At 37.9% G+C, this 131480-nt stretch overlaps 3 protein-coding genes across 7 annotated transcripts in view; 1 reads left to right on the top strand and 2 right to left on the bottom strand.

Moving 5' to 3' along the window:
• Nucleotides 1-11080: 11080 nt before the first annotated feature.
• ESF1 (ESF1 nucleolar pre-rRNA processing protein homolog) lies at nt 11081-73972 on the bottom strand. Of its 2 annotated transcripts, none has more exons than XM_035005824.1 (14): nt 73876-73972; nt 71664-72348; nt 65768-66156; nt 64247-64360; nt 62185-62285; nt 61040-61192; nt 59050-59164; nt 57291-57438; nt 51594-51752; nt 27855-27976; nt 24321-24408; nt 16382-16464; nt 12896-13042; nt 11081-11944 (listed from the first exon to the last, which is right to left on the bottom strand). In XM_035005824.1, exons 2-14 carry the CDS (start codon nt 72304-72306, stop codon nt 11651-11653), a joined length of 2556 nt encoding a protein of 851 aa, XP_034861715.1. In that variant the 5' UTR covers nt 72307-72348; nt 73876-73972; the 3' UTR covers nt 11081-11650. The 2 variants fall into 2 exon arrangements, with proteins under 2 accessions (XP_034861715.1, XP_034861716.1); XM_035005825.1 differs by lacking the exon at nt 73876-73972 and adding an exon at nt 73636-73847.
• A 43-nt stretch (nt 73973-74015) lies between these two features.
• On the top strand, nt 74016-101249 carry NDUFAF5 (NADH:ubiquinone oxidoreductase complex assembly factor 5). Of its 4 annotated transcripts, none has more exons than XR_004679428.1 (12): nt 74016-74292; nt 76772-76812; nt 80065-80128; nt 81369-81416; nt 82853-82956; nt 84510-84549; nt 87275-87472; nt 91968-92028; nt 96436-96532; nt 100098-100181; nt 100530-100612; nt 100782-100831. XR_004679428.1 is itself a non-coding variant. In XM_035005821.1 (11 exons), exons 1-11 carry the CDS (start codon nt 74071-74073, stop codon nt 100872-100874), a joined length of 1038 nt encoding a protein of 345 aa, XP_034861712.1. In that variant the 5' UTR covers nt 74016-74070; the 3' UTR covers nt 100875-101249. The 4 variants fall into 4 exon arrangements, 2 of the variants coding, with proteins under 2 accessions (XP_034861712.1, XP_034861714.1); XR_004679427.1 differs by having other exon boundaries at nt 74029-74292; nt 100087-100181; nt 100782-101249; XM_035005821.1 differs by lacking the exon at nt 96436-96532 and having other exon boundaries at nt 100782-101249.
• A 26950-nt stretch (nt 101250-128199) lies between these two features.
• SEL1L2 (SEL1L2 adaptor subunit of ERAD E3 ligase) overlaps nt 128200-131480 on the bottom strand; it is a 110940-nt gene continuing 107659 nt past the window's right edge. Inside the window, exons 18-19 of the mRNA XM_035005820.1 lie at nt 129986-130114; nt 128200-129848 (exon numbers count right to left, since the gene is read on the bottom strand). Of these exons, the coding sequence (XP_034861711.1) occupies nt 129729-129848; nt 129986-130114 (249 nt within the window). The 3' untranslated portion in view covers nt 128200-129728. The remainder of the gene's footprint in view (nt 129849-129985; nt 130115-131480) is intronic.

Genomic DNA, 131480 nt, shown 5'->3' with positions numbered 1-131480 from the left:
TTTCTTTCTTTCTTTCTTTCTTTCTTTCTTTCTTTCTTTCTTTCTTTCTTTCTTCTTTCTTTCTTTCTTTCTTTCTTTCTTTCTTTCTTCCTTCCTTCCTTCCTTCCTTCCTTCCTTCCTTCCTTCCTTCCTTTCTTTTTACAGTGCCATACTGTATTTATTGAAAAAAAGCCCTTCTATAAACAGACCTGCGCAGTTCAAATCCATGTTGTTCGAGGGTCAACTATATATTCATTTCAGAGTCACTCCTTGCCCAGTGCCATCTTAAGAATATGTCAGTCAATAGCCAAACTGTGGAAAGAGCAAAGATGCCCTTCAACAGATGAATGGATAAAGAAGATGTGGTCCATAGATACAATGGAATATTACTCAACCATCAGAAAGGATGAATACCCACCATTTGCATCAACATGGATGGAACCGGAGGGGATTATGCTAAGTGAAATAAGTCAAGCAGAGAAAGACAATTATCATATGGTTTTACTCATATGTGGAACATAAGGAATAACATGGAGGACCACAGGGGAAGGAAGAAAAAACTGAAGGGGGGGAAGTCAGAGGGGGAGACGAACCATGAGAGACTATGGACTCTGGGAAACAATCTGAGGGTTTCGGGGGGGGGTGTTGGGGGGATGGGTTAGTCCTATACTGGGTGTTATACACAAATAATGAATCATGGAACACTATATCAAAAACTAATGGTGTACTGTATGGTGACTAACATAACATTAAAAAAAAAGAGATGTTGGTCACTCCTAAATTGGGGACCACTGAGCATCAGGAAGAGCCACCAGCAGATGGCAGCCCAGCTGGGAATGCAGGACACTCAGGCCCCTCCATAGGTTCCCCTCTGGCAGGTTATTCTGGGTGATGTGTTCATCCATTGGGACTGCCCTAACAAAGTACCCCGGACTTGGGGGCTTGAACAGCGGACATTTACTCTCACTGCTCTTGAGGCCTGAAGGCCAACATCAAGAGGTTGGCAGTGCTGGTTTCTTCTAAGTCCTCTTTCTCTGGCATCCTTCTCCCTGTGTCTTCACGTGATCTTCCCTCTGTACATGTCTGTGTCCAAATTCCCTCTTTTTATAAGGACATCAGTTACTGTGCATGAGGGCCCACTGTAGTGACCTCTAACTTAGGTAAAGACCCTACCTCTGGATACGGCCACTTTTTGAGGTCCTGGGGGCTAGGACTTCAACATATGACTTCAGGAGCCACAGTTGGGTGCAACAGATTTTTGCCTATTTTCTAATGAGATTTTTTTTTTTTTTAACTGTAGAGTTCTAAGAATTATTTATATATCCTAGATGTTAGTCCTCTTTTGGATATGTGGTTGACTAAGTATCTTCTTTCAGTTTGTAGCTTATCTTTCCATTCTTTAAGAGCATTTTCACAGAGTAAAAAATTTTTTTTGCTGATGTAGTATTTTTTTTTCTGGCTATATTTCCTCCATTGAATTATGTTTGTACCTGTGTCCAAAATCAGCTGGGCATATTTGTGTTGATCTATTTCTGTGTTCTCTATTCTGTTCCACTAATTTATGTGTTTGTCTCTCTGCCAAGGCTATATTGTCTTGACATAGTAGCTATATAGTAAGTTTAATATACCCTTAATATAGGGTAGAGTGGTTCCTCCCACTTTGCTCTTTTTTAAAAGATTATTTTAATCATTCTAGGGCCTGTAACATTAAAATTTTTAGAATAAGTTTGTATATGTATATAGAAAACCTTTCTGGGATTTTGGGGGGTGGGAGGGATGGTGTGGCTGGGTGATAGACACTGGGGAGGGTATGTGCTATGGTGAGCGCTGTGAATTGTGCAAGACTGTTGAATCACAGATCTGTACCTCTGAAACAAATAATACAATATATGTTAAAAAAAAAAAAGAAGAAGAAGATAGCAGGAGGGGAAGAATGAAGGGGGGGAAATCGGAGGGGGAGACGAACCATGAGAGACGATGGACTCTGAAAAACAAACTGAGTGTTCTAGAGGGAAGGAGGGTAGAAGGATGGGTTAGCCTGGTGATGGGTATTAAAGAGGGCACGTTCTGCATGGAGCACTGGGTGTTATGCACAAACAATGAATCATGGAACACTACATCAAAAACTAATGATGTAATGTATGGTGATTAACATAACAATAAAAATTTTTTTAAAAAGAAATTGCATTATGTTACACAGTGGAGGAATTCATCAACAAAAGGAAAAGGTAACCTACTGAATGAGAGATGATATTTGCAAATGATATATCTGACAAGGGGCTAATATCAAAATATAGAAAGAACTTTATAGAACTCAGCACCAAAAAAACCAATAATTGGATTAAAAATGGGCAGAGGGACGGGGAGCTAAGTTGGTGGCATAGGACTGCAGGCTTGCTTCGACCCTCAAACACAGCTAGTTAAGCAATAAATCATTCTAAATACTCGAGAAGTTGACCTGAGGACTGATAGAACAGACTGCACAACTAGAGGGAGAGAGGAGGCCACTTGGAGGAAAGTAGGAAGTGAGCAGAGTTGGTTTGGGGGAGAAATGGATGGCAGGTGCTGTACGCAGGTACCCTTGGTCACGGAGAAAGGCAAGAGAGTGGAGTGCACAGGGACAAGCCCAAGAACACTTCCCCCAAGTCATTGCCTGGGAAAATGAGTTGGGCTGAATATCATGAGTTTTTGCAACCAGTGGCGCTCAAAGACTGGAGTTTCAGAGGTCAGCAGGCTTGGATGTGATAGAGACCTGAGGGTGCTGCCTTCCTCCTGGAGCAGAGCCGGGCAAACAACCCCGGGGGACAGACTGCGATCTAAGGATCGCCTCGGTGGCATAGAGAGAGACTGTTCGTTCTTTCTGGAGCACATCTGTGAGAGGTCGCATTGCCTCTCTGGGGACAAAAGAGCCCGGGAGGGGGGCACTTCCCTCCCCCACCCCTCAGCATCGGCGCAGAGACACCTGCTGAGGGGCTAACAGGGACACTGGCTGTTCCACCCGCTTGCTTCAAACCCCATGCCCCTGTGCTTCTGGGTCAAACCCGTACCAGTCCTAGCACGGTGAGATCCTTTCCCAGAGGACCAGTGCAAGTCCCTGCCACACAAGGTCCCTGAAGTTTGGAATTCTGAAAGTCAGCAGCCTGGCTAGGGTAGAGCCTAGGGTGCACTGCACTGCTCCAGGTGGGCAAGCGACCTGGAGACAGACAGTGTAAAATCAGCAATCTGAAAACCACCTGTGACCCAGGAGGGGAGATTGTTCATTCCTCTGAGAGGGCCTCCCTAAGAGCAGCAGGTATGCACTGCCATTGCCCTCCCCCACCCCTTAGCCCCTTAGCATAAACTAACTCAGTAAACGGCACAGGGCCAACACTGGCCTAAACTGCTTACACCAAGTCCCACCCCCTGCCTTCTGCAGGTGCTACTTTTCTTGGGCAAGTGTGCCTGAGAACCAGAGCAGTGGGCCCCTCCCCCAGAAGACCAGCACACCCCCACCCAACCATGCACCACAACTACTGATCAGAGTTCGGCAAAGCTTCAATTTTAGTGGAAATAGCATCGGTTCTCTTTTAGGAAGCAGACCAGACAACACCTAGTTAAAATTGCCATACTCTGGTCAAGGTCCTAACATTCCCCACTGCAGGCAAGGAGACACTCTGCAGAGGACTGACCTGAAGGATAGAATAGCCATAACACAGCAGCAGAATGCATGCAGCACACATCAGAGCCACTTCCTGAAGCACCAGGCCCTGGACATTACAAGACCTCATCTTCAAAAGCCATTACTCTCAGGAGCAGGAAACGTAACAGTCTTTCCCAACACACAGAAGAAGACAGACATCTAGACAAAATGCCAAGACAGAAGAATTCATCCCAAAAGAAAGAACAAGAAAAAGTCATGGCCAGGGATCTAATAAAAACAGATATAAGTAATATGCCTGATCCAGAATTTAAAGCAACAATTATAAGGATAGTAGCTGGGCTTAAGAAAAGCATAGAAGACATCAGGTAGACCCTTACTGCAGAGGTAAAAGAACTAAAAACAAATCGTGCTGAAATGAAAAATGCAATAACTGAGATTTGAAACCAACTGGATGTAATGACAATAAGGATGGAAGAAGCAGAGGAACAAATAAGTGACAAGATAGAATTATGGAAAAACTTCTAAACTCATTCTATGAGGCCAGCACTACCCTGACTCCAAAGCCAGACAAAGACTCCACTAAAAAAGAGAAATACAGGCCAACATTCCTGATGAACATGGATGCAAAAATTCTCAACAAAATACTAGGAAATCAAATCCAACAGTACATGAAAGGAATCATTCACCACGATCAAGTGGGATTTATTCCTTCATTGCAAGGATGGTTCAATATTCACAAATCAATGTGATACACCACATTCATAAAAGAAAGGATAAGAACCATATGAACCTTCCAATAAATGCAGAAAAACCATTTGACAAAGTATATCCATTCTTGATAAAAATCCTCAACAAAGTAGGGATAGAGGAAACCTACCTCAACATAATAAAGGCCATATACAAAAACCCTACAGCTAATATAATCCTCAATGGGGAAAAAACTGAGCGTTTTTCCTCTACAGTCAGGAACAAGACAGGGATGTCCATTCTCATCGCTATTATTTAATATAGTACTGGAAGTCTTAGCCTCAGCAATCAGACAACAAAAAGAAATAAAAGGCATCCAAATCAGCAAGGAAGAAGTCAAACTTTCACTTTCTGCAGAAGGCATGATACTCTATGTAGAAAACCTGAAAGACCACCAAAAAATTGTTAGAACTGATACACAAATTCAGTAAAGTCACAGGATACAAAACCAATGTACAGAAATCTGTTGCATTTTTATACACCAATAATGAAGCAACAGAAAGAGAAATCAAGGAATTGATCCCATTTACAATTGCACCAAAAACCAGAAGATACCTAGGAATAAACCTAACCAAAGAGGCAAAGGATCTGTACTCAGAAAACTATAGAACACTCAGGAAAGAAATTGAGGAGGACACAAAGAAATGGAAGAACAGTCCATGCTTATGGATTGGAAGAAGAAATATTGTTAAAATATCTATACTACCCAAAGCAATCTACACATTTAATGCAATCTCTCAAAATGCCACCAGCATCTTTCATAGAGCTAGAACAAACAATCCTAGAATTTGTACGGAACCACAAAAGACCCTGAATAGCCAAAGCAATCTTGGAAAAGAAAAGCAAAGCTGGAGGCATCACAATTCTGGACTTAAAGTTATATTACAAAGCTGTAGTGATCAAGACAGTATAACCCTGGTACAAAAACAGACACAGACACATAGATCAATGGAACAGAAAGTGAACCCCAGAAATGGACCCACAGCTAAATGGTCAAATAATCTTTGACAAAGCAGGAAAGAATATCCAATGGAAAAAAAGACAGTCTCTTCAACAAATGATGTTGGGAAAACTGGACAGCGTCAGGCAGAAGAATAAAACTGAACCACTTACTTACACCATATACAAAAATAAAATCAAAATCGATGAAAGACCTAAATGTGAGACAGGAAACCATAAAAACCCTAGAGGAGAACACGGGCAGCAATCTGTTTGGCCTCGGTCATAGCAACATCTTACTAGACACATCTCCAGAGGCAAGGGAAACAAAAGCAAAAATGAACTATTGGGGCCTCATCAAGATAAAAAGCTTCTGCACAGTGAAGGAAACAATCAAAACTAAAAGACAACTTACTGGACGGGAGAAGATATTTGCAAATGACATATTGGATAAAGGACTAGTATATAAAATCTTTAAAGAACTTATCAAACTCAACACCCAAAAAGCAAATAATCCAGTTAAGAAATGGGCAGAAGACATGAATAGACATTTTTCCAAAGAAGACATAGAGACGGCTAAAAGAAACATGAAAAGATGCTCAACATCACTCATAATCAGGGAAATACAAACCAAAACCACAATGAGATACCACCTCACACCAGTCAGAATGCCTAAAATTAACAACACAGGAAACAATGGATGTTAGCGAGGATGTGGAGAAGGGGGAATCCTCCTACACAGTTGGTGGGAATGAAAACTGGGGCAGCCACTCTGAAAAACAGTATGGAGGTTCCTCAAAATTTTAAAATAGAACTATCCTATGACCCAGCAATTGCACTGCTAGGTATTTACCCAAAGGATACAAAAATATTGATTTGAAGGGATACATGAACCTGATATTTATAGCAGCATTGTCAGCAGTAGCCAAATTATGGAAAGAGCCGAAATGCCCATTGACTGATGAATGGATAAAGAAGATGTAGTATATATATATACATATATATATATGTATATGTGTGTATATATATGTGTGTACATACACATATATACATGTGTATATATGTATATATGTGTGTGTATATATACACACATGTATATATGTACGTGTATATGTATATGTATATATATATATATATATATATACACACACACACACATACATACACAATAGAGTATTACTCAGCCATAAAATAGAATGAAATCTTGCCATTTGCAATGGCATGGATGGATCTAGGGAGCATTATGCTAAGCAAAATAAGTCATTCAGAGAAAGACAAATACCATATGATTTCACTTGTATGTGGAATTTAAGAAACAAAACAGGTGAACCATAGGGGGGATGAAAAAGAGAGAGGCAAACCATAAAACAGATTCGTAACTATAGAGAACAAATTGAGGGTTGCTGGAGGAGAGGTGGGCGGGGATGGGTTAAATGGTGATGTGTATTAAGGATGGCACTTGTGATGAGCAGTAGGTGTTCCATGTAAGTGATGAATCACTAAATTCTACACTTGAACTAATATGACACTGTATGTTAACTAACTGGAATTTAAATAAAAACCTGAAAAAGAAAAAAAATGGGCAGAGGATTTTGAACATTTTTCTAAAGATACACAAATGGCAAACAGACACATGAAAAGATGCTCAACATCACTGATCATCAGGGAAATGCAAATCAAAACCACAATGAGATACCACCTTATACCTGTCAGAATGGTTATAGTAAAAAAGACAAGAAATAGGAGTACCTGGGTGGCTCAGTCAGTTAAGCATCTGATTTTGGCTCAGGCCATGATCCCAAGGTCCTGGCATTGAGCCCTGCTTTGGGCTCCCTGCTCAGCGGGGAGCCTGCTTCTCCCTCACCCTCTGCTGCTTCCCCTGTTTGTGCTCTCTCTGTCAAATAAATAGATTAAAAAAAGATAAATAACAAATGTTGGGGAAGATGTGTAGGAAAAAAAATATGATGCACTGTTGCTGCGAATGTAAATTGGTTCAGCCACTATGGAGAACAGTATGGAGGTTCCTCAAAAAATTAAAAATAGAAATACCACATGATCCGGTAATTCCACTACTGGGCATTCACCCAAAGAAAACAAAAACACTGATTTGAAAGATATATACATCCTTATGTTTATTGCAGCATTATTTACAATAGTCAAGATGTGTAAGCAACCCAAGTGACCACTGATAGAATGCATAAAGAAGATGCACACACACACGACACAGATAGATGGACACACACACACACACACACACACAGGAATACTACTCAGTCATAAAAAGGATGAGATCTTGCCATTTGCAACAACATGGATAGACTTCGAGGGTATTATGCTGAGATAAGTCAGACAGAAAAAGACAAATACATATGATTTCACTTATATGTGGAATCTAAAAAACAAAACAAATGAATAAAAAAACAAAAAGCAGAAACAGACCCATAAATACTGAGAGAACAAACTGATGGATGCTAGAGGGGAAGGGGGGAGGATGGGCAAAATGGGTGAAGGGGAGTGGAATACAGAGGCTTCTAATTATGGAATGAAAAAGTTGCGGGAGTAAAAGGCACACAGCATAGTGAATACAGTCAGCCGTATTATAATAGCGTTGTATGGTGACAGATGGTAGCTACGCTTGTGGTGAGCACAGCATGACATATAAACTTGTCAAATCACTATGTTTTACCCCGGAAACGAATATTATGTGTCAACTGTACTTCAGTAAAAAGGAAAAGAAATTTACATTAATCTATACATCAGTTTGGGGAAAAATTGACATCTTTACTATGTTGAGTCTTCTAATCTCTGATCATAGAATGTCTCTCCATTTACTTGTCTTCCTTGGTTTCTTTCACCGGCTTTTTGTAATTTTCAAGCATACAAATTCTTTACATGTTTTGGTAAGTGTTTACCTAAGTACTTTCTTTTCTTTGCAACAATTGTGTTTTTAATTTCAGTTTCCACATGTTCATTGTTAGTACAGTATATAGAAATGTGATTAATTCTTGTTTGCAAGACATTGTATCCTGTGATCTTGCTGAACTCATTTATTAGTTTGAGGCTTTTTCTGTTTTTGTTTTTGTAGGTTCCTTGGGATTTTCTACATCAGCAATCATATCATCTGCAGATACGAAGTTTTACTTCTTTCTTTCCAATCTGTATGTTTATTTTTATTCCTTTCTTGCAGTGGCTGGAACTTCCAGTATTGTGTTGAATAAGAGTAGTGAGAGTGAGTGGACATTGTTTGAAGGGTACCTGGGATTTGTTTATACAGATATGGTAAGACAAGCACACATGGAAATGACTGCCATGATGGAAGTTTTTGTACTCTTATTCCTTAGAAAGAGGAAGGATAGCACAGCACATTACAGAAAGGGGCCACAAAGAGGAACACTGGGGTTAGTCAGGAGGCAGAGAAAGCAGGGGAAATGTGGGCAAGAGCTTTATTTGTGGTTTCTTTATGGGAGGAATGAGTGAGGCAGGGTAAGCAGGTTTAGCATTTGCAGGTTTGAATTTCAGTAGGCTCTAGAGTATAGGGCTGTTCCTAGTTGGGTCCCTGGCCCTAGAGTGATTAGGGTAGGGGGATAGAGCCCTGAGTGTGAAAGCCCAATAAAGGAGGTGATAAGGGGGTATGGACTCTGGATTGGTAGGTTTGCATTTGAAAGGCATGCTTGCCTGCAAGTTATTTACTATCCCCAAGAATTGGCTAGCCCTGGGAGGGGCAGTTTCTCAAGGGCCAGCAAGTCTCCACTGGTCAAAGCATCAGAATACAGAAAACTTCTAAAAGACAGGGTTAAAACAAGACAGCCTTGGTTCGTTCTCAATCTCAGGAGGAAAGCATTCAGTCTTTTACTAGTTTATGTTTAGTTTTTTGTAAATGCTCTTTATCAAGTTAGGTAGTTTCTCTCTATTCCAGATCTATTATTGATTATGAATGGATGTTAGATTTTTGTCAGATACTTTATCTCATCAATTGATATGATCATATTAATTTTTCTTTAGCCTGTGAATATAGTGGATTATGTTGAGTTTGAATGAACCAGCTTTGTATACTTGAAATTAAACCCCACTGGTTACGGTGTATAATTCTTTTTATAACGTTGTTGGCTTCAATTTGCTCATTTTGAAGATTTTTACACCTAAACTCATGAGAAGGACTCTCCAGAAGCAAGCACATCTCTAATACTAACAATGCCAGTCTCTAGTTTTATTTGTACTGTCTTTGTCTGGTTTGGGTATCAAGGATACCAACAACAAACAACAAACAAATCAAATAAATGTGAACTTATGGGTCACCCAAACTACCCTCACACTGTTTGCTGAATTTTGACAGTGGCCATTTTTTTATCCTGAGTTTTACTGTCAGCAATTATTTATTGAGATCTTCACATTCTTTGTGTGGAATATTTATTTAATGCTGCACCTGACAATGCTATTTTTTTTTCCTACCTAAAAAATATCAACTCTTTTGAGAAAAGGAGCCAGGGCTATGCATAACTTACAAACAAGCTCAATTTATTTGGTATAAGCAGTTATATGCCTGACTGGTAAAATGAGATTTATAATTAAAAATAGTGACTTAAAAACAGAACTCAAAAACAAAAAAACAAACCAAACTAAACCAATCAAAAAACCAAAGGGCTAAGTTTCACAGGAATCTTAAAATCAAACTCTGAGTAATCCCTACATTATGATTAAACAGTTTAAAGGAAATACGTCTTTTTCCTTGCATAAATGAAATGTGAATAATTATAAAACTGTTTATATACTGTATTCATAAACATATTAGGATTCATGGTCTTCTCAATGTTGAGTAGATAAATACTGGGAATTTCACAGATGGATCAATAGGAATGCTGCTCTATTTGGCTGAATTACCTAACAATGCCAGTGCTTTATGAAAAAAAACAAAACAAAAACAAACCACAATTTCCTGCATTTTCCTGTTATAATGAACAATTTACATGTTCTTTTTTTCTCCTTTCAGAGACTGTTTATACACCCTTATTATCTTCATATCCCTCTGAGTTTTACATCCTTTTATTCTTGAAAAAACATACTACATTAGTAGGCTTGAATTTTCATACCAAAAATGTCAAGTTTACTATTAACCACAAACCTAGCTAAACTCCTACTGCCTTTCAGAAGCTACCATATTTATCATTTGTTCTAAGTGACCATTTTGGTTTTTATTTTCATTTATTTATATAGCACACCTAATTCTCCTCTCTAAATGGTTAATCGTTTGTAAAACCTAGACCAGATGAGATCCAGGAGTATTAAGGCCTTAAAGATGTGCTTTAATTTTAAAAGGAATTAAAATTCCTTAAACTCTATAGCAGCATATCCACACTTCTAAGCATTCCAAAAATCTGAAGGGTAGACAGAAGAATTTTCTGTTACTACAAATAGAAAAATCATTGCAGAGCTCATGAACATTTCAAATACAATCATGAGCAATGCAAAGCTGGAACTGCCTCTTCATAGAATTGTCCTCTTAAACCATGAGAGACGATGGACTCTGAAAAACAAACAGGGTTCTAGAGGGGAGGGGGATGGGAGGATGGGTCAGCCTGATGGTGGGTATTGAGGACGGCACATTCTGCATGGAGCACTGGGTGTTGTGCACGAACAATGAATCATGGAACACTTCATCTAAAACTAATGATGTAATGTATGGGGATTAACATAAGAATAAAAAAAAAAAAGAATTGTCCTCTTAGTCAAGTGTTCAGGTATTTTTTTCAGAGGTGCATAAAATGAAATAAATCAGTCCTACACAAAATAATAAAAATATTTTACACTTTTATTTACAAATTAATTTCATAAACTATAATAAACATGAACAAACAATAAAGAAAATTACTGGCTTCTATCCATTATGGCTAGAAAAATAATTTACATAGATACCTAAATCTGCCTCCTGTTTCAGAGAAATTAATGTATGGCATATATATATTTTCAAATTGTAATTCTTATTCAGACTTAAAAACTGGGCACTGCTCTATTTTTTACATAGAATTATAAACAATCTTTTAAAAAATTAGGCTAAGAGTAAGTTTCTACTAGAATGGCTGAATTGCATAAAATTCAAAAATTTTATAAATTCCGTATTTCAATTTAATTAAATTAATTATGATTAATCTGTGGAAATATACAGAACAAATCTGCCAATCATCCACAATTAGGTCAAACTGTTATATAGGGGGAGAAATTTTACAATGGTCAGAATAAGATTTTATTCTTATTCTTGAAAGATAGCTTTGTTCCCAGTAAGTATTTCCTCTATCACTTCACTATACTTTAGGAGAACACATTCCCAATCCAAAAAGAAACAACATAGAGCTATTTGACTTTTTGTTTTTTTCTTGCTTGAAACTGCTCTGTTTTATTTTTTACAGATTTGATCAACATTGACAAGGCAGGATCGATGGATCTCTTCTGTGATTCCTTTTGAATTTCACTCTCTTTTGTCTTCATTGTCTGAGTAAGTTCTTGTTCTTTTTGTTCTCTCTGCCGGGCTTTCTCCTCAAGGATTTTTTCCATAGCTTTTGTTTTCTTGAAATTAGGATCTGAAGGATCCAAATTGAACAAGTGGGAAGTATACATTGCTTGAAACCGTGCATCCTTAACATTTACCTGCAAATCCAAAACGGAAACGAATAATTAAATTAGTAAACCAAAAGGACCAGAAACGGGGCCAAATTTTGAAAGTGAGCTGTCGATCATATAAAATACAATGTGAGTGTTTTGCATTGATTCATTAGAAAACTGTTTTCCCACAGATCTTCAATGGAGTTTTTTTTTTAAAGATTTTATTTATTTATTTGACAGAGAGAGACACAGCGAGAGAGGGAACACAAGCAGGGGGAGTGGGAGAGGGAGAAGCAGGCTTCTCGCTGAGCAGGGAGCCCGATGTGGGGCTCGATCCCAGGACCCCGGGATCATGACCTGAGCCGAAGGCAGACGCTTAACGACTGAGCCACCCAGGCGCCCCTCTTCAATGGAGTTTTAAGGCCTGCTCTTGGAAGTCATTAAGTAGTTGCTGACATCAGTTTGTAGACTTTTTTGTATAGGCTCAAACTCACACATAGGAGTGAATGGCCTTTAGGAATAAGTTCTTATTAGCAAAAAGATGGAAAAGAGGGAGTGACAGAAACAAAGAGCTGTAGCAATAAAAAAAAGCATGGCCTACTGCAGTGGCCACTGTACACAGTGTATGTGTGACACGATGTGACATGAACCTGCTCTTTCTCAGTCAAGCTTGAGTATGTATATCTTTCCCATCATGAGCATCACATTGCATATGATTCTAACATTAAAAGCTAGGTATTTAAAAAAAAAAAAAAAAAGCAGCAAAGCCATAGCTTTGGTGCAACGAAAAAACAAGCCAATACTTCACCTGGTGCTCAACTAAACAGTGATTTGATCCACCCTGGATGAACTGGCTATTTTGGACTAAAAGATGGCAGCTTTGGCTCCACTGTGGGCCTTTCCTAAGACATTTCAGACTAACTTTGGCTGTGCTCAATGCTCATCTCCAGAGCCAACTTTAAATTCAACCCAGCTTTAAGAGGTGTCCCTGGTTACCTCAAAGTCATCCTCTAATAATTCCTTCTTTTTCATAAGCTGTTTTTTCTTCTTTTTGCTCAGATTCTGGTGCTCTACAATCTTGTTGTAATTGAAGTGTTTCTTACTCTCTTCCTCCTCATCCATCACGAGCAAAGCCATTTCAGCCTGTGGAGGGAAAAAAAAAAAAATCAAATATACAACAGTGCTTTTTTTCCCCAAACTGAAGTATGGGGCACAGATAGCCCCTCTAGGAAAGGAGAACCCAGTCGCTAGTGCTCTGGGATGACATCTGTCATCCATAAACTGATTGTGGATTACCAAAACTCATAAAGAAACTCAGAGATCTTTGTAGAGCAATGAGATAAAATTTTTAGAAGCAACATCACCAAGAGCAGGAGAGGAGTGAAAATTTGTATTTAAAACCAGACCAAAGGGGCACCTGGGTGGCTCAGCCAGTTAAGCATCTGCCTTTGGCTCGGGTCATGATCCCAGCGTCCTGGGATCGAGCCCTGCACTGGGCTCCCTGTTCGGCGGGGAGTCTGCTTCTCCCTCTCCCTCTGCCTGCCACTCCCCCTGCTTGTTTTCTCTCTCTCTGTCAAATAAATAAATAAAATCTTAAACAAAACAAAACAAAAAACCCAGACCACATTTCACTTCATGTAACTGGTTAATAGGCTATAGAAAAGAGTCCTCAAACCCCCAAATAAAAATTTCTCATTTTCACTTCGGTCTTTTCAGGCAATGACACTAAATCTAGCAAACATGTAGTATTCTGTGAAACAACCTACACTTTCCAAACATGTGCTTTAACAGCAAGGAATTTTTTTTCTTTTGCTTTTTTTGCCTTTACTTTTTCAAAATTGATGCATTTCTATGAAGGCAGAATCTTAATATTTGCTTCTGAAATATGTCTGTTTCCACTAAACAGTGGAATTTTCTTCCAACCATGGGATTAAACATGAACCTTTAGGAACCAAGTAAACAACCATGTGTACGAGAGAAAATACAGAGTATACTGCCAAACCTTTGTGAATCTTTCTATACTACCACTTTAGATTATTTTTTTTAAAGATTTATTTATTTGTCAGAGAGAGAGAGAGCACGCACACATAGGCAGAGGGAGAAGCAGGCTCCCCACTGAGCAGGGAGCCCGATGCGGGATTCGATCCCAGGGCCATGGGATTATGACCTGAGCTGAAGGCAGATGCTTATTAACCAACTGAGCCACCCAGGCGTCCCTAGATTGTTCTAATTTTCTTTTACTTTCATCACTGGCACCTGCAGTTGCCTTTCTTTTAAGAACCATTTTCCACAAAAGAAAGATTTTTTTTTGCACTCCTTTACTCTATGAGCATTACTGTATGTGCAATAAATAAATGGAGGATAGAAAAGGTGCATTAGCATGCAGAGTTTAGGTGACCAGTTAGGCTCACTCCCAGGCAGTGACATGAACATTGGTCATTGGGACATTGTTGACTCCAACTCCTGCCTCAGCAAAAATACATATTAATCTGTGCCATGGATCTTTGGAGTCAGTGAAGCATAAAGGTCACTGCATTTCCAAGATTTGCACATTACATTTATGTTGTTTGCAATAGTAAGAGAGAAATTAGCACTTGATAACAAAAACAAAGTTTGAATTATAGGGCAGATTCAGATTGAATTAAAACTTATGGCAATATTTTCTTGTGTCTGTTGGCCATTTTTATGTCTTATTTAGAGAAATGTCTGTTCGTGTCTTCTGTCCATTTCTTGACTGGATTATTTGTTTTGTGGGTGCTAAGTTTGCTAAGTTCTTTATAGATTTTGGATACTAGCCCTTTATCTGATAAGACATTTGCAAATATCTTCTCCCATTCAGGTTTCTTTTGGTTTTGTCAACTGTTTCCTTTGCTGTGCAAAAGCTTTTTATCCTGATGAAGTCCCAAGCTCAACATCACTTGGCATCAGGGAAATACAAATCAAAACCACAATGAGATCCCACCTCACACCAATCAGAATGGCTAAAATTAATAAATCAGGAAACGACAGATGTTGGAAGAGATGCAGAGAAAGGGGAACCCTCCTACACTGTTGGTGGGAATGCAAGCTGGTACAGCCACTCTGGAAAACAGTATGGAGGTTCCTCAAAAACTTGAAAATAGAGCTACCCTATGACCCAGCAATTGCACTACTGGGTATTTACCCCAAAGATACAAATGTAGTGATCCGAAGGGGCACGTGCACCCCAATGTTTATAGCAGCAATGTCCACAATAGCCAAAATATGAAAAGAGCCCAGATGTCCATTGACAGATAAATGGATAAAGATGTGGTGTATATACACATGGAATACTACTCAGCCATCAAAAAAAGAAATCTTACCATTTGCAATGAACTGGATGGAATTAGAGGGTATTATGCTAAGCAAAATAAGTCAATCAGAGAAAGACAATTATCATACGATTTCACTCATATGTGGAATTTAAGAAACAAAACAGAGGATCATAGGGGAAGGGAGGGAAAAATAAAATAAGATGAAATCAGAGAGGGAGACAAACCATAAGAGACTCTTAACTATAGGAAACAAACTGAGGGTTGCTGAGGGGAGGTGGGTGGGAGGTTGGAGTAACTGGGTGATGGGCATTAAGGAGGGCACATGATATAATGCGCACTGGGTATTATAGGCAAATGATGACTCACTAAACTCTACTTCTGAAACTAGTAATATACTATATGTTAATTAATTGAATTTAAATTTAAAAAGTAAAAAAATTTAAACTTATGGCAATATTATTTCAAGGTTTTAATAGCATTTTTTTGTCTTAGTTATAGTAAGATTTTTTTTTTTAGGATTTTATTTATTTATTTGACAGAGAGAGACACAGCGAGAGAGGGAACACAAGCAGGGGGAGTGGGAGAGGGAGAAGCAGGCTTCCCATGGAGCAGGGGGCCCCATGTGAGGCTCAATCCCAGGACCCTGAGATCATGACCTGAGCTGAAGGCAGACACTTAACTACTGAGCCACCCAGGCAACCCTATAGTAAGAATTTTTAATAGTGACTGATTTTCCTCTAAATCAAAAAGGGACATGACCTGGGTTTGAGATAAAATTTCAACTTTGTATTAGCTGGAAAAATGTCTGGTAAAAACTACACTGCTAGGAGCACCTGGGTGGCTCAGTTGGTTAAGCATTTGACTTGATTTCAGCTCAGGTCATGATCTCAGGTTGTGAGATGGAGCCCCCACATCGGGCTCCCTGTTAAGCAGGGAGTCTGCTTGAGATTCTCTCCCTCTGCCCCTCCCCTCCATGAGCACGACCTCTCTCTCTCTCATATAAATAAATCTTTTTAAAAAATCCTACATTGCTAAAACATTTAATTATGTGTTTTATAATTTATTTATAAATTTCTTTGCTAAAATCAGTTATTTTTTTATTAGGGACATTAGAAACTCATGTAGACAACTTCATTTAAATTGTACATATCAATTATCCACTAGGAATGTAGCAATGATCATGTTTTACCTTTTGTCTTTCTATTTCAGCATCTTCCACTGGAGATGTGCAATCTTTTGTAGATTTCATTGATTTTTTCTTTTCTTTTATACCTGGCACAACAAACCAACACAGAAGGGTGAAAAAATTACAAGACTATCCATGACATTCTATTTACACTAGGAAGTCAGGATTATTCCTAGGTATCTAGGAATAATCTTATAAATAAACGTAGAGAAACTAAAAGAAGTAAAAAATGTCAGTGGAGATAACTACGGGTATGAATGAAATAAATACATCTGGATACGGTGACTGAGTATTATAAAGAAGGGATTTCTTCTGAAAGTAGTGCATAATTACATCATTAAGTAAAAAAGAAAAACCATGAGATCATTTGAAAAGATACAGAGTAAGCACTGGATAAAATTCAACATCCATTCATACAATAGAACAGTATGGCTTAGTGTGTAATAAAATGCACTATCATACATTGTTGGAAAAAGAAGGGATTATTCAATAACTGGTGCTGGGAAATCTGCTTTATTCTGGGGGAAAAAATCGAGTTATAACCTCACCTCATAATGTACAGGGAAATAAAATGCAAATGGACTAAAGAGTTAAACATTAAAAAAAAAAAAAAAAAAAAAAAACCTATGAGAATTCCAGAAGACTAGTTACCTGATCTTAAATAGAAGAAATATTTTCTTAGAGTAAGAATAATAGAAGAAATCACAAAGAAAAAAAAAGTGATTTTAATACATAAACTCTTAAAATTCTATATATAAAAAACTCACCTGGAAAATGAAAAATTCATCTCTACAATAAGAATTTCATAGTAAAAGTTTAACAATTTTTCCTTCTCTAAAGACAAAAACTGATCTTCAATTAACTTACCAGCCCTATTATTAAGCAAAACTACTTATGGTAAAAGTGGCTCCTGATTGGTAACACTGCTTGTATCTCCGGGGACTCTGGGACTTCTGGAGACCACAAGATGTTAGAGGAGATGTTCTTGTCCTGAATGAGAGGTAGTCATGTGCAAGAGTTAAGGGCACTTGAATCTGGAGCAGTTTGCCTGGGTTTAAGTTCTAGCTATATCACACTTACGCTGTGGCAGTTTGGGCCTGTGCCCTCATTTGTAAAATGACAATTCTAATAGTAGCACCTACCTCACAGGGTTATTGTGAGGACTAAATAAATTGGTAAATGTGAAGAGCTCAGTTAATGCCTGACACATGGTGCTATAAAGTGCTTGCTATTACTACACATAAATAAGATGTCCTGGGGGGCACCTGGGTGGCTCAGCTGTTAAGCGTCTGCCTTCGGCTCAGGTCATGATCCCAGGGTCCTAGGATCGAGCCCCGCGTCAGGCTCCCTGCTCAGTGGGAAGCCTGCTTCCCCCTCTCCCACCCCCTCTGCTTGTGTTCCCTCTCTCGCTGTGTCTCTCTCTGTCAAATAAAAAAATAGAATCTTTAAAAAAAAAAAATAATATGTCCTGGGTTCCTCAGTGATCATGCTGATGCCTTATTTTTTCTTCCTTTTTTTTGTGTCTGTTGGAGCAGGAGGGGTGCAAAAGGGATTGGCATCAGGATGCTAAAGTATGAAAGACTAGTCTAATGAGTAAGACGTTTCAGAATCTACAAAGACATGTTGTATTACTCTAGAATATTATTACACAATGCCAATCTTCTCTACTGAACGCTGTCCTCTTTGGCTAAGAAACCAATGGTCTCTAAGGTAATAATGATTAATGCTTACATAGCACTTACTGTGTATCAGGCAGTAGCATTGTTCTACTCACTTTACATATACTAACTAATATAATCCTCACAACAATGCTATGAGGTAGATTCCATTATTTGTTATAATCTTCATTCTGTGGATGAGGAAACCAAAGCACAGAGAGATTAAGTAATTCTCTCAAGTTTAGTAAGTGAAGAAACCATGATTCAAACCCAAGCAGTCCAGCTCAGGCTCTCTATTGTTAATCACTAAACAACACTCCTTTTTTATCGAATGTCCTTCTCCTTTTAACAACTCTTTCTGTTTAAAATACATTTTGTCGTGAAATAATAAATAAATTCACAAAGCATATAATAGTTGAATAACTGCAGCTGATGAGGGGTAACAGGAAAAACGAAGCCTAAAAGTTGAGAGAGGCTTTAGAAACTGCTCCGTGAGCACTAAGTCCCTGCCGTACTTTTGCAGACGTGCCCAGCTGAGAGAAAATGCCAGCATACAAGTGCTGCTTAGGATCACCCTTCAGTGCTACCAAGGCATCTGTCTACACTTCCAGGAAGAAATAGTTGTAGACAGCCCTTTTTCCTAAAGTGAAAGCCTTTACTGTTCCTATATCAAATGTTTTTAAGGAAATGATATATCTACTTTCAGATTATAACTTTTTCTCTATTTTAAAATATGTGTATATTTATATATAATATCATCAAGGTTCCACTTTCTTAGGGTCTGACTTCTACACCCTAAGTTTACTTCTGCTCCTATGTTCTCAAGGCAAGAGCTCCTTTTGAAGTGAATAGACAAGTGACATATGCAGAAGATAGTTCTGTGGCAGGAAAAAAAACCAGGCTGTATATGATTAATACATAAAGGAGATAAAGATCTTCATATACAGCTGTGGGAAATAATTTCAAAGAACCCACAATGAACTGTTCCTGATTTTATAACAACCTGGTGAAAAGTCATAAAAATAAACTTGAAAGAAAGATTGTAGGAAAGGAGGAAAAAAAGAATCTCCAAAATGGTCAGGGCTAAAAATGATATCCAATTTTAACATGATGAGTATTTCTTTACTCACAAAGAATTTACTGTGCTGGTCCAAACTGTTTAGCCAGAAGATAAATAATGTGCAGAGATCTTTTCTGCACTGTTAACAAGATCATATTAAGAGGGCACATCTTAATTTCTTTTAAAAAGCATTTTTTTTTCTCTTTGGAAAGCTATTAGACCTAAGTTAGATAAAGAGTACTAGGGAAATGAAAATTCCTGTTCTGAAAGGTAATCTTTATTTTTCAGTAAATCTTTTGGCAAGTAAGAGACCACGTGTCCTGGGACTGCTGAGAAAAGGACATATGGTTGATTCTAACACACTGAATACTAACAGAGATTCCAGATCAGATATGGATTAAAAAAATAAATCTAAAAATCCTTACTGAGGCTACTATCTCTTTAAGCAAAAGATGTAACAGAATATATTTATGGAAAAAGATGTGTTGCAAAAACTTGACCTGTAAAAGGAGTATCTGTAAAGGAAGTTCCATTTTCCATTACTTGTAATGTCCGAGAAGTATTCTCATAAAAAACTTCCTCCAAAGGGTTTAGCTGAGCACTTCGTACCAGAATAGTTAAAAGAATTCACTGGAGGGCAAATGCAGTCTCAGTACTGACCAGACTGGAGTGGTAAGCCCCCTTGCAATTCACTGTTTTTTGTAGCAAGTTCCAATGCCCATAATTAGATACAGTCTGTTAATCGTCCTCTGGACCTGGGCATTCTGGCTTTGCTTGGAAATCCAGCAATTCCCCAGGTCCACCTCTTATACACATGGGTCCTGGCTCTGGCTTCGGTCTTTACAACATACTTACTTTGAGGGTGACAAAAAGTAAAGAGAGTCCATTAAGACTCAAGTTCTACCATCTACCACTGACCGTTGTACAATTCAGCTATGTTTTTTGAGCTCCAATTTACTCATCTATAAAGTGGGCTGAAGTTTAGAGGACAGGATACAAATATAAGCATTTTTAAACTGTAGACCAACATATACAAGCAATTTGATATAAGCACTCAACATACTGACTAAATGAATCAAGTATATGTAGCATATTATCAGATTTTCATGGTAGTTTATCAAATATCTAAAGTTGTCAAAGGATACATTTTAATAGGGTATATTTACATGTGATATACTTTATTTTACTCCTACTTCTTCAAAAACAAAATCTTATTAAGGAGTTTATGTGATTAGACAGACATAAACAAATTTTTCCAATACAGCTGATCCTTGAACAACACAGAAGTTAGGGGCACTGACCCCCCACAGTTAAAAATCCACATATACCTTTTGACTCCTCCAAAACATAACTACTAATAGCCTACTGTTGGCCTGAAGGCTTAATAACATAAAGAGTTGATTCATACATATTTTGTGTATTTGTTAGTATCTATTTTTACAATAAAGCTAGAGAAAAGAAAAATGTTATTAAGAAAATATAAAATACATTTACAGTACTGTACTGTATTTATCATAAAAAATCCACGTAGGATGGAACTGGAGGGTATTATGTTGAGTGAAATAAGTCAAACAGAGAAAGACATGTATCATATGATCTCACTGATATGAGGAATTCTTAATTGCAGGAAACAAACTGAGGGTTGCTGGAGTGGGGGGTGGGGTGGGAGGGATGGGGTGACTGGGTGATAGACACTGGGGAGGGTATGTGCTCTGGTAAGCGCTGTGAATTGTGCAAGACTGTTGAATCTCAGATCTGTACCTCTGAAACAAATCTGTACCTCTGAAACAAATAATGCAATATATGTTAAGAAAAAAAAAAAGAAGAAGGTAGCGGGAGGGGAAGAATGAAGCGGGGGAAGTTGGAGGGGTAGACGAACCATGAGAGACGATGGACTCTGAAAAACAAACTGAGGGTTCTAGAGGGGAGGGGGGTGGGAGGATGGGTTAGCCTGGTGGTGGGTATTGAGGAGGGCACATTCTGCATGGAGCACTGGGTGTTGTGCACAAACAATGAATCATGGAACACTTCATCTAAAATTAATGATGTAATGTATGGGGATTAACATAAGAATAAAAAAAAAATCCACGTAAAAGTGGATTCACGGTTCATAGTGCAGTTCATACCCATGTTATTCAAGGGTCAACTGTATTTCATTTCTAAGAAAAAAGTAACTTTTAACTCATTCTAGAAGTACATTATATTTTTGAAACTCTCATTTGTTATCAAGTTTGCAGTTTAGGAAAAAACAGAAAAAAAATATAGCAAGTTTATAGTGTAGGGGGAAAAATGAGAAAAGATTTCTAGTACTCACACTGGCTCCTAACCCAAGCCAAACACCAGGTCTGGCATTAATTAACGAACTCAATTCCTCCATAGTTTGAAGAGTATGTAAGTTTAGCTCTACGGGAATGCCAAGGGCAAAGGTGTTATAAATGTATCCAAGTCCATCTGGCTTAAAATGTCTCTGTCCTGCTCAACCATGGGGTTTGAACTATACACCCTTCCAAACACTAATGCTTTTCTTCCTATTCCACAGCTGCTCCTCAGTTTCTTCAACGTTCCCCCTACCTTCCAAGTAGTACCTTCGCCAGTATGACAGAGTAATAGTACCTTGTGTAGGCTTTACCCAACCTCGGAGCCCAATCCTGCATCCTCATCTCTTATCAATGCTTTTCACCTCCAGTTCAATGGTTTGAAATACTATTTATATGCTACTAATTCCTAAGTTTATATCTGCACTGACTTCTCAGCTGATCACCCAGACTCCTTTATAAATGTAACATAACACCTCCAACCATCTCAAAGTGATTATAACCAAAATGGACCTACTGACCTTACTTCCCACCCAAACCTATTGTTCCTACATTCCTTCCTAACTCAGTAAATGGAAGAATATTCTTCCAGAGACTCAAACCAAAAATCTAGAGTTATGCTAAATTACTTCCTTATTCAAGTAAGTCAGCAAGTCTATATCCAAAATATATCTAGAATTCCATTTACTTTTCTCCTTCCAATTCCATTACTGGCATGCCATCTAAACCAACCATCATCTCTTGCAAAGTCTGGTCTCCCAGTTCTCACCAATGCTTCAATCTGTACTCTTCACAGGAACCAGAATACATACCAGATCATGTCATGTTCTTGCTTTAAAGACCCTTCAGTGGCTTCTCACTGTCAGGAGAGCAAAATCCAAATGTGTTGCCACGACACAAAACCCTGGGTTGATTCTGTGTCCAGCCTGGCCTCATACCAAACTCCTCTGACCATGCTCCAGCCACATCAGGGTCTTTCAATTTCTCCAACATGACAATTCTTTCTCACCTCACAGCCTTTCTATCTCTTACCTCTCGTTTGCAACATTCTTTATGCAGGACTCCTCATTCTACAGGTCTCAGCCAAATGTCATCACCTCAGAAGTCTTTTTTGCCTACCCTATGTCTACAGTAAGCTACTCTCCTTCCTCTCAGTTATATCCTCTATATTACCCTATTTTCTTTAAAACACTGACCATATTCTCATAATATTCTTATTTGTTTACCTGTTTAGCATGTCTTCCCTAATACCATAGACTTCTCAAGAAACATAACCTTGCTTATATTATTACTGCTCTACCTTTAGCCTAGCAGAGTGTCCAGCACCTAGTAGGTAATACTTATTGTTTGAATGAATAAACAAACATGGCAAGATACTATTTTTTGGCCCTAAATTTTATTAAAAAAATTCTCAGCCTTTTTGTTTTTCTTTTTCCTTTAAAGAAACAACTTCAGCCCAGATATAAATAATTACTCCTAGGATATACTCTGAAATCAAAAGTATATTGAAAGCAAAAAATTTTATCTATACTTTCCCTTGGAACTTTTGCTACTACCTTTCGAGGAAGCTTATTCACAATTTAAATGTGCTGATTCCAGGAAACAAGCTACCCCAAGCCATCAAAACATTTTTAACTTACTCTTTGAATCCTACCCTGAGTTCTAAAGTCTGACTAGAATGTACATGCCAAATGAAGCACTTTGGAATGAGAACAAGGAAACTATAATGCTTTGCATTTCTCCATTATAAATTTGGTTTCCTGAAATCAGAGGATAAGGCTAAAATCCATCATCTTCTAGAAATGACCACTCAGGTATGATAAAAAGCAGAATATGCTAAGTTTCCATTTCCCTTTCCAATTCCTAAGAATATGACATCCTATAATAGACTTTATTCATCTTGATCTCCTTTTCATCAATAAAATGTCAGTGCTAAAAGGCTATAAAAACCAGGAAATAATTTTGAGCAATTTTGACTTTCCTGTTGAGAACTATTCTGGCCCACTAGTCACAAGGGACAAGAAGCAGGGAAATTTCATAAAATCCTTCTCTTTACAATGCCAGCTTGGAGTTGCTCCAGGAGCAAGTCTTTTGGAGTTCATGTGTGTGGTATTTAGATCAGGGAAAGGCAAAATGCATGAAAACAAATGGAAAATGCTTACAGTAGTCTCTGCACTGACCTAAGTACGGCCTGAACCTTACCACACACATTTACACATACCAAAAAGGTAAGAATGAAAGCATTCAGGAAAGAATGAGCAGTGCATATGCAATGGAAACAAAGCTCCTTGGATATAGGAAATTGAATGCCCAGATAGTTCAGGGATCCAAGGAAAAAGGGGAGGAAGTTGGCTTTCATCTATAATGATGAAGTAGGATAAATGTAAAATGGATAAAATGGAACATAGATGTTTTTGTATATTTGAGCAGAGAAGTTTTTATACGTTATATAACACTGTAAAAATTAAAAGAAATTTATATACACATCCACGTGAACATAAACAAATTTTTCACTTTCACTTTTTCACAGCCTTCGCAAAGACCTAGAGTAGATGCATCATAAAAAAGCAGTGAAAGCACACAAGAAGCTGACTTCCTTTTTCTTTCATCCTTTCTCTCATCAATCCTTCTACAAGGATATTTCTGAGAAAGGAATCCCTGGTAAACCATTAAGTCAATCACATCACCAAAACCCTCCTAATGAAATTACCCCTTGTATGTATAGGAGGCATGCCGACCCTTCCTGAGCTGAGAGATATTTATACCCCATTGGACAGACTGCTTATAAGCCACTAAAAGAGCTACACAAATTCTAGGATTTTAAGAGAATGAGTAGTTTATATTGTTTCTACCCATGACACTTTTTTAAAAAAAATTCCAATTAAAAACTCAAATATGGGCTGGCTTACCTATTTTTGTAATTTCTTCAGCAAAGTATGGGTCATTCAAATCAACATCAGAGGGAAGTTCATCTTCACTACCCTCTTCAGCAAGAGCCTTAAAGTTGAATATAAAAATACATGTAGTTTATTACGAAGACCATGAAAGAAAATCCTATCATTTCTTTTAAATCAAATAGTTCAATCTAGAATTACACCAGTTTTTAAAATGGATTGGTTTGTAAACTCCCATCTGAGTTATTCTTTTGTTTGTTCAACAAATATTTATGGAATATTTAATAAATATAGAAAATTATGTAGGGTTTTTGGAGAAATGAAAGCTATCAGATACATGGTTTCTGTCTTTAAAAATTTTACAATTTATAAGCAAAAGCTAGACACATAAACAGACACATATGTCAGTAATAGTAGTTCAAGATAGGAAGTGCTAGAAGAGGCAAAAATGAAATGATACAGACATTCAAAAGAGAAGAACACTTTTATGTGGTTGACAGCGAAAGGAGGTGGCCTTTTCTCTCACAAAACTGAGAAATTGCAGTGACTATCAATAGTTTGAAGTAGTACATTGTGGGTTATCATTTAAATTATTTAAAATAATTTATTTGCAGGTTAAAAAAAGTGATCTTTTATTATGACAATTAAAACATATACAAAAGCAGTAAGGACAGCTTAATGAAGCTCCTGTTCTTATCACCCAATTTCAACAATTATCTTGTTTTATCTGTAATCCACCCCTGAAAACCCTTTGGCTATTTTTAAGAACTGTTGGTTAAATTTTTCCTAATTAAATTTGAACAAACGGTCTACTAAATTAGAATATTTAAATTAAAAATCAAACCTATAAAATAAATAGAACATATGAACTAAGATCATACTAACCAGACTGAGTTTTATTCCCAGGAACCTAAAAAATGAGTCATTTTAATATAAAAATATTTAGAGTATATATTGCTAAACATCACCCTGCATGCTGAAAAAGACCCACCAAGCCCTAAAGAGCATTCATTTGGATATTAATATCCTTTTAAAAAAATACTTAATTATTTATTTTGGAAAGAAAGAGAGAGAACACAAGCGAGAGGGGCAAAGGGAATCTCAAGCCGATTCGGCGCTGAGCAAGGAGCCTGATGAGGGCCTCAATTTCACGACCCTGAGATCACGACCTGAGCTGAAACCAAAAGTTAGATGCTTAACCAACTGTGCCACCTAGGTGCCTGATATTAATATCCTTTTAAGAACAAGAACTAAAAATTTTTCACCAAACTCTTACAACAGATTCAGTAATAATATGATGTTTCTAACAAAGATTATGTAATACCTACATATCTAACTAAATATCTATTCACGTATTTCTTTAACTGCTTTTAGAGCTAAATTATAGCTATATCAACTTTGACACATAACCATGTATTCATTTATTAATAATTTCTCAATTTCAGGGCGCCTGGGTGGCTCAGTCGTTAAGCGTCTGCCTTCACCTCAGGTCATGATCCCAGGGTCCTGGGATCGAGTCCCACATTGGGCTCCCTGCTTGGTGGGAAGCCTGCTTCTCCCTCTCCCACTCCCCCTGCTTGTGTTCCCTCTCTCGCTGTCTCTCTCTCTGTTGAAAAATAAATAAAATCTTTAAAAAAAAATAATAATTTCTCAATTTCAAAATTGAAGTCACAGAGAGGAAAAGGGGAAAAATATTTTTAACATGAAGGAAATTCTTGAAACTCTTCTCTATATGAAAAACTGTGGATGGAAGGGATCTGCTGGAATGCAGCACCAATCCAGCACAGAGCACTGAGTTTAGAACAAACTGGCTTTCAACAGATGTATTTTTAATGGCAATAATAAAACGAGTTGTCTTAGCCCAATGAAGGGAAAGAGTAAAAGCACAAGATAAGCTCAAAGTGCCCAGCAAATGAAAATCAAAAAGAATAGCTGCTGAAGGTCTCAGAAACAAGTGACTACTTTATTGACCCAAAAAGGACCCACTTGTAAATTTTACAATAAACTGATGGTTTAATAACTTATGAGATTATTCCACTTAGAAGATATTTTACTGCTTACCTTAGTTTTAAAAGAAGTTCTAAGGAAGAAGAGAGGCAACCTATCAATGGGGACAGGGCTCTTACCCTCTATTCTCATTTTATTATCTATTTCCAGAAACACTGACTAAAATAGAGGAGTATTAAAAATCCCTCCAGTGCATCATTCAATTTTGCAGCCCTCTATATTTACAAGCACTGAAAGTCACAGCTGTACCAAAAGCACAAGCCTCTGCAGGACAGAGAGAAATAATACCGTACAGTAGAAAGGACACTGGAGTGAGAGATCTGGATTCCGGTCTCAGCTTGGTCATTAACAAGCTGTGTAGCTGGAGATAAATCAGTTATTTTTCTACAACTATAAAGCATCAGGATTGGACTAGAACAAATCATTTAAGATTACTCAAACTGCAAAATTCTGTGATTACTGATACTATCTTAAGGCAATAACTATACTGTTAGAATGCTGAATTTTAGTGATAAGATAGAGTATTTTTAGTGGCAAAAACTGTTAAGTGGTCTCTGCTATTTCTAAGGACTCTGATGGAAAAGATGTTATCCTCAAATTATGGGAGTCAAATTAGATTTTTCAAGACAACATATTAGTGCAGAGGAAATATCCTTAATTAAAGGGATTTAATGACAAGATGTTAATAGATCTATATAATACTGAAACGTGAAAAATGCAGGTTGAGAAATGTAGAGAAAAAAATTTCACTCATGTCAAAAATTTCTATATGTAGGGGCACCTGGGTGGCACAGTTGGTTAAGTATGCGACTCTTGGTTTTGGCTCAAGTTGTGATCTCAGGGATATGAGATCGAGCCCTACGTCAGGCTTCGCACTTATTGCGGAGTCTGCTTAAGACTCTTTCTTCCTTTCCCTCTGGCCCTCCTGCTTGTGCTCTCTCTCTCAAATAAATAAATCTTAAAAAAAATTTCTGTATGTATATATCCTCAAGTAAAAAATTCTGTATGCATCTTTCTTCCTCAAAAACACAAACAGAATTGAACTGTTTTATATCTACGTATCAACTAAACTATGTATCTTATAGGTGACATACTTAAAGGTAAAATTCTAGAACATTGTAGTTAAAGTGGCTCTGGTCTTTTATTAGGATATGTACCTCATTACATCGCTTTGCAGAAAACACTTAAGCTACTGGGTTTTTCCCTTCCTCTTTCTTAAAATTGTGATGATAACAAGGCCTATTCTACTGAGTGGTTACCTTATGAGATAATGGATGCCAAGCACCTGGTACCTTCTGATACATGGTTGTTGTTCAATAAGTATTTGCTTAAAATATCATTGATACCGGGGCGCCTGGGTGGCTCAGTTGGTTAAGCGACTGCCTTTGGCTCAGGTCATGATCCTGGAGTCCCTGGATGGAGTCCCGCATCGGGCTCCCTGCTCAGCAGGGAGTCTGCTTCTCCCTCTCCCGCTCCCCCCCTCTTGTGTTCTCTCTCAAATAAATAAATAAAATCTTAAAAAAAAAAAAATATCATTGATACCTTCTGTTTCTTCTTCAGTCTTTTTTTCTCTTTCTTCTTCTCTAAAAATTGTTCCCAAGGGGTCAATTTATCTTTTCCTTCCAATTTGTTTTTGACCATTTCTTCTGCACTTTCTTTCAGACCTAAGAAAAAACACAGAGTTCAGTTTAAAATGTTGTATCTTCATTCATTAAAAATGTAATTTACCCAAAAAAATAATTTACATATATTTACCAGAGTAACAAAATAAAATGCAACACTAAATTGTGTAATACTCCCAAATCAGAGAAATATAGGATCAACTCATATCAAAGCTATTTCCTAATAAAAAACAACAATAAACTTAACCAAACCAAAATAAATAAACAAACCTAGCAACTTGATATATAGTCAGGCCACTGAAGAAAAATCTTTTATTTAGGTTCAAATTTCATTTCTATATACTTAATTGCTTTGAGACACTAGGAAAAATCCTGGAACAAAATCTTCTCAGAATATGACTACTAATTCATTTTTGATGGCAAACAGGTAAGTAGTCTTTAACATAATTATCTCTAATTGCTTCTGTTGCCCAAATAAAAGCATTCCTTGGAAACCATAGGAGACTAACAAAAATTGATTAGTAAGGCAATCCTTGTTGAAATACCCCCGGAGGAAAGAATTCTCATAATCTCTCCTCAAGTACTATATGAGATACATCCTTATGATCAAAAGGACCACCAAGGTCAGATTCCACTTTGTATGGTTTACCTCTTTCAATGTTATTTGCTCTTTTTAAAAAAAATTTTTTTAAAGATTTTATTTATTTGAGAGAGATAGAAAGAGAGTGAGAGAGCACAAGCAGGGAGAGTGGCAGGCAGAGGGAGAAGCAGGCTCCTGCTGAGGAGGGAGCCAGCCCACCATGGGACTCGATCCCAGGACCCTGGAATCATGACCCGAGCCGAAGGCAGACGCTTAACCGACTGAGCCACCCAGGCAGGCACCCTCAATGTTATCTGCTCTTGTACTTCATCTTTAAAGGTCCTTATTTCTTATATTCTACAGTTCCTAATTTGTGTTTCTAGGTGGCTTATGTAATAACTGGACTAGATGAGTGAGAAGGAAAAAGCCCTGAGGCTGATGTATCAGTCCGTGAAGACCCTCATTACTGCCAAAGTAAGGAAATGTGATTATTGTGTTGTTACCTTTGGTAATAAAGACGTTTCTTTATTTTGTAGTATTGTTTGGACATCACAGTTTGGTTTGGGGAGGAGGCAGCTTCACTATTTATATGACATAATATTCATTTCAGAAAAACAATACTTAACGGAATGATTCAAAATGCTTTTTAAGAGAGACATGGTCAATCCAGATCATCTTCCCAGATATACTCTAAATTCTAAGGTGAAAGCAATCCTAAGGATATAACAATTTCTTTTTTACCTGATGAGTATACTGAGACTAAGAGCATTCAGCAACTTGCCTAAGAACATGCAGCAAGGAAGTCACACGACTGTAATTGCCTAGTTATCCTCTATAATATGACCAGATACATCTAAAATGCTGGTTTGACCCAGAATAAAGAAATGTATAAAGTATAAAATGAATAAAGTCAAAAGCTTTTGGTCTCAGGTTCCTTATCTGAAAAAGGAGGTTGGTCTAGATCAGAAGCATATAACCCTCCCACCCACATACACCTCTCCCCCACCCCCAAAGAAAATATTTGGTAGAAGTCCAAATATGTAACAACTAGAAGTAGTGTTTTGGGTCTTGTGCCTCAAAGAACAGCCTGAAACAGCTGGAATAGATGATCTCTAAGGTCCCTTCCTTGGCTTTTAAGCCAAGACTTAATCTTAAAATTTCTATGACTTAGAAAAGTATTAAATTATCTGCATACTCAAGGTTATGCAGATTTGTTTTTATGATGCACTGCTGGTAAGATCTCTAATTTATTGAATGCTAAATCAGAAACACAACTCTCAATTCAAAGATGTTTCTTATGAGAAAAATACAATTCTCTTTACTAAACTGTTTTTAAGAGAAATGTGACCTGTATAAAATGATGTCCAGATCTTTGACTGAATCAACAGATCAACAGCATTTAGGAAATGTAAACTGGGATCCTTACTTGGGAGAAAGCAGCAAATCCTGACAAAAGAAGTTGATTTTAAATCACAAAATAATAGGTTTATATATTATGCCTGTGGGTTAGCATACAATCAGGCCAGTCTAATTCTACATGTACAGTATTGTATTATTAGATATGATGTTTAAATAATCTTTAAGGCATTCTTGTATAATTTCCTCAAACATTAAGAAAGATTTTATTACTCCAAAATACTAAATTAATATATTTAAACTTTTTTTTTCACCAACAAGTATTCTGTTTAATTTTGATCCTTGAAACTTACTACAATGATAAGGAAAGTTCTGTATCATTGTCTCTTTCAGGTGACTAGGACATTGCTTTGATGTGTCTTAATCACTATGAACTTCTACTCCACATGTAGGGTCTGAATCTTTTTTGGGAACATGGATACCTTGAGAATTTGATAAAAGATACGGCATCTCTCCCTGAAACACTGTACTGGAAAACTTGCATACAGCATTCAGGGGTTTACGGATACTCAATGCTCATTTCGATGTAAGAATCTAAGGGTCTCAGGCAAAGAACATTTACAGGGGCACTAGAGGTCTACATGAAGATGGGGGGCCAGCTCCCATAACTTCAAAACTTATTAGCACTGACATGTGTAGATTCTACAGCAGGGTTCCTCATAACAGCACTGTTGTCATTCGGGACCAGATAATCCTTTGTTGTGAGGAATTATCCCGTACATTGTAAGGAGTTTATCAGTATATCTGCACTATCCACTAGATGCCGATAGCCCCAGTCATAAAAATAAAAAAATGTCTCCAGATATTGCCAAATGTCCTCTTGGGAACAAAATCACCTCTAGTTGAGAACCACTGTTCTAGACAATGATTAGAAGGCATTTCTGAAAAGAAGGGCTATTTCATTATTTGCATCACATAAGTTATGTGTTATTTTATTTGGTACTTGATTATATAATGTCTTTTTCACTTTAGAGTTTTCTCCCAACTAAACCAAAGGCAGCTAAAGTCACCTTCTTTTGTATTCCATAATATTTAACATAGTGCCAGACACATAGTAAGTACTTAATAAACACTTAATTGATCTGTCTTGAAGGAAGAATTCTTATTTCAAGCCAACTGTTTGATCTTGCAAGTTTGGAACATACTCTCTCCAACAGAAAATGAATCAAATCTTTAGGATATAAATATAAATGGCCTTTATCCCAAAGTGGTGTGTGTGTGTGTGTGTGTGTGTGTGTACATGTGTGTATGTAAGAACCTACAGCTCTAGAATAATTCATGAAATATTATTTTCAGAAAATATATTTTCTTTCTTTTTCTTTTTTTTTTTTTTTTGGTATTTAGCTTGTTTGTAACAACAAAGAAAGAGTTATCTTCAGTTAAATACAGTCTGAAATTTTTTGCCTGGCTCTCACTTAAACATACCAAATGTGTATTAAGTAGAATGACAAACACATTGCAGTGAATTAACACAACACCATGATAACTTAAAAATGCTTTGTTCTCATTGTCATCATGAGGTCATTTAAATCTCTTGCCACAGATCACAGTTGTTTATGTTCTGGTTCTTAAAAATATGTCCATCCCAGAAGTCTCTTGGCATATGCACAAGAACATTCTTCAGACAGTTTCAGCCTCACTTGAGAGCAGCCACTATGTGACTAAAAAACAACTTCGTTATAGCTGTTTTTAAGTTTGCACAAATTTGTTTTAAAAAATTGTAAGTGTATAGCCAAAGACTGCCGCATTAAATATAAATTAAATACAATAAATATAACATATTTATATATAATATATAATAAATATAACATCAATAATCCTACAAATAAGTGGTAAAAAACTCTTTCAAAGCCAACCATGAACACAGATGACTCAATGATGACAATAATTTAAGTGCAATCCATTCAGAATGATTTTGACAGTTTGCATACATACAAAAATACTTTAAATTTGCTTTCAAAATCCACTAAAACAAAAGTATACATTTCTCCTGACCTTACTACTCATGTGAAATATTTGGAAAGTCTTCAACAGGTAGGACATGAATAACTTAACTCAACTAGGTACTGTAGTTGGTTTTGTTTATAAAAACAAAATGCATGTTTTAAGATTTCTGATATAGGCTGAAATGGCACTTTTTATTTAAGTGAGGACTTAGGGTCCATTGAGAATATTTATGAACACTTACGGCTCTATCTTTATTTATGGTTGTATGTTTAAATCAAACAGTATAACACTCAATTCCAAAAAGAGCTTTTAAAATGTAACTAACTACCACCACCACCACTGCACGGGAACTCCCAGCTTGGAATTCACTCTGGGTATAAGGGTTTTAGAGGAAAACCACCAACCATGTCCTGAGGAACACTGAGGTCAAAGGCACCCCTTCAAACTGGCCAGTTATCCCCAATGGTGTGGAGAGAGGGAAAAACACACTTACTTATGTAACAGAGGTCACAGGAATACTTGTTCCCTATGAGTAATGGTGATCTTCACCAGTGGCATTTTTTGGTGATTCAAGTGATTATGTACTTAGGATATCCTCAAAGCATACTGGTTAAGTCAACTATCAATCTTTATAATGAGAAAAATGAAGATGTGAAATGTTTTGAACTTGGTTCAGGACTTGTTCAGAACAAGAAATTGTTTAGAACATGTTCAGAATTTGGTTCATTATTTCTTATTTTAACTTCTGTAATCCCTCTCTCTTAAATTCTTACAGTACTGTGTATATTCTTTTATTCTGTACCATTTATCACAGTTGCAACTTCATAATTTGTGTGATTTTTAAAATTATTATTAACAGCTATCTACTTTATTAGCTTGCAAGCTCCATGAGGGTAGAGGCCATTCATAGCTTGTCTCCCTGAACCAGTCCCAGTGAGAGTCACCCTGGTGGCTAGTGGAGGGCCATCATATACATACCTAATAAATGTCTGTTGATAAATGAAAGGATAAACAAGTCAAATTTGTTGCCAACCTTACGGACAGAGGGCAACAATGCATGAAACTAAAAAAGTAAAATAACAACTAGTTTGAGGAACAATAGTAAACAGTAAAAATTACCAGTCAGCCAGAACCAAAATTGCTCTTCTTATTCACTTAATACTGTTAGAATACTATTATACCTACTATATGGAAACAACACAGACATCTATAATAAAGATAATAACGATGAGAGTATAGGTAAGCTACTTAGATTGGAAATGGTTTCTCACATAACATTTAATTTGGTATCTCCCAAAACATTCAATGAGGTATTCATAGAAGATACCGCTAAAGTATGTACTGAATGAATAAATGGTAATGCTTTTTGCCACTGCTGATTATCTAAAAGCTATTTCAGTGGGTAGCAACTGTTTTATATTTGTCTTGAATTTGAGCTTATACTCTAAGCTCTTCTAAATCTCCTTCTACTCTCCCTTAGAGTGACGCCTTCCATTTGTTAAGTATTTTCAATTTACTGTGAACCAAGCTGTCCTGCTTCTTAGAATTGAATGTTCTTAAAAAACTGACTTCAAATACAAGACATTTGGGCCTCATTAGGGAGCTACTGTTTTCTGTATTTGTCTGTAATTATTTGTATTTTTTTTTTGTCTTTTAAATAGTTTGTAATCACAATGTACATAATAACAAGCTGTCCTAATAACAGAGCAAAATTCTGGCTGAGTTTGATGAAGCCATTCTGCTATTTAATTTATGGCAAAGAGAAATGACAACTGTCTATCCTACTTTCAAATAGTTATTTTTGGGGCGCCTGGGTGGCTCAGTCGTTAAGCATCTGCCTTCGGCTCAGGTCATGATCCCAGGGTCCTGGGATCGAGCCCCGCATCGGGCTCCCTGCTCCGTGGGAAGCCTGCTTCTCCCTCTCCCACTCCCCCTGCTTGTGTTCCCTCTCTCGCTGTGTCTCTGTCAAATAAATAAATAAAATTAAAAAAAAAAAAAAAAGAATGAGAAGTTACCACACATATCAAATAGGATTTCTAGAAGGAAAAAACAGAGAACATGAGGAAAAGGCAATATTTTAAGAGAAAATGACAGAAGTTTTCAGAACTGATGAAAGATACTAATTTTTAAGACTCTGGGTATCCAATTAACTCTGCACAAGATTGAAGCTACCAAGCAAAAGTATGACTTAGATAAACCTTAATGAAACTCTAGAACATTAAAGTATTTTAAAAGTCAGGGACAAAAAACAGCCTGCAGAGCACAGCTAGTGTGTTCTTTAGTTATATTGATTTCCTCACCTGTAACTGTCAACAGGAGTCAAGGGGGACCCTCATGAGCTCACAGTAAATTTGCCTGTCCCCAGAAAGGGGTTAAGAAGGTGATTAGCTTGGTGCATCCACAGCAACATCAGATACCTTTCCATCCCTAATCCTCAACACTTGCAGCCTCACCACCAAAATCTGCCTTATGCTTACCAGAAATAATCTCTGCCTTTTATCCCTATTCATTTTGGTCACCACAAAAAGCCCTAATCATCAGGTTCCCCCTAATCTTCCATGTTTTTATCCTCAGAAGTTAACTATACATCCACTCTTCTACCACTATTTCTCTTCCCCTCCAACTCTCTACCACTAAATTCTCTGGAACTCACAGTGCATTATCAGTAGAAACTCAATTATTGTATCTCTGAACATTTTCTTCATCTTCTTGCTCTAATTGAAACCCGGCTTTCCCCTGAAGATACTGCAAACTATAGCATTTGCAAGTGGTTTGTTGGTGTTGGAGCTTGTTTTCTTCAAAGAGCCCTCAACCGATTGTTCTGGGAGGGGGTGGGATATTTTTGATGGTCACTTGTGCTCTTTTACCCAGTTTAAGAAGTATGGTACGGGTCCAGGGATAGACAGACTAACTAACTAATGAAACAGAGAGCCAAGCAAAAGATCCATGCAGTTTTTTTTTTTTTTTTTTAAGATTTTATTTATTTATTCATGAGAGACAGAGAGAGACAGAGAGAGAGAGAGAGGGAGAAGCAGGCTCCCAAGGAGCAGGGAGCCCAATGCGGGACTTGATCCCAGGACCCTGAGATCATGACCTGAGCTGAAGGCAGACGCTTAACCATCTGAGCCACCCAGGCGCCCAGATCCATGCAGTTTTGAAATGCTGGTACATGACAGAGGTGACATGTCAGATTATTGAAGTGAGAGATGATTCAATAAATGGAACAGGATAAAAAACTCCATGTAGAAGAAGATGAAATTGGATGTCTACCTTAGATCATATAAAAAACCAACTCCTAATGAATCAAGGACTTCAATGTCAAAAACATTAAAACTTTCTACCTTTACTAGAAAATAAAGATGAATATCAGTCTCATCTGTATACAAAAGGATTTCATAGATGAAACACAGAAATCACTAATTAGAAAAGACTGGCTTAACAATACTAAAATCAACAACTTTTATTCATTAGATAAACCTCCAAGAGAGTGTATGTGGCAAGGGTTGGGGTGGGGAAGAGTTTCATATAGAAGAAGATATTTACTATCCTATGAAAGACAAAGGACTAGTATCAAAGATAAATAAAGAACTCCTAAAAGTCAGCATAAAAAGCACAAACAATATAACAGAAAAATGGCCAAAAGACATTTATGAGTATTTCACTGAGGAGGAAACATAAGGCCAATACATATATGAAGAGATATTCAATTACATTAGTGAAAAGAGAAGTGCAAATCAAGCATTGCTGGTAGGAGTGTAAACTAATGCCAACACAAAAGAATTTAGTATTTCATCTTGTAAAGTTGAACATTCACACACCCTATGGCCCAGCAATTACACTCCTTGATAGATACCTAGAAAAACTTAAACACCTACCAGAAAATGCATTGAAATGTTCATAACAGCATGATTCATCATACTAAAGGACATCCCAAATGCATATCCAACAGGAGAATGGATATATAAACTGTGGTATATACACTCAAATGAATGAGCTACAGTTACACAAAATATGGATAAATCTTAGCAATATAATGTTGAGTGAAAAAAAAAATCAGTCCCCAAAGATTTTTTAAGTATCTAAAACAAACCCACACCCCTTCCCCCATGTGAACAAAGTTAACAGCTTTAATTTATACAATTTAATAGTTTTTAATTTACTCACAAGTATGTACAACCATCACTAGTCAATTTTAGAACATTTCCTCAAAAAGACACTCTTATCTCTCTCCCCAGCAGGATACTCTCAAATACCCCCCTCCTCCAGCAACCAACAATCTATTTCCTTTCTCTATAGATTTTCTTACTCTGGATATTTCATATAAAATACGTGGTCTTTTGTGATTGACTTCTTTTACTCAGCATGAAAATTCAAGGTTCATCCACTTTGTAGCATACATCAGTACACCTCATTCCTTCTGATCCACTCACGCTTTTTATAAATGAGATGAAAATGTACAATGGAAAGCCAAGGAGTGAATACTGAAATCTGGATGATGGTTATTAACAGGTATGGGGAAGTAAGGGAGATCAAAAGGATAAAAGTAAGCTATTGTATGGTTCTAGCTTCTGTAGTGGGTTCACTTATTAATTACTAAAAATAAATAAATAAAAGGGCCAGGCTGGACCAATGATGAGAGTGTCCTAATCCAAGGATTATAATTAACTTAATTATATGAACCAGAGGTACAAAAGAATAAAGGAACAAGTTTAATAAAGTTGACTACACCATTTTTGTTCTTCAAATGGTATTATAAAGAATAAAAAGACAAATTACAAAGAACATATTTGTAAAATATAGGACTGATAGACACCAGTCCAGAATATATGAAGAACTACTATGAATCACTAAAACAAAGAATACTACATAGAAATGGTCAAAAGACTAAACAGGCATTTCACAGATGAGGAAATAAAAAGAAATGTTCTTCCTCATAAGTAATTAGGGAAATGCCTGAGCAAGCCTTTAACTTAAGTCAGGTCATATCCTTCCACTTCCCATTTCATTTACAGTAAAAGCTGAAGTCCATTCAGAGGTCTCAAAACCCTCTGTGATTTGGCCACCTCTCTACCCTCATCTTCTACTACTGTCCATTCCCTGGCTCATTCTGCTCCAGCCACTGCTGTTTTTTAAATGTTCTTGGACAAATCAGAAATGCTCCCCCTCAAGGCTTTTGCATTTATTGTTTCCTCTGCTTGAAATGCTCTTCTGCAGGGTAACAACTAGTATGTACTGTCCTTTCTATTAGGTGTTTGTACAAATGTCACTTTCTCAATGAAGCCTTTCCTGACCTATTGAAATTGCTACCTACTCTCATCCCTGAACTTCCTACTCCTCATTCAGGCTTTGTCCTTTTGTTTCCACAGACCCTAATCACCATCTGATTATTTTACCTATTTGTTTTTTTAGTTCCCTTTCTCACCTTTCTCCTAACCCCCCCACACTAAAATGTAGGGCCTCATAAACGTCTGTTCAGTGTTCTGTCTCCAGAGAACAAGAGTCTGGCACACATAGCAGGAACTTAACAAATATTTGAGAATAACACACATATTAAAACTATAATGAGATACCATTACTTACATATTCAGCAGAAACTGAAAAGCCTGATAATATCAATTAATGATGAGAATAATGAGCTTTGGGAACTCACACTACTGGTTAAAATGGCACATGCACCTGGGAAAACAATTCAGCATGACCTAGTTAAGGTAACTCTGTGAGCAGGCTCTACAACCAACAAATTCTACACATATCCAAGACATTCTCTCTATATATTCCTAGGTAAGAAGTCCTAAGAATATTCACAAAGACCTTGTTTATAACAGCAATGAACTATAATAAGTGGCAATAGAACAGACATGTGATATATCTAAAATGGAACTCTGTGTAGTAGTGAAAATTAATAGACCATATCCTTACATATTGATAACTTTCAAAAACAGAATGTTAATAGCAAAAAGCAAACAGCAGAAGAATATAGAGAGGATACTTTTTATAAAGATCAAAATTAACAAGACTGTTTAGGGATATATGTGGTAAAACAATTATATAGAAAAAGAGAATGATTAACATGAAATATAGTTTGCTTCCTCTGGTAGAGAAAGGAAGAGGGCGTAACTGGGGAGTCTCATAGGTGACTGCAGACATTGGTAAAGTTCTTTCTTAAGCTGGGTACACAGGTGTTCATTTTATTATTTTTCTTTAAACTGTATAACTCACTGTGTTTGCCTTTTGTATCTTTTGTTGCCTGCCCCCCCCCATGGTAAAGCATAAAAAAAAAAGGAGTGCTTACTCTTTGACAAGTATGTGCAAAAATGGCTTTCACCCTCCTTTTGTCATTTACTCCCCATCCAAATAATAAATACTTGAACCCAGATTTTCTGACAGCAAGCCCTCTATGCTCTTTTCATAATCACAGTAAACTATTAATGCTATCCCAAATTTCATTGTAAGTAGGTCCCAATCTATACACTGTATTTGAAAAATCCACCTATAAATCAGTGGCTTGAAATTAAGCCTGTTCTCCTCCCTGGAAGAGTTTCTGACCAAAGAAGCTGTTAATATATAAGGACAATTTGAGGCTGGAGTCCAACCAAAATGGCATTTCTAAGTCAATTAAAGAAAAAAACTTCATATTATAAAAATAAAAGGAAATGAAAAATATATCAACCTCCCTAGCATTTCAGTATTTAACAACTTTTCAAGCTAGATTTTTCTTGCTGCAATCTAAGTGTTTTCTTCCACATTTACTGGAGTTTACATATAAATAAACTATACATTCTGATTACTTCTAAAAAGATGTCACAAATAACTATTAGGAGAGCAACAGCCTACCAACCTTCTTCCTATTATGGTAAATAAAAAAAAAAAAAAGTGGTAAGACTTATATAGGACACTGGAGTAAATGGAGGAGGCAACCAGAGAAGGAAAACAACCTGAGGGCTCTGGTTGGCCTAAGGGCTAACGGGATCAATATACTGGTTGGGAATCTCTGACAGACTATCATTTAAGGTTTACTTTTTCAACTTTTCCAGTATTTGTAATTAACTCAGAATTTATTTCATTGGCAATTGTCCTCTATTGCAACATTAAAAAAAATTACAGAATGAGAGTAATATAGAATGAAAGTAACATTAAAACTTAGGACTTCAATATTTCCACAGCTTGTAAGTAAGCACTGTTTCTATTCTTTGGAATTCTCTGGTGACAGAGTCTCCTGAGGAAATCTGTAATAGGCCAAGCATTCTTAGGTCCCAAAAGATAGAATCTTCGAATACCAACTAATAACATGCATACCCCCCAGAAGCCTGCAGTGTTCCACATTGTGCGAAATGTTTTTTTGCCTTTTCTGTTTGTTTGTTAACCTCCAGAACAGCTTATTAATCAGAAGATAGCCCTCTCTGACACTGTCACACAGGTTACCCTGGCTGCAGACCAAAATGTTCCCACATCTTGAGAAATCTGTAATAGCACATACGGGGTCATCCCCGGTAAATGCTTGTTTTTTATAAAATTTCTCCAAATTCTCAAGTAAAATTCACGGAACATCTTTATGTATCTTTGTGCACACAACAGTAAACACATGCAGATTGAGAAAAAGCACTAAATGAAGACAATGGACCCAGACTCAATTAGTAATCCAGGGAAAATACTCTAATGGGTACAGAAGTCAGACATATCAAGGTTTGAATTAGTTCTTCTAGCTCCTAGTTTTGTGATCTTGAGTAAGTCTGTGCCTCAGTTTTTTCTTCTGTACAGTGGTCTAATAACCACTTTACAGAATTGTTGGAAGAATTTAATATAAATTTTTTTGCAAAGCACCTAGCACAGTTTCTGATAGAGCACAGGCATCCAATATGTGCAAATTTCTCCTCCCACCCCTAAAGAGCATTTTAAAATGTAATTCTTCTGGATCAAAATTATACTTCCAAATAAATTACTTTTAAAAATATTTTTAAATCTCCCTACACTTCTACAGAAGGGAGCAATGGGAATCTAAAAATGAAATGTATTTTATGACAATGTAAGCTGAAATGCTTAGGAAAATCTTGGTTAAGTCCTTTGCAGACAGAATTCCCTATTTTACACAAGCCAATTCTTAGGGAAGTACATGCCTTCAAAGTACACGCTTCAACTTACCTCCAAGGCATATTATTCCAAACACCAGAGGGAACTCACCCAAGTCAAATTATTGGCACTCATCTTTTGGCATACATAGGATCAGGCTATTCCAAACTATGCCAAATAATTTTACAGGTACAGGTTTTCCATGTCACTGAATGAGCAGATTAAGCTAAGGATATATCTCTTGACAGTTCATCTGATGAGTGCTATCCCACCCACCCTCAGTGGAGATGATCCTAATGGAGAAAGTTCCCCTACAACCTCTTTCTCTAACAGATTACATCAGGAAAACAATGTCAATGTGAAATGAATAATACAGAGCCCTTCCCACACGAAGTCGGCAGATTCAGCCTGCCTAGCCACCAGTTCAAGCCACAGACATTTTACTGGCTTTATCTTGGACCTCACAGCTGAAAATTATCATTGCATTATAATCAGTGAACATTTGTCTACAATGGTCTAAAAGGGCACTGAGAAAGGCTGGCAAATGTTTCAGAGAACAAAGATATGGCATATGGTCTCACAGTGGGATTGAGTTTTGCATCAAACCAGAGATCTGCAGAAAGTACGTATGCCCTTTCCTTTATGAGGCTTCCAAAACCTGAACCTATTGTAGAAGCTAGATTTGATTTTGTGTAAAATGTTATCAGCATTTCTATTTTTTTTTTATTTAAACCTCTATCTGTAATATATTTATTTGGGAAAGAGAGAGACAGAGCGTGTGCACGCAGGAGTAGGGGGAGGGGCAGAGGGAGAGAGTCTTCAAGCAGACTCCACAAGGAGCGTGGAACCCAGTGCACGGCTGGGTCCCATGTCCCATGAGATCATGACCTGAGCTGAAACCAAGAGTCGGACACCCCTGTTATCAGCATTTCTGAGGCACCTTGATAAATTAAAAAATGTTTCCCAGTTAGCAACATGAATTAATAGAACTATTTCAAGGTATATGATAAGAGACATGGAGATGTTCTATTAGGAATTTACCTTAAGAAAATCCAATATAAGGTTATTATGTTACCCACAATAGCAAAACATTAGAAAGAGCCTAAAACACAACATCAGGGAAGTGATCCATAATTTATAAATCAGAAACACAATGGAATGTGATACAGGCATAATGATTATAAAGATTATTTACAAATACGTAAAAATAAGTATGGGAAATGAAATAAAAAAAGGAGAACTCAAAATGGGGGTCTAATCAATTATGTCTGCTTATAGAAAAGGTAATATATAGTTAAAATATGAAAGCAACCCAAGTGACCATCAATGGATAAATGGATAAGCAAAATGTGGGGTGCGTAGTAAGATACTATTCAGGTTTAAAAAGGACAGAAATTCTCACATATGGATGTGAGATCTCAACATGGATGAACCTTGAAGACATTATGCTAACTTAAGTAAGTCAATCACAAGAAGACAAATATTGTATGATTCCACTTATAAGGTACTTAGTGTGGTCAAAATTATAGAGACAGAAAGTTGAATGATGGTTGCCAGGGGCAAGGGAGGGGGGAATGAAGAGTTACTGTTTAATGGATATACGTTCAGTTTTGCAAAGATGAAAAACAGTTCTGGAGATGGATGGTGTTGATGGTTGCACAATAACATAAATATACTTAACACCACTGAACTGTGTACACCTAAAAGTGCTTAGGATGGTAAATGTCATATATATTTTATCACAATAAAAAAATCAGGAAAAAATTAATGTGTTCAAGTAGTAAATTTAAGATCATATGATTTTCCAGTTTCTGGAAGAAAAGAACAATAATGAAACCGCTGAAAGTAAGTAGTGTGAGTGGATTCTGTCAAAATAACATATGGAACATGTGTGAGAAAAATGATGGTTTGCTAGTCAGGCAGTTAGCATACAGAATGATGACATGGGACAACCTCAAATAGAATAGGCAAAAATTCTGCTTTAAAGACCAAAGAATTCACAACTTCAAACAAATCAGCATAGCTGTGGGCTGTGGGAAAATAATACATGAAACAAGCTCACTCTTCTTGGACTGACTTCAGGCAGATTATAAATCTATGGCAAAGGCAAAAAAAAGTACTACTGTCTGGAAATAGTGGCTACAGATGCAAACAGTACAACCGATGTGATGTATGGGCAGAGAAGGAAGGACTGATTAAAAAAATCATCCTAGATATTTGCAACCATCCTATGACAGCAGACCAATTAACCTGAAACTTCAAAACATATGGGCATTTTACACTTTCTGACACTATGACTGGTATAAAAATATCAATTTTAAAGCTTTTTGGAAAGCTCTTTTAAATTAAGTCTTAATATTATTAAGAGAGAAAATAATTTTTAAAATAATCCAGGAAATTTGGAGACATTTACTGGCAACTCCATGGAGAAAATGTGCTAGCAATGTTGTCAGATAACCCTAGCTGCTTTTCATTTTCATTACACATTCCACAAATGATTCAAAAAAATTTTTTTTTGCACAGTAAAAAGTTTCAGCTTATTACCTTACAAAACCCTTACAGTAAACCTGTTAACTGGATGATTCAAGGAAGGAGCACACACCTAAGTTTTAAAATTCTAGCTGTGTACATGATATGAGAGTGCACTACAAACTCATTTCCATCCCATCATCAAAATACAAAGCAAACTGCAAATTTTTTAGCTTAAAGTTCAGGTTTTCCATTTAATGCTCTCCTCTCCCCTCAACTCAAAACTTTAAACATCTGGTTACTTTATTCTTACCAAAAAAACATTTTTGTGAATGTATTTCAAATATATTTCAAACATATCCATAAGGTGGATACCTTAACAATAAATGGAAATATTGATATAGCCAAAAGTAAATAGTGAACAGGTTTTGAGATGTCTGAAAATTAAAATGTTTGAAACTGCGCTGCCTAGCAGAAAGAATGCCCAACTGATTCAAAAGCATTTTTTTTCTGAATAGAGAATAAATAATACAATGGCCATAAATACATGTTATTAATGTTTCTGTGTTTAAGCTTCCCAGTGGGACACTAAACAGAGGAATGAAGATGGAATAAAGGGTAAAAAAGGAAGGACAAAGGACAAAGCAAACACCAGAATAAACATAGAATTAGAACTGTAAAGAGTGGAAGAAAGATTAAGTTGAGTAAGGAAGAGCTGCAACCATACCTCCTGCCTCAGTGAGCTGGCTTAGATAGTTCGAGGAGTCCTTGCTGCTTCTCCTCTAACTTCCATGTCTCCTTTGAAAAAGTATCCTATAGCTCTAGGTTCCTGACAAGAGCTCCCTCAAGACATTCAGTCTCACTACTATTAGGCGCCTGGATGGCTCAGTCAGTTGAGTGTCCGCCTTTGGCTCAGGTCATCATCCCAGGGTCCTTCCTCAGCAGGGAGCCTGCTTCTCCCTCTCCCCCTCTCCCGACTCTCGCGCGCGCGCTAATAAATAAAATCTTTTAAAAAAAGTAAATAAAGCTTTAAGGCCATCAGCACTAATCTCATCATGCCCTTTATCCCTATTTAAAACTGTCACAAGAAGTCTTTAACTTCCAAATCATTCTTCTAATAAGGTGGTAAACATTTCCATTTCTCACCCTTCCTAAATGAAGCCCTTCTAAAGTCAGTCATAAACACACTCATTAATATTCATTAACAGAATCCTCTTCATTCACCTGTTAGTCTGAGTCTCACTGAAACCTGGTTCTCCTCTGGGACATATATTTCTATATCCTTTTTAGGTAGTTAATTTTTCTCTCCCACAGTTTGTCTTTCTTACTACTCACTGCCACCTTCATTCCACTGGCTGGCCCTGCTCCCTAAAGCCTCCAACTTCGAATATCATGTTATGAAACCATACCACCAAAAAGCCCTTCTTATTGTAGATATCTAATGACTATAGTCTCTCCCCTCATTTCTTGAAGAACTAAGCCCTTGGCTCACTGCCACTCTTTTTGATAGTAGCCCTGTCATAATTCTTGGTGATTACAATATCTACACAGATGATCCTTCTAACACCCTGGGCCTCCCAGTTCACTGACCTCCTCTTCTCCTATCACTCTATACTCCATATCTCATCTTAGAAACTTACTCCCAGAATCATAACTAGATCATGTCATAACCCAAAATTGCAGTCCCATCATAATCTTAATTTCAAGTATCCTACTCCTCAAACACTAGCTCCAATCTTTCCATTTTATTCTAATATGCCAAGGCTAACAAGGCTAATCTTATGTCTCATAGGGACCTACAATCCATCAATCCTCTCACCTCTTCCCCATCCCTCACTCTCAATGTGCCCTCATTTTCCTCCTAACCCAACATAGATACCCTGGTCCATCATTACAATCAACCCCTTGCATATAACCTTCAATTCCCTTGCCCCTCTCTTGCTTGGTCATACTTGACAAATCTTCTAAAGCAGTTTAATCCAACTCTCTCCTTACTCCATGATTGCACATCGTTAAATATGGCTGAAGAAAAACATAATTATGTTGATTCATCTAACTTTACAAGACCATGAACTACAAGTGCACCCTTACTGCTGCTCAGCAGTACTATTAAATTTCCTTCACCACTCTCTTAAACAACTATTTCGTATCTTTGTTTTTCAGATCTCTACCTCCTCCCTCATTCCTGCTCTCACTGATGACCTTCCTGTGACACTAATACGAGCAAATAGAAGAGTACTACAAGCTCTCACTACCATTTTTATCCATTATCCTGTGATCATATTCTTTGCCTTCTCTCCTGTGACAATGGATGAAATGCCCATGTGCATGGACCAAAAGCCACTTCCTCCACTTGTGTAAAAATATTCTAACTCCTTTTGCCTACTTTAGAACATAGTTATCTGCATCATCATTTTTTCTTATCCCTGGTGGATCATTCCCAGAAGCATGCTGTTATTTTCTCCATATGAAAGAAAAATGCTCTCTTGATCTCACTTTCTCCTCCAGTTTCTTTCCCATTCCTCTGTGACCCATTATAGGAAAATGCCTCAAGATCTGTCAATCCATTAGTGCATGGTAACTTAAGAAAGGGGTAGATGCTAACTAATAAATGTAGAAGGAATGACAGAAAATCAGTATTTTGCAATGAATGGTATAACAACTTGATTCAAGCAAGGATCATCAAAGAATGCCAATGGCATCAGACAAAATGTTGGAAAATAGGACATTTACACACCCCACTCACTAACTCACCAATTACAAAAAACAAAATGTGTCTTTAATGGAAAAATCAGTCAGACTCCTCCTTAACTGAGTGAGCAAAGTTAACAGCACAAATAATGGGACAAATTAACATCAGGGACCTCATGATGTGAGGCAATGGGAAATATACAACATCATTTATGGAGAATTCTTGCCAAAAACTTTTTATCAGAATTAACTGTGAGGAAAACAGATAAATCCAGACTGTGGATATTCTATAAGCCACTACAGTAGACACTTTAAAACTGACACTGGACCATGAAAGAATTATAAAGAGCATTACTGGAATGAGTAATATATCTATTACTGCATCAATATTAAATTCCCTTAGTGTGATAACAGCACTGCACTTATGTAGATGACTGTCTTTGTTTTTGGAAGTTACATGTTGAAGTACTTTTTAGGGATGAAGTGTCACAATGCCTGCAACTTTTGAGCAAATATTTTAAGAAAAGGGAGTTGTCTGTACTCGTCTCAAATTCTACTCCTCATTCTCTCTTGAACCCACATTAATCTTATCCCTTCCATTCCACCAAAACAATTCAAAATTACTGATCTGATCATCTCCACACCAGTCATTCTTAGTCTGTATTTTATTGACCCATCTTCTCATTGAAATGCTTTCTTCACACTTGGATGTCTGGATACCCTACAGCACTGAATTTCCTCCTGTGGTTTTGGTAGTTTCTTCCCAGCCCTTTGAATATGTTTTCCTCAACTTATAAATGCTGGAGTGCTCCAAGGATCAGTTTTTGAACTTTTCTTTTCTACCTATATTCACTCTTTTGGTGTTCCTCACTTTCAGAGACATAGACAACGAAGATCCCTCAATTTAGATCTCCAGTTCTGACCTCTTTCCCAAACTCTAAATTGTATATCCAAATGTCTTCTTGATATGTCTATTTTGATATCTAATAGGCATCTTAAAATTAACATGTGTCCAAAAGAGAATCTGAGGTTCCTTTGCAAACCTATTCCACCCACAATCTTTGTTATCTTAAGAATACTGCAATAGCCTCATGACTGATTTCCTCAATTCTGTCCCTACCTCCTAACTTAATCTACTCTCAAGACAGCAGCCATGGTGATCCTGTTAAAAAATAATTCAGATCAGCTCAAAACTCCAATGGCTTATCATCTCACTCAGAGAAAAAGTTCAAGTCCTTAAAATAACCCAAAAGACCTTCATGATCTGGTTTCATGTTACCGCTCTAACCTCATCTGTTATTCTTTCCTCCACTCATTCACTATCACACTGTTCTCTTTTTGCTATTCCTTAAACAGGATAAACTACAGCTTCAGGGCCATGTACTTACTATTTCCTCTGCTCTCACACTCTTCTCTGCATGTCTCACTCCCTGACCTCTACTAGTTTCTGCTCAAATATTTTTTTTATTAGACTCATCTGTCTCCCCTTCAACTGAACATAAGATTTATGAGGTCAAGGATTTATATTTTGTTCACATTGTGTCTAGAATAGTTTCTGGCATTAAGAGGTGCCCGATAAGTATTTAAAGGAAAGCTGGGGTACTGAAGGATACTGAGGAAAAAAAAAGACCAGATATCCTTTTCACTGGCATCTATTAAACCAAAGATAACTATGAAAAAGAGGACTCTTATCATATCTAGTCTCTTTTAAGATTATAAATGAAGAAACATTTCATTATTTGTTCATATTCTGGATGGAATTTCAAAGATATTATTTATATATATCTTGTATTATCTACAACAAAAACTGTTAATTTGAACTATTAACGTAAGAGAAGTTATTTAATATATGAGATAAAACTGAATATTCTTTATTTGTATTTATGTTACAAATTCCCTAATGGGGCACATTCACTGATGAAAGCCCAACATGCATCACCTATCTATTTATCAAAGTGAGTCAGCCAGGATACCTTTTCAGCAGCACACTGAGATGGAAAATATTATTCTACAAACATTAAAATACTGAATTAGAACTTTATTTAAAAATCTTATAATTTAACATTTTTACTTATTTATAATCCTAACTAATGTGATTACATGATCACATTTCTATAAGGAACTAGAATATCAAGAGAAAGACTAGTTTAGTCTAGTTTTTACACCTATGTACCTGTTATCTGCCTCCTTTAATACTCTACTTTTAAGGAATTAAACTCCTGATGTTACAACAGTATATAATCCAATGTAAAAAGATAGGAAGTTTAAATAGTCTAAACTAAAATTCCTTTTAAAAACCAAACCAAACCGAAGCATATTCCAACAAGTGTTAGTGATTAAGGGTATTTATTTTTCTGAAGAGCTTAATATTTTGGAAATCAAGCCACAGAAAAACCGATGAACAATATAGTATAATCTCATACTGACCCTTTGTGGTTTACTGAAGTACAGCATCATAAAAGTCCTGAGGTTCAGGATAATTGTTACTGGGAACACACATTTCGTCAGACACAAATCCACCAAAATACGCATATGACATGAATAATACTCTAGCTTATTTAGATACCTTTATAAATAACTCAGATTCAGCAAGAAAGATATTATCAGTGCCACTTTCCAAACAAACTGAGATCCTAAAAGATTAGCTCATTTATGTCATTTAACATGTGTAGTATATAAAAGACCCTTTACATTTATGCACACACATGCACATACAAAGTTGTGCAAAGATTCACAAATAGCAATACCCTAACTGAGGCCATCAAAAATACTATGGCTAAAGACTTACAAAACGCACTATATATCAGAATATCAATTTTCCTCCATTCAATTAGGAGTAAAAAAATATATATACAATGTTGATTGTAAGTCCATGAAACTGGCACTTCTACCCCTTGTTGGAGTCATTATAAGCTAGTACAACCCTTTTGGAAAGCAATTTGGCACGAATCGCAAGACACAAAAAGTGTTTGTGCTTTTTCTTAGTAATTCCATTTCTGGGAAGTTATCCTATAAAAATAATTCAAAATATGGAAAAAGCTATAGATTATTTATAACATCCTAGATGCTTGGCATCTGAGATTTAACATTTGAGGTTTTAACACTGGTAGTTTTAACAGCTTGTGAGAGAACCACAGGTTGATCCACAGCATATGTCAAGTTGCTATGTGAATGAGGAAGTCACATGACTAACTACAGAGTGAGCCTGACTGCCAGCATTAGCTTTTCCCTGTGGTCTGACTGCTCTCTACATACATAGATATTTCTAAAACGGAGAAGGGAGCAAATGGATGTCTTTGTTTAAAAAAATTGTTTAAAAGTAAAAGGCCCTAAAATAGCAAGTCAATTACTTAGACTTGCTAAGTAATTGATGAATGTGAAGAGTCTAAGAAAATACTGATATTTGTGGTATGAGATTGCTAAAGGCCTTCAGTCACATTTATTCCCAATGCCGTAAGTCTGTGGCAATGAAAGATTGGAAATATGATTAAGTATTCAACAACAAAGAAATGATAAATTAAATCAATCCAACTAATCATTTAGTGGCTAAATTAGGGTAGTAGAATTACAGATGATAATTTTTCATTTTCAAAATATTTTCTGTGACAATATTATATCTGGAAATTAAAGTCAAGATAAAAATGTACTGCTAAATAGAAAAGGGAACAGTTCACACAATTCATTTCATGAGGTCAGCATTACCCTGACACCAAAAACCAAGGACAAGCAAGAAGCAAAAACTACAGACAAATTCTCATCATTTAACATAGGTGTAAAAATCTTTAACAAAATATTACTAAACTGAATCTAGGAATATATAAAAAAGGTAGTATACCACAACCAAGTGAGGTTTATCCCAGGAAAACTGTATTACTTACATCTTCCAGTTATAAATACAAGTATAGCTATCACTTGTTTGTATTTTCCCTATATAACCATATTAATATAGAAAAAGGTTTGACGTGGTCCACTTGACAAAGCTGAAGTATTTGCTATAAAACTTCTCAATCAAGTTTATAATAAATCTGCCTTCTCAGTCAATTGAATACTTCAATTTAAAGTGTTTATTTAAGGGGCACCTGGGTGGTTCAGTTGGTCGGGCGTCTGCCTTCGGCTGATGTCATGATCCCAGCATCCTGGGATCAAGCCCCATGTTGGGCTCTCTGCTCAGTGGGGAGCTTGCTTCTCCCTCTCCCTCTGCCTGCAGCTCCCCCGACTTGTGCTCTCTCTCTGTCAAATAAATAAAACCTTTTTTTTTTAAGATTTATTTATTTATTTGACACATAGAGTGAGATAGTGAGAGAGAGAGAGCACAAGCAGGGGAGCGGCAGGCTCCCCTCGAAGCAAGGAGCCCGATGTGGGGCTCGATCCCAGGACCCTGGGATCATGACCTGAGCCTAAGGCAGCTGCTTAACCGACTGAGCCACTGAGGCACCCCAAAGTCTTTTTTTTTTTAAGTGTTCATTTAAAATATCTTCATTTGGGGGCACCTGGGTGGCTGAGTCAGTTAAGTGTCCAACTGTTGATTTTGGCTCAGGTCATAAGTCATGGGATTGAGCCCTGGTAGGGCTTCGTGCTCTGCAGGGAGTCTGCTTGAGATTTTTGCTTTCCCTTTTCCTCTCCCTCTCCACCCGCCAGCGCGCATGTGCATTCCCTCTCCTCTTCTCTCGAAAATAAGTAAATAAATCTTAAAAAAAAAAACCATTCATTGAGCTCATTCTAAGATTAAACTTCAATTACAACATACTTGACGACTTAAAAGACAGCATTCAACATTCCTTAGAATCATAAAGTAAAGGACCTCAAGTAAAATATTGCTTCACAAACATCCCTGAGTGATATGGCAATACTGTCATATTGTGAGACTTACTGAAAAGGGCACCCAACCCCTTAAGGCAGCCTCTTTGATTTTTTGCTGGACAATTCTAATAATGAAAAGGATTCCTCTTTATATTATGTTGAACTCTAATTTCCTTCAACTTTGATTTACTGGCAAAAATACTGACTTCTGGGGGCACCTGGGTCGCTCAGTCGTTAAGCGTCTGCCTTCGGCTTAGGTCATTGATCCCAGGGTCCTGGGATCGAGCCCCACATCGGGCTCCCTGCTCGGTAGGAAGCCTGCTTCTCCCTCTCCCACTTCCCCTGCTTGTGTTCCCTCTCACTCTGTCTCTCTCTGTCAAATAAATAAATAAAATCTTTAAAAAAAAAAATACTGACTTCTGATGTAGTAAGAGTAATGAAGCCTTCATTAATATATTCATTCTGCAAATACTTGAAAATAACTAGTAAGTCACTTTTTAATCTTTTTCTCTCCAGGCTAAACTGAGTTCTCCCAACCATTGTTCAGATGATAATACTACTAAATTTCATTTTTTCTTACCACCACTTCCTGCCAAAGACAAACATTTAAAACAAATGGGCTACAACATAGTACCTACAGGGGACGAGTCCACCCTAGGAAATTTATTACAATAGTCAATCAACTCTCAAATATCAAAATATGCCCCCAAATAAAAATCTATGCAAACATTTTATTCCCAGTGAAAAAACATACTAGTTGTAGGAAACAGATATAATTGAATATAAAACACTTAATTTTTAAGCAATGATATTCTTACAAGTTATCAGTATTCTTTTACCTAGAGATGAATTACAGCAAAAGAACTAAATCCTGGTCAAAAGTTCTACCTAGCTTTCAAAGATATACATGTATGTTGTACACTGGAAATGACTATAACACCATATGTTATCTATACTGAAATTTAAAAAAAAGATATACATGTATGTAAACAGCGGTCAAAACCAATATTGGTTCCAAGGGTACAAGCTGCTTTGCTTAGGTTGCTGAAAAAATGGGTGTGCTAGAAAACAATCCTCATTTATACTAGCTTTTATCTTTGCTTAGCTTTGACATGGTTTTAATTAGTATTGTACTACTCTAAAAAAAATACATGGAGCCCTTCAAGGCAGTTATAAAAATCACTTACAATACTGTATTTCTTTGACTTCACAGCAAAACTGAGATGGAAAACTATGTATTACATATTTTGTACTAGTGAAACCTTGGTAATTAAGGTCTAGTAGGAGTTATGGGAGAAAAGTTCACTTACGAATTACACATTTTAAAAAGAAGTTTAATGACTTTAGAATGCATGGTGCCTGGATTCAAGTTTGTATATCCTGAGAATACTGGAATCAAACCTAGGAAAGGTCTACCTTCATAAACGGACAGAAATAATTTGTACTTAGTAAATCAAAGAAACCAATCAAGAATAAACTGGCAAGAGTCTAAAACACTAGTCCTTAAGTGAATTAAATGATGTATGCAAATACCATGTTAACTTCCTCACCAAAACATTCCTGGCAAATAAGATGTTTTTAGGCTTACATTTCTAAGAGTTAATGTTCTTTTCCTTTGTATCTAAAATGCACTCAACATCTTGAAATGAATAAAAACAAGTGAACATTTAATGAGTATCCAATTCTTACCTGGAACCCACTTAATTTCCATTTCCATATCATTTTCTTTGCCTTTCTTTTCTTTTTCTTGAATAACCTGCAAGAGCTGCCTGTATTTAGCAATTTGTTCTTCATCATCCTTCTGATTTTTCTTTGTTTTCCCATCTTCCACACTGACTTTATCATCACCTAATTAAAAAAATCAATTTCATTTAATACACAAAAATAACTGACTTTTAAATCTAGTATTTAAATCTCACAGTCAGTATAGCACCTTCTAAAAGATGTTGTCAGATAAAATACAACAATAGAATATCAAAATCGGACAAACTTCTTAATATTAAATGAATTAGATGAAAGCATTTGGTCTTGTTCATAATAAAAATCACTTGCAATATAAGTTAGCACTGTTTAAGCAGTATATTGGGAATCTCCCTTTTTATTAAAATTCATGTTTCAAAATAATTTTATAGACATGCAACACCTTGGACTTTCTCTTCCCTATAAACAAGACAGGAGAGACAGCATTTTATCCCTCTTTATGTCTTCCGCCATCTGCACACTGGCTTTAAAATATTATGGTCACTAAAAGGAGGCTGAATATTGTTGGGATGCGTTTGGTACATGGATTTAACTGTTTATGCTGAAGAGACAGATAAAGGAAGCTCCTCGAAATCCAAAACAAATAATAATGAGTCTTTTCCATTTGATGGTGAATAAAAGTACGCTTACTCTCAGGACCTCATTAGTACACTGAGAATGAAAGTTAGTAAATTAGAAATTAATTCAACTAATATCCCTGTGTGGAAAAATACCCACATTTCCATTTCCTAATTTTATAAAAATAATTAGAATACAAAGGAACAATATAAAATTCATGGGCAACAAACACCAAAGAAAACTAATATGTGAAAAGTTTGTTTGCTCTGTACTTCCACTGTAATTTTCCAAGTCAAAAACATAAATTGAGAACCTGGGTTTTAATGCAAAACATACAGACTTACTGAATTGACTAAACATCCCTGGTAAAGGAAAATTTAGAAGCAGCATAATGAAGACCCTCTCTTCTATAAGTTATGGCTAACTGGTCACTAAAAATGTCTAACATCATTAAGCATTTAGCTGTCAAACATTAATGTTAAGATTGTCCTCACATCTTAAAAAAGGTGACATGGAAAAAGCACTGGTTAAGTAAATGTTTTCATAGTTTTTTTCTCTAAATGAATAAAAAAATAGTCCAGGACATTCTTTCCATCCTATCACACTTTTATATTTTCACTCAAACAGCTGAAATTCATTTTTTTCCTGTTTGTGCTTTGTGCCACAAAAATAATGTTGGGTGGAATTCTGTCATGTATCCCATAATTCAATGGATAAAACATCAGGAACACATTAACAGAATGGCAATGTATTTCTTTCTATTAAAAGCTTACTTCTGAAAACATAATTAGAAGCAAGCTCCTTCCAGGTTGAAATTTTAGTGGTAAGTCTCTGATGGCCTACTTTAAATTGATTTTTTCCAGTACTAAAATTTTACTTTCTGAAGCTCTAAAATGTGGGATAACTCATGTATGTCTGTTTTTTTTCCAATTCAAGGACAATACTTTGTGAAAGCCTTAATACTATATAAGGAATGAAAAAAATAATCCAACAGTAAGAAGCCCTGCAATGATCTTTTATAAACACCAGGAACTTCTAGTAACTCTAAGGTGTTCAAATATACTAATGTATCTATCACAGGCACTAAATTACAGATTAAAGTAAGCTGGCAATCAACTAAAATACTGAAGAAAAATGCATGCTTTTAAAACTTAATGAGTAGTATATTTCAAACAAAAAGCCATTAATTCTTAAAGTTTTAGACATAAAAATATATGATATGATATGGTGTAGTATGTTAAGCACTTTATAAACATTAACTCAATCTTTCCAACCATGAGCCAGGTACTATTATTATCCTCATTTCATAGCTATGGAAAGAAAAGCACAAGGGCTTAGGAAACCTAACCTATATAACTCTACTATGTGGTAAACTCAGGATTTGAAACCAGAGGGCCCAGATCTTAAGAATATATTGACAAATTAATACATTTTTGCCCAAATGCCAATAATGTCATTTTAAAAATCTAGGTCAGTTCTTCCAAACCAATCAAAGAAAACTGTTAACATACAGCCAATCTTCACAAGTATACATGTTCTCTTCTTTCCTTTAACCTAGAGCCGCTAATGAAGAAAAACTATGCTGAATCTTCAGAAAGTGCTAAATGACCATATAGGCATCTGAATAAAAAAATATATAGATAAATCAGTATATATATTTCAAACGCTATTTGAAAAAGGGCTTAGCTCTTCTGGGCACACTAGAAATAAAATGGTCACTGAATTGTTTGGAAAGCCAAAATGTTAACAAGCAACAGCCACTGAGACCTTAAAAGAATGAGAAGGCTTTTGTGCCCAATATAACTACCCTTGCAAATCATACTTTTTCAAAGACTATTAAATACCTAAGAAATTATGTGGTTTTATTAATATGAGATGTCTGAACAAAGAAACTAGAATGATTAAGCATGATTCTCCATTCCATGTGTAGAGCATAGTTCAAGAGTAGCACTTTATGAAAAACTCAGAAAATGATGCAGTGTCTTCAGTAGTCTAAAGAAACAATGACAGGCCAATCACAGGACGTAAGAAAGTTAAGAATTAATAGTCCTATGTTAATACTAAAGAAGAATTTTATTTAATTTGACGTTCAGGTCATAAAAATAACACACATGCAAAAGGAAAACCAGAAGACAGCTATGAAAAATATTAAGCTATAAATAAAACAATATTCACCACTGCTAATTTAAAATACTTATACCTATGCTTAACATTTATGGTATTTGTTGTCAGCACTAAACCTCTTACACAATTTTGTGTGACTGGGAATTGTATTAGATAAGGCAAATAAAGATGTGAATATATCAGGAAGATAGCATCAAATAAAAACTGATAAGAAATTACAATCAAGCAACCATTTCCAAACAGAGCCAGACTACATAGAGAGGAAAAAGATGTTTTTTTGGTTTTATTTTTAAAAAATGAGTTATTTTAGGCAAACAGCATATACAACTAGAAAATACACCATTGATCATTTCAATCATCAAAACAAATTTTTAAATAAAACATAGGTAATTTGAAAACTTCTGTTTCCATTCATGGCAAGCTAGATATTTCAAACCAAACTTTTCACCAAGGATATAAAATTAAATGAAATATTTTTAAAATCTTCAATGGGTTTAAAAAAAGAAAAAAAAAACTTCAAAGAACTGACAAATTAGTAAAAAATTACCAAGTCAAAATCAAGGGAGCACCAGGGAGTTGATCCTGTATTCAAGATTTATTTTTCCCTGAGAACATTTACTGATCCACAGAAGAAACACAGCTATGAAACTAAACTAGTTTTGGCAGCCTGGCAGGGCCAAGAGGACAAATGTTACCAGAGAAGAGGAGATTTCAACTACTATGTCCACTTTAAGCAGGGACCCAGAAGGATATACAATTAGGGTAGAAGCCAACCAGAAGTAAACCAGCCCTCATGAAGACTTGTATCACCCACAAAGTCCAAAGAACCTGAAGCCTTAAAACTTGGAGTAATGTAGTCCTAGAATGGCCATAGTAAATGAAAGTTCTCTGATTAGATACTCATCTCAACTATCAAATTAGAACATAAAGTTAACCATGTATACAAATAAAGAAGAAATATCTTGTAAAGTAACAAAAATGAACCCAAGAAGACTTAAAATACTGAAATTATCAGACAGACTATAAAAACATGCTTATACCATTTATAGAGATAAAGATTAAAAATACCTGCAATGAATAGAAAGTTATAAAAAGTGATATTGCTGATTTGAAAAATAGCCAAATAGGACTTTTAGAAGTGAAAAATACAATAACCAAAATTAGGAACTCAATGGATAGGTGTAGCAACAGATTCAACACTGCTAAAAAGCAAATTAGTGAACTGGAAGATAGGTCAGAAGAAAACATCCAGAACACAGCAGAGAGAGACAACAGATTAAGAAATATATGAGAGTAGCAAGATGGAAGTTATAGTGGAAAGAAATAATATATATACTTAATTGGAATACCAGAAGGACAGGTTAGAAAAAATATCTGATTTAGATAATGGCTGAGAAAATTCCAAAACTGATGAAAGCTACCATGATACAAATGCAAGAAACCCAACAAACCCCAAGCACACAAGTAAGAAGAAATCTGTTCACAGTAAAACTGCAGAAAGACCAAAAAAAAAAAAAAAAAGACAAGAAAACTTCAAAAGCAATCAAAGAAAAAAGAAATCTAGACAATCTTCAAAAGAATGAAAAAAAGACAACTGATTTCTCAAAAACAACAATGAAACTACAAGTCTATAGGATATTATCATTAGTGTGGAGATGGAGAGGACTTCCCACCTACAATTTTTTTTTTTTTGCCATGAAAGTATCTTTCACAAATGAAAGCAAAATAAGGACATTTTTATACTAAAACTCAAGAGAGTTTGACACCAACAAATACTACCAGAACTTATCAAGGATATACATAAGGTAGAAGGAAAATGACCCTATACAGAAGTATGAGATTTAAGAAAGAATAAGGAGCAAAGAAAGTGGAGAAAATGTAGCTAAATGGAAGTAAGAGCAGTTTAAATATTAATAGCCCATAGGACTTACAAAAAATAGAATTACAATACACAGGATAGCATGAGAGGTGTTTTAAGATTCCCTGTATTTTCTAGGAGGTTAAAGATATTACCATTAGACCTTAGTAAATTAAGAATGCAAGTCATAATTTCTAGGATAATCACTAAATGAACAGAAACAGTCTACTTTTTAAACTATTTGAAGAGAAAATAGATATAAAAAATATTCAATCAATTGGGGAGCCCTGGGTGGCACAGTTGGTTAAGCATCCAGCTCTTGGTTTCAGCTCAGGTCATGTTCTCAGGGTTGTGATCTTAGGATCCTGAGGTGAAGCCCCACATTGGGCTCCACAGAGTCTGCTTGGGATTCTCTCTCCCTCTTCCTCTGCCCCTCCCGCTTGCACTCTCTATCTAAATAAATAAATAAATCTTTAAAAAAAATGTCAATCCAAAAGAAGCTTAGTTTTTTTTTAAAAAGGGGGGGGGTAATAGAGCATTTTACTAGTTTGTTAACAGACTACAAAACTATATGAATCAGGACAAATCTAAAAGGCCAGGCTTTTTTGTTTGGTAATTGTTTTTATTTATTTATTTATTTATTTTTAAAGATTTTATTTATTTATTTGCTAGAGAGAGACACAGCGAGAGAGGGAACACAAGCAGGGGGAGTGGAAGAGGGAGAAGCAGGCTTCCCGCTGAGCAGGGAGCCCGATGTGGGGCTTGATCCCAGGACCCTGGGATCATGACCTGAGCCGAAGGCAGACGCTTAACGACTGAGCCACCCAGGTACCCCTGGTAACAGTTTTTAAACAAAATGTTCGTTGTTAAAGAAATTTAGGCTAAAAAAAACCCTCTAAATAAAAAATTTCAAATACCGTTTGTAGGTGTATATAATACTATACATGGGAGTATGTTTTGCAGACAGCTTAAGAATTAGCTTGGCACTCCCTTTTAAGCTACCGCCAAAGACATATTTCCATTAACAAGTCTAGATTAGGCATCTAAATGCTTACAAATATAAAACAGCAAAAGATTACAAGTACCCTGTAGCTCCTCTTCTATTTCTTCTTCATCCTCACTAGAGGAAGCTAAGTAGGCTTGAAAATCCATGTCCAAAAGCTCTTCCTTTTTAAACTTCCTGTTGAGTGTTGTAATTCTTTCATGATCAGTCTCATCCCAAGTGATCTCCACCTTTCACCAATAAAACAAATAAAAATAGAAGTGTCAGTAACTCTCACTCACAAAATATTTATCACTAAGCTAAAAAAGACGTAAGCTAAACCAAATAATAAATGACATGCATAATAAAAAGTATTTTACTTATGAAAGAGGAACCATTTCTATTAACCTGTACCTTTTTCCTCCTAACTCTGCTATATGAAAACTACTCTAATATTAGGAGTAAAAACTCACCAGTGTTTCTATTAATTGTAGGGAAAAGAAAACGCACTAGCGAAAAAGTTAACATTACGAATTGACAAAAACATGTTTTTCACCTGGAGTTCTAAGTACTTCAGGAGGTCTGCAAACTACACGAAATCTATTAATAAAGCTTTCAACAAAATTTCAGTAGGCTCCCTTTTAAAAAAGATTAAGAGCCACTGATAAAAAAGGCATCTACTGGTTGGAAGTACAGTAAACCCCCATGATACAGAAATTAATCTATAACATGACTGGTTTGGTTCCTGCCCTCCATGCAGCCCCCATTCTCAGATAGGGTCTTGTCAGAAGTTTTAGCTTCATCACAGGGTGGGTCTCCTATCCTAGTTTTTTTTTTCCCTCAGGCTAATCTCCTCAGATCAGGACAACAAAATGGGCACCAATTAACCAAGGGATCTTTAAGACAGCTGTCACTACCTTACAAGTTCTAATTACAAATTATCCTTATTCTGATAATTTGCCTGAGTGATAACCATAAAACTGCTGCTGGAACTGGGACATATGTGGATGGTATGGCTGGACCCTAAGAATTCCAGAATGGCTGTCTGGACAGACTTGCCTTGGTCATTTTTCAGGCTTCAAAATAACCTGACCCTTTATTTTATGTTATTGAATCTTTTAAACTTCACTTATTGCATAATGGTGAGGTTTTACCATACTCAGTAACTAATCAAGGCCACACAGTGCCCAATACAGCATGCAAGTGACAGATACAGTAGATCTCTCTACCACCAGCCTATCCTCAGAAGAGCATAGAAAAGGCAATGGGAAACCTGTGTGGTTCCTGCAGTCTATCTGTGGGCAGAAGGTTTTTTTTGTGGGGAGGAGGAGAAGAGAGAAGGTAGGCAGCTAAGTAACAAATTAATTCAAGAGAAATCTTTTGGCTGTTCATTACTAAGCAATAATGTGACATCTAATAGTCCTGAATTATTCTACTTCAATTTTTACAATTTTGGATCATATCTACAGAAAAAAATGTGTTCCTATTTAAAATTTCCACTGGTTTTAACTATGATTTGAGGTAATCTGTTACCTCCTTCCCCCACTCCCTAGGATATTAATAACTGACATATTACTTATTAAAGAATCTAACTGAATAAGAATATATGGGAAAGACAGAGGAGAAAAAAAAACATTTGCAGGTAATTGACTCAAGCTTAAAGGCATAACAAAAATCTGAAAACAGGTTCAAACAGATGTGGTAGATAAAAATGCAAATACATTTATGTCTCACTTCTATTTGTATTTGTGCATTAAAATTTTGAATACTTTCCATTTCTAAAGATGCTATACGTAAATAATACACAAGTTCTTTCCTGAAAGCAAGAATCCAGCCATATATTTTTAAAAGTTAAGAAATACCGTTGATGTTCCCATTGCAGCAGATGTAAAATATTTTGGTTTATATGCTGTTAAATCCACTTCTGAGGCTACGTCCTTGGGCTCATCATCAAAAGTAATATCATCTGGTATAAACCTAAGAAGCAAAGAAAAAATAAATTTATTTAAACATATGCTGTAGTGATAAACAACCAGAGTTTAGGTTCTCTTCTAATTAGTTATAGTTTATACATACATACCATATAAAAGTTTCTATAGTAGATGGGGCAAACAATGTTAGAAATAACGTTGGCACAAAATTTCTGAAATTCATAAACTATAAATCTGTAATTCCACTAAATTTGAGTGAACTCTGTAGGTAGAAACCCTGTGTTGGGAGTCAGTTAGTATGAGTCAAGTGCAAACACACATGGGTCCCTCATGTTTCAAAAAGACCTAGACACCTGATAGCACAGTGTTGACTTGCTATATGATATTCTGAAGATCAAACAGAATTAGTAGTGGGTAAGTGTTCTGAATGTAAAGTATCAGATATATAAGGTGTCATTGAAAATAAGGAAAAAGCTTAAGGTTGATTCTTTAAGACTAAAAAAATCTTCATAATCTTATCTTACAATATTTTTTCACAAATAATTAGCTGTTAGATGTAAATTAGCCACTGTAAATTGTATGACAATGCTTAGGCATTAGGCTAAAAATAGGGGGGAAAAGCAGAATCAAATAACCCATGGTTAATATATTTAGGCTTTGTAATTTATATAGGAGATTTTGGTTCCACACACACAAAAAGCATATGATAATTAAGGCTCATTAGGTTTACACAATATCCTTCTCCAGCTATACTTTTGCAAAGACTTACTAGAAGAAAAATATCTGAAATCAATATTTTTAAATGGTATTAATATGCATGCATTTGTATTTTGGGGCAGATGAAAATAAGTTTCTAGATAATTGGATGGCAGCAGAAAACTCAATTTTCTTTTCTGATGTTATGTTTAACAAAATAAAACAGGAAGCCCGATGTGGGACTCGATCCCGGGACTCCAGGATCATGACCTGAGCCGAAGGCAGTCGCTTAACCAACTGAGCCACCCAGGCACCCTATTTGTATTTTTCTACCAGTCCAAATGCCTTTGAAGTATGAAAGCCAGGGACTACAAAATGATGCAAATTTTTTTTTGGAAATATTTCATTTTGAGAACAAAGCCTCTCACAAACTTGGATACAAAGAACTGATTTCTATTCAAAGTGTCATAGAAGAATGGTTTACTGGGTTCAAAAGCATTAAGCTAATGATAAAATGGTATAGTAGTTCAGCTTCCCATTTCCTCAGAACTGACATTTACCACCATTTAAGGTTTTTCAGCTTTGGGCCAGTGAAGCCTGTGCATGGGGTGAAAATAATGCCCAAGTCTGAAGACAATGCCAGCAACACCATCCATTCACTGAGCATTTAGAACAGCACCATTCAATGGAACTTTGTGATGATAGCAATGTTCTGTATCTGCTATGTCCATATGGCCAGTAAGTACCTGAAATGTGTCCAGTGATGAAGCAAATGAATAAATTTAAAATTTTTAAAAATTTTAACTAGTCAGATATGACTAGTAGCTACTGTTATTAGCACAAGTCTAGAGGTACCAATTTATTAGCAAATTCCTTTGCCCCCATCTCAATGCTTTTTTTTTTTTAAAAATTAATTCACCTGGTTCCTAGTTCTAAAAGAGAGTTGCAAAGGAATATCACTGCATATAACCCATTATCCTAAAAACATAGCCAATATATTTGAAATTCAGGATATAAATGTGGGGTGACTCATACACAATACTTAAGCATTTTCTCATTATAGTTTTCTTTGTTAAGAGTGATGTTCCATAGGACAGAGTTCACCTAAAGCAAAAAATCCTTTTTTACAATATGAAACAACAGAAAATACTACCAGCCTAATATCTTACTTCCTACAATCATATTGTGCTACAAGATAAAATTGGTAAAATACACACTGGATTACCTTAAATCTATGAATGAACAACTACTTTCGAATTCCAGGCCATCACAATCCTCATAAATTTTACCAGCTGTTTCAGGAGAATCACACTCTACTACTGCATAATAGTACTTGAGTCGTTTGAATTGATAATCTCTCAGTTTTTCTCTAGAAGTCCTAAAAGGTAGAAAACTCATTAAGCTTACCTATTCAGGAACACAAACACCTATCTTCCTTTAAAAAACAAATGTTAATTATTTCAAGAAAAATATATTACAAACTGGACTTCATCCCAATCCATCTTTCCTTCATGATTTATGGGCATTAAATATTTAAGCTCAATTTATTATTTTGACAAAGCACAGACTAAGTATTTTAATTAAAATTTAGTATCTAGAAAAGGAGAGTGTAAGAATTACATATGCTTACTCATAATTTTAACTCTTGAATAGTCTTTTTGTTTTGCTATCACATATAGTCTCTCAAGTAAAACTCCTGAACAAGATCACTATATTATAAAATAAATATGCTAGGAAAGCATTAGCTCTAATTACAAAGAAATTCCTGATTTTGTAAAATGTTTATTCCAGATTTATGTGTTGTCAAGTCTAAATGGTTTTAAGTTTAATTTCATTTAATTAAACATACTCTTTGAGAGTCTTCATTGGCTGTTCTGCCACCAATCACCATTTTTATTACGTGCACATATAGCTCCACCTAGTGGTTTAAAAACTACCTTAAAATTTTTCTATACATTATGATAATAAAAAGTTATCATTATTTTTTGATTTAATCCTCAAATTAAAAAATACATATATCATGAAGGCAAACAGGGTTTCAATGCCACATATATGGAAAGCAACATCTCATGAAAAAACCAAAACTTACTAATTAAGAGCAAGGAGGCTGAGAACCCTAAATCAGTCTAATCATGGAATGTTTTTCAAAACTGCAATAATTGTTTTTGTGAATACAGAAATATGAATATACACACAAAAGGTTGTTGGAATAGTATGCCACTTCTGACAGACTTTAATCTGCTCTGCAACTTGTTTTAACCATGAAAGGCAGGCACAACATAAACTTTAGTCCCATTAAAGTGACCAGAATTCTGAGTTAGTGACATGAATTCATGAGATTTAGTTTTATTTTCTGTAACAGGTTAATACCAGTCCTTTTCAGGGGCATCTTCAGGAATACTTAATAACTCTACTGGTCCTTGAACTTGCTCTTCCTTCATTCTCTCCTTTCCAAACTCCGAAGGATATATCTAAACACAAAAAAATAAGATCAATGTAATTTATACTTTACTTTTCTTAAAACATCCAGACCCGTCAAGGTCAGGAACTCTGAGTTACAACTGAACTCGATGAAAGCAGGAAGGATGACTCACTTCCAAACCTACTACAGGAAGCTAAAACATCCTGAGGAATCTCCTTAAAAATAGTCATTTTGGCTGGAGAGTAACAGATGTGGAGCTTAAGAACAAAAACAGAATTATCTCCTGCATACATCAACTGGGACAAGATGGTCCTGGGATCTAAGGGAAAAATTAAGAAAAGCAAAACGAGTCTTAAGTGCTCAAGGAACTTAAAAGTAAACACATACAAACAAAATGACTAATTAGTTGACACAAAATATACAAAAATGATTAAAGAAGTATATAAAACATAAAGAAAAACAATTTTGTTTTATCTCTTAAGTCATATCATTTAGCCAATGCTTTAAGAAATACTTTAAATAGAAAAGAACTGATAATAATCTTATCACACGGTTTAGATGGTCTTGGTAAAAGAAAAAGGATTCCCTCATTGGGATTTGGTAATTTTGTATCTCGGCTACTTATGAGAAAAAATGTAACTATATTAATTTGTATTGTTTTGATACTACTGGGCTTAATATATTTTTGCTAACTAATACATGCTTTTCTGAGTTCTTTGCAATATGTAATTTATCAAATAGGGATTCGAGTTTTTCTTACTAATTTGAGTGGCAATAATAGGTTTTGATGTAAAAGTTTTAAATACATATGTAGTCACATCTGTTGATTCTGTTTTTCTCTTTTCTAACTCTAGAAATTCCTACTATCCATTTCCTGAAATATAAGATTTAACAAAAACACAATACTATTTTATTCTGTTTCTGTGGTTTGAGTTTTAATTTTTTTCCCTTACTTTATCTGGAGTTTATTTTGGACTATGATGAGGTGAAGATCTGAACTAAGCTCTTTATACAAAGACTCACTCATTTGTCCCAATACCAGGTATTCAAGCTTACTTTGGTCTATATTATAATATAAACTATTCTATTTATCTATTTCATTCCATCAATTTGTCTTTCCCTTTTTACCCAAACTTGTTAACTCTTGTAGCAATATAAAATGTTCACATGTTATATCTGACAGGGCGAATCCTTTTACACTGGTATGTTTTCCTAAAAATTTATTAGTCATTTTCACTTATTTATTCTTTTAGATGATTACTGGTAGCCTTTTTCTTTGATAGGAACTGAGATTATGCTTGAAACTACACTAAAACTATAGAATTGACATCTTTAAATACTTAAACAGAACAATAATTTAGAGCTGTTTCAGGTACCGCACTAAATACTTAGTGTAAGCTTCTTATCATTTCATCCTTACAACTACCCTAGGAAATGCTACTGTTATATCCACTTGTCAGGTGAGAGAACACATCTGAGAAATTAATAAAATGCCCAAGATCACACGGCATGCATCAGAATCAAGATTTGAATGCAGGTCTGTCATACTGCAAAGCCTAAATTCTTAATCGCTATGCTTGCTCTCCAAAAATATGGTATCTCAACATTTATTTAAGTTTTTCAAATTTATCCAGTGTTATAGTTTACTTCATATATATCATATATGTTTAAGGTAATTCTCAAGGATTTTACATTTCTGCTGCTAGTAAAAATAGATTTTTTTCTTAACTGGTTAAGAATTGAAGAATGCAATTAAAAATATTTATTTTATTCTGTCCCTTTATTGAGCTTTATAATAGCTTTTCAATTGATTTCTTTAGGTTTTTAAAATACATAAATCACATAACCCATCAATAGCAATAATTTTACCTCTTCCTTTTATATTTATTCTACCTGTTTTGTACCTAACTGTACCAACAACTGCCAGATTATTTTCCTTAAAACTATGACTTAAAAAAAAGATTAAGCTTAAAATGTTTAGAAATATTTCAAAATGAAATCAATTCTCACCTTTACGGAAAATATAACACCCCCTTTAGGTTTAAATGAATTGAACAGAGCTAGCAAATCTTTTGCCTTTAATCTGTCCCAGTCCATGTTGCAAACTGCTAATCGATGTGTAACCTAAAAAATGAGAAAAATTAAATATTACATAATCTCTATCATTCCCATCACTTGCAAAATATACAAAAAAATGTGTCTTCTTTCCTCTCTCAAATTCTGAAATCACCAATACAGTATTTATCTAAGTAGTTTCAATATGTAAAAGAAAACTTCGGTTGAGTCACACGGTGGTAAAACCGTCAACAGATAAGCACTTTCTCTTACTAGGTTCTTAGTTCTTGAATCAGAACTTGATAATCAGCTGACTTTTTTTTTTTTTTTTAAAGATTTTATTTACTTTTTAGAGAGCGAGCGAGAGAGAAACAGCATGAGAGGGGAGAGGGTCAGAGGGAGAAGCAGGCTCCCCGCTGAGCTGGGAGCCCGACGTGGGACTCGATCCCAGGACCCTGGGATCATGACCTGAGCCGAAGGCAGACGCTTAACCATCTGAGCCACCCAGGCGCCCAATCAGCAGACTTTTTTTTTTATTTTTTTTAAAGATTTTTATTTATTTATTAGAGAGAAAGAGTACAAGTAGGCAGAGAGGCAGGCAGAGGGAGAGGGAGAAGCAGGCTCCCTACTGAGCAGGGAGCCCGATGAGGGACTCAATCCCAAGACCCTGGGATCATGACCTGAGCCGAAGGCAGCCGCTTAACCGACTGAGCCACCCAGGCGCCCCATCAGCTGACTTTTTTTTTTTTTTTAATTTATTTATTTGAGACAGAGAGAATGAGAGAGCCAGAGAGCACATGAGAGGGGGGAGGGTCAGAGGGAGAAGCAGGCTCCCCGCCGAGCAGGGAGCCCGATGCGGGACTCGATCCCAGGACTCCAGGATCATGACCTGAGCCGAAGGCAGTCGCTTAAACAACTGAGCCACCCAGGCGCCCCATCAGCTGACTTTTTAACAACCAAGTTTGTTAAGCTATTTTGCTACCCATGAATGAGTATGGAGGTTGAGTATGTTACTCTACCAGCTACAATAAGTATTTTCTAAAACTTTCATGTGACCTGGGGTACCTAGGTGGCTCAGTCGTTAAGCATCTGCCTTCGGCTCAGGTCTAGGATCGAGCCCCGCATCAGGGTTCCCACTCAGTGGGAAGCCTTCTTCCCCCTCTCCTATTCCCCCTGCTTGTGTTCCCTCTCTCACTGTCTCCCTGTCAAATAAATAAATAAAATCTTTAAAAAAAAAAAAAATTTCATGTGACCTTTCTTTTAACTAATCTCTATTTGCTTGGACAGACATCTAATTTATATAGCTACTTTAACTATCAAGAAGTTATTTTACATCAAAAAGTTTTAATCAGACTAATCATTATGAATATTATTTACCAATAAAGGTTTTCCCACTCAATTTAATGACATCAATTCTACCATGCATAAAAGCTACTTTTACTGTGCTTTTCACAAATAATTTATTCAAAAGTTCACCTCATCAGCCCGAGGAGCATCTTTATCTAATTCTCTCCAAGCGTGCTCAAAACCAGAGTCCTCTGGCAGTAAATCTGCCATATCTTCTTCATCTTCAGAACTAGTTTCTACATTTCCTTTACCCCTTGCAAGATCAGGGCCACTGTCACTTTCATCATCGTCACTATCCTCATCTTCATCCTCCTCATCACTTTCACTTCCATCAACATCATCAACATCATCTTCATCAGCTGAAGTTCTACCAGTGCCTGTAATTCCATCTTCAGATTCCTCATCACCTATTTCACTAGCACTTTCTGAATCTTCCTCCAGAGCATCTTTGTCAAACATCCTACCACCTGTGGAGTTTCCATAACCATCACTGTCTTTTGCCATTATTAGTGGAATCACTGCAAAAAAGATTAAAGCAGGGAGAAATTTAAAAAATGTAAACACAATTAAATTGAATCCAACTTATTTTGACCTCAAATCCAGTAAAAATATAATTTCTATGAAATAGACTAAAAAAACATAAATTCAGCAAAGTTGATGCTGAAGTTACTTAACAGAAATTTTGACATATACCCAGATCATACAAGTAGATTCACATATTCATTCAGTAATTACAGAGTGCCTGCTGTGTGCTAGGTGCTCAATAAAAATTATTGGCAAGAGAAGCTATCAGTGCCCTCAATGAACTTAATAGTCGAGAGGATAGATGGACAGATATCAAATAAAACCAATCAAATCAATACACATAAAAAGCATACAATAAAAGTCTCTAAATAAGTGTAACTGAGTTGCTACCTGAAGGATGAAGAGGAGGTATTCAAGATTAGACTAACAGATGAGGAAAATGTTCCAAACACTGAAAAAAAACAAATGCAAATATCCACGAATAGGAAAAAATTGGCAAGAATGTCTGGATTGCAGATGGCCAGGAGTCAAGTAAGAAATTAAACTGAAAGTGAGGTAGGGGCCGTGCTTCCCAAAAACCATGTAGAAGGTTTGGACTTTGTCATAAAAGCAGTGAGAAGCCACGATTATATTTTCAGAAAGAGGGACATCATCAGATTTGCACAGTGAGATCACCTTGACTCGCTATAGAAAATTGACTGGAGGGAGTCAAAAGCAGATGTGACTACAGAATTAGAAATATAGTATAAGACTCCTAGCAAGAAATGAAAGTAGCACTAAACTGTTAGAAAGAGACAGAAAGACGTGAATGGATTCACTTCAGAGTTGCAGAGTCAGGAGGTAAAATCAACAGTAATTAGTGCCAGGGCTTGTGGTATGGGACAAAGAAGTTTTAGAAATGTCAAAGATGAGTCCTAGCTTCCCAGCGTGCAGAGCTAGCTAGCTAACTGGATAGATAAACATGTGATGTTGGAAAAGAACCAGTTTGCTGTTTGGTAGAGGTAGATCATGAGTTCAGTTTTCAATATGCTGAATTTGAAGTGCCTGTGAATCGCGTAAGAGGAGATATCAAGAAGGCTGCTGGCCGTCTGAGTCTACAGCTCTGAAAAGTTGCATGCTGGAGATAAAATTTTTCACTCATTCATGTATAGTAATAACAGAAGTTGTGATGTGGATTAGATCACCTATGCAGAGCAAAATAGTAAGTTTTCTGCTAAATCTTGAACTTTGTAACTAACTATGGTTAGCGATATACGAAAAGTAAAAGACTGTTTTTACTTAAGTTGGATTTTTTAGCCCACATAACTCTGAAAAAACTCATTTTCTATTTCTAAAGCAATCATATGATTTTATTGTGGGTATATGTGTATGTTGATATACAGTATCTTACACATTTTATTCACCTTTAAGTTGGAGATTACGTTTCTGCTTACAGGCTCTGCTTGTAGAATTAAAAAATAAATTTAAAAGCTTAACACTTGGAATGAAATTCAAACTTAGTTTTTTCCTTGGTCCTATAATCTTATAATAGTCATTCATTGTCCAAATATTTATTATCTACTATGTAAAATGCATTGAGCTCAGGAAAGGGAAAAGGGAGATGGCTTGTAACATGATCTCAGGCTCCCGATGGGTTCATAAACAAAAAGAAATTGTTTACTGATTTATGAAGCTATGTTCTAAAGTAACACAGAAAGAGACATCTAAATTTGCCTGTAGAGGTATTTATAATAAGAAAAGCTTCACGAAGATACCATTTGACCTGAGGCTAAATGAAAAAGAGTTCTGCTAGGAGGAAAAGAAATGGGTTTTTATTTTATCTTTAAATTTTTCATTCAAAGATAACTGGATGGTTATTTTGGTACATAATTCCCTAAGTTTGTTTTCTATGATGTACCCACATAAGAGAGTGAGGGAACATAAAAAATAACTAGCCACTGGTGTGAAAAAGCAAAAAAAAATGCATGATCATAAGTTTTGCATATGGGATCAGAAAAACGCCACCACAAAAGTGAAAGAAAGTTACTACGAGACAAGCATCAGAATTCACCTTTAAGCAATATGCTCAGAAATAACACCTTGGGGACTTAGCTTTATCTAATATTGCAATATTTCTCAAGCATCAGTCATTATTATACCATTCAGTGATTTTTGCATTTCACTGTTTTTCATTAAACTGAATTTTTTTAAGTTAAAAAAATTAGCTTTGTTCTAAATATCTCTGAAGTCACAGATGTAATGTAGTGATTACATTTTTTCCTAAGATGTTGAAACAAATACATAACTATTAACATAAAAAAGTTTGAATATCATCTCACATATGCCCTGTTTTCACATATGACAATGGTACCCACACCACACTCTGGGTTGTATAATAAATTGATACACGCAAGACTTAAAAAAGATCTAGTATTTTAATATTTTTGACAACATCAAGTATATTCAGCGTATTGATTCATTCAGTAAATATTTGCTCAGAGTCCACCATGTACAAGGCTAGATAATGTGGGATTATCTCTATTCCTGGATGGTACTGCTCTAATAGTAACTGTAAACAGTACTTACCTAGCTACTTAAAAAAAAATGCTTTATACATATAATGAATGCTCATTGCAAAAAAATTAAGAAAATATGGTTTAATTAAGAAAATAAAAATGACTAGTAATTTTTCATTCAAAGATAACTGGATGGTTGTTTTGGTACACAATTCCCTAAATTTGTTTTCTATGATGTACCCACTAATTTTTTTTAAGTAGCTAATCATACAGTTTATACTATTTTGTAACTTATTTTTAAAACTTCATATATCATAAACACGTTTGGGTATATCACAATTTATTTAATCAATTCCCTAATGATTTATGTTACTTTTAAAATTTTAAAAACAATGCTAAGATGCACATTCTTTGCACAAACGCCCAATTATTTACTTAAAATAAGTTCTTAGGGGTGCAATGCTGGGAATCAACATTTTATGACACATAATACCAAACTGCACTCTTCACATCACCTTTACCTTGTAGCACTTAAAAAGCTCTCTGCAGGGGCGCCTGGGTGGCCCAGTTGGTTAGGCGTCTACCTTCGGCTCAGGTCATGATCCCAGGGTCCTGGGATGGAGTCCGCATTGGGCTCCCTGCTCAGTGGGGAGTCTGCTTCTCCTTCTACCCCTTCTCCCTGCCTGTGATCTCTCTCTCAAATAAATAAAATCTTAAAAAAAAAAAAAAAAAACCTCTCTGCACAGAGTAGTTGCTGGTAACTGATGAATAATGAACAAAAGATGTTTACATATGAAGTCACTAATCCCTACTTACACATACTGCCTTTCTAGACTGTGGAACCGATGTAAACTACTGGAAGCAATATGATGCGGTAGAAAGATTTTTCAAAGACTTGAGTTCCAGGCCCAGCTCTGTGTATCCTCACATAAATCACTTTAGCATTGTTTCCTGATTAATCTATCCTAATTTCTCAAGCTTATTGAGAAATTTTAATAAAAAAAAGATATGCAAAAAGATTCTATAAAATCAATCCAAAGGATTTTATGGATATGTTTTATTAATCCAGTGCCCCAAATCAAGTGAAATTTAAGATGCTAGACTGACTTGCCTCACAAACTCATCATCAAACAAACTTTGCTGCTGTTCCTATTCTTATTTTCCAATTTCAGTAACCAAACTCCTATCCCTCTCCCTATACCTCAGTTTGCTGCCTGGTTCCACTATAAATGGAAAGAGATCCCACTCTTACCTCGTAGGCCCTGCTATCTAGAATTCTACCCACTGCCTGATACCTCCTACCTTTCAAATGTGATCTCAGCCCATCAAGTCCTCTCTGACTTTTTCCCAATGCCTATCCTCCTTGGATCTTGTAATCATGGCCAGCCTTTCGCTCATCTGAATACCAATTTTTCAGTTAACAACATAAACAACAGGCAACACCAACACTCAAAATTTCTTGCTACTGGAGGGGACACCAAATTTTAATAAGCTCAGTAAACAAGTAAGCATGAACCAGAATCAGATGTTTCTTAGTTCCAAACAATCTTTTCTAGTTGTATTACCCGCTTACCCCTTCAGAGACCTTATTATCTAATCAAATGGGAATACTGATTTCTTCTGAACATATCCAACCATATCTTTGCTCAAAAAGTCCATTCTATACAGAGTGCTCTGGTCTCTCAATTTACTTTTTCCAAACCTTATGGTACTTCCCCTAAGAATTTTTCTCTGGTTACCATATCTTGAGTGACCTCTTCCTCTGAATTCCCATAGCCCTCTGCTAAACATCTTTTATGGCACTTACTATTATTTTATTATATTACAGATCTAATTTCTTCCACTTTAGATATGTGGTGTCCAGTATGTAACCTGCAGCCACATGTGGCAACTGAGCACTTATAATGTGGCTCGTCCAAATTTTATACTTGAGATTAGTATGAAAATAGAATGCAAACTATGCCATTAAAATTTAAGTTGATTACGCATTAAAACAGTTTTTTGATGTATTAGAGTATGTTAATAAAATTAATTTCACCTGTTTTTTTCACTTCTTAATGTGTCAACTAGAAAATTCAAAATTACACATTTTTTATTGGACAGTGCTGCTTTAGGCTGGTGCCACTGTAGAGTTTAGCAGGCTTTTATTTGCAATATAGGATCTTGGGAAGGGCTGAAATCAAGATCAAATCCACTCAACAAGCTATGCACCTTGCAGAGGTGCTGTGTCTGCTCAGGGGGAATAAACCTACTGCTTCACTCAAAGATGCTGTCCCTTACCAAACTGTGAACTCTAAGAGCTCTATGTATCCAAAAGGGCATCAATTTTTTTTTTTTTTAAAGATTTTATTTATTTATTTGACAGAGAGAGACACAGCTAGAGAGGGAACACAAGCAGGGGAAGTGGGAGAGGGAGAAGCAGGCTTCCCGCAGAGCAGGGAGCCCAATGCGGGGCTCGATCCCAGGACCCTGGGATCATGACCTGAGCCGAAGGCAGACGCTTAACGACTGAGCCACCCAGGCGCCTTTGGGCATAACTTTTTCTAATTTGCACAGGCATCATATAAGCTAGCAGTAGCCCCAAGATGGGGGACCATGTCTTACTCATGTTCTACCTGCCACATACTAGTTACTAAAAGTAGTTGAATGAAGGATGGATGAACACACGACTCTACTAGCCCTCTTCAGACACACCTCTTCTTACTATGTGATGACAACATATAACACTTTATCTGGTTAAAGAATATAGCTCTCACTAGTGCCTACCACAAATCAAAATCATTCATTAGCCTCAAGTTTTCCTCTCTTAGCCATTATAGCACCAAATAAAAGATTAATAATCATTTTATGGCATTTTTTTCTTTCACAGCTTTATACTCCCAAATAAGCATTTGATCATTCCCATTATACTATGAAAATACTATATATGCCTTCTTTAAAAAAAAAAAATCAGTATAAAAATAAATAATGTAATATCAAAGAACATATAATTCTTTCCAACCAACCTGATTGCATTTCTCTTCTTGTGTCAGAGTACTTGACCTTGGGAGATTTCACAATTTCAGAGGGGCCCAAGTCTCCTGTGCTTAGTTTTCCTTTGGGACATGAGTCTGTACAATGCTGAACAATGCTTTTCTTCTCTGTTGCACTTTTTTGTGTAAATTCTTCTCTGTCTTTCTTGGGACTTATTTTTGAATCTACCTTCTTAGATTTGCATGACTTTTTCATTTTCTGGATTCTGTCAGAGTTATATAAATCATTTTTATCTCCAGAATCCTTTTGATTAATTTTCTTGGTTTCTTTCTTTTTCTCCTCAACTAGATTTTTTGATTCTATTTTGTTGTTAGTCTGGGGTTTTTTCTTCTTCATTTTCTTTTGGTTCAGTGCTTTATCATCTTCATCAGATAGATCTGAATCAGAATCTGAAAGGTCATAAAAACGTTTCAAGTCCTCTGTAGTGCTGTGGTTGATGAGGCGTCCTCTTTTATCTACAGCATAATTCAATTTGAACCTTTTGTCATGAAACATTGCTCGAAATCTCTTGTCAATTTTGACTTTTCGATCCTTTTCTGGCATTTCCCAAAATCTTGGGTCTTTTGTAACCTTCTTAAACCGCTGGTCACTCATTATTTCTTGTTTGGATGCCATTTTTAAATGTCTGACTGGACAAATGCTTGAAGAAATAAAATCCTAAAAAGTAAAACAAATATTACAATAATGAAGGGTTAGTTAAAAAAGATGCTTTGGGAAAAAATGCTAATTCAGAATATATTCTAAGTTAAATAAAAGTAACACATCCAATTTCATTTCCCAAACTTATTCTGAGTCACATACAGAAAAACAAAAACTATCAGAATATCCTCTTTTGATTATAGAGCATTTGGAGAAATAAATTTAAGACAAAACCAAGCAGAATTCCAGGGCTTTACAGAGGGAGACAAACGCTTACTAGCCAATTGCACTCACTTAGAATTTCTACATTTCTTTTTGTATACCTGTGTACCTGTTACAAGTTAAAAGCTAATGTAATCAAAAGTTTCCCAAGCCTCAGTTGGTCCTATTTCTCTCTTCACATTCTGGTCCCATTCTTTCTGTTAGTCCTTACTTCATGCTTAGTCTCCTAACTAAATAGACTCAAATCAATTCAGATTCAGCTCACAAAATTCCCTCTTTAAATCCGACCATCCTTCAAAAACCATGTAAATTTTCATCCCAGTTATTAATAAACATCTCTTCTCTGTATAATTTCTTATTCTATAAGTAAGGCCCAAATGGGCTGGTTCTCCCCAAAACATAATTAGACTCTGTGTGTGTGTGTGTGTGTGTGTGTGTGTGTGAGAGAGAGAGAGAGAGAGAGAGAGAGAGAGAGATTAGTATTGTTCCCTTGAAAACAGTAAGGGTTTAGCAACTCGATTTGATTTTTGCAGAGCTAAGAGTCATTGATTTTTTTTTTTTAAGATTTTATCTATCCATTTGTCAGAAAGAGAGAGAGAGAGCACACAAGTAGGGGGAGCGGCAGGGAGAGGGAGAAGGAGGCTCCCCTGCTGAGCAAGGAGGCCATGGGGCACTGGATCCCAGGACACTGAGATCATGACTGGGGCCGAAGGCAGACGCTTAACCGATGAGCCACCCAGGCGTCCCAAGAGTCATTGATTATTAAGAACAGAAAGGAACTGATCAAACAGGGTAGCAGTGTTTTGTTCTGAAAGCAAGACTTATATTTTTTTCCTTAAATTTGAAAACAATTTTTTATACTTCAAAAAAAGACACATAGGTTTCAACGATGCACTTATACACGTAAGCATTTACCCCTCTGAACAAACAGGGAACAAGGTAGGTACCATCTCATCCAACTATTAGTGACAATGCATATATATGTTTACAAGGAAAGCATTCGATAAACGTCAGATATTCAGACAGAGAATCACCTTCCGACGCCCACCTTCAACTCCACAGCCCACTCTCCCTTCTACCCACCCTCTAAAGCGGAGAACACCAGGGTGGTCCTAGAACGGCGATCTCCTTCCTAACCCCAAACCTCAGGGCACAGCTACTGGGCTGAGGTCCCTCGACAGGACCCTAGAGAAGACCAAGGAAGTCTGAAAAACGACACTGGAATGGCAAAGAAAAGGGCGCAACCCCTCACGAATCCAAAGACCCTGTCAAAGACTGGTTCGGCACCCTCCACCGCGGTTCTTGAAACCCAAATCCACTAACCTCCTCCGAGCTCTCGCCAAGTCTCACGTGCGACACACACCCACAATTCTCCGCGTGACGCTCCGCCGTGATGGCAAGAGAACTGGGCCAAACTACTTCCCCTTTCCCCTCCGCGGCGATCTCCGGCGCAGGCGCCGGAGCCGCGGTGGCGCATGCGCAAGGTAAGTGCAGCGGCCAGGGGCGTCACCGCTGGACATGCTGGGGCTGGGCGGTTTCTGGCTCTTGTGGCGGCGACCTCCTGCAGCGGGGGTCCCAGCAAGGAACCTCCGCTTCAGGAAGGTCGCCTCCGGCGTCTCTCCCCCGGGCAGCACCTCGCCCAGAGCCCTAAATATCTTCGACCGGGATTTGAAGAGGAAACAGAAAAACTGGGCGGCCCGGCAGCCTGAGCCGATGAAGTTTGACTACCTGAAGGAGGAGGTGAGCCCGCGGGGCAGTGGGGGAGGGCGGCGCCGAGCTCTGGCGCCGGTTCGGGGGCTCCGGCCAGGTCCCAGCCGACCCCAGCTGCCTCCACCCGCCGGGTGACCTTGAGCAGCTGCACTGCCTGTCTCGGCGTCTACTGTAATCACTGAAGGGGTGGGTGAGGATATTTGTAAGGTGCTATTCATTCATTCATTCATTCATTCATTCATTCATTCATTCATTCATTCAGATATCGCTTGAGTTACAGCTCTGTCCTGGGCAGAGTAAGACCGCTACCCTCAGGAGGTTTCATTCTTGGGGGCGTCGGTGAACAAGAAATGTAGTTTCAGCCAAAGAAGTAAGGTGAGGTACTAAAGTGAAGTAGTATAGTGACTGCGATGGTCAGAGAAGGCCGCTCAGGCAGACGACATGATGAGGAATTAGGCAAGCTAAGATCTGGAGGGAATAGCCTTTTAAGCAAAGTGAAGGACAAGTGAAGAGTTTCTGAGGCGGAAAGGACCTTGTTGATGCCTCCAGTGAAGCTTCGGTGAAGGAGAGAGTGGGAGAGGAGGTCAGGGAAGGCGCAGGTTATTAGGGCTGTAGATAAGAATTTTGGATTTTCTCGTCTAACTGAACTGCCCATTCAGTATGGTAATCTCTGGCCACATGTGGCTATTGAGTGCCTGAAATGTAGCTAGTCCAGTTGAGATGTGCTGGATCTGTAAAATACACTGGATTTCAGTGACTTAGTGTGAAAAAAGGATGCAAAATATTTCATTAACAGTTGTTTTTTTTTATCTTGATTACGTGTTGAAATTGTAGTTTTGTTATATTGGGCTAAGTAAAATATGTGAAGAATAATTTCTCCTGTTCCTTTTTACTTTTTAAAAGTGGCTATTAGAAAATTAAAATGACACATATGGCTCTCATTGTTTTTCTGTCGGTCAGTTCTGTTCCAGAGGAATGTGAGCCTGTTGAATGGGTTTTTTGTTTGTTTGTTTGTTTGTTTTGAGGGGAGGGGAGAGTCAACCCTGGGGCTAGATCTCACAACCCTGAGATCATGACCTGAGCCAAAATCAAGAGTTGGTCACTTAACCCGCTGACCAGGCGCCCCTAGCGTGTTGAATTAAGCAGTGGAGTGATAGGATCTGATATATGTTTTAGGAAAAGTAATTAAGATAAATTAAGATCTCAGATTTGTGCTTGTTTGAAAGACCTCTTCCTCTGTCTAGGTGGACTAGAAACTGAGGGTTTCTACTCTCTGGACACACAGCACCAAGTTCAGACCTAAGTAAATGTTTCTTTGGGGATGAAGCAAAATTGAAGTTAAGTGTAGTGAACTCTTTAAAGCCGAAGCAAGAAACAGTTTTTGAGGTCTGTGCAAGCTTGGCCTGACCAGATGATGACTGTGTTCATTCTTAGGGTTCATAATGACATGTACTTAGAAGATGTATATTTCTAACCACTTTTCTCCAAGCAAAGCGTGTAGATCTGGTATACTTCTTTCCCTTCCCCCACTACCCCCCAAAGCAAATACACATATGTTCTGAACTTCCAAGTCCTAATAGAAACTCTGGGGTGTTTATGAAAGAATAGTAGAGTATGAGGACTATTTCTCACATCTTTATTCCTGACAGATGAGGCTAGCCTAGCAAAAAGGAAGCACCTACCTTATGGCCTCTTTTAGATTGGGATGGGATTGGGGAGAACAGCATAAAGTGCAATTTCTTCAGATTTGGCTGACTTTCTAATTTGCACATGTTCCTTGGAAAAGTTGTTTACTTGTTCAGTAGTTCCACAGAATTTCTTAGGAGTCTTTATAGATAATAGAGTTTTTTTGTTTGTTTTGTTTTGTTTTAAAGATTTTATTTATTTATTTGACAGAGACAGCAAGAAAGGGAACACAAGCAGGGGGAGTGGGAGAGGGAGAAGCAGTCTTCCCGCTGAGAAGGGAGCCCAACGCAGGGCTCTATCCCAGAACCCTGGGATTATGACCTGAGCTGAAGGCAGACGCCCAACAGCTGAGCCACCCAGGTGCCCCCAAATAATAGAGTTTTAAAGTGATCTTTATACATTGATCTGTAATAAACCCTAGCTAACAATATTTTTTCACTTTCATATATCTCATGTTAATATCTGTGGACAATAATGTATCTGTTATGCTCCTGTTGCTTCTTATCCTTGTAATCTTACATAGAACATACAATGTAAAGGCCAAATATATACATATTCATGAATATTTAGTCTTGGATTCATTAAATGGACTTCTGAAGTAATTTGCCTGAATTTGTTTCCTGGGATAGTTTAATTTATGGTGTTTATAATTTATGGTCAAATTGATATAATTTGTGGTCAAATTGAAAATGGGATAGAGAGAAGTACTTATCAACATGTTGAAACATAAGTAACATGTGGATTATTGAATATAAGAAAAAGTGTTGCTTCTCTTTTAAACCTACTCAACTTTTATACATCATTGCTGCTTGTAATCCTTCAGGTTGGAAGTCGGATTGCAGACCGTGTGTATGACATAGCCAGGTAAGTAATGATTATCATAATAAAATACAATTAACTTTTGGCTGAAGATTCAAGAGATTGAATGCTGAGAGCTTAATGTCTTGAATGGCAGAATCTGGAGGAATTTATTACCGGAATTAGTGATTTTAATCACACTCTTAAGTCTCTCCTTTTTTTTTTTTTTATTTGAGAGAGAGAGAGCAGGAGCACAGGGAAAGGGAGAAGCAGACTCCCCACTGAGCAGGGAGCCTGATGTGGTGCTTGATCCCAGGACCCTGGGATCATGACCTGAGCCAAACACAGATGCTTAACTGACTGAGCCATCCAGGCACCCCAAGTCTCTCCTTTTTTATGTCTGGAGAGCAAGTGTTCTTTTTTTATCCTTTTTGCCAAAAAAAAGAATGAATAGAAGTACAACTCATAGCTTCTCTATGAGCCTGAATGACTGATCCAGTTTCATTTGGCTAAAAGCCAGTAATGAAAACATTGCTCCAAAAATGGAGGTAAAAATTGACCAGCTGTGAATTTTTAAGATTTAATAAACCTAGCTTTAAAAGTTTAACTACAATTAAAACAGAATCTTTACTATCTCAGTGAAGGAAATCTACCTAGATTTGTTCCCCACTCAGGTTATATGAGACTTCGGCCATTTTATCTTAAGTATTGTTAATGGCAGTAGGGTTCTATGACAATTACATAGAGGCAGATTTGAGAAGAGAACACTTTAATGAAGTATTAAACCCTTGGTGAATTCATTGCTGTGTATTAGGCATAACAATTTTACAAATTCAGGTTTACAGCTGTGTGGCAGGAACCACATAAATAATGGTTAAATAATGTCTTTACTGTAGAATTGTTCTGTGATGTTAGCAAATCACTTCTTTGTGCTCTTTTGTTTAAAAGACATCCATTAATTAGACCAACATGGGATGAATTTATTACATTTGTTTATAAAAAGGGGAATTTTTTTTTAAATCAAAAACTCAAGTCATTTTTTAGAAATATTCTTGCTACTTAAAAGAATCTTGGGATGAATTAATTTCATATGGTAAAAAATGCCTCATTGTTACAAATAATCACCCCCATTTCATCTGTTTTATTCCATTATTTTAAGGCTCTGAAACAAATAGCTAGTTCTGTGTACTGCAGCCATTCATTTGCCTGGATTTTAGGCCATTTATTAAAAATGAAACATTAAGTTTTCCAAATCAGTATGGATTTTATAATCTTTTTATGTCATAGTACTGAGCAAAACATAGATCTACAGAGAGACCTGTGATTATGGCTAAAAGCATGTCTTAAACTAACATTAACTCTTTAGAACTAAATTATTAAAAATACCAGTCTAAAAAAATACAGTGTAAATGCCCTTGCACTAACATTCTATTGTTACAAAGTATAGTTTATATTGTCCACACTGATGTTTTGTTGATTCTTAAAAAAATAACCCACAGATTATTAAATGTCTTATTTGTGGTATCTGAAGTCCATTTAATACTGTTATAATCTGGGGACTCCTGGGTGACTCAGTTGGTTAAGCGTCTGCCTTTGGCTCAGGTCATGATCCCAGGGTCCTGGGGTTGGGCTCCCTGCTCAGTGGGGAGTCTGCTTCCCCCTCTCTTTTGCCCCTCCCCCCCACTCATGTGCACTCGCTCACACTCTCTCTCTCATGAATAAATAAATCTTTTAAAAAAACTGTTTTAATCTGTGGTAGTAACAACTTATAATCAACTTCTGTTGAGTATTTGTACTGTGCTAGATACTTTAAACACGCCATTTCATAAAATTCTCTTGAGGGAGGTAGTAGCTTTTCCATTTTATAGATGGGGAAACAGATTCGGTAAGATTAAATCACTTGTCCATGGTCACAGAGCCAATAAATTACAGGCCCAGAATTCTAAATCATGTCTTTCTGATCCCAAAGCTTGTGTACTTTACCATGTCATACTGCCTATGTTCACAATCAAGATAGAGGGCATTATGTAAATAAATGGTTCTTTCTCATCACCAGTTCTCCAACTGTGTACTGGTGGTCTATATTTTTGACATAAGTTTTTAACAGAAATTGAAAAAGGACTGCCAATTTTGTTTCCAATATAAAAAATGTTATTCGTGGATAAAATTTTAAGTTTTCTTGTCATATGAAATTGGCTTACAATTAGATGTGTGAACTGGTTTTGTATGACATATATTTAGAGGAGGCAATGTAGTATGGGGGATAGTAATTCTGGGTCAAAATTCTGACTAACTGAATTCAAGTTCTGACTACTGCTTATTAGTTGAGTGACCTTGGGTTGACTTACTTTGAACACTTAGCACATTGCTTTGAACCTGCTAAGATTTCTTTTTTTTAAGATTTTATTTATTTATTTGACAGAAAGAGAGAGAGACAGTGAGAGAGGGAACACAAACAGGGGGAGTGGGAGAGGGAGAAGCAGGCTTCCCGCTGAGCAGGGAGCCCGATGCGGGGCTCAATCCCAGGACCCCAAGATCACAACCTGAGCCGAAGGCAGATGCCCAACAACTGAGCCACCCAGGCGCCCCAAACCTGCTAAGATTTCAGTAAAAGTTGGCTACTGTTTAGTTGTTTTGTTTTGTTTTTAGTTTAACATGTTAGTATTTCATGGTATTTTACGTGATGAATTTTAAATTATCTGCTGCCTCAACAAATTTGAGAAAAAGGGATAATTAAGTTCCTGATAAGTATGCCAATATTTTCATGTTAATTTAGGTTAGCTTCTTTTCATTCTTTATTTGTATATATTATTAAATTAAAATATCCCCACTAAATTTGTTCTTTGAATCCACATCATGGAGCAACCTCATGGAAAGCCAGTTGACTGTGAGGTCCTGTGAATGTCTGGACTAGATAGACTTGCTCCTTCAATATGTTCTCTGGTAGAAACAGCTTATAAGGTGAGGCAGAAAAGGCAGATGATGTAACTTTTTGAAAGTTGTGTTCATTAAAATGTTTTTACTTAAGAAAAATTAGTTTTTAGTAGTTGTTTTGTGGACTGTGTTATTACAGACAAAACATAACTTCTGGGCGCCTGGGTGGCTCAGTTGGTTAAGCGACTGCCTTCGGCTCAGGTCATGATCCTGGAGTCCCGGGATCGAGTCCCGCATCGGGCTCCCTGCTCGGCGGGGAGTCTGCTTCTCCCTCTCCCACTCCCCCTGCTTGTGTTCCCTCTCTCGCTGTGTCTTTCTCTGTCAAATAAATAAATAAAATCTTAAAAAAAAAAAAAAAACATAACTTCTGTGTCTATTTTTTAGAAATTTTTCCCTTGCTTTGGATGTTGGTTGTGGAAGAGGTTACATAGCACAGCATTTGAATAAGGTATATGTATTCAATGACTTAATTTGCTTTAAGAAATAAACTTGACTATTTTTACAGAAAGTCTTCCTTAATTCAGTTTGTATCATATATAGATTTTGATTATATCAAACTTACTAAATTTTTTTTAAATTGACAAACACTACATACAACTCGGGGCACCTTTTTTTTTCTGAAGCCTGTAGTTAAACATTCACCTGCACACCAGTTGCACTTGACTAGTTAGCAGTGACCAGGCAATAATAGGGTACCTTTTCCAAGTTGTGGACAGGGAAGTTCTTTAAGAAGGGAGTGTGCATGAAGTAGAAAGGATCAGAAGGAGGGGAAGCAGAGTAGAAAGTACTGAAGAAGTTTCTAGAAGACCACCAACAGTGCTGGACTTCAAAGAGGTCAAGTAAGGTAGGACTGAAAGCCGACACTCTGTTGTAGTTGATTAGGTCATTAATAATCTTTATAAATATTGTTGTTAGAGCCCTGAAAGTGGGAATAGGTTACCAAGAATTGAGGAGAAAGACATTAATGAGAATTGGAGTTGTAGATTGCAAACAGAACTAGAAGGTAGTTAGAGGTGAGGAGAGATTGGGAGGCTTACGCCTGTTTCAAGGTAAGGGAAAGAGACACAGAATAAAGAGATGGAAGATTAATAGAGATGGTGATGGGTGGAGCAGAATCCTGGAGAAAAGAGCATAGTGGAAGGTGTTAATCTGGGAAAGAAATGGTGCAGTGCTCTTGGAAGGAAGAAAGAAGAGATGAAACAGGGAAAATGAAACCAGTGAGTTCCCCTTCTCCCCAAGTGTCTGTGTATTTTAAGTCTTTCTTTACTCTTTGTAAACTCTTTGAATGAACGGCTGAAAGGCAGGAAAACTATCTAAGTCTTTTGTGGCCCAGGAATGGGGACTAGCTCTCAGCATGTTGTGCTATGGAAAAGTTAACACATAAGCCTTAATCCAGTGGAGTGAACTAAAGAGGTTGATTACTCACACCTATGTTGTGTATTTTATTAAATATAGTTAAATGTGTTAAATATAGGCATGGTTGCATGTATTTAAGTCTGTGTAACTTACTATATGTTATTGTAGCTAGTTGTTTACCATACTGGTTTTAATGCAGAAAAATACCCTTACAAAGCTGAAAGTAACTCTATGATTGCCACTTTCTAGTTTAGCAGTTTCAACAATTATTTTGTTTTGTTAGTGGTTTTTTGTTTGTTTTGTATTATCTGATTTACTTTATTCCATTGCAGGAAACTGTTGGAAAGTTTTTCCAAGTAGACATTGCAGAAAATGCTTTGGTAGGTAGCTCTATAACACTATTGATTTCTGATCTCTTGGTTTTATTTTTAGTTTTTATTTTTATTTCCTTCAAAATGAAAATAGCTTTTTTTTTTTCTGATTATGTATAACACATATAAAGAATTAAACAGTACAGGAAATGTAAAGGGGAAAGAAAATATCATCCCTGGTTCCACCATTCAGGGGCAACCACGGGTGACATTTTGATCTCCACCTTTGCAGATGTAGAACTGTCTCCCAACATACAATTTTATACAAATGGTATAATGGTAACATGCCATGTTTTTCACAGGGTATCATTCTTTTATATCAATGAATGATATATGTGCGCACAAATTCCACCTTTTTAAAAGGCTGTATCGTATTCCAATATAAGAATATTCCATGGTGTATTTGGCTAAATTTCTATTGAAGGACAGTTCTATTTCTAGTTTCTTAATAACCAGCACTGTGAAGAAGATCCTTATATAAAGCAACTTGGTACATTTGATTTATTTTTCTCCCTGGAAATAAATTCCTATACATCAGACTACTGTTAGGAGCACTGGGTGTTATACGAAAACAATGAACCATGGATCACTACATCAAAAAATAATGATGTATTGTATGGTGACTAACGTAACATAATAAAATAAAATTTAAAAAAAAAGAAAGAATAATATTATATGAAAGCACTTTTTCTCTTCTTTGGCGAGACTGGGCCATTTTTTCTGTCTTTGTAGGTTTGATAGGCAGAAAGTAGAATCTTACTGATAGTTTTATTTGCACTTTGAATGCAACCAAATAGCTATTGATGTCTTTGGGCTATTGGTATTTCTTAATTTGTGAATTTGTAAGTAATTTTGTGATGTGCCTATACCTGCACTGTTGCCTTAGTGTGTTCTTTCTCTGGGTAGTTTTAAGAGTTTGTTTTTTTAGGGATATTAATTTCATCATTTTTGTTGTAAATATTTTCCAAAGTGTGTTGTTTACATTGTTTATGGGTTTTTAGAAGTTTTTGATTAATTTATCATCACATAGATCAGTCTTTTCCTTTACAGTTCCTGGCTTTTGAGTCACGTTTGTTTAAAGTGTTACCATCTAAGAGTATAAAAATGTTTACCCATAATTTCGTCTAGTACTTTTATGGCTTCAGTTATTCCACTGAAACTTTCAGCTTTCTGAGATTTGTTTTGGTGTGAGATAGGTATCCTATTTATATTTTTCCAAACCATTAGCCAGTTTTTGTGGCTGGTCTTAGTTCTCATTTAAGAAACACTTTTTGAGCTTCTCTGTGGCTCTGTTTTGGGTTTTTTTGTTTGTTTGTTTGTTTGTTTGTTTTTGGTAGGGATGGAAACTGCCAAGTAAATATAACATTGACTAAATTTAACAATGATTGCATTAGTAACAGATTTTCTCTGAATGTATTTTGAACTTTTATTTTTTTAACCACTAGAAAAATATCTTAGAAATGGAAATTCCTACTGTTAGTGTTTTAGCTGATGAAGAGTTCCTTCCCTTCAGAGAAAATACATTTGACCTGGTGGTTAGCAGTTTAAGGTTGGTAATCTATTTGTACTTCTTAAAAGTGTATGTTATAAATAACTTATGGTATACAGTTTTAATATTATTGGGTAAAGAAAATAGATAATGGAGTAAATTCTTAATAATTTCGTTAAAGTCACAAACCAGTTTTCTTAGTTTATAAACTGTAAGATTTCTCTGGTAAAGAATTACGAATTATATGCTCCCTAGTGGAGATGATATGCTATAGTACCTTAACTTTTTTTCAATTTGCTAAAGCTCATCTGTGATACAGGGGTTTTCCTCCCCAGTATACATAACTTAGTATCCATATTGATGAGGGCAGGAGTTGGAAAGAGTATACTGGCTCCAACATTCAAATATTAGAGCACTCTTATAAACTCAGTCTGGCAAGTAAGGAAAAGCTAGTAGTTCCTTCAACTTCAGTTTTTCTCCCACACAGAAATATGGTCCTTAAGGTTATATTTTCCCATTTGTGCTTCCTACCATGTCCCTGCACATTGATTACACAAACATATAAATGTTTATTGAATAGATTATAATACACGAGGCTCTGAGCTAGATGCTTTGGGGAAATAGAAAAATGAATGCAGACAGGGATCCCGTCCTCAAAGAACTCAGCATCTAATAGGGAAAAATAAAAGTCTGTGTGTAACTTTATTTCCCCTATCTTGTTGTATAGTCAGATTTTCTTTCAAAGATTCAACATGCTCTTCATGTCAGCACAGCCCTTTTGATCGCTGTTTTTAGAGTGACCAGTCACTGTGGTTCACCCAAGGCTTTGCTAGTGTTAGCACTGAAAGGCCTATATCCCAGGAACGCCTCATTCCCAAACAGTTGCACTTTAGCTGTTTCCTTCAGTGAGTTTGTAATTTCTTCCATACTTTTTAAGGTATGCTTGGCAAATTTAGAAAATTATTCACATTCTATCATGAAATGAAAAACATTACAGAGAATGTTGGTCTAAGGGAAAGAGCCCTGGGCGGGGAGTTAGAATGTGAGTTTTAGCTTTTCTGCTTTCTGTTTGCAAGTACCTAATTCTGTTGCTTTCAGTTTCCCCATAAGTATGATAGAGCTTGTGATATTTCCTTCTTAATTTCTAAAGTATCTAATAATTGTTACAAAGCATCATGAAAGATAAATGTGAGCTTAACAGTATGGTTTGAAATGGGTATTCAGTGCTATCCTGGAAGTCAGCATAGGAGGATGCCACCTGTGTCAGGAAAGTATGACCAAACTCTACCGAGACTATGATTCTTGCCATCACATATCATCATGCACTGGTAGGGGGTGAGTAGAGGCAAAAAAAAATGCAAGAGATTTCCTAAATTAAGTTCTAAATAGTATATAGTATTTATAGTACTGTAACATTTTCTCATGTCACAGAAGGAAGGTTTTCCCCTAGGAATATTTTTTGCTTTAAAACTTGTATGAAAACAATCAGTGAATTTTGATATGCAATTTTAGACTTCAAAATTAATACCTTTTTGATGGCTTTTCTTTATATGAGTGATAATTATACTAATTATATGAATTAAGCTAAAATCAAAATGTTATTAATATTCTAGCTTACACTGGGTGAATGACCTTCCTAGAGCGCTTGAACAGGTAAGAAATTCTCTAATAGCCTGTATTATTTTATTATTAGAAACTTCTAAATATTTCCGTTTTTATCAGAATCTTCCAAATATTTTCCATTTTATACTTCTGATAGTTGGAAATGAAAGCAAATCAAGTATTTATCATCTTCTGTGGGCCAGATACACTTGGTGCCCTTTGGCATATTAAGAAGTACATTGAGTGACTCCCTTGCCTAGGAATTCAAGAAATCTAATTATGGAGATGTTTTAAATATTTATGAAAAGTTATACAAAATGACTTGGACAAAATGATATTAACATCACATTGATAAAAGACATTTTCTGTGTGGGTCCCTTTTCTTAATTGCCTATAAATTTTGTGTGGGTAGGAACCTATTGGTTCATATTTGTATCTTCCCTGTGCCTTATAATTAGAGAATGTGAGGTATGTTTGTTGGGTAGCATTTATCAATGAACTGGTGAAGAGTAGGTAAAAAGCACTGTGTTCAGAAGAGGGAAGGAGATCACAGTGGCTTGGAGTAGCCTAGGAGAGCTTCAAGAACAGGGAATTACTTTAGCAGGGCCTTAGAGAATAGGTCAGATTTGGGGTGGGAAGGCAGAATCACAGGATAGGTGGGAGATATGAGAGCCTCAGAAGCATGAAGGGACAGAGAGGAAGCCTCTTTGGAGATTAGTATAGTACTGGGAGATAAAGTATCTTGGGACCAGATTTAGGAAGATTTGGGTAACAGATTAAGGAATTTAGAGTTCATTCTTTATGCAATTCAGAGCTGCTGTGGAGGATTTTGAAGAGGAAAGTGACATGTTTAAAAGGCCGGCAGGCAGGATAACTACCGTATCTTAAGCACACACTGTTTGCCAATCACTGTGCCCTGCTTTATATGTGCATTAAATAAATAACTCTGTAAGATGTCTTCATTTTGCTACTTGGAAAACTGATGCCAGAAGTTTTGGTTCAATTAAAGAGACTGCTTCCATCATCCAAGCATGAGAGAAACTGAAGTTAGGTGACAGTGGCAGGAGTTAACAGGAAGAGAGAGTGTTTGGGACTCTGTAAAGGAAGAATCAACAGTTTGGTGGCTGGTTAGATCTGAAGATCAGAGACAGGGAGGAGTCCAAGCTCATCTTAAAGTTTTGAGTCTGGATGCCTGAGAGAATATTTAGTAAAAGCAGGGGAAAGAATGGTAATGATCAGATAAAGGGAATGGAAAATGGTACTTGACAGAAATATGGCAATTGGAGAGGGGAGTGGGTTTGAGAATAAGTGTGTGTGTGTTGGTTGTGTTGGGAGGGTGAGTTTGCCAAGAGACAAATTCCATGGCACAGGCAGATGAAAATGAGTTTAGAGTTCTGGGAAGATGTCCAGGCTAAAGATAGTGACTGGAAATCATCCTTGTGAAATCCATGGGAATCGATAAGCCCCTCTGAGGTAGAAAGAAGCTGCAGAGAGCTGAGGAATGAATTTTAGATCCCTGCTATATTACAGTTTGGTGACAAGGGAAGGAAGCAACACTAAAAGGGCAGAAGGGAAGAAAGTGAAGATTTTATAGTTTGCTTATATACTGTTTTGTAATTGCTTCATAATTTATTAAATATAAATTTAGGATAGATACTTTGATGAGAGAGCCTACTATGATTTGGGGTTTACTTCAGAATCTACCTTCTCCTGTAATGTTCCTTATTGTTGAGAATGGTCCATCAAATCTAGTTCCAGATGGTGGTTCTAAGAGAGTCCATGAGTAAACATTTGTGATTCTGGAAGCCATTACAGGCACTGTTTTGCTTGAGTTATCAATTAAAAATTGCTTTCGTTTTAAAGTTGGAAAGTAAGTTAGTTACTTCTCCTTCAAGGAGACTAACGTTTGACTAGGTTAATCTTGTGAATCACAATAATTTCTGTACAAATTAGCTTTTTCTGCTAAAAAGCCACCCCAACTTAATGGTTTAAAACAGCAGTTTACTTAGCTCAGGATTTTGTGGATTGGGTGGGAGTTTGGGTTGGCCTTAGATAGGAAATCCTTCTGGCTCTGGCTTGGCTCACAGAGCCAGTGTCTGTGATCTGCTTCTAGCCTGTCTTGAAGCTGGCCTCTCAAGAATGGCCTTAGCTGGGGTGTCTGAGTGATCTCTGCTCCTCATGTGTCTCACCCCTCACTGGGCTGGCTCAGGCTTGTCCACAGCATGGTGGCAGCACAGGGACTCGCGGAAGGCCATTTCAGACTTCTCTGTGACACTGGCACACTGCCACTTGCGCTGCATTCTTTTGGCCGCAGCAGGTCACAAGGCTGTCCCAGATTCAGGGAGAGGGGAAGTAGACTTCAAATTTTTAATGGGAGTTGTTTGATGGGGGTGACATTTAAAGGGCGCAGTAGAGGTTTGTGATTTTTGCAACCTACCACACTTTAAATTTTTTTCTTTCAGTATTTTTCTCATTATAAAAGTAATTTGTGTCTATTATTAGAAAAGTTGAAAACATATAACATATTTTATAGGTATTAATACTATCAATGAATTATTGTCCATCTTTATAATAATACATATGCTGCAGCAGTTTCTTTCTGACATTTGGTTGCCTTAGGTGTTACTTATTAAATTTTCTGATTATTTGACAAAATAAGAATGGTGATTGTAAAATATTGATTTAGACAGCATATATTTATTCTTTTAACATTTTTTATCCTAACTTTTTTTAGTATAAAATTTTAACTAATTTTGTTGTCTTGTATTTATCACAGATTCATTACGTTTTAAAACCAGATGGAGTATTTATTGGCGCAATGTTTGGAGGTGACACACTCTATGAACTTCGGTGTTCGTTACAGTTAGCAGAAACAGAAAGGGAAGGAGGATTTTCTCCACACGTTTCTCCTTTCACTGCTGTCAATGACTTAGGACATCTGCTTGGGAGAGCTGGCTTTAATACACTGACTGTGGTAACTATCAAGAGAGTTGATTAATTCTCATTAACCCATTGATCACACAGTTCAGAAACAACTTCTCATTAGAGATCTGTAGGTATCGATGGTATTATGAAAAGGTTTTCACAGATTTTCTCTTTTTAAATTTAGTTTGTATAAACACGTCTTGATTGATAAAGGTAGGAACATGAAATTTTTAGTATTTCTTACCTGAATATGTAGCTCAAAAAACCCAAACCTCAGTTAACAAGGAGATTGTTTTCCAAGACATACTACTCCATTAGAATTTTTAAATCCAGAGTTATATGTAATATGAGAGAGTTCAGATAATGGGGAAAAGAGGATGTACGGGAGCATTTACAGCACTACCTCTACCACCAGCCCTCAACTGAAATCGTGCTGTATGAGGCAGAAATGAAGGTATGTGCATTTATGGTCAAAGGTAGAAAATGTAGGAAAGGGGGCTATACACCATTAGGGCTAGAGAGATCTGGAAAGAGGACCTATAAGCTGTCAGAAGAAATATGGAGTCAGTACGGTACAGTGATGGTACGGGGCATAAGGTGTCTGACGGGTATAATTTGGTTCCTTGTCTTGCCCCTTTACTAGCTAGGGGAATTTGGGAGATTTACTTCACGTCTCTGAGCATTCATTTTTTTAAGAGAAATTCAAATGTTTCTCACCTCAGGTGGCTACTAGTATTAAGATAAAGGGTGTGAAGTGCCAGGACCATGGTAGATGATCAATAAATATTTGCTCCTGCCTTCCTCTCTCCCCCTCCTCATACTCCTAGTACTTTGCCATCCAAGGCTTCCAACAGGGAGTCATCTGGACAGACAGTGGTTGCCCCTTCTAGCTCCTTTCATTAGCACAGTCACTCTAAAGGATTTTATTACTGCCTTCAGAGGTCAGTTGGGTAGACTTGCTATGATTTTCCAAACCCCTCAGGTTAAAAACACATCTCTATTCTAGAGGAAATAGGAATTTCCTGATGAAGAAAGCTTCTCATTGATCATAGGCTTAAGATTGAAATAGCCATTTAAGGAGATTTAATGTGAATATATTTCATAAAGTCAACCAACCAAGAAAAGATTGTCCCGTCCTTCCTTGTCTTGTTAGAAAGCACGGGGCATAGACCATAGTCCATGAGAGTCTCTGAAGTTGGAAAGGGGCCTCAAGAAGGGAAGAGACAGTAGGCTAGGAAATGACAGCAACCCTCAAGATTTTACAGCTGTGTCTTTTGTAAACTGCTAATGGCCTGAGTCAGCAAAACAACAGTCAGTTGTTGGCAGCTGGAAAGGGGAAGGCTCTGCTTTGTGAGGGTGCTGCTTTGTAATTAAAGCAAACACTGGCAAATACAGGCAATTGTACAAGAGGGATCACTATATTTTTCACCGTTTTTTAATTATATAAGTAATAACACAAATACATTTTGGTCGTAAACATTAAACTGTAGAGATAAATTGGCAATTTGTCATTCCTCTTTAATCCCCCAAATCTTAGTTCTCTCCTGTGAGCCACGGTTCTCAAAATTTTGTTTTTAGGACCTTGCTACACACTTAAAATTATTGAGGACCTTAGAGAGCTTTTGTTATGTGGGTTATGTCTATTAATATTAACCAAATTAGAAATTGAAACTGAATTTTAGTATTTATTAATACATTTAAAACTAACAATAGTGTACCTATTATGTGTTAACATAAAACATCTGTTTTTTATGGGGGAAGAAAGAAACTATTTTCCAAAAGAAAAAATTAGAAGAATGTCATTGCTTTACATTTTTACAAATTTCTTTAACGTATGACATAATAAAAGTGCTAAATTCTCATGCCTTCTTCTGCAGTCATAAGACTGTCTATGAGAATATCACATGTCATGTAACTTAGGAAAAATTCAGTGTACTCATGAGAGACTGAGAGGTGAAAAAGCCAAATAGCATCTTAGTATTATTTTAAGAATAGTTTTGACTTTGTGGACCCCCAAAAGTGTGTCTTCTTGTGGTTTTGTATGGTTGTAAAGTGGACTGTGCATTTTAGAAAAATTTCTGCTGGAGCCCTGGGTGGCTCAGTTGGCTAAGTGTTCGACTTGATTTTGGCTCAGGTGAGGATCTCAGGGTCGTGAGATCAAGTCCCACGTTGGGCTCTGCGCTCAGCACAGAGTCTGCTTGAGATTCTCTCTTGTCCCCCCGCTAGCACGTGCATGCTCAATAAATAAATAAAATCTTAAAATTTTCTGCTAAAAATGTTTAACCTAACATAGCACTTAAAATCCTACATTTCTGTTAGTTGGGAAATCTATTATGGAAATACCTTCTATATTCTTTAAAAAATGAACTGAATAACTCAAACATTAAGGTACAAAAATATTGGTGTGGAATCTTCTTTGTGGTTTATAAAAATTAATGATTTAATAATAAATATATACAAATTTGTTCCTTGATACATATACACTGTCTCTAATGTGGTGTATTAACATTGTATCATAATTCATTTTCTAAAAAATTCCATCCCAGAAGCTTATAAAATCAGTTACATAGGTTTAAGTTGCATACATTAGGTATATCATTTTTATACTGCAGTGGATTTTTATTTTTAAAGTGAATTCAAGATTTGCCTGTTTACATTTATATGACTTTCATAGTGAATTATTTTCAGAGTTGGTGGGCATTCTGAATGAGGCTCATTTCCTTTTAGAATAGAGTTGCCAGATAATATATTAGGAGAAAACTGCAGATATGGTCCATCTTAATTTGAATAAGGACTTTGACAAAGCTATTGTGGTATTCTTTTGATTGAGATGGAGGTAGTGCTTTTAGTTTCATTGAAAGATTGTTTTTGAAGGATATTGCTTAATGACTATTGTTTTTAATCTTATGATTTCTTTAAAAAATAGTTTCCTAAGGTAGAAAAATATAGAGAAGAAATTGACTACCCAGAGATGGTCTTATTAAAAAGAGCACATATGAACAACATGGTCATGCATATGTTAATAAGAAAAAGGAAATTTAAAAAATGTATAGATAGAATGAGATAAACAGAGCAGGTCTAAAGTGAAAAGAAGTCTCCTCCTCCTGACTTCTGATACCTGGTCCCTCTCCCCAAAGATGACCATTGTTGTGTGTATATCCTTTCAAAACAATTTTTTATCATAGACCACTATACAATTATGTCATTTAAACCTACATATGCAACAGTATATACCCTCTGTTGCTTTTATAAGCACTCTTCGGGGTTTTTTTAGTTAATAGCATACCTTTTTCTTTTTTTTTTAAGATTTTATTTATTTATTTGACAGAGAGGAGCAGAGGGAGAGGGGGAAGCAGACTCCCGGCTGAGCAGGGAGCCTGATGCGGGGCTTGATCCCCAAGACCCTGGGATCATGACCTAAGCCGAAGGCAGACGTTTAACGGACTGAGCCACCCAGGTGCCCTAGTTAATAGCGTATCTTGGAGATCTTCCCCTACAATATCGACCACATTTCCTAACAGCTGTATGGTATTTCATTAAGTAGATATACTTTAATCAATTCTCTATTAATGGACATTTAGATTATTTACAGCTAGTTTTTTGGTTTTTCATTGTTGTTTTGTTGCTATTTCAGTGCTGTAATGTATTTTCTTTGACATAATCTTGGCACATCTGTCAGGTCAATTTCTAGCAACAGAATTGCTGGGTCAAAGAGTCTATACATTGAAATTTTGACAGATAGGGTCAGATGACTTTACAAACGTAGCATCAATTTATATGCCCCATCAACAATATAAGAATATGGCAACTCTTGCTTATACTTTGTTTTGTATCTTTAAGATTAAAAATAGTGGTCATTTTGTTTTGCATTTGTCTGGGAATTAGAATGGATTTTTTAAGATTTATTTGAGAGAGAGAATGAGTGGGGGCGAGGGGCAGAGGGAGAAGCAGACTTCCTACGGAGCAGGGAGCCTGACGTGGGACTCGATGGGACCCTGGGATCATGACCTGAGCCGAAGGCAGACACTTAACCGACTGAGCTATCCAGGCACCTCTAGAATGGATGTTTTTGATAAGTGTTCTTTGGGCTTTATACTTGATTCTGTTCAACATTAAAGTCTAAAATCAGGAGGAATAATGAACACATTAGATAAAGTTACAAAACACGGAAAGATCTAGACACTTCGAAAGTGGTTAATGCAAATAAGATGAAAGTTTAGTTACATGCAGCATTTTGATACCAAACGGGGGAAAAAAAGTATGTGTCCTGTATTTGGGGGCTAATTCCCAATATAGGGAATTTTTTACAGAGATCTAAAGATTAAGAATCTTTAGGAAGATTTCTCTTAGAATAGTGAATATTTATTCTGCAGTTTGACATTTTCATATATCAAGCATAAACCAGATGACATCTGTAAAGATTATTATAAAGAACATTCCTGTTTACCATGAGAAATTGGTCTGGGTAATCTCTGTGGCCCGTTTTCAAATCTGGGTCTTTTATGATGAATGTCAAATGAATATTCCTTTTTCTTTTTAAATAGGATACTGATGAAATTCAAGTTAACTATCCTGGGATGTTTGAATTGATGGAAGATTTACAAGGTAACGCACTTTAAAGAATGTTTAGTCTCCATTTGAGAGTCATATTTTGAGAGCAGACTTGATGGAAGGTACTGGGGCTAAGCACTAGGGATACATTGGTGAGGAGAAAGCAGACTGTCTTCATGGAGCTTATAAAATAAAATGGGCGAGGCAGACATCATGCAGCTGCCATAAAGATAAATGTTAAATTAGAATTGTGGTAAGTGCTACAAAGTAGGGGTGCATGGTGCTATGACTGCTTCTAAAAAGATGGTGGAACTTTCTTGAAGGGTGCATCTGAGGCAGGTAGAGCACATCAGTGACTTTCTCCAACAACAATTGGCAGCTCAGGTCCAGGCACAAGAAAGCGGGTAGTTGGGTTAGTGTGGGATTGGGGTTTATTAAAGGGATAAGTCCTAGTCGGAGAGAGTCAACGAAAGTCTTGTCTGAGGAAGTGGTAATTGTGCTCTAAAAAATGAAGATGAGTTAACTAGGTGAAGAGGGGAGGGAGGTGAGTGGCAGGCAGGGAGAGTAGCATGTGGCAAGAAAGAGCATGGCAAGTACTGAAAGGGCATTTTGGCTAGAGTACAGGGAATAAAAAGGAGAGAATTAAATAATGAAATTGGTGAGTAAATGGGGACTGTATAGTCCCTGTTGAGATTGTCTGTATCTTAAAGCCCCTTTGAGGCATTAAATGGAGGGAGAAGGGGGAAGTCATGATATCAGATTTGCATTTTGGATAAAATGGATTGGCAGATCAGCTAGTAGGGAGACTCGTTGCTGTAAAGCTTATTGAGAAATGATGGTGGCTTGGATTAAGGATGTAATTCATTCACTTTTGAGAAAAGTGAATGGATTCTAGAGATAATTAGGATGTAAATTTGGCAGTCCTTGCTGATGGGTTACATGTGGGTGAGTGGACAGAGCTATTTCAAACATAACTGCTGAGTTTCTGGTTCACATAACCAGATAGACGGTGCCCCTTCATTGACAGAGAAAACAGTAGAAGAAGACCAAGTACAGACAGGGTCACCTCTTGAGTCACGTGTGGGTATTTTGGGTTTGAAGTGCTTGTCAAATGTCTAAGAGGAGATGTCAAGTAGGTGGCTGGGTGTGTGGGTATGTTGTTTTAGAGGAGGTGATTGCCTGGTTAAAATATCATGAGTCATTTGTGAATTGGTGGTATTTGAAGCAATTGCCTGGAATGAGAGCATGAAGTGAGAAGAGAACACGGCCAAATACTGAGCCGTTAGGAACCTAATAGACGGTGACTGAGTAGAAGAAGGATGTGTCTGGACGTATTACAGATGTGATGGCAGAGGCAGAGTATTGGAGAATCATTAATGGTGGGGAGACTAAAAAATCTCAGAGGCCATGGTACTGGTGATTATTAACAGTGGTGATTATTAACCTAGGGTGGTGGCAGGACTTGGGGTACAGATGGAACCTGAATCAGGTGCCAATCCTCTGATGAATGAGAAGAGGGACTGGGAGCCTGATGTCTGTGTCTGACAGCAAGCAGGAGTGAGAGAGGATGATGGCCAAATAGTGTGGGTCTCACCTTGTTTTTGACAAGTTAGAGACAAAATGGCCTGGAAGAGGCTTTGAGGAGCAACAAGGATACAAACCCTTACCTCCCAATTCTGAAAGAGGTAAGGTACGCAGATACACACATCTGCCACAGAGTGGGCTGCTGGAGAAGTGATTTTCTCCAAGGAGAGCTTTGACTTGCCTAAGAAATTATGAGCTTTTACTTTTTATTACCCAAATGGCATAGGCAGCTTTGCTGAATGAAGGAAGCTGAAGCGATTAAAGGTGTGTTCGTTGAAACCAGAACTGTGCTTACCTAGGGGAACCTTAATCTGGATCCTGAAAAATGAAGATGATTTAAGCAAGAGGCTTATAAGACTACATAGCTTGCAGTTATTTATAGATTTATAGCTTTTCTTAAACGCTATTGCAGTTGCTTCTCTCAGTAGTCCTCTGGTAACTATTTATCTCTGTATTACAAGTGATGAATATGAGGCCCAAAGGGAACACTTGCCTGTTAATGGCAGAATTAGGCCAAACTCTTGCCTTCTTGACTCCTGCTCTGCTAGTCTCTTACCTGACCCAACTTCTTTGGGCTGCCCATTTATAACAGTCCGTTTTACCCATCATCCAGCCTCCTCTGAGAATGGCACTTCTGTTGGCTTTACAAGGAGAAAGGTATGTAGCTGAAAACTTACTACTGTAGTCACTCTTCGTTCATTATAATTTAATACAGGATTGGCAGCTTATAGCATGTGTGCTTGAGATGACAGGGGATCAGTGATAAATCACACATTCCCCTCCCAAGCATTGCCCCAAACACTTGGCTTCCCATGACATAATCACGGAGTCCCTTCATCCAAAGACTTGAGAGATGGTGGTGGGTCGATGATGTATCATTCAGACTCTAATGATAAAAATATTTCTCAAATGCAGCATTTATTTTTATTCTGCTATATAATAAATGCTATGCTCATGATTCATTTCAAGAGAGAAGCAAGAAAGAGACTAGAAATTAGATGCATCAGTTGGAAAAGGTTACTACCCACTGATTTAAAAATATAGAACTTACTCTGTGCTGGGTGCAGTTCTGTGACATTTTCTGATACCCTAATTTTACAAATGAGCAAATAGAGACATTGAGAAGTTAGGTATCTTGTTCATGGTCACACCGGAACTGGAATTAGGATTTGAATCCAAAGTCCAATACTGCCTACTTGATCTCTGTGCATTTTTTTTTTTATTGAAGTTAGCATAGTAAAATGCTCTAATCTTACATGTATAGTTGCTTGTATTTTTAATCACTATCCAGACAAGGATTAGAACATTTCCAGCCCCCTCAGAAGGTTACCTCATGCCACTATCCAGTTGATAACCCCTGCTTCCCCCAAGGGTTTTAAATAGGTCATCTATTTTGAGGACCTGTTGCCTAATATTTACCTTGAGAGGCTTTGCCAGTGCTTCTCTTATTTTTACTGTTAAGCCTTTTACATAAATCATATATTTTAGTCTTTGAATCTCTTATCCTTAGGAGGATTAAGAAGAATTATGTAAAGATAACTTGTAAAAGTGATATTTAACGAAGTAGATAAAAACATTAAATGGTTGATTTTATATTCATTCACTTACCATTTATTGAACATCTACCATGTGCCAACTATTGAGCCAGTGATGAAAATACATAGTTCCTTATCTCAGGGAGCTTGTGCTGTAGTAGAGACATAGAGATAAAGAGAGAGACATAGGCATTTAACTGTAAAATGAGATAATTGTGTTTGAAAGTATAGGGAAAAACAGAATCCCTAAATCTGCTTAGGGTATCAGGGATGCTTTTGTAGAAGAGGCAGGACCTAAGCTAAAATGAGTTTGCCAGGAGAGTGAGTGAGTGGTACAGGTTTGGGGCATTGCCTTCCAAGCCAAGGGAATGGTCCCTGTAAAATCATGGAGATGCTTCCTTCACTTTCCTAATTAAGAAACTCTACAGTAATTCTGTATCGCTTGAATATGTGGGGTGGTGAGATGATAGGAAATGATGCAGGATAGTCCACCAGAGGCCTCTAGATTTTATCAGGTGAGCCTGGTACTGTGGGTGGAGAATTTCATGTGAAGGAGAGAGTGTCAGATCACTGTGTTAAAAAGCTCACCCTCGGGTGCCTGGGTGGCTCAGTTGGTTAAGCGACTGCCTTTGGCTCAGGTCATGATCCCAGAGTCCTGGGATCGAGTCCCGCATTGGGCTCCCAGCTCAGCAGGGAGCTCAAATAAATAAATAAATAAATAAAATCTTTGGGGCGCCTGGGTGGCTCAGTTGGTTAAGCAACTGCCTTCGGCTCAGGTCATGATCCTAGAGTCCTGGGATTGAGTCCCACATCGGGCTCCCTGCTCAGCGGGGAGTCTGCTTCTCCCTCTGATCCTCCCCCTCTCGTGCTCTCTGTCTCCCATTCTCTCTCTCAGATAAATAAATAAAAAATCTTAAAAAAAAAGCTCATCCTCCAGCATTGTTCATAAAGCATACTCTATGAGGAAGGTAAAACTAGAGCTAATATAGTTCATCTCTCTTGTTACACATGAGTAAACTGAGGCATAGAGAGAAATCAAGTAACTTGCCCAAGTGATCTAAGTGATAGAGCCAGAATTTAAGTCCAGTGTAGCAGCCTAACTCAGATCCTGAAATCTCAACCACTCTGCCTTTAAAAGGTCAGAGGCAGCTGAGATGGGAAGGAGAGTGGTCCAGGGATGAATGGAGGGGGGGCGGAGCTTGGGTGACTACCTCCAGGTGTGCTTTGCCTACTGGAACATGGTGTTGCCTTCAAATTGGTTTTTGCTATTTTATATTGTTACACTTTTTTCTTGATGGTTGTAGTGTTTCTCATTTGAGCTGCCATTGTTATTAATTCACAGAAAAAAGTCCAGAATGTTGACCTAATTTTACAAAACAAGTTGTGTATCAGCTGATGAATGCATGAAAAGTTTTGGAGGCTTTCACAGTAGTTTTAAGGTAAGTTCAGTTTGTTTGTTTTTTAAAGACAGTACTCAGTATTGTTCCTCCTAAAGCATAATAGATTAGATTTTTATACAAGCAGTTGAACTTAACCTTAAAAACACTGTGAGAGTCTTAAACAGTCACTTGCTTCCTGGATTTTTCTGTTATCCCAAAGCCCAGAGCTGGTCAGAAGTTCCTAAATGTGTTTCCCAGGTGGTCTTCAGTAAAGGTCTACCATGATGCATTATGAAGTGTTCTCATTCCATTTTGAAGATGATAAACCATTTAATTAGAGTTAAGTGACGTTGCCCTAGATTACTTAAGGATCCAAACTGGCATTATGATCCCAAAGTCTAGACTTTCTGTGCCACATCACACTGCTTACCACGAGGAGAAAGGAAGGTTGGTATGGTGGAATGCTTCTCTTGTGAGGCAAGCAGCAGAGTTACTGACTATAAGTGTTATGCAGTAGTACTCTTGAATTTCTGTATCAGAGAGAACATTATGCCTAATAATCTTAGTGTATCTAATACCAATTTTCTAAAAGGCATTTTAGAATTTCTAGTGTATTAAGTATTCCCCCCTCCCTCCATGTATTAAGTATTTACATTAAATAAATTAAACCTGTTTTCCACTGGTATTGCCTATATCTAAGGTGTAATAAGTCATGGCACTGAGAAGGTGAACAGAAATGAAAGCACCACAGCCATCATCAACAATAGATTTTTTCAATCCAACTCCCAGTTTACCTCTGGTCACTTGATATGGTTGATACAATGTAGGAGAATGTTTTTAAATCAGATTATGTAATGGGTCTGTAATGTTAGCTATAGAAGCCTTCAGAGATCATCTGGTCTAGCCACCTAGAAGACCCTTAGCAATTGGTCTAAGGTCATGTAGCTGCATTGTGACAGCAAGAATAAGAGCCACCTTTTTCTTCATGACAGTCTAGCTCGTATATCTATTGTTCTTCATGAATTGGGGCTGTTGTATTCATAGGATGCTGGACATTGCTTTTAGTGTCAGAGATTCATTATCTTAAGGAATAGTAGGAACATTTTGGGATTGGAGAAGAGAAAAAAGTTTTACTTACTACAGCTGATTTGTTGATTGTTTTTAATAAGGCCATTGAAAACTTGGAAGATTATTATTTTTAAACTTCTGAAGAAAACTGATATTGGGAAGTTTATTGGGGCTTTTTTATGAAAGTAGGAAAACAAAAGTAAGAACTGATTTTTGGTGGTGTAGTATATAGAGAATAAATAAAGGATTTTTACTTTTGAAGTTTGTTTTGATCGTGGACTAGTTTAAAATGTGGCCTCAAAGGAATTTTAGTATATGCATAAAAAATAAAATATACAGCACTAATTGTTAATGAACAGTAGAAGAATATGAATCCTAGCTTTTAGGTATCAACTTGAAGAAAAAAGTCTAGTGATGCCTGGGTGGCTCAGTCAGTTAAGCATCTGCCTTCGGCTTAGGTCATGATCCCGGGGTCCTGGGATCGAGCCCCACATCAGGCTCCTTGCTCCGTGGGGAGCCTGCTTCTCCCTCTCCCTCTGCCTGCTGTTCCCCCCTGCTTGTGCTCCCTCTCTCTGACAAATAAATAAAATCTTAAAAAAAAAAGTCTAAGAGGTCTTAGCTGCAGCAACTTCTTCCTAGAAACATCACCAAAGGCAAAGGAAGCAAGGGCAAAAATGAACTGTTGGGACTTCATCAAGATAAAAAGCTTCTGCACAGCAAAAGAAACAGTTAACAAAACCAAAAGACAACCGACAGAATGGGAGAAGATATTTGCAAATGACATATCAGATAAAGGGCTAGTATCAAAAATCTATAAAGAACTTATTAAACTCAACACCCAAAGAACAAATGATCCAATCAAGAAATGGGCAGAAGACATGAGCAGACATTTTTCCAAAGAAGACATCCAAATGGCCAACAGACACATGAAAAAGTGCTCAACATCACTCGGCATCCGGGAAATCCAAATCAAAACCTCAGTGAGATACCACCTCACACCAGTCAGAATGGCTAAAATTAACAAGTCAAGAAACGACAGATGTAGGTGGGGATGCCAACATCCTACAGTGTTGGTGGGAATGCAAGCTGGTGCAGCCACTCTGGAAAAACAGTATGGAGGTTCCTCAAAAAGTTGAAAATAGAGCTACCATACGATCCAGCAATTGCACTACTGGGTATTTACCCCAAAGATAGAAATGTTAGGATTCAAAGGGGTACATGCACCCTGATGTTTATAGCAGCAATGTCCACAATAGCCAAACTGTGGAAAGAGCCAAGATGTCCATCGACAGATGAATGCATAAAGATGTGGTATATATACACAATGGAATATTACGCAGCCATCAAAAGGAATGAAATCTTGCCATTTGCAACGACGTGGATGGAACTGGAGGGTATTATGCTGAGCGAAGTAAGTCAATCAGAGAAAGACATGTATCGTATGACCTCACTGATAGGAGGAAAACAAACAGGGTTGCTGGAGTGGTGGGGGGTGGGAGGGATGGGGTGGCTGGGTAATGGACATTGGGGAGGGTATGTGCTATGGTGAGCACTGTGAATTGTGAAAGACTGTTGAATCACAGATCTGTACCTCTGAAACAATACATTGTATGTTAAAAAGAAAAAAAGAAGATAGCAGGAGGGGAAGAATGAAGGGGGGGAAATCGGAGGGGGAGAGGAACCATGAGAGACTATGGACTCTGAGAAACAAACTGAGGGTTCTAGAGGGGAGGGGGGTGGAGGGATGGGTTAGCCTGGTGATGGGTATTAAAGAGGGCACGTTCTACATGGAGCATTGGGTGTTACACGCAAACAATGAATCATGGAAGACTACATCAAAAACTAATGATGTAATGTATGGTGATTAACATAACATAATAATAAAAAAAAAAGTCTAAATTTTATATATGTATGTATGTAGGCTTCAAGCTGGGCTTGAACTCACAGCTCACAACCCTGAGATCAAGAGTCAGATGCTTAACCAACTGAGCCACCCAGGTGCCCCAGAAGTCTAAATTTTAAAACAAAGAAAAGTGCCCCTGTAAAGAATGCACATAATTTCTTCCTAATCTGGGATTAGTAATATACTGTAAAATCTGAAAATATATCGTAGTTTTGGTACTGTCTAATGAGTCTCAGAGCCCTCTCCCAAGTTTCACGATCAGACATTTATGGCTTAGAAGGAGTGAGGCATTGTAGCAGTGCCCTGTCCTCTGAAGAGCATCTAAAAGGAGTGTAAAATGTGGCATCCTTGGAAAGGTACTTGCCAACTCCTCATGACTCACCTGGAGGGTCAGTTGCCTTGCTTTTGCCCAGCTGGCCTGCTTTAGACCACTGTTGGCAAGTAAGGCATGGGACTTGCCTCCTGAAATTTGATTTCTCTGGTCTTAATATCCAGAAGCTTCAAGTAGTTTTTGCCTTAGATCACTAAGAAGCCTAGCTACAACCTATTAGAATGGGGAGGGGTACACTGTTGGATGTGAAGAGGTTAAATTTGTGCTTTGAGCAGCTCAGCTATTGGCGGTTTTATCTAAAATTGCCTGTAGTGTATTTTTAGGTATGGGTGAGAGTAACTGTGCTTGGAATAGAAAAGCCCTGCTGCACCGAGACACGATGCTGGCGGCCGCGGCAGTGTACAGAGGTAAGCGAGCAGGCTCTTTTCCACCCACGCCTCACTGAGGAATGCGCGCCCTACCGTGTTTATCCCTTAACGTTGCCAGTACTTTTTCCTTTCCTGTTAAGGCATCATCAGATTTTTGTCCTTCCTTTCAGAACACAGATCCTGTAGTTCTGTATCCTTTTTCCAAACAGCCCTTAACTATATTTCTGTCAGCTTCTCAGCATTGAGGATTTTTCATGTGAGGCATTCTCAAAGTCCTCCGAATATCCCAATACCCATTTCTCTTTGGAGGACATGACTTTTATTGAGCAGATGTTTTTCTTCCTACTTCCATTTTTTTCAGATTGTAACCATTATTTGTCTTTATAGAAATGTACAGAAATGAGGATGGTTCAGTACCTGCCACATATCAGATCTATTACATGATAGGATGGAAATACCATGATTCACAGGTAATATTATTAAGACAAATCATTTTTCCTAGTGGGTTCATGTTTTCATTTACTTTTTATTTACATAGGGTGGGTTTTTTTAAAAAAAATACATGATGGTGTTAAGGGATTTCATGTAGAGCTGTATATTTATCTATTTCTAATATCTTTAATCTTTCATTATTTTCAGGCAAGACCAGCTGAAAGAGGTTCAGCAACTGTGTCATTTGGAGAGCTGGGAAAAATAAACAATCTTATGTCAAAGGGAAAAAAGTCACAATAAATACTTTATTCAATGTTAATGTAGTCCAGAATTTTCATCAGAGATGGATAACTTTCACATCTAAAATTATTACATTTTGAAGCAAGAAGCAATCTATAAGCAATGTACTATCAGATTGTAGTAATTAGAATAACCTAATCCTACATCTACATTTAGTAATCCTTTCGGTTTTATGTAGTTTCTGTTTTCATATGGATACTGTTATCTGGTGATTCGAATGTCTTATTTACAGATTCAGCCCCAAAGCAGGAAGATATTTCAGTGAAAAATCCACAAATATGTTCACATTTATAAATGCCTGACTTGATGGAAAAACATTGCCCACGCTGACATTTTGTACCTTTTTCTCCTTCTGATCTTTTACTGCCGTGAGAGGGTGGAAACAATGGAGATGAGAGGAAGGACAAGTTGGTAGATTCTCTAGAGTTCCGGATCATTTGGAATAAAAACAGTTCTTATAATGATTAGTCTAAGATACTCAAGCTAAAATTATGTCACACTGTCATTTTTGTTGTGAAGACAGTATAGGCTTGTCTCTCCAGAGCTATTACATAGTTTTATACTTTAGAAAAGTGTGGATCTTGGGGCGCCTGGGTGGCTCAGTCGTTAAGTGTCTGCCTTCGGCTCAGGTCATGATCCCAGGGTCCTGGGATCAAGCCCCGCATCGGGCTCCCTGCTCAGCGGGAAGCCTGCTTCTCCCTCTCCCACTCCCCCTGCTTGTGTTCCCTCTCTCGCTGTGTCTCTCTCTGTCAAATAAATAAATAAAAATCTTTAAAAAGAAAAAAAGTGTGGATCTTTAAATTGACTCTTTCCTCACCTTTTTTTTTTTTTTAAAGCATCTGAATTCATTCATTTCTTTTTTACCTTCGTGATCTGGGTAGGATCCCAGGGTTTTATACCCCATGCTACCTTAGGTAAGGAGAGAACGTTTTAAAGAATTAGAGGAAAAATCCCCTGTGAAAGTATCTGCACAGTGATGAAGAGTGCTTTGTTGTTTGACTTTCCTTTGTCATTTCAGGCCTTTGGCACTCTTATTCTAATCCAGGTCCACTGTCCCATTGTCATGTAGTAGTGATCAAAATCATTTGGAAGCAGTCGAGCTCAGACAGCTTAGGATGGAGGGAAGAAGGCGGTGATGAGGAAGCGGGAAGGAGGCTGGGAAGCAAACAAGAGTGAGTGCCGACTGCTGTCTTGCATTGCTCCAGGTGGAGAAAGGGAGTTAGTGCTGGCAGCTGTCAGGTGTGTTAGAACTTCATCCTCACTGTGGAATGCCAGGTGGTGGCACTGGCTTGTCATTTATGTTGAAATAAACCCAGCAGAGACAGGTCTTTGTCAGTTCACATTGGAATGAGGCACAAAACTCACCATACTTAAAAAAAAAAAAAAAAGCTGAGTTGCATCACCAGGCCATGGAGCGTCATTGCTGTCCTTTACCTTTCACCATTTCACCAGGCACGGCCCCAGCCTCCTCTTCAGCCATAGGTAAGTTATTGCAGTCTTTGTCTCCCCCTGCCTTCCCTCCCTTGACCACACTGGCACCAAGCTCTTCCTGGGTAGGGGCTGTGTCTGCCTGTCTGTAGTGCTTTGCACATAGTAGATACTCAATTACATTTTGAATTGAATTAAATTAGGTGAAAAATGTGCCCTTTGAAAAACAAGTTACAGTTAAAAACCAAAGTTTTGTAGGAGAAAAAGAAATTACTATTCTTGATGTCTTTGAGTAGGAGATCTATCAACATTAGAAATTGGGATACTCTTTTCAGCTTTTATTTTGTTTTTAACACAAAGGAAAAGTATTTAGGAAGTAAAATTTGGTCTTCACATCTTAACAATTTTAAGGTTTTTAAGCTTAATTTTCAAAATTTGAAGGGAGAAGAGAAAAATGACAAAAAATCCTATGTGTTAAAATTGCGAACTAATGACTGAGGAATGGATAAATCCTATGGTGACTATGTTTCCTAAGGGACACGTGTTTATATGCATTGTTTTTTTTTAATTTCTTATTGTTATGTTAATCACCATACATTACATCATTAGTTTTTGATGTAGTGTTCCATGATTCATTGTTTGTGCATAACACCCAGTGCTCCATGCAGAACGTGCCCTCTTTAATACCCATCACCAGGCTAACCCATCCTCCCACTCCCCTCCCCTCTAGAACACTGTTTGTTTTTCAGAGTCCGTCGTCTCTCATGGTTCGTCTCCCCCTCCGATTTCCCCCCCTTCATTCTTCCCCTCCTATCTTTTTTTTTTTCTTAACATATTGCATTATTTGTTTCAGAGGTACAGATCTGTGATTCAACAGTCTTGCACAATTCACAGTGCTCACCATAGCACATACCCTCCCCAGTGTCTATCACCCAGTAACCTCATCCCTCCCACCCCCCACCACTCCAGTAACCCTGTTTGTTTCCTGAGATTAAGAATTCCTCATATCAGTGAGGTCATGAGACCTGTCTTTCTGATTGACTTACTTAGCTCAGCATAACACCCTCCAGTTCCATCCACGTCATTGCAAATGCAAGATCTTATTCCTTTTGATGGCTGCATAATATTCCATTGTATATATATACCACATCTTTATCCATTCATCTGTCGATGGACATCTTGGCTCTTTCCACAGTTCGGCTATTGTGGACATTGCTGCTATAAACATCGGGGTGCACGTACCCCTTCGGATCCCTACATTTGTATCTTTGGGGTAAATACCCAGTAGTGCAATTGCTGGATCATATGGTAGCTCTATTTTCAACTTTTTGAGGAACCTCCATATTGTTTTCCAGAGTGGCTGCACCACCTTGCATTCCCACCAACAGTGTAGGAGGGTACCCCTTTCTCCACATCCCTGCCAACATCTGTCATTTCCTGATTTGTTAATTTTAGCCATTCTGACAGGTGTGAGGTGATACCTCATTGAGGTTTTGATTTGGATTTCCCTGATGCCCAGCGATGTTGAGCACTTTTTCATGTGTCTGCTGGACATTTGGATGTGTTCTTTGGAAAAAATGTCTGTTCATGTCTTCTGCCCATTTCTTGATTGGATCATTTGTTCTTTGGGTGTTGAGTTTGATAAGTTCTTTATAGATTTTGGATACTAGCCCTTTATCTGATATGTCATTTGCAAATATCTTCTCCCATTCTGTCGGTTGTCTTTTGGTTTTGTTGACTGTTTCCTTTGCTGTGCAAAAGCTTTTCATCTTGATGAAGTCCCAACAGTTCATTTTTGCCCTTTCTTCCCTTGCCTTTGGTGATGTTTCTAGGAAGAAGTTGCTTCGGGTGAGGTCAAAGAGGTTGCTGCCTGTGTTCTTCTTTAGGATGTTGATGGACTCCTGTCTCATATTGAGGTCTTTCAACCATTTGGAGTTTATTTTTGTGTGTGGTATAAGGCAGTGGTCCAGTTTCATTCTTCTGCATGTGGCTGTCCAATTTTCCCAGCACCATTTGTTGAAGAGACTCGCTTTTTTCCATTGGACATTCTTTCCTGCTTTGTCGAAGATTAGTTGACCATAGAGTTGAGGGTCCATTTCTGGGCTCTCTATTCTGTTCCATTAATCTGTGTGTCTGTTTTGGTGCCAGTAAAATACTCTCTTGATGATGACAGCTTTGTAATAGAGCTGGAAGTCCGGAATTGTGATGCCGCCAGCTTTGCTTTTCTTTTTCAACATTCCTCTGGCTATTCGGGGTCTTTTCTGGTTCCATACAAATTTTAGGATTGTTTGTTCCATTTCTTTGAAAAAAGGTGATGGTATTTTGATGGGGGTTGCATTGAATGTGTAGATTGCTCTAGGTAGCATTGACATCTTCACAATATTTGTTCTTCCAATCCATGAGCATGGAACGTTTTCCATTTCTTTGTGTCTTCCTCAATTTCTTTCATGAGTATTTTATAGTTTTCTGAGTACAGATCCTTTGTCTCTTTGGTTAGATTTATTCCTAGGTATCTTACGGTTTTGGGTGCAATTGTAAATGGGATCGACTCCTTAATTTCTCTTTCTTCTGTCTTGTTGGTGTATAGAATGCCACTGATTTCTGTGCATTGATTTTATATCCTGCCACTTGACTGGATTCCTATATGAGTTCTAGCAGTTTGGGGGTGGAGTCTTTTGGGTTTTCGACATAAAGTATATCATCTGCAAAGAGTGAGAGTTTGACTTCTTCTTTGCCGATTTGGATGCCTTTTCTTTCTTTTTGTTGTCTGATTGCTGTGGCTAGGACTTCTAATGCTATGTTGAATAGCAGTGGTGATAGTGGACATCCCTGCCACGTTCCTGACCTTAGGGGGAAGGCTCTCAGTTTTTACCCATTGAGAATGATATTTGCTGTGGGTTTTTCATAGATGGCTTTTATGATATTGAGGTATGTAGCCTCTATCCCTATACTCGGAAGAGTTTTAATCAAGAAAGGATGCTGTACTTTGTCCAATGCTCTTTCTGCATCTATTGAGAGGATCATATGATTATTCTTTCTTTTATTAATGTATCACGTTAATTGATTTGCAGATGTTGAACCAACCTTGCAGCCCAGGGAAAAATCCCACTTAGTCATGGTGAATAATCCTTTTAATGTACTGTTGGATCCTATTGGCTAGTATTTTGGTGAGAATTTTTGCTTGTTCATCAAGGATATTGGTCTGTAATTCTCCTTTTTGATGGGGTCTTTGTCTGGTTTTGGGATCAAGGTAATGCTGGCCTCATAAAATGAGTTTCAAAGTTTCCTTCCATTTCTATTCTTTGGAACAGTTTTAGAAGAATAGGTATTAATTCTTCTTGAAATGTTTGGCAGAATTCCTCTGGGAAGCCATCTGGCCCTGGGCTCTTGTTTGTTGGGAGATTTTTGATGACTGCTTCAATTTCCTTAGTGGTTATAGGTCTCTTCAGGTTTTCTATTTCTTCCTGGCTCAGTTTTGGTAGTTGATACATCTCTAGGAATGCATCCATTTCTTCCAGGTTATCTAATTTGCTGGCATAGAGTTGCTCATAATACGTTCTTATAATTGTATTTCTTTGGTGTTGGTTGTGATCTCTCCTCTTTCATTCATTTTTATATTTATTTAGGTCATTTCTCTTTTCTTTTTGATAAGTCTGGCCAGGGGTTTATCAATCTTGTTAATTCTTTCAAAGAACCAGCTCCTAGTTTCGTTGATCTGTTCTACTGTTCTTTTGGTTTCTATTTCATTGATTTCTGCTCTGATCTTTATTATTTCTCTTCTCCTGCTGGGTTTAGGCTTTATTTGCTGTTCTTTCTCCAGCTCCTTTAGGTGTAGGGTTAGGTTGTGTATTTGAGAACTTTCTTGTTTCTTGAGAAAAGCTTGTATTGCTATATACTTGCCTCTTAGGACTGCTTTTGCTGCATCTCAAAGATTTTGAACAGTTGTGTTTTCATTTTCATTGGTTTCCATGAATTTTTTTTAATTCTTCTTTAATTTCCTGGTTGACCTATTCATTCTTTAGTAGGATGCTCTTTAGCCTCCATGTATTTGAGTTCTTTCTGACTTTCCTCCTGTGATTGAGTTCTAGTTTCAAAGCATTGTGGTCTGAAAATAGGCAGGGAATGATCCCAATCTTTTGGTACCAGTTGAGACCTGATTTATGACCTAAGATGTGATCTATTCTGGAGAATGTTCCATGGGCACTAGAGAAGAATGTGTATTCCGTTGCTTTGGGATGGAATGTTCTGAATATGTCTGTGAAGTCCATTTGGTCCAATGTGTCATTTAAAGTCTTTATTTCCTTGTTGATCTTTTGCTTAGATGATCTGTCCATTTCAGTGAGGGGGGTGTTAAAATCCCCCACTATTATTGTATTGTTGTTGATGTGCTTCTTTGCTTTTGTTATAATTGCCTTATATAATTGGCTGCTCCCATGATCCTGGAGTCCCGGGATCGAGTCACACATCAGGCTCCCTGCTCAGCAGGGAGTCTGCTTCTCCCTCTGACCCTCCTCCCTCTCATGCTCTCTGTCTCTCATTCTCTCTCTCACAAATAAATAAAATCTTAAAAAAAAATTTAAAAAAATAAAATAAAAGGGTAACAACGTCCCCAGAAAATATACTCTAAACAATTCAGGAAAGACCTGAAGCCAGGGGAGAAGAAAGGGAAAGAAAGAAAAAAGAAAGAAAAAAAAGAAAAAGAAAAAAGATAAAAACAAAAACCAGAACAACAACAACAAAAAAACCAGAATATGATGAAATATGATCACGCTGGTGCATAGATCAGTGCCACACACTAGATTTTGGGTGTATTTTGGTCTGTTAGAAGAAAGTGCCTCCCAAAATTTTAAAGAAAGAAAAACTTACATATGTACAAAAATAAGGATTTATATGGAGGGATGGAATATGACTTTAAAGATGAAAATTATAAAAAATTTTATAAAAGGAATTGATAAGTTGTTTGAAGGGGGGCCTGGGTGTCTCAGTTGGTTAAGCAACTGCCTTTGGCTCAGGTCATGATCCTGGGGTCCTGGGATTGAGCCCCGCATCGGGTTCCCTGCTCAGCCGGAAGCCTGCTTCTCCCTCTCCCACTCCCCCTACTTGTGTTCCCCCTCATGCTGTCTCTCTCTCTCTGTCAATTAAATAAATAAATAAAATCTTTAAAAAAAAAAAAGTTGTTTGAAAAAAGAAAGAGGATTTAAAAAAAAAAAAAAGGAAGAGAATATGATCAGGCAGGAGAGTAGAACAAAACCATACACTAGGGATTTAGGGTATATTTTGATCTGTTAGAAGAAACTATCTCAAATTTTTAAAGAGAGAACAACTGATATATATATGCCAAAAATAAGGGTAACTACTATGAAGAGATAGAATATGACTCTAAAAATGAAAAATAAAAATGTTTTTTTAAAAAGGGATAAGATGTTGTTTGAAAAAGGGAAAAAGAAAAATTAAAAAAAAAAAAAACCAGTTAAAAAAAATTAACTTTGAAAGGCTAAAGAATCATGGTAAAAAAGCCATGGATTCTATGTGCATTATTTCCCCAGCGCTGGAGTTCTGCCGTTCTCATTGATCGGTAAACTCGCTCTTGGCTGGCTGTTCTTGCTGATCTTCTAGGGGAGGGGCCTGTTGCCGTGGTTCCCAATGTCTTTGCTGGAGGCAGAATTGGCCTTCCCTTGCCTGTCCGGGCTAAGTAATCTGCTCAGGTTTACTCTCGGGAGCTTTTGTTCCAAGCTTTCCATACAGCTTTGGAGGATGAGAGTGAAAATGGCGGCCTCCCAATCTCCACCCTGGAGGAGCCGAGAACTCGGGGCCCTGCTCCTCAGTGAGCCCCCAGAGAAAAGCCGTCAGTCACTCCCGTCTCCCCGGTCTGTGGCCACACTCACCTGGCCTGTGACCGAGCATTTCTATCTCTGGCACCCGACTCAGTGTGGAGTCTCCAAACCCAGCAAATCCCTGCAGTGCGCTCCTGCGCCGCTCCTCCTGGGGGAGGAAGGAGACTCTCCCTGGATCTGCTGCTCTTGGGTCCCTGCTGGAGGAGCAGTGGCACGACTGTGCCCTGGATCACGGTTTATGACAACCCCGAGCTGAGAGCCCCCTCCTCGGCTCCGTCTCTGCAGCTGGCTTCCCTACTCTGATACCTGGGAGCTCTGCTGCACTCAGGCACCCCCGGTCTTTCTGTGACCCCGAGGGTCCTGAGACCACACTGTCCCATGAGGGTTCCACCCCCCGCTTGGCCACTGGAGCAACCTCCCTCAGCAGAGCTGAGTTCTAAAAGTTCCGATTTTGTGCTCCACGGCTCTATCACTTGCCAGAAGCAGCCGACAGAGGCCCCTCCCCCGCTCTATCCTCTCGAATATCGCCTCGGATTCACTTCTCCGCACGTCCTACCTTCCAGAAAGTGGTCGCTTTTCTGTTCAGAGAGTTGTTGCTCTTCTTTTCTTCAATCTCCTGTTGAGTTTGTAGGTGTTCAGAATGGTTTGATCCCTATCCAGCTAAATTCCTGGGACCAGAGGAAATCCAGGTCTCCTACTCCTCCGCCATCTTGCTCCGCCCCCTATATGCATTGTTTTTTAAAGACTGCATACAAACTTGTGAAGTGCTTATTGTTGAGGAACTAGGTATGTCTGCATCTGTCAGGTTTGAATGTCGGGTGCAGGAGATGGGCAGAAGCTAGGAAGATTTGAACTTTTCATTTTTTTATCTTTCTGTAAAATTTGAAGTTTCTTACCAAGAATATTACCTGTTTATTTCATGCTGAATATGGTTACGTGGATGGTGGGGTGGGGCTGGGGAGGAGTCTACCCTGGGCTATCTCAAAAATAAGATCATGGTTTAAAAAAATAAAGGAAAGGAAAATTAGCACAACTAATTGAGGATACTTGTTGTTTAACATGGGTGACAGTAGTAAAATTATTTTTTTAGTTAATATCTGCTTGAAGTATCTATCAAGCTTTAATTGTTTGAAACCCTCAGGCAATTCATTTTTCTGAATAGCTGTGTTTCCAAAATGATTAAGTACTCATTCTTTTTAAGCAACAATACTTTATTTTTTAATTTAAAAAACTTTATTTTTTAAAATTTATTTTTAAAAACAATTTTTTAAAATTGAAAATTTTAAAATTAATTACATTAATTTCAGGTGTACAACATAGAGATCTGACAAGTTTATGTTATGCTGTGCTCACCGTAAGTGTAGCTACCATCTATCACTATACAATGCTATAGCAGTACCATGATTATGTTCCTTATGCTGTACCTTTCATCCCCATGACTTATTCTATAACTGGAGGACTGTATCTCCCACTCCCCTTTACCCATTTTGCCTACCCTTCATCCCCCTCCCCTCTGGAAACCATCTGTTCTCTGTATCTATGGGTCTGTTTATGTTTCTTTGTTTTTTTAGATTCCACTCATAGGTGAAGTCATATAGTATTAGTCTTTCTCTATCTGATTTATTTCACTTAGCATAATACCCTCTAGGTCCATCCATGTTGTTGCAAATGGCAAGAACTCATTCTTTTTTATGACTAACATTCCATTGTATATATGTATATATGTATGTGTGTGTATGGTATATATACCATCTCTTTATCCATCATCTATTGATGGACACTTGGGTTGCTTCCATATCTTGGCTATAATAAATAACACTGCAGTAGGAGCACCTGAGTGGCTCACTCAAGTGTCTGCCTTAGGATCAGGTCATGATTCTGGGGTCCTGGGATTGAGCCCCAGTCAGGCTCCCTGCTCATAGGGGAGTCTGCTTCTCCCTCTCCCTCTGCTCCTCCCCCCCGCTCCTGTGCACGTTCTCTCCCCCCCAATAAATAAAATAACACTGCAATAAACATAGGGATGCATATATTTTTTTGAATTCGTGTTTTTGTTTTCTTGGGGTAAATGCCCAGTAGTGGAATTACTGGATCATATGGTATTTTTATTTTTAATTTTCTGAGGAACTTCCATACTGTTTTCCACAGTGTCTGCACTAATTTATTCCCACTGACAATGTATTGCGGGGGGGGGGTTCCCTTTACTCCACATCCTTGCCAACAATTGTTATTTCTTACCTTTTTGACTCTAACCATTCTGATAGGTGCAGGTGATATTTCATTGTGGTTTTGATTTGTAATTCTCTGATGATGAGTGATGTTGAGCATCTTTCTCATGTGGCTCTTAGCCATCTGTATGTCTTCTTTGGAAAAATGTCTGTTTGGGTCCTCTGCCCATGTTTTAATTGGATTGTTTGGGGTTTTTTGGTGTTAAGTTGTGTAAGGTCTTTACATTTTTTGGATATTAACTCCTTATCAGATATATCATTTGTAAATGTCTTCTCCTTTTAGTGGGTTGTCTTTTCATTTTGTTGATGGTTTCCTTCTTGTGTGAGAGCTTTTTATTTTGGTGTAGTCCCAGTGGTTTATTTTTCCTTTTGTTTCCCTTGCCTGAAGAGACATATCTAGAAAAATGTTTAAGCAACAATATTTCCAAAATATGTCACATTCTTAAATAGTGTGTAGAACATAACCATTTTTTAATAACTCCACAGTTATTATCATAAACTCAAGTTGTACTGCATTGCTTGTTCCTACACTGGCCCCAAGAATGATGTGGTTTGTCTCTTTTCCAACGCTTTATAAATTTATCTGCCACTTGTCAATTTCATCAGCTCACCAAAAATGAACTTTCTTGAATCCGTTCTACTTTCTGATGTGTAAGATTAGAATTCAGATTAGAAGGTTTCTAGGACTAGTGTGTAAGGTAGGAAAGAGGAGTGAGGTTCTGGGAAAAAGACTCTTACTTTGCAGTAAAATGCATGGGTTTTACTGGTTCCCTTAACAAATCTCCTTTGAGTTTCTTGTGCTAGGCTTTTAGTTGTTTCTCTGCTTTTAGTTGTCGGTCTACTGGGCTGTGGGCACTGGGACATCTGTTGGCTGCTGGGAGACTTTGGATTATTCCCTGGTTCTTAGCAGTATTCCTTTGGATTATTCCCTGGTTCTTAGAAGTATTCCACATTGTTGGTATGGAGAATTCCAGAAGTGGCAGTGTATATGAAAGTTTATATTTATAAAACAAAGAGTGTTGCTTTATAGAAAATTTTTGCAGGATTTGTTGAGATGGAAGCCACTCCTAGACATCAAGTATGTGATATGACCATAAAAAGTGACACAAGTGTGTAACTCATGAGATATCTATATGTGCTTTTCAAACTCTTTTAGTACCATTTTATCTATTAGGTGGAAATAGTTACAGTATGGTGTGTACTGAAGACACGTACAGTTTTTATACTACACATCTGGCCCTTAAGTAAGGATGAGGTAAAAGTATTTTACCATGGATTGGATTCTGTGCAGGAAAGAAGTTAAGATTAATAGATATTTGGGGAAATGAAGGATATTTGGCACAGTGATTATTATTTTATTCCTTCATAAGTTATTATTTTATCCTCTCGCCTAAGAAGAAATGTTTTGAGCTTGGTGGGGGGGGCGGGTTGTGAAATTTATCTTCAGAAAACTTACCATAAGTGGGCCTGCCCCTCCAGAAAGTGGTATGATTTGGTTCTCTGCCTGGATACTTGACAGGTATTTATCTTGCTGATTTAAAAACAATTTAAAAATAATGGAAGGTAAGTGGGCACTGGTAAGTTGTTAACAAATAAGTAAATAATGCTTTGGACTTGTAGTGGTTTTAAAATCTATCCACAGATTGTGCAATATGTTCCTTTCTAAGTGGAGGAGCTTAATTTCCCTTCCTTTGAGCACGGGCTGAATTTAGTGATTCCCTTCCAATAAGTAAAATGTGGAAGAGACGGTGTGTCACTTTCTGAGAGAAGGTGATGAAAAGCATTGCTTCCACCTTGCTCGGTCCAGGATCACTCATTCTGGAAATGCCAGCGACCATAGTGTGAGGGCCTTCAAGCAGCACTGTGGAGTGGACATAGAGGTGCAGAACGGCCAGCAGCCATGTGAGGGAGCCATATTGGAAGCAGGTCCTCCAATCCATCTAACTCACATGACCACAGTCCTGGCTGGCTGATGCAGCCTCCTGAGAGACCCGGAGCCAGAACCACACAGCTGAGCCACTCCCAAACTTCCAAAGCACAGAAAATGAGATAATAAATGTTTGTTATTTAAGATACTGTCTTTGGAGTCATTTCTTAATGTCGCAATAGATAACTAACAATACTGTCTGAGAAAAGTTGGGTTCCCCAGGTATTCCAAGTTGTTGTTACTTTAAGGATAGAACATAGCTTGCTTATTTCAAATTATGTAAAGTCAGCATAAGCTACTGATACTACATTTGTTCTCAGGGAAACCTGGAACTGCGATGCTCTTACCTTGAGGTTTGAATCCATGGTCTCTCTAAATAGAACTAACCTCCATTTCCAAGGAATACTAGGATCAGTTTTCTGGAAGCCCAACTGGGGCTAGTCCAAAATGAAACCAGAGAATTTGAGATGATTCTGACCATGAGGATTCAATAAGTTAAAAAGTACATGTGGCTTCCTCACTCCCTTCCCTTCTGCCTTAACTGTTGAGTTGCTGACAACTTATTACCAGTATGGACTGTTGACACTGTGCACTTAATTGCCAGCCTGTCAGATGAGCACGATGCTGTCGAAGTAGTTAAAGGCTCTTTTAAAGCCAGACTTGATCTTGTCTTGCTAGCCATTGCTAAAACCAGGTAAAACTAAAGTGCTTGCACTTTCAAAGTGGCACGTGTAGTCCGGACATTCTCCAGACTCCTTGCACAAGAATCTCATGCATGTGCTCAGGATGCCATCGCTAGCTCTGTCAGTGCCAGGCCTGGGAGTCAGGTGGTCTGGGTTTAGTCCTGGCCCTGCTGGTTCCTAACACTTGGGTAAACTCCCTCTCTCTGACCTCGGGGTTTTCATCTGTGAAATTACAGTTTTGGTACTCAGTGAGTCTCAAAGGAGACCCCTGGCCTGCCTTCAAGTTCCTGAGGGGTTTTTCCTTTTTTTTTTTAACAAATAATATTTTTTTATTAACATATAATGTATTATTTGTTTCAGGTGTACAGGTCTGTGATTCATCAGTCTTACACAATTCACAGTGCTCACCATAGCACATACCCTCTCCAACGTCCATCACCCAGCCACCCCATCCCTCCCACCCGCCACCACTCCAGCAACCCTCAGTTTGCCTCCTGAGATTAAGAGTCTCTTATGGTTTGTCTTGTTTCATTTTTCCCTCTCTTCCCCTATGATCCTCTGTCTTGTTTCTCAAATTCCTCATATCAGTGAGATCATATGATACTTGTCTTTCTCTGATTGACTAATTTCACTTAGCATAATACCCTCTAGTTCAGTCCCTGTCATTGCAAATGGCAAGATTTCATTCCTTTTGATGGCTGCATAATATTCCATTGTATATATATACCACTTCTTCTTTATCCATTCATCTGTCGATGGACATCTTGGCTCTTTCCATAGTTTAGCTATTGTGGACATTGCTGCTATAAACATCGGGGTGCACATACCTCTTCGGATCCCTACATTTGTATCTTTGGGGTAAATACCCAGTAGTGCAATTGCTGGGTCATAGGGTAGCTCTATTTTCAACTTTTTGAGGAACCTTCATACTGTTTTCCAGAGAGGCTACACCAGCTTGCATTCCCACCAACAGTGTAGGAGGGTTTCCCTGAGGGGCTTTTTCAAACAGAATATTTCTACCTTCTTCCTGTTGGTTGGAAACCATAGCCATAGGGAGCTTCTGTCACTGAGGGGACTGTGGGACACCCCTTCATCATGTCATGTTGGGAAGATGGCAGTGAGCCACTGGGCGGGATGATCTCAGAAGCATTCAGCCCGGAACTAGGAAGTGGGTCCCAAGACAAGTGGATAGGATTGCTGTCCTATCTCCACAATCCCCTCTCTTCCTTCCTTCTTTGCTTCCCTCCCTCCCTCACTCCTTTCCTCCTTCCTTCTTTGTTTCTTTGTTTCTTTCTTCCTTTTTTTTGAAATCCTTTACAATATTGATTTATTTTATCCGGCTATTTTCTAAGTATTTAAATTCCAGTTAGTTAACATACAGTGTAGTATTAGTTTCAGGTATACAATACTGTGACTCAACACTTCCATACAACACCTGGTGCTCATCACAAGTGCCCTCCTTAATCCCCATCACCTATTTCACCCATCCCCCCACCCACCTCCCTTCTGGTAACCATCAGATTGTTCTCTATAGTTAAGAGTCTGTTTCTTGGTTTGCCTCTCTCTCTCTCTTTCCCCCCCTTTGCTATTTCTCAGACTCCATGTTGATGTTTGGGGACTTCTTTTCCCTTCAAAGCTATTTTGGATTTCATTGGTAAGGTGGGCACAGTGTGATTTACCTTAGGTCTCCTAGTCTTAGAAGTGGTCCAGATGCATCATTGCTGTCAGTCCCTGGGCCCCAAAGGAGGGCTCCACAGCCTTACATATTCTGCCTGGACTGCCTTTTACATTTTCCATGGAACATGCCATTTTTTCACAGTCACGGAACATTTAGCATTTAGCAAGTGTTCCTGAATCTTGCAGAAAGTTCCCAGTTATTTGTCCAGGTGACGAGGTTCTGGTTACCAGTCAGATTAGAAGAGACAGTGCTCTGGAAGACCAAGCGCAGGAATAGATATGAAGTACTTTGTGATCTCTAAGTCAGAACGCCTGCATCATTTCTTGAGAAGCCAACCAAACTTCTCAACAAAGGCAGCTTCGTTTAACCTGTACCAAAGGGTCATAGGTTGGTACAGCCCTTTCTCTAGAGTGCATTCTTGCCAGGCAATGTGCCAAGCCTTTGATGTGCATTCTCAGTCATTTCATCCTCACAGCTCCTTATGAGGTAGATAGTAGTACGATTGTCCCTATTTTTCAGAGGAGGAAACAGTCTCAGGAAGACTGCTCTCCAGAGTCATATAAATGGCAGAGCCAATATGTGATTTCAATCTCATAGGTGACAAACCTAGTGCGATTAACAATTTCATTATGCTGCCTCCTCTGGGAGGGCAAAGCCTTCTAAGGGCTACCATTCTTTCGCTCTTTCTAAGTATTTAAATTCCAGTTAGTTAACATACAGTGTAATATTTAGTTTCAGGTGTACAATATAGTGATTCAACCTGTCACAACCACTCTATGCTCCAACCAGCAAATTGGAACCAGGCAGGCAATTCCATCCACTGTCTCCAGAACATGCTCAGCCCTGTGCTTGAATCTGTTGCTGCAGAGCTGCCGGCCCTCAGAACTCTTCTGTGTCCCTCCCACTCTACACTCAGCCATCCTTTAAACTGAGCTTGGGATGCCTGAGTGGCTCAGTCGGTTAGGGGTCTGCCTTTGGCTTAGGTCATGATCCCGGGATCCCAGGATCAGCAGGGAGTCTGCTTCTCCCTCTGCCCCCCACCCCACCTGTGCTCTCTCTCTCAAATAAATAAAATCTTTTAAAAATTAAAAATAAATCCAGCTCAAGTTCATCTTGCTTTCTTGTCCCAGACTATCTTGAACTTTTCTCTCTCCTTTAGCACTTTATATGTTATTTCCCATCCTTGAGTTCTGCCTCTTCAGCTAAATATTCAGTTCTTTGAAGTATTGGCATTGCTCTAACCAGGGTTTCATATGCCTCAGGGAACTCCCAGATGGAGTCACTGCCAAGCAGACAATGGGATTCTATGAGCACAGCAAACAGCGGGAGACTGGAAAGACCAGCAGTCCAGTTGCACGGGGCATATTCAGCTGCAAATCCTAAGAATCAGCCACTTGTTTGGACTTCAAGGCTAGACTCTTATTCTAGTGGAATCTGGGTATCAAACAAAGCAGTTAGATACAGATAACAGGACAGGAAACAGGGAAGAGTTTGGTCCTAGAGAATAAAACTAGAACTATGACAGGAGGTCAAAGCAGGGTGTACAGCAGTGTTGATGGGGCATTATGCTGGAATGGTAGGTCTCAAGTCCAGGCAAGATGTCCAGCTGTTCTTAGATTCCAGACTTCCAGACTTAATGACCCAATAACTCTTTTATCAAGGAATGCTTTGTAAGACCTTGAACCTGTTTGAGGAAACATTAGCCTAGATAATAGGCATTGTATAGGCTTGTTGAATTGAATAGTTGTGGGAAAACCTACATTCAATTGTCAGAATCTACTCACCTGAAAAATTGTTTATGAACTTTTGAAGGGTAGTCCAGTGCAGTGGTTAAGAGCATGGAATCCGACCAGTTGTCCTGAATGTGTGGCCTTTGACAAGTTTCTTGACCCAGTTTCCTCTTCTGTTAAACAGGGGAGATGATAAGGCTATCCTCCTGGGAAGGTAGCTGTGAAGATCAAATGAGTTGATAATATATTTGGTTAGAACAGTGCTTGGCACATAATAAGCACGAAATGTTAGCTATTATTATTCTAGACAGAATGAATTTTAGAGATGTTTTCAAGAATAAATTATTGACTTCTGTTGTGATGCTAGCTTACCATTTGTCCTACATAAAATTCCCTCTTGCCCACACAAGAAGACTGATTAATAAACAGACACTGCTTTTAAAGTCACTATCTCTTTTTAAAAAGGAGTAAATTGCACAACCTCAGACAGCTGTTCAGCCTCTATGGCAAAATTCAAATAGATCCCAGTTAAGTGAGATTTGTTCTAATGCTCTGTTAGGTGAAGATTGAATGTTTCTTTTTTAGAGGCACTTGACTTAGACATTATGTTCTGATTAATGAAATACAGGTTAGGATAACTTATTTCACACAAGGACACAATACCAAAAAAAATGTTTCTGTATCAAAACATAGGTACCAATGCTGGATAAAATTAATTGGGTGTCAAAAAAAAACAAAAACAAAAAAAAACTAAGAATGAAAATAAACCTCACAGCCTAAGGAATAATTCTATTCTTGCCACACATGAAAAGATTTTAAAGCATTTTTCTATTCTAGACTTTTCCTTTCTTGTCTGAGAGGCTAGATTAGAATTGTAAAACTTTTGAGCTACAAGACAACAGAGAAATCTCGTTTTACAGTTGAGGAAACTGAGTTCCCCCAAGGGATGGTTTTGCCTGAGGTCTCTAGCTGGTCGAGGAGAGTCAGCACTGAAAGGTAGGTGTTCCAGAGTCTTGTCTAGGGACCTGTGGCAGGCTGACGTCCTTCATGCAACCCCAGCAGAGCTGAGGCCCAGCTGCAACACCTCCCCTACGCTGGACTTAGAGTCGTGAAGTGTGCCAAGTGAACATTTTCAAGGTCCGTTGCACCACTAGCGCTCCCTTTAAGGGCTTTCCGTATTGAGTTCTCTGCAAAACTTGGATACCCAGCGATGAGAAGGACCTAATCACCGCTCTCACAGAGCTCACCCCTGGGCTGACTGGAGACCACCGCGAAGCTGACATAGTGTGGTTTTTTTGCAACCAACAGTATTTTGATTGAGACACTTGTGTGAAGGCGCTATACAAAATAGTGCGTGGCGATTCTCAGATAAATAGGGCAAGGATCCTGCCTTCATTTTAGTGGTACAGGTTAACACAGGTGCTCCCCTATAGTGTGCGACAGACTCTGAGAAATGCCAGGAAAGAGGTCTGACTAAAGCACGTTGAGAGCTCAGAGGAGAGAGATGATGGGCAGCCTGTGTGGGGTGGGGTGGGGATGGTATCAGGGAAGACTCTGTTAATTTTGTTGTTTATTCCACCAAATCATTGGGCACCTACTAGGTCTCAGACATCGTGCCAGGTGCTGAGATGTAATGATGAAGGAGTTGCAGCCTTTACGGGCCCTCAACTAGGGCAGAACAACAACAAAAAATACAGGATTTTTTTCAATTCTAAGTGCTGTTCGTTGTGAGTCGTATCCTAATTTTAGAGATGTTAAATTTTTGGAGAAATATGTATTTTAGAATTAATGAAATAAGATAGGAATAGATAACCCAGAGTGCTTTCTTTTTTTATTTTATTTTATTATTTTATTTATTTTATTTATTTGACGGAGACAAAGCGAGAGAGGGAACACAAGCAGGGGGAGTGGGAGAGGGAGAAGCAGGCTTCCCGCTGAGCAGGGAGCCCGACGCAGGGTTCAATCCCAGGACCCTGGGATCATGCCTTGAGCCGAAGGCAGACCCTTAACGACTGAACCACCTGGGTGCCCCCCCAGAGTGCTTTCTATGGCCCAGACAGAGTAAGTGATTACACATACCAAGTTCTTGTCTCAAGGTTTACTTCAGCAGAACCCAAACTGATAATAGGGAGTTTGACCTTCATCCTGAAGGCAATGTAGAGTCATTGAAGAGTTTTAATAGAGGGAGTGATACATCATTTCTTTTTGAAAAAGATCACTCTGAATACAGTGTGAGGAATGCCACAGGGGAGACAGAACATTTAGGTCCAGAGAGCTAAGAGTCCAGAGAGGTGGAGGCATCCCGAATGGAGGGACAGATGGTGATGAGGATGAGTGTAGACTGAAATGTGAGGATGAGAGATCTAGGAGGTGGTAATCAGTAGGAACCCATGACTGACTGATTGGCTTGGAAGCTGGGGAGAGGATGGAGAATGCTGGATGAAATGGTCCAGGAAGAATGTATCCAGTGAGAAGTAAATACCACACAGACAGGGAACTTCCTTCCCATTGGAGCTGGCCATTAAAGACCAAGACTTCTTAGAAAACATTTTTCCTAATTACCCCCTACTGTCATTATAAATGTCGTATAGGTTTATTGTGGACGTTTGGGGAAATAACAATTCTTAAAACCCTGAAATCCTATCAATCACCATTAAAATTTCAGTGTGTATCTCTCCAGTATTTTACTAACTACGACCTACTTAGATAACAAAAATCAAATATGCTATATCATTTGGCATCCTGCCTTTTTCACATATCGTACTGTGGGCATTTTCCTGTAAATCTTTAAAAAACATAACTTTTTAATGACAATGTATCATGTAAGGGATTTCTGTTTTGTAGGGTTATATTTTTTCAATATTTTTCTCACTATAGACAACTATAAGATGAATAATAGCATAAATTACCAGGAGTGGAATTACTAGGTTAAAATGCATGAACATGTTTAGGGTTCTTGATAATTATTGTCAAGATGCACCCCTAGTGAAGTTGTACCAATATATATCTTCTATTAGCTGGGTAGAAGACAGCTCCAGAAAGGCAAAGATTTTGGTCTGTTTTGCACATTGTCATACTCTCAGCACCTAGAAAATACCTGGCTCCTAGTGGATATTCAACAATTACTGAATGTTTAAAAATTACAGATAAATGAAGAGTGAGTGAATGAATGTCTTACTGCACCCTCACTACACTATTTCAGTTATAATTATTTAATGGATCTTTGCCAATTTGGTAAGTGAATAATGATATATTATTGTTGTTTTCCATAATATTGCTTTGATCATCATTAAGTGTGAGATCATGTATTTTCCTGTGAAACGTGGTGGCTAGTTCTGGCATTTGATAAGATTCAAGTTCACATACACTTACTAGCTGTGCAATTTTTGAGTCTTGCAAAATGCTTCAGTAAGCCTGTTATCTCCTTTTAAAATGGAAATGATAATCATACCCCCCTTTATAGGATCACTGTGAGGAAGAATAATATAATGTACAATGCATAGTGCCTGCAAATATAATGCATAGCACAAATAAATGTTGATCATGTTTTAAATTGTTTAATTGTCTTTTCATGTCCTTTCCCCACTTTTTTCTATTTCACAGTTTATTTTAAACATTAAGGACCTTAACTCTCTGACATATTCATTCCATACAGTTTCCCACATTTCTGTCATTTTGTATATGGTGGCTTTCTTAATGTACCAAAATTGTATTTTATTTCTACTCATATCTGTACAGATTTTCTTTTGTGATAACTTTCACTGCTTTGGTGCTTAAAAAATATTTCTTCATGCTGGGATGTTAAACATTTTTCTTGATTGTTTTATTTTTTTCTAGGTTATTTCTTAATGCTTCTGTATAAAATGGTTTACTCTATCTGTTATTTATTGTAATTAGGCTAGTCTAGCCTAGGGAGTAGTTACAAATAAACTCTGAAGTACCAGTGTCTTGCACAGGAAAAATTAATTTCTCATTCAGGACGAGTCTTTAGGAATGGGGGGAGAGGGCCTCTATCTAGTGCCTCAGCGATCCATGTTCCCTCCATCTTGTGCCATCTCATCCTGTGGTTTCTAAGGTTTTCTTGACAGGAAAAGGAGGGATGGAAGAAGCACACCAGCTTTTGATTGCCTCAGCCTACAGGTGACAAATATCACATCCACTCACGGTTCATTGGGTAGTCACAGTTGGTCTAGTCACTAAACTAGTCACATGGGCCCAACCTAGCCTCTGGGGCAGCTGGGAAATTTAGGAGAGCATGTGGAAAACGTACTGATAAGCACCAAATTTCTATGCTAGAGGAAGTGAGGGAATAACCTAATTTATTTTTCCCCCTAGTCAATTGTCCCAGCCTCCCTTTTCTTTTAATTTAGAGATATTTAAAGTTAAATTTAAAGAAAAAATAACATTCCTATTCTCCAAACCCCACCTTAATAACTTAAGATTTCATCACATTTGTGTCCATTTTTTATAACAGTTTTATTTGCCATAAACTTTGCCCTTTTAAAGTGAACGATTCAGTGGTTTTTAGTGCTGCCACAGAGTCCTGCAACCATTATCAATATCTAATGTTCGAACATTTTTGTCGCCTCCAAAAGAAACACTGAACCCATTACTAGTTGCTTCTAGACTCCCCCTCTCCCAGGCCCTGGCAATAACTAATCTACTTTCTGTCTCTATGAATTTGCCTATTCTGGATATTTCTTGTAAATGGAATCACATAACATGTGACCATTTGTGACTGGCTTCTTTCACCTAGCATATGGCTTTTAATGTTCATCCACATTGTTGCAAGTATCTATACTTCATTCCTCTTTATTGTTGAATAATATTCCATAGTATGAATATACCACATTTTAAAAAATCCATTCAGAGTTGATGGACATTTGAGTTATTTACACTTTTTGGCTATTAAGGATAATGCTGCTATGAACATTTGTGTATAAATATTTGTGTAAACATGTGTTTTCAGTTCTCTTCTGTATATACTAAGAGGTAGAATTTCTATGTCATATAGTAACTATGTTTAACTTTTGAGAAACTACCAGACTGTTTTTCACACAGTGTGTTCTGATGTTGCTGGGTAGAGTGTCTATACATATCTATTAGATCTAGTTGGTTAATAGTGCTGTTAAAGTCTTCTAGTCTCTTGTGATCTTCTGCCTAGGTATTCTATCCACTACTGAAAGTGGGTATTGAACAACTATTATTGTTGAATTTTCTGTTTCTTCCTTCAATTTTGTCAGTATTTGCTTCATGAACTTTGGGTTCCTATTGTTAGATACATATATGTTTATGATTATTATGTTTTTCTGATAAATTGGCCCTTTTTCATTATAAAATATCCTTATTTGTCTCTAAAAACAACTCTTAAAGTTTATTTTGTCTGATATTAGGATAGCTACTCTTGCTCTCTTTTGGTTCCTGTTTGCATGGCATATCTTCCTGCAATCTTTAATTTTAAACCCATTTCTGTCTTTGAATCTATGTGTGTTTCTTGTAGACAACATATAGTTGGATTTTAGGAAATCCATTAAGTCCCACCGCAGAGACAATCACAGTTGACATCCATTTTCATGTGTGCTCTTGTAGAATTTTCTAATATATTACATATATACATACTTCTCAGTTTTTATACAATGGGATCAAACTGCATAAACTACTTTGAAATATGCTTTTCCCCCCATATCACAATAGAACGTGATATTTCCATGTCAATAAATATTGATATATGGCATTTAAAATCATTCTATGTTGCCTTGACAATTCACTTTACCAGTCCATCATATTTAGGTGATTTTCACCTCTTTGTCATTATTAGTAACACAATGGAGATACCATCCTTATAACTAATTTTATGCATATTTATAGTTACTATTTAGTGTAAATGTCAAGGTGAAATTGATATAAATTAACAAACCACCCACTGCAGCTGAGGCATACCAGAGTGCCTATTTCCACACACTCTGGTTGTTTTCATGAGATCATTTCTAAATGATGCAAATGTAAAGTCCAGCCTGGAATGGGAGCAGTTTTTGCCATGATTGTCAGTTCCTGGTTGCTCAATAATTTAGCCTCCTCTTTTCTTAGTTAAATTAATAGTTTTAATTTAACTATTTAAACTAATTTAAAGAACCAGAAGCTTGTCATATTTGAGGGCGAGTAGTTTATTTGGAAAGGGAGTGGGAAAGTGAGGGAGTGTAAAAATGGAAGGGAGGAAAGTCGTTAAAAAATGGATTAGTGAGTAGGTTACCACAGTGGACTACTGCGGTTCAGTCCTGCTGGACACCTTCTGTGTGACCTTGGGCAAGTTGCTGATCTGTTCTCCGAGCCAGGATATTCTTATCTGGAAGATGTGACAATTCTTTCATCAACAGATTATTTTAGTTTGGGTTTTCCCAGAAGAAGACCCTGAGAAGAGAAGCTTTTGGAGTTTGGGGAACTATAAACACTTCAGGTACATTGTGCCTCTGGAAACGTATGTTCAGCACATGACTGTTTTCCTCCAGTTAGCTCTAGTGGAATCACTATTTTTAGTTTTATGTTTTCCTGTCAATAACAAGCTATTGTTACAATGACACATTTATTGTTGCTATGCATTGGTACCTTTTCTTATGAAAAGGATACACCTTAGAGGAGGTAAATAGTTTTTCCATATTAATCATATACAAGCAAAATACTCCATGGGGAAAGAATTCATTCTGGCCGAGTAAGGAATGAAGGGAAGATAGAAGTGGTGGGAAAACCTCCCACATGGAGCAAAATTTAATGGGAAATCCAAGATATATGTCTCCACCCCTCCTGCATTTTCTTTGCAGGTGTTTTTTTGTGGCTGTGGAATAGAGTTGGCCAAGACTATTTTTATGAACCCATTACAAACTGAAGGGGCGTTTTCTAACCTGCCAGAGGTAGGGGGTCCATCTTGGCTCTGAGCTGCATATGTGCACCGCACTGACAGTTCCGTGGCTTTGGGATTGTAGACTCTTGTAACCTTTGTACTCTCCTGAGAAAGAAACTGGCAAGGCCCGCGGGGTAAGTGGCTTGATGGGCCCACAGCAGTAGTTCCTCCCACTTAGAGTTGGAGCTTTTGGTTTGCTTGTTCCTGGCATGGAGCACACTTCTCAGTAATGACACTGTCAGGTGGGGATTTCTGGGTGATAAAACAGGACTCTCGGTGCCTAGATTTGTGTTGAGGCCCAGAGGCTGAGAATTGACCAAAGGAGCCACTTTTTTTTTTTTTTTAAAGATTTTATTTATTTATTCATGAGAGACAGAGAGAGAGAGAGGCAGAGGGAGAAGCAGGCTCCCTGCCGAGCAGGGAGCCCGATGCGGGGCTCGATCCCAGGACCCTGGGATCATGACCCGAGCCGAAGGCAGACGCTTAACGACTGAGCCACCCAGGCGCCCAGGAGCCACTTTTCTAAGCTGAGGGCCTAGGTGTTCTCTATGGATTTGCAAAGCAGTGGAGAGTGAGGGCTGGGGTATTTGAAGCCTGAAGCAGGATGGTGGAGGCAACTTTTTCTTGCAGGGAGTTTTCTGATTGCTGTTGTATTTCCCAAGGGGGATGGAGAGAGGGAGCTCAGCCATCAACTGTAACCAAAGGAGAGGGGCACAAAGGAAGCTGCGTGCAGAACTTGATCTGCCATGCCTGGAGTGTGGGGGAGAGTGAACTGGAGTGTGACAGATGCCCAGTGGGGAGAGGCCGGGGCTACCTGCCGGAGGGGAGAGAGAGAATGAGACCAACAGAGTAAGAAGGGCATTCCCTTCCTCCTCACTCGGGTCCCAGGCTAACGCAGGCAGGTCACAACCTACTGACTGCACTCAGTTCTTTCAACATACTTCTTATATTTGTTAGTCTATTTACTTTCTTGCACCTGCATTTCCTTTTGATACAGAGACTGTTTGTGAGCTAGTATCAAATACCATGATTCCGCTTTCATGCATCCGCCTCTAATGGGCTGTCCTTAGACCTGGTGGCACTTCCATGAAGAGCAGGGGCAAGAATGTGTGTTCCACAGGGACCAGATAAAGGACACAAGGATAGGGGCCAGCCTAGAGCTACCTGGAGAGGGGATACTGCATTTAGTTTCCTGGAATTATATAAAAATACCCCAAGATTGGTGGCTTAAAATGACAGGTATTCATTCCTTCACAGTTCTTGAGGTCAGAAGTCTGAAATCAGGGTGTTGGCCAGACCACATTCCCTCCATATGCTCTAGGGGAGAATCCATCCCTTGCCTCTTCTGGCTTCTGGTGGCTGCGGGCATTCCTTGGCTTGTGGCTGCAATCTCTCTGGTCACATTGCCTCCTCCTCTTCTGTCTGTGTCAAGTCTCCTCTGCCTCTCTCTTATAAGGATATTTGTGATTGGATTTTTAGGTCTCCCTGGATAATCAAGGATAATCTCCCCATCTCAATAATCCATAATGTGATCACTTCTGCAAAGTTTTGTTTTTGACATAGAAGGTCACATTTATAGGCTCCAGGGATTAGGACATGGATATCCTTGGGGGGCCATTATTCAGCCTACCATAGGTACTGAGTCCCACCAGAGAGTCTATTGGATGGACTGATGGATGAGCAGGGATTTTGGGCCCAGGAGGCCTCACTCATGAAGCAGATGCTTTTCCTGGTCAGCTCTGATTTCAATTATAACCATGGAGGGCCTTTTCCTGCAACCTCAGACTCCTGCTAGCTGTGCCCAATGTTGAGGGAAGATACAGGTCTTTGTTCTATCTCAGAGACTTCCCCAAAGCCTCTGAGAAATAGCCTGGAAGGGATGAGGGGTAGTTATTGCAGCCCAGAGCAAACCTCAGATGATGGAGGAGGTAGATGATGGGCAAGGGCCTCAGCCTCTCATCTTCAGACAGACAATTCTGGGAGATAGAGTGTAAACTTTTCAGATCTTGGTAGGACCCACCCCTACTGCCCACAGCAATGACCTCAGTAATGCACTTTTTTTATGGCTTTTCATCCTTCTCACTCCCTCACTCTGAGTTCTAGGATCACCTTCCAACTGAATTGTCAAAACACAAATCCTTGTCTCAGGCTTTGCTCTCAGGTCTCCCAAACAAAAAAAGGTTCCCAGCAGTGGAATCCCCAAGAAAGCCACAAAACTGCTCCATGGGAACTGACATGGTGAACTTCCATGCTCAGTGAGCACGTTTTGCAGGATTTCTTCTGGGCAGGTTTAGCATAATCTGTCCTAGTTCTTAAGCCACATCTCTTGCCACCCCAACTCCCTCTACCATGGAGGATCCAGAAGCAGGGAGGCTGGGGATAGGGGAGGAAAGAGCCCAAACTGACCATTTCCCCTACTCCCTTCCTCCTCACTCAGGGGTCTACTTGCTACATTCAGTTCTTTCAACATACTCCTTACATTTACCAATCCATGTACTTTGCTTGCATCTACATTTCTTTTTGAGACAGAACCGATTCATCAGTTAGTATCAAAATACTATGATTCTACTTTTAAGTATCCTCTGCTAATGGTCACACTATTCTGAAGAGTAATCAGATCATTGGGGCATGTCTATACAATAAGAAGAATACTACCTCTCAGACAATCCTGTCTTCCAAGATAAGTAGCTCAGTGCCTCAGTGAGTTTATATAACCCTTGGTAGGTGTTTTTTCCCCCTTGGTAGGTTTTTAGATTGTCTATTTATAGTAGGTAGGTTAAATATGGTTACAAATTCTTTGTTGCTACTTCCATTGAGAGATGGAGTCTAATGCTTGGCCAATAGAATGTGGCAGAAATGATATTCTGGAATTTTCTGAGGCTTGGTCTTAGGAAACCTGCAGCTTCTGCCTGGGTCCCATGACTCTGTTCATTATGTTGAAGAGATCATGACCTATAGGCACTCTGGTCATCCCTCACAGCGAAGTCCGGCCTTTCAGCCACCTTACCAAGGTGCCAGGGATCTAAAAATGTCTTGGACTCTCTAGAACAGCCTGTCCACAAGCTGGACACCAACAAGTGAATAGAAGAATCACACAGCCACTCCCTGCCTAAAATGCCTGAGAGATAATGATGGTTGTGGTAAGCCACTGAGGTCTGAGTAGTTTGTTAAGCAGCAAGAAATAACTGGAACAGCAATATGGAGGAAAGAATTTTGGAGTCGGGTCTGGACTCAAATTCTAGCTTCATTATTTATTATTATGTGATCACATTGTTGTGTGATCTTAACAAGTTACATAGCTTCTCCTAGCCTTGGTTTCCTCCTGTGGGAGACAGAGGTAGTTATATCTACTTCCAGCCCCATCATGAAGACGGAATGAGAAAAACAGAAGAGTCTGACACATAGCGGGTGTTCCACAGAGTTCCTCTTTCCTCTTCTCAGCCTCCACACCCTCTTCTCAGTGCTTCCTGGGATTCCCAGAGAAGGCCTGCAGCAAGCCGTACCACCTGCCTCTGCTTCCCGCGGGACTTTATTCTCTTCTTGATTTTTCCCAGCCACTCATGGCCGCAGCTGTTAAAACCCACCACTTAAGATGTTGGGGAAAGCACAGAATTCCCAAAGCATGCTCCTCATAAAATGACTCTGGACCCTTGTTCTAGAAAAAAAAAATAATTATACTTGACTTTTAAAAAATTTATTGACTTGAATACATACTCTGCTTTAATAAAGAACCAGGGAAGGAAATGTAGAGAGAAAAGGGAGTTACAAAGAAAACTGGATTTAAAAAAACAAAAAGCTTGTAGTCAAGGAAGCTATCAGTTTTTGTTTAAAGCTATCAGAAGCAGAAGGAATAGGGGCTCTGCGTGCTGATAGAGGAGGTGGGATTGTCATAAGCCGAAAGTAGAAGAGGCAGACAGGCGGGAGGCTCCTTTGCCCTTGGCCAGTCGTCAGGCAGGTGCATGGGTGCGGCAGGCCCCTGAGAGCACCGGCTGCCTCTGCAGCAGCTCCAGACAGGAGGCCCAGAAATGGACACTTGAATGATTCAAACACCCTAAGCCGCTCATGCTTTTAACGGCTTTGCCACATTTACTTGGCACAATTAGCAGAAATGGGAAATTGATGAGCTCACACTGCCCTTGCTCCTGTATTTCTGACAGTGCTCTGCACTACACAGCAAGCCACAGAGTCGCCCTTTCTTCCCTGCCGGCAGCTCTTTCCACAAGCTTTACCTCTAAGAAGCTCAATCTTCATCCAGACTTTGAGCCAGGACCCCCCATTTGCTTTCCATACTCCCCTCTTTGTCCTTATCCCCTCCTCTGACGTGCTCCCACTGCAGACACCTGTGGGATGTAATTCACCACTGGCCTGTTAGGCCCTGACCCGAGGTTTGGATGCCTGTTCCTTCTTTGCATGTTTGTAAATGAAAGTTCCATCAGAAGTGGAACTCTATTCACGGTAGCCAAATTATGGAAAGAGCCCAAATGTCCATCGACTGATGAATGGATAAAGAAGATGTGGGGTATATATATATATATATTGGAATATTGCCCAGCCATCAAAAAGAATGAAATCTTGCCATTTGGAACGACATGGATGGAGCTAGAGGGTATTATGCTAAGTGAATAAGTCAGAGAAAGACAAATACCATATGATTTCACTCATATGTGGAATTTAGGAAACAAAACAAATGAACATATGGGAAGGACTTGAAAAGAGGGGAAAAAACCATGAGACTCTTAACTATAGAGAACAAACAGGGTTGATGGAGGGAGGTGGGTGGGGGATGGGCTACATGGGTGATGGATATTAAGGAGGGCACTTGTGATGAGCAGGGGTGTTATATATAAGTGAGGAATCACTGAATTATACTCCTGAAATAATATTCCACTGCATGTTAACTAGAATTTAAAAAGAAATTTGAAAAGAAAAAAAAAAGAAGTGGAAATCTCTAGTAAGTGAGGGAGTCTGTCCAGGAAATTCTAAACACTTGGACCTCAGAAAGGTGTGGATTAGTTCATGGTCAAATAAATGACTATGGCTAGTATTTGTACATGCAATGTTTATAAAGCATTTTTGAAGTTAGACTTACGTTAAGCCTCACAATTCTCCAGTGAGGTAGGAAGTAATCCCATTTTATGGGGGAAAAACTGAGGTTTAGAGAAATTGTGCCCAAAGTCATACATAGAGCTACTGAGGGACAGAGCTGGACCTCAAATCCAAGTTGTTTGGTTCTAAATTCAGTATTCTCTCACCATTTCATTCTACTTTCTGGTTACAATGAACATTATTAATTAACTCTTTTCCCGTCCCTGGGTTGGATTTTCAAGTAGGCGAGCATGACTTTTTTCCTAACATCCAGGATTTTGGCTGGAGAACTAACTGCAGGGCACTGAAGCCACACAGACTGTTATCAACTCAGCTGTCCCCATATTCCAGTCAATTTTCCATGAGCTTTTAAAGAGTATTAGAAGTTACCATTTGTGGAGTTCATGCTAGAACACCAGACCCTGTGATAGTTCCTTAACATACATTATCCCATTAATCCTTGTACCAGCTCACTGAGATCTTCCCATTTTGCAGATCAGGAGACTGAGGCTCAGAGATGTCAAATAGCTAATGAGCTATGGAGCTGAGATTCAAGCCTGACCCTTGACAGGAGTCCTGGGCCTCCTGCTCTCTCCTTGGCCACCCTACCCCCAGCCCCAGGTCCTTGCTCTCCCTGCCACAGGAGACAGGGAACCAGACTCTTCAGCTCTGTCCTCTCCCTCTATGGGTACTCCAGAGGGGATTGCCCAGGGAGAACAGGGAGGGATGGTAGAGAGGGGTACAATGCTGGACAGACCCAGGTGGTGCTGTTCACTGCACAAGTGCTAAGGGGAGCTTTGATAGAGGGTCCCCCAGTGATGAGTGTGAGTCCATCCCCCAGCACAGCATGCCACAACGAACTTTCACTCATCAGAGCTACAATGTGGTTCACAGAATCACCGGATCATTCCTACAAGATGAAGGGTCTATTTGTAAATTTGTGTCTTTATCAGATTCTGAGGGATCTGTGTTCCTGCCCTTCCAAAACTCCCCCTCCTCCCCACTTCTGTATGTATGAAAGAGCCAAGAAACCCATTTGTCCTCTTGAGAGGGGAAAGGCTGTTATAACAACATGAAAATGGGTGGCCTTTATCCTAACTAGGGACTAGATCTCCAAGACAATAAGTTTATAAGGAAACCTCTGGTGACCAGTCTCCAGCACCTCACTCTGCCACAAGTGGTCACCACAACTAAGCAGGAAGTCTGAAATGGTTTCTGAAGACAGGTCCCAAGCTTTGTCCATTTTCCATCACAGGCCTGTGTGGGAAATCTGCAGCAGACTCTTGAGTTTGACGAGGGAATTCTTTATTTAGCGAGGATAACTTGAAGTAAAATGTTGCCATGAGCAGGTTTTCCTATGGTCCAGATCCTACCCGTAGCGATTTCTAAGCAAGAAAATCAGCACAGCAACAATTAGGCCAATGACAAATAAATCCCAGTATGGCACAAGGGTGTTGTCCAATTTCATCCATTTCCATCTCATGGTGAACTGCTGGGAGAGACATTCTGTCAAAAAAAATCCAAGCCTTCCACCCTCTCCAGAGCCATCATCACCTCCCATCCCACCATCCAAAAGTTGTTCATTGTTGTTTTCAGAGATTTGGGACCTATTTGAGACAAACTTACATTAAAAAACAGGATATCTTGGAGCAAATGCACGGTTTCCAGTTTCACGAGGGCGAAGAAAACAGGTACGTGAGCATCCGGACTCGTTTGAGCAGCCATATCATAAAATCTCCTGGCCAAGTGAATGTCCTAGAGATAGAAAAACAGCCCCTACTCATTAGGTGCAGATTCTTTAGGGGTAATTCAATGAAAGCCATTGCTTGAAATATCATTATTTATCTTTGGTAGGCCCCCTCCATTCCCACCAAGATATTCATTCAGCCCCTAACCCTTGGAACCTGTGAATGTTATGTTATACATGGCAAAGGGGACTTCGAAAATGTCATTAAGGTTACAGACCTTAAGACAGAGAGATGATCCTGGATTACCTACGCGGACTCCATAGAATCCCGCCAGCCCTTAAATACAGTTTTCTCATGGCTGAGGGCAGAAGATGAAAGTCAGATATGGCAGAAGGCTTGGGAAGGGCTCCACTAGCCATGGCTGGAGGGGCCTCTCGAGAAGAATGAGAAGGAATGCGGGCAGCCAGAAAGGAAATGGGACCCTCAGTCCGACAAGCACAGAAAACTGAATGTGCCCAACAACCCGAGGGAGCCTGGAAGTGATTCTTCTCCCAAAGCTCCCAGGAAAGAACACAGGTTGATTTTAGCCTGGGAGGCCCTACACAGAGGACCGGTCAAGCTCACCCAGACTTTTGACCCACAGAAACTGTGAGATAATGTGAGTTGTCTTAAGCCACTACATTTGTGGTGATTTGTTACAGCAGCTGTCAGAAACTAACACAAAAAGCTTTCTTGAATACCGCTGGACCAGACCTTAGATATGATTCCTGTTAAAGAGGCAGAACCTAGATACCAACAGTACAGCTCCCCAAACAAATAACAATACAGATACTAAAAAGCGTGTAAGATTCCTAGTTTTCTTCATAGTACTTATCAGACCTGAAGTTCCAGAATTTGTTTCTTCATTTGTCCTTGTCCTCAAGGACCTGGACACCCCGTTAGCCGCTCAATTCCCAGTGCTCAGTGAAGTGCCGAGTACATAGCTGGTCTCTGATAATACTTACAGAATGAATGCATAAACTATTTTAGTTCTCAGGCTGGAATTTTATTCCTCAAATGACATACTGTATTTCTAGGGACCTTTTTATCCCCACTAAATTATGCCATGGCAGATAAAAAATTTTTTTTCTTTAATTTTCACCTACTTACACTTTGTTTTTATTTGTTTGCTTTATTTGTGCTTGTTTTCCCAAACGAAGTAATGAAAAAGCTAAATAGAGTTGCTTTTAAAGGTTGAAGGGCCTTGGGCCAGTCCCAGAATTGTACTTAGCTGGGTGCCTTTGGATTATTTTCCAGTGGATAAGAAGAGAGATTTTTCACAAACCATGGTTATCCTGTCTCTCTTTGTCTTTCTTCTATGTCTCCCAAACGTCCATTACACAGAGTGCAATTGTTGTGAACCCCTGTGGCCCCTGCTAAACCCACTTTTTGGG

The sequence above is a fragment of the Mirounga leonina genome, unplaced genomic scaffold, assembly GCF_011800145.1.
Source record: "Mirounga leonina isolate KUSES-001 unplaced genomic scaffold, KU_Mleo_1.0 Mir_150, whole genome shotgun sequence".
Taxonomy (NCBI): Eukaryota; Metazoa; Chordata; class Mammalia; order Carnivora; family Phocidae; genus Mirounga; species Mirounga leonina.
Note: the sequence above shows the minus strand (reverse complement) of the source record. Positions and strands in the feature narration are given on the sequence as shown.

Bases quoted from the DNA above. Each gene is read 5' to 3' on its own strand.
- ESF1 (XM_035005824.1), bottom strand. From the start codon at position 72,306: ATGGCATCCAAACAAGAAATAATGAGTGACCAGCGGTTTAAGAAGGTT. The intron at 64,361-65,767 runs GTGAACTTTTGA...CTCATTTTTTAG, and splicing joins ATGCTCCTCGGGCTGATGAG to GTTACACATCGATTAGCAGT. The intron at 59,165-61,039 runs GTAATCCAGTGT...TTTGCTTCTTAG, and splicing joins TGTTCATTCATAGATTTAAG to GTTTATACCAGATGATATTA.
- NDUFAF5 (XM_035005821.1), top strand. From the start codon at position 74,071: ATGCTGGGGCTGGGCGGTTTCTGGCTCTTGTGGCGGCGACCTCCTGCA. The intron at 74,293-76,771 runs GTGAGCCCGCGG...GTAATCCTTCAG, and splicing joins TTGACTACCTGAAGGAGGAG to GTTGGAAGTCGGATTGCAGA. The intron at 92,029-100,097 runs GTAACGCACTTT...GTGTATTTTTAG, and splicing joins ATTGATGGAAGATTTACAAG to GTATGGGTGAGAGTAACTGT.